This window comes from Chenopodium album, chromosome 12 (assembly GCF_948465745.1).
Source record: "Chenopodium album chromosome 12, dcCheAlbu1.1, whole genome shotgun sequence".
NCBI lineage: Eukaryota > Viridiplantae > Streptophyta > Magnoliopsida > Caryophyllales > Amaranthaceae > Chenopodium > Chenopodium album.
Genome location: NC_137845.1, coordinates 39,143,715 through 39,287,893, shown reverse-complemented (window position 1 = coordinate 39,287,893; position 144,179 = coordinate 39,143,715). Strand labels below are relative to the sequence as shown.

Sequence of the window (144,179 nt, the reverse complement as noted above, 5' to 3'; positions counted from 1 at the left end):
GACAATTGATTTTTCAACTCTTCTTTTCTTTTCAATTCTTCACTAAAAAGATCTTCACGCTCTCTAATCATCTCCAATTGGCTCCTTAAAGTTTCCATCATTTGTCTCTCCAAGGGCCTAAGATTAGGATTCATCTCCAAATCCCTCAAAGATTCATTAATTTGGCTATAAGGGATTAGAGACTCATCACAAGAGTTTGGAGAATGAAAAGGTGAAGAGGTTTAAGGATCAAGAGTAAAAGAAGAGTCACAACCAAAGGTAGGATCATCATCATTATAAACATGAGCATTTTCATTAAATTGGGGAGAGGGGGCACAATCAAGCATATGAGATTCATCATTTAGGGAACAAAGCACATCACAAGAAGGCATGGTAAATAATGAAGAGTATTGAAACACACCATTAGCATCAACTTAAGCATGTACCTTATCATCATGAGCAAAAGAGAAAATAGAGTTGAAATCATTTGTTCTAGGTTCACTAATAGGATCATGTGACAAATCATGGGAATTTATGCTTATATTAGAAGAATCAACACATTGCACATCAATATTAGAATCACAATTACCCCTATTATAGACATCCCTAGCAAACCAAACATAAAAATTCCAAGCATCATCAATTGACAAGCTCTAAATTTACCATTATGCATGCATTCAACTTCATTCCTAGTTTGCTCATTCAAACCAAAATAAAAAATCTCACAAGCCTCACAAGGATTACAACAATTGTAGTTCAAAAATCCTAAAAGTCTTTGGAAATATTCACAGAAGGCTCATTATCATGTTGAGGAAATGAGAGGCATGTCATTTTTTTTTACAAAACAAACAAAAATCAAATAAAATAAAAGTATATACAAAAACCTAGACTCAAGCAATAAAAAACACTCAAATATAGACACCGTTCCCCGGCAACGGCGCCATTTTGACGTAGGGAAAAGTAGGTCGTTATCTAATCTTCCCTAGAGCCAAACAAATTTATAATCACTTAACAAACCTAAATACGAATATAGAGGTAAGTCAAGGGTTGAACCACTAGGAACGGTTATGTTTAAGTATTTCCAATCTATGCCTAAGCTAGGTCGAAGTCAAGGGTAAAGAGGTAACACTAAACAACTACTAAACATGTAAACAAACAAATGAAACACTAGGGAATGGGGATCAACAAGTAATCATGACAATTGCAACAAGTAGGGAAGAACATGCCAATTAGTGGTTGTGAAGACTAATGATAAGAGCTATCAATTGGAATCAAAGAGCTATCTCCTATAAGTCAATCTAGGGTTCACTATGAATGACAAACAAGGAAAATCACAATCCAAACCAATTGATAATTGCAATTCCTAAATCAATTGGTCGTGTCATTAGCAATTACAATGCAATCTAGCGTAATTCTCAAGGCCTAATCGAATTACACACATGCAAAAATATTTGTTTTTTTTGGTTGAAAAAGAATAAGCTTGGGGGAGGAGTTTCTTTGTGATCTATTGCTAGAATTTTTGATTTGAAAGTTGGTAGTTTATTGAGTTTGAATTGAGGAATGATCAACCTTACTTCACTTATAAGTTCACCACCAATTTCCAAATTTATTTCCATACCCTTTATCATAGCCTAAACATTTCAACCCTTTTTATGACCTTTTGACCTTAGTGAGGTTTAGTTACTACCGGTGGAGGGTAATCAAGCCAAGCCTATTGAGCGAGCTATCGATGCCAAGATGTCGAGTAGCCTACATGTTTTTCATTGTTTATTTCTTTTGGTTCCTTCGAGGAATCTCGAGATATCACCATAAAAGTGGATGCAAAACTAGTGAGGACGCAGAAGTTTGTTTGGAGATAAGGAGGAGTGTTATTCCCTCTAAGTTCTCTACCCTTTGCATTCTTTATGTGTGTACCAACCTTAGCTATTCTTTTGCTTGGCTACCTTTAATGTTTAGAAAAGATTGTATTCTTGTGAACTTAGCCCAATGTTTGTGTTTGGTTTGAAATATCAAAACTTGAGATTTCTTGATTTCACCTTTGCCTTGAATGTTATGTATTGCCAAGAGTTGTGGGTTAAACCTCTTAGGAAACCCTCACGAGAGCTTACTCGTCCTCTTTTGCGACATGGGGGTTTAAAGGGCTTGATGCATACGCTAAATGCATCCGTGATTCCTACGACAATGAGTTAGTGTACATTTTTCTCTCTTTCTTGCTTGAATAAATGCGTCAACTTCCCTTATGTTTTGTTCTTGTTTTGCTCGAGGACGAGCAAAAACTTAGCTTGAGGGAATTTGATGAGTGACATTTATGTCACTTTTAGTGATAGTGTTTAGGTTCCTTTTCTTGTTTATCTTATCATCTTTTCCCCTTTATTTCTCTTATTTTAATTTCTCTTTAATAAAGTTTATTTTTATTTTGGTATTTTGAAATGTTTTAGTTTAATTTCTTTATTTTATTACTTTTAGTTTATTTTCGTATTTTATTTACTTTAGATTTATTTTATTTTGTTCTTTTTCTCTGTTACTTTCATAGTTTTAATTAGCCTTTTATGTTTATTTTGTTATTTTATTTGATTTTATTTACTTGTATAGTTTTACTTTATTTTTATTAGTTTAGTGTTATTTCTCTAATTTTCTATTTTCTTTATTTTATTTTATATGCCCCAATCCTTTCCTAGGTTTTGTGTGTAGTTTTCGGGTTTCATGTCAAGTGAGTTTGGGTTCTAATTTGAGTCAAATGTCAAATGCCCCATTTCATGAGCATGCTGCCAGCTCCACTGTAACAACACACCAGCGCTGTTGCCCACCTTCTATCTTTCACCCCACCTTTCCCTTATCCTCCACCACAACAACACCCCAATTATCCCCTGCTCCATCTCTCCTTCACTCAGGCATACAGCCCCACAATCAATTTGAAACCACCAGCCCAAAGCCGAACAACAACCCAACTTCGCCCTGCAGCCTTAAACCACTTGAGCACCTCCCTGACGACACCAACTGTAGCACACGCCTTTCAATTGCCACCCTAACAACTCTCACCACCTCGAACAACCACAACCAGATCCCTACATCTCACAACCATTCACGCACCACCAACAGCCACCACTCGCAACCGCGTCCAGCCACTCATCATCGCACAATTTCGCAGCCACCCAACTCCACCGATCGGCCCAAACCGAGCACCAACACCACCCATCAGCGCAACACTTGCTTCTCCATCACCCCGCAATCTCTACCAAACCAAAATCGGCCAACAACAGCAAATTCCGGCCACCGCTCTTCACCAATTCGCACAAGCAAACAGCCTCACGAATCGCAACAACATAGGAGCTCGCAACCCATAGCCGCAAGCCTCAATTTAGCCCCAATTTGATTAGAGCTTTTCGCGGGCGCGTAGCCCCGTGAGAAGACGCATAAATGGAGTCTAGAAAACAGATTATAGGCAGTAAGTTTGCGCGACCTTTGCGTGACGTCTTTGCGGGCGCAAATGTGGGCGCAAACAGATTATTTTTTATTTCATTTTCTTTTATTTAATTTTCTTTTCTTAATTCTTTTTATTTTCCTTTTCCTTTTCTTATTTCTTTTCTCTTTTATTTTATTTTGTTTCCTCCTTATTTTCTCATTTTCTTTATTCTTTTATTTTATATTTTATTTATTTTTCCTAGCTTTGTATAAATACCCATTTTGGGGTAATCAGACCATCACCTTTTATTCTATTCTCTTAATTAGTTTTAGGAGAGCTTCTCTCTCTAGGTCTATATTAGGGTTAGAGTAATTTAGAGAGAGAAAGTGAGGGTTTCTCCATTATTGAACTTGGATTTTGAAAAAGAAACTTAATCAACCTCTTTGTAGACCTTCAACTCTTTGCTCTTTTCTCTTTATCTTGCTGCTTTATTCTTGTTTTAGTTGTTAGTATTGCTTGTTAATCATGTTAATGCTTGGTTATTTATTAATTAATCTCGTTGTTGGCATGATTAGTGAGTAATTTCCCCATTAAGGAGATGGTTGTGGTGTAGTTGGATGTTGAGCATGATTTAGGGTTTGGAATTGATTTATTTGTGATTAAAGTCTTTATATGCTTGATGTTCTTCAATCTACTTGCAAAATGCATATTGTTAGCTGATTGGAGGTGAATTATTGCTTTTTGATGCGATAGCGTGTTAGTTTAGATGAACTACTACAAGAGGGGGGGTGAATAGTAGTAGGTTCCAATCGCGAAAGTTAAGCGGAAATTAAAAACAAAACGCAAAAGGAACTTAAAGCACACAACAATTTTACGAGGAAATCATCCAGTGCCTAGCTGGAAGTAAAACCTCGGCCCTATAGGGACTTATAAACAAATTCCACTATAATAGGCAACTCTCCTAGTACAACCTATTACACAGACCTTTACTTCGCAAGTTCCTCCACGAACACTCGCTAATTGATAAGAACCTATCCTATCAGACCTAAGACACACTCAGGCTCCTTTTTCGACCCAAGACACACTCAGGTTCCTTTTTCAACCTAAGACACACTCAGGTTCCTTTTTCCCACTGTGCACCCCAAGACACACTCGAAGTGACTCACTACCACTCGAATTTTAGAGAATTCAAACTCTTACACTCAAACGTGAATTTAAGAGAATTCACAATCTCACCCCAAAACCCAAAACACTCAAACCCTTTTTTCCATTACAAGATCTCATTGAATAACTCTAAATACATATATATGAATAAAGAGATAAAACTAATATGTTGGACACTCGAGATCTGTCTGGAACTCACTGGACAAACTATAACCAAAACCTGATAGGAACTTTGACCAGGAGGACTGACTTAGCTTCGTGGTGAAGGATAAAACCATTAAGCACGACCACTCCACTTCATCAGCCTCAACTTTGAATGAATACATATGAGCATATTTATAGTACACTCAAATTATTCATTTCACCTTGAAAAAGATAGGTTTTATGAAAAGATAAGTTTAAAAGATATTTTCTAAAACAAGTCTTCCGAAAATATATCTTTTTGTTAAGAATAAAATCTGTCAATAATAAAAAGATATAATTAATATAAAATCAGATTTTATTCAAAACTTATCTTTTTGTTTAAAAATACTTTTTAAACTAACTTATCTTTTTCCAAAAGGGATTTATTAGAAAATAAATATCTTTATTCAGTAAAACCAAATCCCTAAAAGATATGCACGTATTAGATAAATATATATCATTAAAACCGACTTTTAAAGACGTGCATACTTAAGTTCCTATTAGGTTCGGAACTTCTGACAGTCTCTGAGTTCATGACAAGTCAGTAACTCTAATTTCATTGACTGTCTGGAGTTCACCTTGGCTCTATATAAACTTGTTCCACACCGACTTTTATGTCCAACATACTTACATGAATCCTAGAGCAATATACTTCTATTTCTCTGTCTTCATGTTGCTTCTATGAGATTCTTGTTCTGGAATTCTGTAGTCTTGATGTATTCTGGATCTCAGGATTTGCCCCATCATTACACCAGAACTAGGTCGTTACACCCGTTTTGAAGTTCCTATTAGGAAACTTCGGGAAGTTCCATTAGTGGAACTCTTCTTCTGTATTTACTTGTCCTCATGGATCTTCTAAATTTCCTTGTCTCAGTTCCTACTTCAGCTCCCAACGCTTACTGAACCTGCAAACATCACAACACTAGAAAATCCTTATTAGATGGAAGTTTGCTCAATCATAACTATCATCATCAAAACCTCATAAGGGTCAACAAGTTGCCCCTTTTTGATGATGACAAACTGAGCAAACTTCTGAGGATAACAAAGTAAATCAGAGGGTTAGTTTTTTTCATTTATAAAAACAATGAAGAAAACTAAAGTAAATTAAAAGACTCCTACACATACATGACCTATATATGCATAGGATACTTACCTCGTGAAGCTAACATATGCAAACACCTATTTACATAGTTACCTTCATGGTTCCTTAGCCATCATCATACTTATCAACCATAACACTCATCATTGTTCTTGTTCCCTTATTGCTTATCCTATATTGCTTAAGTTCCTGATATATACCTGACATTACTCAGGTTCCTTGTACCCTGTTCCAAGCATGACTTGTTCTTTCTATGCACAACTAGACAAACATGTTAGATAGATAATCATCATTAGTTTATAATCATCAAAACCTAATTACTCAACAATTTCCCCCTTTTTGATGATGACAAACTAATGATGCTCATCACACATTATAAGATCAATTGTTGTACATCTATTCCCCCTTAGCTTTTCAAGGAAATAACATTGGAACAAGTTAGGAACATACACAGGAACTTCATATAGTTAGGAACTTAGCAATACACATCATTTATCAATATATATACTTTCAACGATCATGATGTAAGAACTTTAGACTTAATTACTGCATACCATAAGCATCATACATATTCTTCCCCCTTTTGTTATTATCAAAAAGGGTATTGTTCCACACGTTTGTTTTTCGTAAATTATACACACGTAAAGTCATATGTCACACCTACCACCATATAATAAGTAAATATGTAATGGTTAAACACTTGGTGTTCCTAAAAGCCTCAAGGTACTCACTTTTCAAACATGGATACCATTTCCACACTAATTTCCAACTCACAATCCAAAGGCCCAACTTCAAAACCCTTAATTGAATTTGGCAAATAAGAAGGTAAAAATCAAGTAAAGATCAGAGGTAAAAAGTTAGAATTGGATTGCATGAATAGGCAAATGAAAGCGCAAACTCAAAGGATATATAGAGAAGCATATGGAACAAAATAAGTAGAGGGAACATGAAGTGAATTTGTGCTCTTCGTTTAGATCTTTTGAGATGACGAGGTTCACCACATTTGTTTTTCATTTTATACTCTTGAACCTCCTGCTAAACACAACACATATTCATCTTTCTAATTGATAACCAAATTCCCATACTTCAACCACCAACTTTTGAGGAACATTCTGCACACTGGAACTTAAATAGATTTCAGATTCATCGTAGTCAAGTTCCTTCATCGTATCTTACTGTTCCTTCACTAGCTCACCAAGCATACGAGTACACAACATCAACATAGTCAATATTCTTAGTATTTAGATATCCAGGAAATTAAATATTTTGATCACCCTTTTTCTTTTTCTTTTTCTTCTTTTTATCATTTTTTTTTCAAAGGGTGTCATTACAAATTTTGCATGCTTTCCTAGAATAACACATTTGAAATCAATGAAGATATTACTTACTCATTGTAGGGAATATTTCAAGCCATTAACCCCAAGCTTGAACCCCACTGTGATCATACACTTAAGCATGGTGGCGTCCAAAGGGAAGGAAGCTAGAGCAAAAGAGTCACCAACAAGTTTTAGGAACTTGTAAACCGTTCACAAGGTGAAGATTACACCCCTTAACGATCCATGAGACCGTCAACTCCAAAAGGTCTTGAACCAAATAGGGTTCGGGGATGAAGGTACAAATCCAACCTAAAAGAGATTGAACCTGCCCTAATAATAGGCCTCTATTTCATTCTTCTCGTATTCATGTGCGCTTTCTGACTAACATGCAATCAACAGATTAACCCTAAACCTGTTTAATCTATGTTGGTTGAATTTAATGCACAAACAAAACTATTATTGGCGATCACTTGAATTATAATCATATTAGCCTAAACAAGATTATTAATTATCTTATTAAGCATGATTACAAGTACAAATTCCCTTTAAACATACATAAAAGGCGTGATCAAGCAATAACAATAAATAAGCATCAAGCAACATGAATAAAAATAATAATCATAACAATTATAATCATGTTAATAATAAAGCTTAAATATAATAGCAAGATCCTAGGCATGATACTAATAAGATTAATAACAAACCCTAGCATGTCACTAAGCAATAAAAATCAAAGCTTTAAACCTAACATGGTACTAACATGATATTAGAAAAGAACCCTAAACATGATACTAGAAAGCAATAATAACATCCTAACATGATACTAGGAATTAAACAAATTTAAACATGCTTTCTACAAGAATAGAACAATAAGATTACATACTTTGATGCCTTGTGCCTCTTTCTAATAACAAAATACACGCGTTAGTAACTTCAAGGAAAATATAAAATCAAACAATCAAATCAAATAATTGAAATAGAGATTTGGGACCAAACCCTCAGAAATTATAACCTTTCACGTCTAGGGCAAAGGCAACTTAGAACTTGGCTAGGTGTGTCTAGATCTCGTGAATGCGGAATTTTGTAAGAGGGAAGGTTTAGAAAAAGAATAGAGAGAAAGCTTCTAGCTTTAGAGAGAAAGATGATTGTTGTAGATGATGAGAATTGGTGATTGCTGATGATGATTGTGAATCGTGAATGAATAAAAACGGAGGTTCAGGACTCTATTTATAAGAAAACAGTCCGCAAATAGGTAGAATTTGATAAGGAATAAAACTCCACGCTGTCGCTGCAAAACCGGCCTTGTCGCGTGGCGACAGGGTCCGTCGCGTGGCGACAAGGCACACGACAAGCCTATCGTTTGGCGGCAGCCTGGATTCCTACGCGCTTTCAAACACGGAGTCCACTTATCAATCAAAATCGATTTGTAAAGTCCGTATGAAAACTGAAATCGTATTTTTCATAAAATAATATTTTATTCCAAGTAAAACTTATTAAAATCTAATTATTAATTCTAATTCTATTAGGATTTAAAAGAACCCTCTAGAGAATTCTAGAAGACTATAATTAATTCTAATAACTTTAGGAATAATAATTAACGTCGGGCCCTCCCCTAGATCATTGGGCCGTAAGTAAAGATTAAACCGGGCCTAGTTTAGTATTTTGGCCACAACTTCCTCATTATTCATCGGAATTGGGCTTATAATATATCGTTGAAAATCTCTTTGCAAGCCCCATCCAACTACACTATTATTGGACCCTTGTCGTGGACCAAACTAAACTGGATTGACTATTTTCATAAAATAGAGTCGTTTTTCGAAAACAGAAAGAAAGAATTTAATAAAAACCAACCGCAACACTTGACCTTTCACACTTTCACCTCGTTCGATAATCATTCGACGCAAAAGGTATTCATCACTGGGTTTGGTTTTGGGGAGAGACATTTGGGTATCTACACTCATACACTTAAGTTCCACAACCAGATATGAAACATTTTGATTTCTTGGTTCCTACCTTATTCCCCCTGAGTCCCTTACCATTCTTCTTCCTTTTTAAGTGCTTACTTCTATTTTTTTCTTCAACTTCCCCCTCAATTATGTGATCATCATTCTTCACGTTTCAACGAACCATAAATGTATGATGAATGAACTTAGAGCACATGGAAATTAAGAATATGAAGTAAAATTGTATGAACGGAAATAGGACATTGAATTGGGTGAATAGGGATCTTCGAATTTCTTAATATGAGACAGTTAAAGTATAAGAAACACAGACACACAACTTAGAGTTGTAGGATAATGTTGCTTTCGAAGATATATGGTGTGAATGCTTAAAGTTGGCAAAAAGATAGGTTAGTTCCCTCTGAAATTTAAACGAGTGAGACACAAGCGGTCTGGGAACTTACCTGTCTTGTTCCATCAAAGTTTCTTCCATTGTTCCTTTGGCAACTTAGGAACTTCGTGTTTGACAGCACCCATAGTTCTATTATGAGACCTCTAATACTCTTAGGCAAGTGAGTATGTCTTTTACAACACAAGAACTAAGTGTGACACATAAACAATAAGCGCACATTCTTTACTTTAGGTTTAACATGCATAGGAACCCCAACTTGACATAACTTAAGGGAAAAATACTTTATACTCATGTTATGTTTCATCAAGTCTTGTTCCATTAAGAAATATACAAGAATGTGACAAGCCAAGACAGAATCATAAGAGAATCAATTCACAAATTAACATATTTCATTATTCCTACAAAAATTTTATCAATTTAATTCATATAATGACATAATGTGAAAAGGAACTTGTACCTTATGTAGTCTTTTACCAGAAAGATTATAAATTTAAAGCATAGGTTGATTATGATGGCTTACCTGAGAGTCTTCGAAGTGATTGTTCTGTTCCTTGATGATCTCGAATCTAATACGAACTTTCACTACTAACTCAAGTTCCATTGTCAGTGGTTAATGCTTACAAATACATTTTCTCATCAAAGAATTAGCAAAAACCAATGCACAATGGCTCGTTAGTTGTACCAGAAATATATGCAATGTAAATAAGTACAACTAATAACTATTCCATCTTGAAAACAAAAATTGACAATTTTAAAGCTCAAATTTCAAGAAGGAACTTGGATAGCATTCTATCCTAGAGTATGTTCCACATAGACGTCTATATAAAATTTTTTATCATGATAAGACATCCATGTGGTACAACTCTAATCCCATATAAACAGCAAGAACAAATAATATACAATTACCTTCAAGTCAAGCTACACATGCAACAAGTTCCTTAAAAACAATACATACCTTTATATTGGTTGTTTCCTTTAAGAACCAACCTGGCCTTGTTCCATTCACGTGCCTTACTCAACAAGCTTTTTCCAGAACACCCTTTTTAGGTGTTCTAGAATAGGTTTAGGATGTAATAAACACCTTCTTCCTCTTAAGCTCATTGAGTTCCTGTTACACATCTAACCTTCAAGCTACATCCTCAAATACTTCAATGTCGTGAGGCTTGCCCTTGGTTACGTAATCATATAAGACACTGTAGTTCCATAGTTTGTTGAGATTTTGCTGGTCGGAACAAATATTATCTCAGCTCTGGAACTTCGTTGGAACTTGCTTTCTTGTATTGAGTTCATTGAACTTTGCTGCAAGAGTTGGAACTTAACATCTAAAAGTTCCTCAACATGTGTAGCTATCCCTTGCTGTCATTCTTAGTGACATATTTCTTTATTAGGAACTCAGTTAGTTCTACAGGAACTTGTGAGTTCATCTTTTATAGCCTGTTTGATGGGAACAAACCTGTTAGTCACAAAATATGTTCACTTATTGCACATTAAACAAGATAGAGAGTAAACTCTTTATGTTTTACTATTCTAGGCGTTTATGGGTAAATCGCCTTGGCACTTCTATCATCAAACATCCCTAAGTGGAACATAGGGTATCTTGTTAGTCAAAGATCTATTGTTTCCATGTTGATGATGTAGCAAGAGGCATTGAAAACTATTCCAAAGAACCTATAAAGACAAATAAAATATAACTTTGTTTTCCTCGTGTCTTCCTAGATTCTAGGTTTGAAACTTGTTGTCAATCCTGTGTTCCTGCAAGAATCATCAAACATGATTGGAACTAGATTCCGTTGTTAGATCTTTACTTTCATAATTGTTGAACATTTAGCCACATATCCTGTTTATAGAAAAGACTTTCAACAAATAGTTTATCATCCCTTCTATTAAGAAAAGTAATCAAGTGCCCATTTTCATTCAACACTTATAAACAAGATATCTCTTTCAATTAATCTCTAAATATCACATGGTAAACAGATCCATATATATCACTTAGATCTAATGGATTAGTGTTACTTACCATCACTCTGATGTTGAAGGAGAATATAGCATGTTTTGATTTTCATGCTTCTTGATCTTAACCTGTTTGGAACTTACATGTACATATACCTATTATCGAGTTCCTACTAAGTTTATCAAGCACGAAAGGGTTGACATGTTTCAAGTTTGAAGCATAGAAGAATTTCATCTTCAATAAAACCTAGAAATGTCAGGTTGTTGTTAGGAACCAACTTCAGATCCATAAATATTGTGTTCCTTATTTGGTTCCCTTTGTTTTTGACATTTCCACTTTTTATTGATGATGCCGACTTAATCTATAAAACATCTAGAGTTACAAACATTAAAAACTAAAATGTGCATTAAAAACTCGACAAGAAAAATATTCACAATGAGATAGGAACTTGACTTACGAACTTCCTGTTATGTGGAAATTTTACCTTTTGTGTTAGTCTTATAAGTCAAAGTTCTTCCATTGTAGGTTTATAGCAGGAGATACCTTGATTTGGCTATCATCATCTCTTTGGAACCTCGCTGTCGAGATACTTCGAGTTCCCTTCTACTGTAAACCTTCAAATCTCCATGTTCCTTTTGTCATAAGGTTGGAACATGTCCTTTTGGTCCTTTAGACCATTGTATCTAGGGTAGAGGAACGTGTTGATTTAATCTCAAATTCTTCAACACCTTGTCAATGTTCCTCATATTATCATTTAAAAGATATAGCCTAAAAAATCAAAACCCAAGAGAATTCTTTTGTGCTTTCAATAGGTTAGTAGGTTAGTCAAAAGAGATAGATACAACCTAAGCATAAAGAGTGGTTGAGCATAGGGTTCCTGTAAGAAATACTCCCTTTAAGATGTTGTTCCATAAACGAAATTATTAATCTCTAACATGTAGTGAAAGATAATCATCTTGTTTCACCATCCTTCATAAGGGTCTGCTACAGGAGTTTATGCTTTGTTCCAAGAAACTTTGAACAATAGGAACTTGACCGGAACTTGAACAAGAAGCTGAACAGGAACTTGCATATTAACTCCTACAACACCTTGATATAGAAGCTTTGTTAATCCTGTTTCTCTAAGTCGTTTTATCATTCCAAGTTCACCAAGTTCCAACTAATTTGAGCACTAAGTTCCTAATGGAACAAACTTTTAAGCTCCGATTTATCTCAATGAACAAACCTACAAAATAATCATTAATAACCAGCACAAAACTAGAAGAGAAGTTAGTTTGTCATGATATACGTTATAAGCTTCAAAACAACTTCTCTTTTACATCCATTCACAAATACCACCTTGGAAATATGGGGAATTGAAGTTCAATAGGAATTCGTGAAGGATTAATAATTACCAAAAGAAAATGACCAATATTTACAGAGAGATGTATAGGCGACTTACACACTAATCCATATTATTGCTTCACCTACTACAAACCTCTTATAAAGGCTCTCTAGTGAGAGGAACTTGCACATAATTCCTCGTATACAAACAACCAAAGTATCATTGTTATTAATAGGTTGTCTCCACTCATATAGCCTGCAAAATCAGTCACTTTTTGGCTTTGGTTACCCAATATATATTGGGTAACTTCTTATTAGTAATAGTTGTTGATAATCCATAATTAAACCAACTACGGTTAAACCAACTATCTAACAATAAACATCATGTGTTTACATAATAAATATTCAGAATAATACAGACACATGATAAGGTCATTCTTTGGCAATTATTCAAAATATACGTTTATTACCTTGCCCAAAGAATTAAGTTTACATTCAGGGGTAATCCAGGTTCCAATAGACTAATTATGCATAATTCCTAACAATACGTTCCTTGAACTATTTCTAGTAAACTTATTCTTTTTAAAAATAAATCAATTTGTAAATCTGAGAAATACTTTTCACACTATAAATCAGATTTGAGGTTACACAAAAATGATTTAAAAACTTTCAAAACAAAATCCAACATTTAACTAGAAATACTGCAAGGAACTTGTACACATAATAACATGCATACAACCAATAATTCAAAGACGAGACACTTACCTCAAAGATGTTCATCTTTGAATCACTTCTACTTCACAAGCAGACTTTGGTATTCACGTGGTATTGGGAATGTTCTAGGGTTGAGTTCCATTCGCTGCATTCCTTGTAGATATCCATCCTCGCCTGGAACTTGCTCCTCGGGGTTTCCCGATTTATCAAGAGAACCTGCTCTGATACCAATTGTTAGTTTAGATGAACTACTACAAGAGGGGGGTGAATAGTAGTAGGTTCCAATCGCGGAACTTAAACGGAAATTAAAAATAAAACGCAAAAGGAACTTAAAGCACACATCAATTTTACGAGGAAACCATCCAGTGCCTAGCTGGAAGTAAAACCTCGGCCCTATAGGGACTTATAAACAAATTCCACTATAATAGGCAACTCTCCTAGTACAACCTATTACACAGATCTTTGCTTCGCAAGTTCCTCCACGGACACTCGCTAATTGATAAGAACCTATCCTATCAGACCTAAGACACACTTAGGCACCTTTTTCGACCCAAGACACACTCAGGTTCCTTTTTCGACCTAAGACACACTCAGGTTCCTTTTTCCCACTGTGCACCCCAAGACACACTCGAAATGACTCACTACCACTCGAATTTTAGAGAATTCAAACTCTTACACTCAAACGTGAATTTAAGAGAATTCACAATCTCACCCCAAAACCCAAAACACTCAAACCCTTTTTCCCATTACAAGATCTCATTGAATAACTCTAAATACATATATATGAATAAAGAGATAAAACTAATATGTTGGACACTCGAGATCTGTCTGGAACTCACTGGACGAACTGTAACCAAAACCTGATAGGAACTTTGACCAGGAGGACTGACTTAGCTTCGTGGTGAAGGATAAAACCATTAAGCACGACCACTCCACTTCATCAGCCTCAACTTTGAATGAATACATATGAGCATATTTATAGTACACTCAAATTATTCATTTCACCTTGAAAAAGATAGGTTTTATGAAAAGATAAGTTTAAAAGATATTTTCTAAAACAAGTCTTCCGAAAATATATCTTTTTGTGAAGAATAAAATCTGTCAATAATAAAAAGATATAATTAATATAAAATCAGATTTTATTCAAAACTTATCTTTTTGTTTAAAAATACTTTTTAAACTAACTTATCTTTTTCCAAAAGGGATTTATTAGAAAATAAATATCTTTATTCAGTAAAACCAAATCCCTAAAAGATATGCACGTATTAGATAAATATATATCATTAAAACCGACTTTTAAAGACGTGCATACTTAAGTTCCTATTAGGTTCGGAACTTCTGACAGTCTCTGAGTTCATGACAAGTCAGTAACTCTAATTTCATTGACTGTCTGGAGTTCACCTTGGCTCTATATAAACTTGTTCCACACCGACTTTTATGTCCAACATACTTACATGAATCCTAGAGCAATATACTTCTATTTCTCCGTCTTCATGTTGCTTCTCTAAGATTCTTGTTCTGGAATTCTGTAGTCTTGATGTATTCTGGATCTCAGGATTTGCCCCAGCATTACACCGGAACCAGGTCGTTACATCCGTTTTGAAGTTCCTGTTAGGAAACTTCGGGAAGTTCCATTAGTGGAACTCTTCTTCTGTATTTACTTGTCCTCATGGATCTTCTAAAGTTCCTTTGTCTCAGTTCCTACTTCAGCTCCCAACGCTTACTGAACCTGCAAACATCACAACACTAGAAAATCCTTATTAGATGGAAGTTTGCTCAATCATATCTATCACTATCAAAACCTCATAAGGGTCAACAAGTTGCCCCTTTTTGATGATGACAAACTGAGCAAACTTCTGAGGATAACAAAGTAAAACAGAAGGTTAGTTTTTTTCATTTATAAAAACAATAAAGAAAACTAAATTAAATTAAAAGACTCCTACACATACATGACATATATATGCATAGGATACTTACCTTGTGAAGCTAACATATGCAAACACCTATTTACATAGTTACCTTCATGGTTCCTTAGCCATCATCATACTTATCAACCATAACACTCATCATTGTTCTTGTTCCCTTATTGCTTATCCTATATTGCTTAAGTTCCTGATATATACCTGACGTTACTCAGGTTCCTTGTACCCTGTTCCAAGCATGACTTGTTCTTACTATGCACAACTAGAAAAACATGCTAGATAGATAATCATCATTAGTTTATAATCATCAAAACCTAATTACTCAACATAGCGGACCTGGAAAGATTCATTTGTATCGATTGTTATTTGATTGCACCTCCTAGTATATGGTTCTAATGTAACAACATAAAGGCTATCTTAGGAGAAGCCAATTGACCCTGACAGATGGCTAGATTGGATCCCTTACATCGATATTCGAGCATGTTTAGTTAATGATTAATTCAACTTCTATGCCTTTGTTTATGTTTAAGTGAATGATATGCCTAAACCGTTTCCCTTAGTGTTTTATTTCTTGTTTTTGCATCTTTAGACTTTAGTTTACTTATCTCCTCTTCCGGACTAGCTTAGTTGTTGATAACATTTGGTGGTGTTTATTCGTTCCTTGTGGTTTGACCCCTATGCTTGCCTTATACTCGTATTAGGTTTGTTTAGGTTGTATAAATTTTATTTAATCTAGGGATAGACATTTGACGACCTGTTTATTCCCTTGTCAAATTGGTGTCGTTGCCGGGGAACGCTTCCATTATCATCGTGTTATCTTCTAGAGACTAGTCCTTTGTGTATAATTTTCTTTTCATTTGTTTGTTTTTATTTTTGTTGTTTTTGTTGAAAAAATGGCTTATATTTCTATTCTTGAATTTGATGATGAACTGTTTTGGGTATAATTCAATAGACTTGAGGATTTCCTAGGCGGTGTTAAAGGTTTTACCAAGGGTGATTATTGTGAAATCATTAATTTGGGATTAAATGAGCATTTTAGAAGAGTGGTTGACAATTTGTTAAATGGTAGATTTCAAGCTATGTCTTCGGATGAAGCTTGGGATTTCTATTTATGGTTAGCTAGGGATAATTATGATTGGAAGAGGGCAAATCATGAAACTTATGTTCGGGATTCTCATGATTTTAATGTTGATGCTAATTGTCATAATTTGTCTAGTATGAATTCCCATGATATGCTTGATGCTCCCCATAGTGACCATGTAATGCATGATTTCAACCCCCCTCCACCTATAGTTCATTGTAATGAGGTACATTCTAATGATGATGAAGTGCATGTTTTTCCTTATATTTCATCCGATTTTTGCATGAATTCTAATGGTGTGCCTCATAGTCCCCTAGATGATTCCATTTAGCAAGCTTTTGACTCGTCTATCCATGATGATTTGGACTCATTTGAGTTTATGGCCCAAATATTTCTTGAGTTTCAAACGAAAGCCCATAACTTTTTGAGTGAGTTCATTGATAAGGCTTCTTTAGAAGAGATGAGTTTGAGAAAAATTTTCCCCCATTCACTCTTGATTTAGAGATGGTAGGCCTTGAGAAATTTAAGGGAGGTGTTGTTCAAGGTGGTGAAGAGGAGGTTAAGGTTGAATCTTTTGGTGTTTTCGATCTTGAGGGAGATGTAGATCGTGAGGTTTCTTCATTTGAGGATTCCATGATTGATACATGCCCTCATTAGTGATGTGAGACCTTGTTGTGAGGGAGTAGCTACCTCTTTTCCCCTTTCTCATACACCTTTCTCCCAAAGGTTTAACCATATCCCATACTATCCTATGTTCCTCCCTTCTTTTCTTAAAGAGCCTCTTAGGGATCCTCTTCCAATTCATGCTTCCGAAGCCCCTAACTCTTTCGTTGTTGATGAGGAAAAGAGTTATAATGTCAACCATAAAGATTTTTGTGAGGAGAGTTTGCCTCCCTATCTTTCTTTTTCTTCTTCTACTTTTTATTCTTATTTTCTTGATTTTTCTTTAATTTTTTTACTTTTTCTTTTTCCTCTTCTTCCAAGCATAAAGTCTCCTTGTACTTTGTGTTTGCTTGTCATATGAGCATCGCGTATGCTCTATTTCTTGATATGTTTGCCGGTGCATATGACAAGCTTTTGCATTCCTTGTCGGGCTACTTACTAGATTGGTTGTGCTTGGACGTTAAGCAATCCTTTCTCGGGAAGTAACCCGTGTTTTATTGCTTTCTTTCCTCTTCTTTCTTTTACGTTTCTTGTTTTTGTTTATTTTCTTGTCTATGTGTATATGTACTTGATGCATATACTCATGTGCAAGGATTTTGGATTGAGAACCTTGAGAGGAACCACACCAATGATTGCTTGCATTTGGAAAAGCACCAAAGACGAGAAATTAGATGAAAATGTGGACAATGTGCTCAACTGTGGGTTTCAACACCCTCCTCACATTTAGTTTACTCTTTCCTTCTTTCCTCATCTTAGATTTGATTTCTTATATGCATGTGGATTGAATGAATTATGATTTGTTGTGTGGATGTGGTTTCTTTCTCCCCTTCCTCCAACCCTTTGTGCCTTTATTTTAAGCATTGAGGACAATGCTCCATTCTAGCTTGGGGGAGTAGCTATTCGCTAGCTTGGGGGGAGGGGTTATCTACATCTCTTGGTGGTTTCTTAATCCATAGTCTCTTGATTGCTTGATTTTTTCTCCCATATTTGCCAAAGTCTATTATTGAGATTGGTTTTCTATGTTTGGATGACAATGAGCGCCTTATTGAGTTGACTTTTGATGTATGCAGTTTTGATTGATCATGCTTTCTTCTTGCACAATTGTATATGCATTCATGAGTATTGTTGTTTTTGTGAATATTTGTGTGTATAGTGTCTTTCCATGGCATTCAAGGTAAGGTTTCAAAATGTTTTGTTTCATACTTGAATTGGACATATTTGGGCTTTAGTACCTAGAATACTCTTTTTCCTAGTTGTTAGAGGTTTTCGTGCACTTGGATGTCGGGGTTGGTTCACACATATAACATTGCCAAGGTAGTAGAACTTAAGGGCTATGAGACCTTAGCTCACTTGGTTTGTGGTAAGATGGTTGTCGCTCTCTAGCTAGTTGAAGCTTTAAAGTCGATTTTTGCTATTCCACCACCATCATTCTTGTGAGGATGTATCTATATTATTCTAGCCTTCTACATTTCTTGCATGTGTGGAGTTTGGATCCTTGGCGTTGCTAGCTCATATAGAGAATTTGGCTTGATTCTACCCGAGATCGAGACCGAACCAACCTAGGGGAAAACGAAGGCAATTAGGATTTTTTGTTGTTTTATTATTTTCTATTCTTTTTTTCTTTTGCATTTGCTCAATTAGTACCCCAATTTGAGCCCTTTTCCCTTCTTTGGAATAACCACATTACAAACCAATGGACCTTTACTTTATTTTCACCTCTATTAGTTTTTGTGAAGCATTATTGGGATTTGATTTGTATGTTTGGTTAATAAAAGTGAGAAAAAAAACAAGAATGAAAAAGGAGTGCAAAATTGAAATTGGTACTCATGATTATCTTTGGTATGTTGAATAGTTAGAGCAAATGAGAAGAAAAGAAAGGAAAACAAAGAAAAAGCCACTCAAAGTTAAAAGAGGCGAGAGCAAAGAATAAAAAGAAATGAAATAAAAGAAAAAAAAAGGTGAAAAATATTTGTTTTTTTTGGTTGAAAAAGAATAAGCTTGGGGGAGGAGTTGCTTTGTGATCTATTGCTAGAATTTTTTATTTGAAAGTTGGTAGTTTATTAAGTTTGAATTGAGGAATGATCAATCTTGCTTCACTTATAAGTTCACCACCAATTCCAAATTTATTTCCATACCCTTTACCCTAGCTTAAACGTTTCAACCCTTTTTAAGACCTTTTGACCTTAGTGAGGTTTAGTTACTACCGGCGGAGGGTAATCAAGCTAAGCCTATTGAGCGAGCTATCGATGCCAAGATGTTGGATAGCCTAAATGTTTTTCATTGTTTATTTCTTTCGGTTCCTTCGAGGAATCTCGATATATCACCATAAAAGTGGATGCAAAACTAGTGAGGACGCGGAAGTTTGTTTGGAGATAAGGAGGAGTGTAAGTCCGTCTAAGTTCTCTACCCTTTGCATGATTTATGTGTATACCAACCTTAGATATTCTTTTGCTTGTCTACCTTTAATGTCTAGAAAAGATTGTATTCTTGTACACTTAGCGCAATGTTTGTGTTTGGTTTGAAATATCAAAACTTGAGTTTTCTTGATTTCACCTTTGCCTTGAATGTTATGTATTACCAAGAGTTGTGGGTTAAACCTCTTAGGAAACCCTCACAAGAGCTTGCTCGTCCTCTTTGGCGACATGGGGGTTTAAAGGGCTTGATGCATACGCTAAATGCATCCGTGATTCCTACGACAATGAGTTAGTGTACATTCTTCTCTCTTTCTTGCTAGAATAAATGCGTCATCTTCCCTTATGTTTTGTTCTTGTTTTGCTCGAGGACGAGCAAAAGCTTAGCTAAATTTGATGAGTGACATTTTTGTCACTCTTAGTGATAGTGTTTAGGTTCTTTTTCTTGTTTATTTTATCTTGTTTACCCCTTTATTTCTCTTATTTTAATTTCTCTTTAATAAAGTTTCTTTTTATTTCGGTATTTTGGAATGTTTTAGTTTAATTTTTAATTTTATTACTTTTAGTTTATTTTCGTATTTTATTTGCTTTGGATTTATTTTATTTCGTTCTTTTTCTTTGTTACTTTCATAGTTTTAATTAGCCTTATGTTTATTTTGTTATTTTTATTTGATTTTATTTACTTGTATAGTTTTACTTAATTTTTATTAGTTTAGTGTTATTTCTCTAATTTTCTATTTTATTTATTTTATTTTATTTGTCTTAATCCTTTCCTCGGTTTTGTGTGTAGGTTTTCGGGTTTCATATCAAGTGAGTTCGGGTTCTAATTTGAGTCAAATGTCACATGCCCCATTTCATGAGCATGCTGCCAGCTCCACTGCAACAACACACCAGCGCTGTTGCCCACCTTCTATCCTTCACCCACCTTTCCCTTATCCTCCACCACAACAACATCCCAATTATCCCCTGCTCCATCTCTCCTTCACTCACGCATACAGCCCCACACTCAATTTGAAACCACCAGCCCAAAGCCGAACAATAACCCAGCTTCGCCCTGCAGCCTTAAACCACTTGAGCACCTCCCTGACGACACCAACTGCAGCCCACGCCTTTCAATTGCCACCCTAACAGCTCTCACCACCTTGAACAACCACAACCAGACCCCCACATCTAACAACCTTTGACGCACCTCCAACAGCCACCACTCGCAACCGCGTCCAACTCCACCGATCAGCCTAAACCGAGCACCAACACCACCCATCAGCACCTGCTCCTCCATCACCCCGCAATCTCTACCAAACCAAAATCGGCCAACAACAGCAAATTCCGGCCACCGCTCTTCACCAATTCGCACAAGCAAACAGCCCCACGAATCACAACAACAGAGTAGCCCGCAACCCATAGCCGTAAGCCTCAATTTAGCCCCAATTTGATTGGAGCTTTTCGCGGGAGCGTAACCCTGTGAGAAGACGCACAAATGGAGTCCAAAAACAGATTATAGGCAGTACGTTTGCGCGACCTTTGCGCGACGTCTTTGCGGGCGCGCAAATGTGGGTTCAATTTGAACCATATCACGAGCTTTGCACGTGATTATTAATGGAGATCGAACGGTCTTGATTTGATGCTCGATGATAGACGATGAGGATGAGCGATGATGATTTAAGATAATTATGGTTGATGATGATTGATGAAGACAATCAAACGGTGGTGATGATGATTCAAGAGCAGCCGAAATATCGAAGATGAGGAGATGGGTCTAATGCGATTTAGTGGACTTTAGATTTATTTTTTATTTCATTTTCTTTTATTTAATTTTCTTTTCTTAATTCTTTTTATTTTCCTTTTCTAATTTCTTTTCTCTTTTATTTTCTTTTGTTTCCTCCTTATTTTCTCATTTTCTTTATTCTTTTATTTTTCTTATTTTTCCTAGCTTTGTATAATTACCCACTTTTGGGGGTAATTAGACCATCAACCTTTATTCTATTCTCTTAATTAGTTTTAGGAGAGCTTTTCTCTCTAGGTTTAGATAGGGTTAGAGTAATTTAGAGAGAGAAAGTGAGGATTTCTCCATTGTTAAACTTGGATTTTGAAGAAGAAGTTTAATCAACCTCTTTGTAAACCTTCAACTTTAATAAATGAGCATCTCCTTACTCTTTTCTCTTTATCTTGCTATTTTATTCTTGTTTTAGTTGTTAGTATTGCTTGTTAATCATGTTAATGCGTGGTTATTTATTAATTAATCTTGTAGTTGACATGATTAGTGAGTAATTTCCCCATTAAGGGGATGGTTGTGGTGTAGTTGGATCTTGAGCATGATTTAGGGTTTGGAATTGATTTGTTTGTGATTAAAGTCTTTTTATGCTTGATGTTCTTCAATCTACTTGCAAAATGCATGTTGTTAGTTTATTGGAGGTGAATTATTGCTTGATGATGCGATAGCGGATCTAGCAAGATTCATTTGTATCGATTGTTATTCGATTACACCTCCTAGTATATGGTTCTAGTGTGACAACATAGAGGCTATGTTAGGAGAAACCAATTGACCCCGACAGGTGGCTAGATTGGATCCTTTACATCGATATTCGAGCATGTTTAGTTCATGATTAATTCAACTTCTATGCCTTTATTTATGTTTGAGTGAATTCTATACCTAAACCGTTTCCCTTAGTGTTTTATTTCTTGTTTTAGCATCTTTAAATTTTAGTTTACTTATCTCCTATTCCGGACTAGCTTAGTTGTTGATAACATTTGGTGGTGGTTCGACCCCTATGCTTGCCTTATACTCGTATTAGGTTTGTTTAGGTTGTATAAATTTTATTTGATCTAGGGATAGACATTTGACGACTTGTTTATTCCCTTGTCAAATTGGCGCCGTTGTCGAGGAACGGCTTTCATTACTGTCGTGTTATCTTATTGAGACTAGTCCTTTGTGTATAATATTCTTTTCATTTGTTTGTTTTTCTTTTTGTTGTTTTTGTTGAAAAAATGGCTTATATTTCTATTCCTCAATTTGATAATGAACCGTTTTGGGTATATTTCAATAGACTAGAGGATTTCCTAGGTGGTTTTAAAGGTTTTACCAAGGGTGATTATTGTGAAATATATTCCCTTGTCAATGTCCACATGAGAAAAGACATATATTGAAATTCAAAACTGAAATGAACATGGAATATTTGAAGAAGATGACAAAAACATGAACATATATTTATCAAAATTTTAATAATTGTATGCTAGTATGTGCAATTGTGAATGACCATATATTATTATGTAATTGAACGTCTACCAAAATAAAAATAAACATTTATCAAATATTTTCCCACTCTAAACTATGATAAAGAATGAATGTTATTACGTGAATCACTATGTACTGTGGCGGAGCTAGTCATGTGCATACTGATACACGTGACTCAGCAGTAGGGGAAAAAAATTAAGTTTATTTAAAAAAAAAATTAAAGTATAAAATTAAATGGGGTGCCCAACTCTCCCTAACCCTAATACTCGTATACTTTGATGCGCCACTCCTCCTTCTCTTTCCTTTCTCTCTCTTCTATTTCCTTTCTCTTTCCTCACGCTTTTCCTTCTCTTTCCTCACGCTTTTCCTCTTCTCCTTCTCTTTCTTCTTCTTTTCTCCTTCTCTTTCCCCCTCTCTTCTCCTTCACTTTCCCCTTTTTATTTGTCTCGAAAATTTTCGGATGTTTCGGTGGTGGTGTTAATAAATTTAATGGTTGAAATTCAAAGTTAATTAGAGGTTTGAGGTACGGTTTCGTGTTTTGGTTGATTTTTAATTTCGTTTTTTTGATGATTTTCATTTCGGTTTTTGTTGATTTTTGTTGTTTGTGTTTTGGCTTGGTGTTGTTTTAGTGGGTTTGATTTTCGTTAATTTTTGGGTTTGATTTTATGGTAAGTTTTGGGTTTGATTAATTCATTTTAGTGTTATATTTGGGTAAATTTGTGGTTTGATTTTCATTAATTTTTAGGTTTGATTTTCGAGGTGAAATTGTTTAATTTTTTTTATTTTTGGATATGATTTGTTGATTTTTGTGTGTTTAATTTTGTTGGAATTTCATGTTTGAATTCTTGTAAATTTTGTTAAGGGGTGGCTTTTGTGGTGTCTTACTGTGGTTTTTGCGGTAAATGGGTGAGATTCTAAGGTGGGTAGTGGTGGTAGGTAAAGGTGGTTTCACATGGTGACTCACAGGTACGGAAATCCTGGATCCGCCACTAACTATCACTACTACAAAAACCTTGTTTTCTCGACGCTATCATCTCGACACTTGGCAAGATCGTCAACTTGAATTTGTACTTTGCGTGTTGTGTCGACGCTTTTAAGCATCTTTAAAACTTATTGGCTATTTTCCGTGTCGAGAGTTTAATAATAGTCACTTGCCTTGTCTGTGATATTATCTTGGAGCCCGCGTGTTCACATTTTAGGGTTATCATCAGCATTATCTTCATGTCCAATCTCAACCGCCTCCGCCTCCGCCTCTCTATGCATTCTCTCCCTACTTCTCTATCTCCCTCATGCTCAATTCTTCTTCAAGATCTACTTCTAATTACTTATTTAGGAGCAATAACTTTTCTTTCCTCTCACAATTCGATCGAATTTCTAGAACAAGTTAGGTGTTTATCGTAGATTGAAAATTTTCCAGATCTCGTTGTTCAAGTAAGTAATTTTTAACGAGTTGGAACAAGTTTTAATTACTTTCTGATGCAATTGCAAACTTGAATCGAATATATGAATTATACTACTTATTTTAATGTGCTATAGAGTAGTCCTTTGCATTTTACATGCAATTCCAATTGATGTATAATTCATTTTTTTTTAACCTAAGTATGGTTGGAGTATTTATAAATTTTAATGATACCAAGTGTAACACGATTCTGGGTAAGTCTTACATTATCATTGTTTCAATTGATTTTGTTACTCCATTATAGAGTAATTGGTTGGACTAAAGAAAAGTACATTTGGCCCTTGAAAAAAAGAAATAGAAGGGATTTTGCATCCGAAGATCAGAGGAAAGTGAATCTCCTGGTCTCTAACAGTAGGGATTGCTGAATGTAGGTCTCTTTGTTATTTGCAATTTATAAAACTGATATGAAACTTTGATTTCTATTTTGTTTCATTGATGTGTTTTATTATTGGTGATTTCTCAACTTAGCTGAGATGAATTCATTTTTCTAGGTAAGAAGAGTTATATATATATATATATATATATATATATATATGAACATTTATATTATATATCTATTAATATGTTAATGACTGTATACTAATATATAAAGGATAAATTGTCAAAAATAATACAAACTTTGAGCGGTCCGCTAGAAACAAGTCAAACTTTCGATTATTTCTAAATAATACAAACTTTGAAGGGTTTCCCCCTAAAACAAGTGATAACCAGTTAGTAACTTGATTAACAAGTTATACGAGACACGTGTCAAAATTTTATTGGTTTAGCAATTAAATTTGATTTTTTTTGAAACCATTTTTTTTTTGGAGGAAAATTTATTTATTTATTAAATGTTTTTTATTTTTAATAAATTATTATTATATCTATTTTTATATCCCCACCCAACCCAGCAGCTGCCACCCTACCCTCTTCTCGGTGTCGGCCCCGCCAAAATCCCCTCTTCCGGTGCCGGCGCCGACCCCATTCCCCTGCGCGTTATCCCCTTCCTCAGCGCTGACCTGAACCACCTAATTTCCTCCCCCAAAATTCTCCCTCCCCCGCAAAACCACCAAAAAAAACCATCACTACTACAAAAACTAAAAAAGAAACCCCAATTAAAGACCCTTTATTTAACTAACGAGTTTGTTTGGTATAAGAGATCCAATATTAATTGTAACGGGTCCCTTACGTGTTTTAGGGACCCACAATTGTGGTGAAAGAAAAAATAAAGTGAGAAAATAGATCCGTTGTCAAACTTAATGGGTCTGTTAAGTATTTTAGGGCCCACAACTTGATCCAAAAAAATAAAGTCAGATAGATAAGAGACCCGTTGGTAAATTTAACGTGTCTCTCACCTTTGTTCCTAATTGCAACACAAGTACTCTCCAGCCTCTTTTTATAGAGTAGACGAGTAGTACATACGGAGTACTCTTGTTCTGATTTTCATATGTCATTCTTTCTCCTACAAACCCTTACCTCAACCCCTTAATTAAGAGTATAGTCAATGGATGACCATGGACATGGTGGTCATCACATTTTTTTTTTTTATCAATTTTTCTCTCTTCCACCTTATTCATGCCCAACTCCCAACCCACTATGCCCATGCCCTCCCATTGACTGCCCTCTAATTTTGTGGTTATTGATTTTCTCTTTCCTACTTTTACTCTACCCCATCATAACTATATGAATTAAATAATTAATAATAAATGATTAAATTATTTAATCAACATTAATTAAAAGTAATTAATAATTATTAATGTAAATTGTGATCTAATAATCGTTAATTAAGTAAAAAAAAATGATAAGATGATATGATAACATACTATTTGACAATACGATAACAAATCTTAAAAATACAACAATACATAGAACATTTCTTAAAAAAAAATTAGCATGATTATTTAAATAAAGATAATGCTAAAATTGCAATAATGAACACATTACTGTCGATTATTATGCCTATTATTAAAAGGGTTCATTATTATTTCTACTGCTTGAAGTGGAGGTGATGCTTGATCATGTTCAGTCGGATCATAATTTGTTGTATATGTATCTCGTTCATCCTTAACTATCATGTTGTGCATAATAATGCAAGCTATCATAATTTTTCCCAACATTGATGCAGCACGAGCAAGAGCGGGATTTCTTATTATTGCAAAGCGAGCCTGTAATACCCTAAAAGCACGCTCAACGTCCTTTCACATACTTTCCAGTGTCTTAGAAAAAAAGACCTTCTTTTTCATTTTGTGGGAGGGATATGGTGGGAATAAATGCCGCCCATCTAGGATATATACCATCAGTAAGGTAATATCCCATATTGCATTAGTGGTTGTTTACGACATAGTTAATAGGTGGTGCACGACCTTCAAAGACATCGTTAAATAATGGAGATCTATCAAGAACATTGATATCATTACGACTACCCGGTGTGCCAAAAAAAGCATGCCAAATCCAAAGATCATATGACGTCACAGCTTCCAAAATTAATGCAGGCTTATCGACTTTTCTAGAAAACATCCTTTTCAATCTAAGAGGGAAATTCTTCCACCGCCAGTGCATGCAATTGATGGATCCGAGCATTCCTGGGTAACCTCTTCATTCTCCAATTCTCACTAATCTTATCAAATCTTCTTCATTGGGTTTCCTAAGGTATTCATCGCTAAAATAAGAGAAAATACCTTATACAAAATGTTGTAAGAAATCTCTTGCAAGAGATCCACTAATCCGAATGTAGTCTTCCACGGAATCGGCTGTGCATTTCTACATAGCCGCTGTGCATTTCTACAATGCTAAAGCACCAAATCTACCAGTAGCATCCTGCCTCTGTTGAAAGAACAAATGACGTTCTTCTAAAGTGTTTTTTATACGGAGAAAGACATGTTTCCTCTTTCGACATCTTCGACGGAATAGATGTGCAGGGAACACCGGAGGATCTATAAAGTAGTCGTTCCATAAACGAGTTTGTCCATCTTCACAATGCCTTTCAACAGGTTTCCTTGGTGCCTTCAGAATTTGATTTAAAGTTTGATATATTTCAATTGGATTGGACATCATTACTTGATCCATCATTCGATCAACAACTCGATTTGTTTGTCTACGCTTTTAATAATGTTCATCATCACTGTCATTTGATGATTGGGTTAGTAAGTGTAGGGAATATTTCAAGCATCCTACACTTGAGCCCCACTGTGATCATACACTAAAGCATGGTGGCGTCCAAAGGGAAGGAAGCTAGAGCAAAAGAGTCGCCAACAAGTTTTAGGAACTTATAAACCGTTCATAGGGTGAAGGTTACACCCCTTCATGATCCATGAGATCGCTAACTCCATAGTGATCTGGAACCATGACTGGATATTCGGGGATGAAGGTACAAATCCAACCTAAAAGAGATTGAACCTGCCCTAAAAATAGGCCTCTACTTTATTCTTCTCATATTCATGTGCGCTTTCTAAATAACATACAATCAACACATTAATCCTAAACCTGTTTAATCTATGTTGGTTGAATATTAATGCACAAACAAATCTATTATTGGCGATCACTTGAATTAAAATCACATTAGCCTAAACAAAATTATTAATTATCTTATTAAGCGTGATTTCAAGTACAAATTCCCTTTAAACCTATAAGAGAGGGCGTGATCAAGCAATAACAATAATATCAAGCAACATATAAATTATTAATATAACAAATCATCATCATCATAATCTCATCAAAGCATAATATTAGCAAAATCCAAGGCATGATACTAACATGATTAATAACAAATCCTAGCATGTCATTAAACAGTAAATTTCAAAGCTTATCCCTAACATGATACTAGCATAATAGAAGAAATAGAAAGCAACCTAAGCATGATACTAGAAAGCAATAAACAACATCCTAACATGATACTAGGAATTAAAATAATCTAAACATGCATTCTAAAGATATGGCAAAACTACTTACTTTGTTGTCTCGTATCTCTTTCTATCAAAACAATACACACGTTGGTAACTTCAAAGAAAATATTAAATCAAACAACTAATTTAAATAATTGAAATAGGGATTTGGGACCAAACCCTCATAAAATTATCAACATTTCACGTCGAGGGCGAAGGCAACTTCGAGCTTGGTTAGGGGCGTCTAAGACTCATGAATGCAGTATTGTATTTCGAAAAGGAAAGGCTTAGAAAGAGGGGGAAAGAATAAGCTTCTAGCTTTTAGAGAGAAGAGAATAGAATTAGATGATTGTTGATGATTGAAAACGAGGAAATAACGCCCCTATTTATAGAGAAAACATCCGGAACACTTTGAAAAGAGTTAGAATTTGACTCGAAGTAAAACAGACCCTATCGCAACGCGATAGAGCTATCGCGAAGCAACAGACCCTATCGCGGCGCGATAGGCTCTCCGCAGCGCGATGGCTTGATTAGGAAAAAAAAACCTGTACGGAGTCCTTTTCCCAATATAATTAGGTAATTAGACTCCGTAATTATCTTAATTAAAATCAGCTTTATCTTTTAAAACACTTGTTTAATATAAAATTAAATTGTTTATCTTTTCTAAATAATATAAAAGTATAATTATTTATCCTAACTCCATTAGAATTTAAAATAACCTTCTAGATTACTCTATAAAACTAAAGTAATTTCTAATAACTTTAGGAATAAAAATTAATGGGCCCTCCACTTGATCATCGGGCCATATAAAATCATTTTGAGCCCAATTTAGTATTTTGGCCATAACTTCCTCATTATTCATCGGAATTGGGCTAATAATATATCGTTGGAAAACTCTTTTCAAACCCTATCCAACTACACTATTATTGGACCCATATTATGGACCAAACTAAACTGGATTGGACATTTTCATAAATAAGGTACGAAAATAAATATTAAAAACAGACGCATCATGAGACTCTTTCACATTTCACCTTGTCGATAATCAATGACGTGAAAGATATTCATCACTGGGTTTGGTTTTTGGGGAGACACAGTCAGGTGTCTACAGAAGCCCCCACTTTGACTGAGTTTGGAGAAACGTAAGTTTCAAAAACAAAAGTCAAAGTAGCGTTAGGGACGGAGAATGATTCAGAACGTTCTGTGTTCCTAAATCATTCTTGTAACGCTGATACCTGCAAACTAGCGTTAGTTAAACAGATAAAAGAGTTAAGAAACGCGTATCTTGCACCGTCGAGTACACTTTTCTAGGGTAATTGATTTTTAGTGCTGCATTTTGTGACGATCTTCCTCAAGCCAGGGGAATATCGCTGAAGACCGCTCCGCTTGTAGCCGTCTTCACCTTTTTTTTGCTCTGACCGTCCTCCGCAAGCTGTGAACACCATCGAAGATTGCTCCGCTTGTAGCAATCATCTGCTATTTTGTAACCATCTTCCGCAAGCCAGGGAACATAGTCGGAGATAACTCCGCTTGTAGCCATCTCCCATTTTTGTGAAAATTCTCAACAAGTTAGGGAACATCGTCGAAGGCGACTCTGCTTGTAGTCATTTTCAGTTGTTTTTTACAACCCTCCACATCTCAGGGAACGTCATCGAAGATCATTCTGCTTGTAACGATCCTTAGTTTTGTTGTTGTGACAATGTTCCACATCCTAGGGAACATTGTCGAAGATCTGCTGCTACATCATGAGCTATTTTCTTGAATCGTGGTGACAAACTTCACAATTATAGCAAACGCCGTCGAAGACCGCCTCATCACGAACCGTTCTTCTCAAATCTGGGTGATGACTTCCACAATCATAGCGAACTTCGTCGAAGACTGATCATCTTGTGCCATCTTCTCAATTCTGGGTGACAACTTCCACAATCTTAGGGAAAGTCGTCGAAGATTTCCCATCTCGTGCTATCTTCTCAATTCTTGGTGACAACTTCCACAATCTTTGCGAAAGCTATCGAAGATCGCCCATCTCGTGCCATCTTCTCAAATTAAATGATAACCTCCTCAATCATGGCGAAAGCTATCAAAAACTACTTCATCTCAAACCACCCTTCTCAAATCGAAGCGAGAGACTCTTTAATCTTAGAGCCTCCTATCGAAGGCTTTTTTATCTTGAGCCTTCAAATATTCTTGTCTTTACCCCTAGGAGTAATTGACCTTTCCATCTTTGGAAAAATCATCTTAAGAACCATATCTAAGATTCTTAAAGTCTTCAAATTAATTTGTAGAAATCTTCCATCCTAGGAATTCTTTGTAATTATAATCAATCACTACCTAAATGTTCTTAATATTTTTTTTTTCAAATCTACTTCATTTGATCGTTATCAGGTCGATCATCAATCAAGTTGTAATCGAGCTGACTACTAATCAAAAGTGTAATTTTTCAAAGGTGTTCATTTAATCAAAATATGATCGTCATCGGGCCTATCATCAATCAAGACTGTAATCGGGCCAATTACCAATCGAACAGTTATCGATTGCTCAAATGCTCATCAAAAGGCTCAAATGGATTAGTCAAGGACCGACCAATCCAAATTGGAGACCATCGAAGGCTAACGCGGGCAAATCAGAGCCATCGCGCAGCGATAGGTATATCGCACCGCGTTAGGAAGATTTGTGTTGCGCCAAGGTGCATCGTGCTGCATTGGAGTGCATCGTGCTGCGTTGTTTATTTTGCAATGCGCTTGAATCCTAGTCAGAGCTTTTTCAGCTTGTTCAGCTTTGGACTTAGTGTACCCACATCCATATTTTGGACTATAGGACTTTGCCCATGTTTTTCTTAGGGTTGACCTAAGGCTTGGTGCTATTCAACTCATTGTGTGAACTCGGCTTAATGCGTTTTGACACATACGACTCAACATGACTCAAGGTGCAAGACTCCACTCGATGTGATATGACATGACATGACTTAATGTACATGACTCGTGTGTGCATTGTATAGTTATTGTGCTTGACTCAAAATGCAGAAAAACAAAAATTTTCTGTCATTTTTGTGGAGGGTACCGACTTTCTCCTGAAAAAGAAAAACGCGAAAAGGGAGAAGTGAAGTGTTTGAGGGTGCATGTTGAATGATCTTAGTCAAATGTATGTGCTGATGTTATATCTCATGGTGCAAGGATTATAACATCCTAGGCTATCTCAATTGTTGACTCGATGATGAAAGTATTTAGGTAACTTAGGCACGGAGGCTAAGTACTTCATACTTTGTGATGCAACGATGATTATGATAATGAGTGATCTTGATATAACAAGCCGTGCTTCATCGTTGTGTTAAGATTTCATAACAAAGGGTTCCTAAAGGAAGGATTATTTGGTCATGTATCCGTGATGTGTGTGAAAGTGACACTAAAGTTAGGCCGCAAAGGCTAAGTGTATGGAAAAATATTTTGAAAAGAGCCAAATAATGGTGACTCTTAGGCTGGGTAAGCTAATGATGTAGGGATCAAGCCCCCAAGTCTAGCTTTAAGTGGATAGGGATGAGCATTGGAGATCCCTTGATATGATTATGCGTGAATATGTATGTGAATGAATGCATGATTATTACGGCCGCACCCCAATGTGAGGTTGCCTACGTATCCGTTAGGAATCAGGCTGAACGTAGCTCTAGCCGAACCTTGCATAAGTGTGTGTATACCTCAAAGAGGTCTTTTAAGGGTTGTCACGTGGTTAGGTTAAAAGTTGAAGAAGAAGGAGATAAAGGCTCAAGACCCTAAATAAGCCCCCAAGGTGTGCAACCTTGCATTTGAATCTTTGTATTTGTATGCTTGAGATTTCTCACTTTTGAACTCTCTTTTGTTTATATTTTTGCTTCATAATTTTTTCTTTTATTTTGATAAGTGTGGCAATCCCGATCATGCGGTCTATCACTCACTTGGCATTCATGTTTCTCAGGCACGGTACCGAGTTCTGAAAAGAGGGAAAAACTCAATCAGGAAGTAAAATCGAGCAAACAGTACTACAATCGGTCAAAGCAAGAACGCAGATTTCTGGCTCGTTATTGGAAGAACTTGGCGCGAGATAACAGGGACCATCTCGAGATGATAGCCCTGTCGCGCCGTAATATTGCTATCGCACTGCGACAGAGCCATCGCACTGCGATGGGGACTATTTTCTCAACGCCAGTTTCTACATGCCTCAGCAGCTCTATGTATTCTTAGAATTTTCCAGTTTTCGCAGCGTTTTTTCGATTCTAGTTGTGAAAGATATTTCCCAAATTTCCTACGTGTAAAAAGCCTATGTTTTTGATGCATTACAGATGGTCTATCCAATGCGGACCTTTTTTATGCTTATGCCAATAATGTAAATCGGAATTACGCACATGAATACTTAGAATTTTTCGAGTCTCATCTACTCATTCTAAATTATTGCCAAAATAAACTTTAGGAATTAAAATAGAAATCCTCCCCAGTGGATTCGCCAAAAAACTGTAGGGAATATTTCAAGCATCCTACACTTGAGCCCCACTGTGATCATACACTTAAGCATAGTGGCGTCCAAAAGGAAGAAAGCTAGAGCAAAAGAGTTGCCAACAAGTTTTTGGAACTTGTAAACCGTTCACAGGGTGAAGATTACACCCCTTCACGATCCATGAGATCACTAACTCCATAGTTGTCCGGAACCATGACTGGGTATTCGGGGATGAAGGTACAAATCCAACCTAAAAGAGATTGAACGTGCCCTAAAAATAGGCCTTTACTTTATTCTTCTCATATTCATGTGTGTTTTCTAACTAACATACAATTAATATATTAACCCTAAACCTGTGTAATCTATGTTGGTTGAATATTAATGCATAAACAAATCAATTATTGGAGATCACTTGAATTAAAATCACATTAGCCTAAACAAAATTATTAATTATCTTATTAAGCGTGATTTCAAGTACAAATTCCCTTTAAACCTGCAAGAGAGGGCGTGATCAAGCAATAACAATAATATCAAGCAACATATAAATTATTAATACAACAAATCATCATCATCATAATCTCATCAAAGCATAATATTAGCAAGGTCCAAGGCACGATACTAACATGCTTAATAACAAATCCTATTACGTCACTAAACAGTAAAGATTAAAGCTTTATCCCTAACATGATACTAGCATGATAGAAGAAATAGAAAGTAACCTAAGCATGATACTAGAAAGCAATAAACATCCTAACATGATACTAGGAATTAAAATAATCTAAACATGCTTTCTAAAGAAATAACAAAACTACTTACTTTGTTGCCTCGTATCTCTTTCTATCAAAACAATACACACGTTTGTAACTTCAAGGAAAATATTAAATCAAACAATTAATTTAAATAATTGAAATAGGGATTTGGGACCAAACCCTAAGAAATTATCAACCTTTCACGTCTAAGGCAAAGGCAACTTCGAGCTTGGTTAGGGGCATCTAAGACTCGTGAATGCGGTATTGTATTTTGAAAAGGCAAGGCTTAGAATGAGGGGGGAATAATAAGCTTCTAGCTTTGAGAGAGAAGAGAATAGAATTAGATGATTGTTGATGATTGAAAACGGGGAAATAACGCCCCTATTTATAGAGAAAACATCTGGAACGTTTCGAAAAGAGTTAGAACTTGACTCGAAGTAAAACAGACCCTATCGCGATGCGATAGAGCTATTGCGATGCGACAGACCCTATCGCGAAGCGACTGACCCTATCGCGGCGCGATAGGCTCTCCGCAGCACGATGGCTTGATTAGGATAAAAATCCTGTACGGAGTCCTTTTCCCAATATTATTAGGTAATTAGACTCCGTAATTATCTTAATTAAAATCAACTTTATCTTTTAAAACACTTGTTTTATTTCAAATTAAATTCTTTATCTTTTCTAAATAATGTAAAAGTATAATTATTAATCCTAACTCCATTAGAATTTAAAATAACCTTCTAGATTACTCTAGAAAATTAAAGTAATTCCTAATAACTTTAGGAATAATAATTAATGGGCCCTCCACTTGATCATTGAGCCATATAAAATCATTTTGAGTCTAATTTAGTATTTTGGCCATAACTTCCTCATTATTCATCGGAATTGGGCTTATAATATATCGTTGGAAAACTCTTTTAAGCCCTATCCAACTACACTATTATTGGACCCATACAATTCATGAGACTCTTTCACATTTCACCTTGTTCGATAATCAGTGACGTGAATGATATTCAACACTAGGTTTGGTTTTTGGGGATACACAATCAGGTGTCTACAGTAGGTTAGAAACATTTTCATAATTTGAAGAATTGGAAGAATAATTAGAAGCGTTAGAAGTTTCTTCTGAAGACATATTTTATGAAAGACACTTGAATTTGAGAATAGAAGGTTGAATGAAATACAAATTGATATAAATCATTTTATAGCACAATGGTGTATGTATGCTATCAAAACACATACGTACACACAATAACTGCATTACTCAAAACAATAAATGTCTTCCATTGAGTAGTCATATCAATTGTATTTTTGTGATAATTCATGTCTGTAAAGATACTTGTATATTGATACTTTATGTAGTGTATTATCAATGCACCAGTGTTTTCAGTAAATAATTGGTACTTGTTGCAGTGATACACATACATCAATGCACTATACTCTTCAGAAAATAATTGATACTTATTTGCAGTGATATGTACATTAATGCACCAGTATTTTAGTAAATAATTCATAAAATAATATATTTATTTTTTTAAAAAAAAACACTAGTAATTAAACATATATTATTAAGTAAAAACGACAATACAATAAAACATAACTATTAATATCTAAAATGCACTTAAACTTAATTGCGGAAAAAAAGATATACAACAATGGTAAACATAAACTAATTAGAACCAAACACAATAACTTAAAGCGAACAATAATAAACTAATTTAATGGAATAACTTCTTCACCAAACTATTCCTCAGCTTCTGATCTGCTTTAGATAAATATGGCTTTGAATCAAGATGTTTGAACAACTCCATATTGATTTTTCTTTGCTTTCTTGCTTCTCTTTCCCTTTCTAACTGAGTCTTTTCCCTTTCCACTTGAAACAATTCCACTTCTTTTTCTCTCCGGCACTTTAATCTTGTATGTTCAATTTTTGTTTCTGTTTTTCCTGTTCTGTTCATGTTTTGGACCGTGTCCAACCAATTTTTCCATGCTTCCGATGGCATATTTCCCATTTTACTCTTACCTTTGTTTTTGCCGGATTCATTACTTGAAGGGAAGCCAGAACACCCAATATCACCATTGGTTGGTGTATCTGGGTTTGTTGATGATGAGTAGTTACCATCTTCATTGATCCTCATTCTTTTTGAGTTGCTACCTTAAGTGGATGTCTTTTTCTTGCAAGTGCCAACAATGTTTTCAGCCGGCTTCCAAGCAGCATCTTGAGTTAGAATATCCCAAGCATGCTTATCGTGGAAGGTTTTAGACATCAATTTTGTCTTTGTTTTGTCGGAAGCATAGATCTTATATGCTGTCTTCATAACATCCTCATCACTCTCACCACTTCCCCTTCTAGATTCAACACTAGCAAATGAACCACAAAATTTAGAGCATGAAGCGTTTATCCTTCTCCACCGGCATCTAAGTTGCTCTAAACCTCTAACCTTTAACAAATCTTCTTGCGTAACCCCTTCAGTACCTTCCTCAAAACACTTTTGTTTATATACTCTAACATTATCATACATTTGTTCAATTTTCTTCTAGAAAACATCCCCAATCTGGTTGGTATTAGTTTTCTTTTATATATATATATATATATATATATATATATATATATATATATATATATATATATATATATATATATATATATATATATATATATATATATATATATATATATATTGACTAACCTCAAGCCAAGCTTTCACAAGAGTTACTTCTTCAGCTTTTGACCAAAACCGGTTGCCTAGTTAATTACCTCCTTCATTAGCTCTATCCATTTCTTCAACTTCTTCCTCATCATCACCTTCATCTGACGGTGCGTTCGATCAATATGAACAATCAAAACCCGGAAATGCAGCTTCACCTTGTGATATAGTAAAACGTTTTGAGATAGGAAATGTGAATTCATCTTGAGATAATTGAAAATTTTGAAAAGATGAACAATTTGTAGCTAGAAAATCATCTTGACTAAATGAGATGTTTGGATATTGTGGTGGCCGTGGAGGGAATTGAGTAAAAGTATTTGGATTTGAGAAATTCACATTTCCAGAAACGTGAGTAGAAAATTTTGTTAAATTAGGTTCTAAATCAGAATTCAGATTAATTGGATGATTAGAAAAAGAGGAATGAATATTTGAATTATTTTGAAGTTGTGATGATTTTTTGGATTTTGTGGGATATTAGGTTATTCATCTCCAAAAGTTTTAATTCCACTAACTTTGGATTACCACAAAATTTTGCTTACTTAAATATAGGAGTAATAATTGATGAAAAAAAAAAGTTGGGTTAAAATAACTCAAAATTAAACTCATTTTATAGAGGGGAAAAAATTAGAGCCGTTGGTACAATTATTTTTTTAAAAAGTTTTTATTTTAAAAGTTATCACTCGTTGTAAATTTTACAACATTCATATTTTATTTTAATTACAGACCGTTGGATTCAAAATTGCAAAACGAACAAGATGATACCAAGTGTCACTTTCCAAACAAATTAACCCAACTTTCTTCCCTCCTCCAATTCCCACGTGAAGGCATATACATTAAATAAAAAAAATTCCCAGCAACCAATAGCTCTTAGACAAGTGTCACCATACATATGCATTGCTTATTCTTCACAAATGGTCATGGCCATGACCCGGTCATGCACCATTTCCCTCAAAAAGTACATAATTTTATTATTTTAATCTTTTTTTGATTTTCTCTCTCTTCATGACACCCAAAGAGGGCAACCAATGACAATACTCTAATAAAACCCTCATCCTCTCATTTAGATCCGCCGTCACTCCCAATTCCTTCCTCCATTATATTGAAGCAATACAAGTACTCTAAAATTGATTAAAGGAGCACTCCTACCATATCCTCAAGTATCTCACGGCATCTTGTTTTCTCTCTTCCTTCTGGTTTTAAGATCGAATTTCACAACTACCGTCGTCCCTCACCCCTATTAAGTATGATTATATTTTTTAAGTTAATTTTTGACATGGAGTTTGTTTAGGGTAAAAATACCCTAGGCATGTGGACTAATCAGAGTGGGACACGTGTCATCCCTGGGCAGGTCCAACTGGGCCACTCACCAGTCGACACGTGTCACCCTCAGATAACCCCAGGAAATTACGGCCTTCAAGGCCCAAATCTCAAGGGCGCCGCAAAACGACGCAACTCGTTAAGTCATCCTAACCTAATGAAGGGCACTTTTTCCCATGACCCTATAAATAGGGAGATTTCTCCCCATTTACGGGACACATTCAATTATTACAAGATACCTAAATTCTCTCACATCAGAGAAAACACCTGATCTCGGAATCCGAGAAGATCTCATATTTATTTTTTCGCACCTTTTCTTACTCTTCGACCGATACTAACTTGATCGTCGGAGGCAGAGCTCCTACCAACTGGAGTCTCCGTGTTTTGAAGGTACAGACCGCCTGGGACCAGTCTTGGTGACGTAAATCTCCCGAGGGACCAAAAAACACCCAAAACACTTGGCGTCGTCTGTGGGGAGAGTACCTCTAAGATGGTTCAAGAATCTGTACCGCCACTAGAACCTGTCGGCCTAGAGTCGATAGAGTGATCTATTCAGACCAAGATACAGACAACGACTGTGAAATCGAAACCCATGTGGCCCCTGATGGGTCACTCATCTCTAACCGCATCCGTCCTAGGGATAAACTGGAACTGGGCAACAATGAAGCTGGTCCTAGTAAATCTATTGGACCACCGGATGGGAAAACCCAATCATCTAGAGGGACTGCTCCCATTACTAGGGATGAACTCATGAATTTCATTACTAGTTTCAAGGGGGAGATCAAGGACCTCATCAATAAAAGGACAGCTGGCTCTTGCAAGGGTCAGTCGGCCAAGAAGACTCCTCCAGCTGAGAGGAGAAAGCTAGTCAGGGATAGGCAGCCCACTCCACATCCAATAGAAAAGGCCACCCCTACAATTGACTGGTTAAAGGTTCTACTGCCTTAGAAGGGCAAAAGAAAGGTCATTCGGCAAGTTCAACCAGATGAAAGCAAAAAATCATTCTCTGACGCTCGACACATCTTCGAGAACAAGAGAAACCAACAATTATATGAGTCGTCTTTTACATCGAGCTTCCCAGACAGCTTCAAAAATACGCAAGCAAGGAATTCTCAATCCTTGCATGAGAGCTATATAGGCGATAAGACCGTCCACTCAGGCCCTCAGATGATAGGGTCAGCCCCGTATGCGCCTCAAATACCATATGGGCAATATACCCCACATTTCATGCAACCGGCCTTCTTTGGAGGTCAGGGGGCATACAACGTCCAACCCTTGGACTGGCAGCTCCGTCTGCTCAAACTCGGTGAACAAACTTCTGCGTTCACTAAGGAGATAACCGAGGCGGCATAGTCGGCCAAGGTTAAGAATGTCTTGGTTGGTGCCTATGATGGTACCACCAACCCTGAAGATCACCTCATGGCCTACACCAACCTCATGCACATGCAGGGGCTGGATCATGCCATGTGGTGCAGATGTTTCCCGGCTACATTGAAGGGAATAGCCCAACAATGGTTTGGCAACCTGCTAGCCGAATGTATTGACACCTTCAAGAGGCTTGCCTTCTTGTTTTCTTCAAACTTCTCGATGAACATCCTTGCCAAGAAAACAATTCTCGACTTGAGCACCATCTGGCAGGGAGAGAGAGAAGGACTTCGCTCTACGTCAGGCGATTCAATCTGGTGAGAATCCAGGTTCAAGGATTGTTTGACGAAGTTGCCTATACAGACTTCTTTAAGGGTCTGAAGGACGGGTCAACCTTTAAGTTTGACCTCGTTAGGAAGAGGGTTTTTACCCTCTAAGAGGCGCTGATGGAGGCGGAAAGCTTTATACAAGCAACCGACCTCTATACGTCCAACTATTAGTCAAACTCTAAGAAATCTGACAAACAAAAGGAGAGACAGTCTGCTCAGCCGGCTCCAAAAGCTGAACAGAGCAAAAAGAGAAAAGAGGTATGGGCAGTTGACGACTCTGATCAACCGTCCTAGAAGAAAAAGAAGGAATCCAAACCGTACGCTCCTAGGTACGAGTTTAATAAAGACTGCTACTCCATCCTCATGGAGATAAAGGACCAGGTGACTATTGAGAAACCCGCGGCCATGAAATGTTCCGCAAAAAATCGGAACAACAATAAATACTGCCATTTCCATGAGGACATCGACCATAACACCAACGACTGCTATAGCCTCAAGCGGTTGTTGGACCATTTGGCTGATCAGGGGGTGTTAAAGTCATACATCCTCAAGTCTAAGGTCACCCTGATGACAAACTAGGACGGTCATCCAAAAAGACTGCCTAGCATACTAGTAGCTCGGACACTGACAAGGATTCAATCTACACTACAGCAGGCGGTTTTACTGGAGGGGGCCCTACTATCTGGGGCACCAAGGACCATCTGAGGAAGATGGACGTCAACTCTGTTGACGAGGTTCAGGCGTCTTCCAGTACTTTTCCTAAGGTCATCATCACTGAAAAGGACCGCGGTTCAGTCCGTCGGCCGCATGATGACCCAGTCGTCATAGAATGCAAGGTCGCCCATTAGTAGGTGGGGTGGATCTTGATAGACACTGGTAGCTTCTCTAACATCATCAGCTATAAATTCTTGTCCGGACTTAAATACAAGGCGGACAGCATGCGTAGCGTCTCCCACCCTCTTGTTGGTTTTGGAGGCGGAGTTATGCACCCAGTCGGACTGGTAGATCTAACCATTTGGTTGGGAGAGAAAGGAAATGGCGCCATATGGTCGTCCGATTTTTGGTGGTTGAAGAGCTGACTGCCTATAACCTTATTCTGGGCCTTCCCACTCTGAACGAGTGCAAGGCCGTCATCATCTCAGCTCTCATGCTGTTGAAATATGAAAGGGATGATGGCTCTGTTGGCTCTCTGAACGGGGTTTAGAAGACGGCTGGGGAGTGTTATCTCTCAGACGTCAAACCCACGACTGCAACAGCCGGACAGGGGTAGGAGCCAATATACCTTAAAGATGTCAAGGATCCTGATCTAGCCCCACCAGTCGCCAAAAAAAACCCGCTCAGCTGGTGGATGTGAAGAAGGAGAAGAAATAGCAATCACTGACCGGGGAACGGTCAGACGACCTCCATCCCCAGCTGGTTGGTGATCACATTGATATCGCTCTGGATGACAGCCGTCCAGAGCAAACTGTTAAGGTGAGGACGGTTGCTTTTGCAAAATTAGGTGCAGACTTGCACCTTCTGCTGAAGGAATTCAAAGACATCTTCGCCTTTGAAGTGGAAGAGATGCCAGGCATCAGCCCGGATCTCACTTTCCACAAACTCGCTGTCGATCCGAAAAACAAGCCCATTCGGTAAAAGAAAAGAAATCACGGCGAGGAGAGAAGTCAAGCGACAGCAGTCGAGGTTAAAAAGCTGTTAGACGCTGGGTTCATTCGGCCATGTAACTTCCTTGATTGGATTGCAAACGTTGTGCTTGTAAATAAGCCGAATGTGTGTAGATTACACTGACTTGAACAAGGCATGTCCAAAGGACAGTTACCCGCTTCCAAAGATCGACAGCCTGGTCAACTCTACAGACGGGTATGCCTTAATGAGTTTTATGGATGCGTACTCTGGTTTCCATCAGATTCCCCTGTGCAAAAAAGATCAAGAGAAGACGGCTTTAGTTACTAATCAGGGGTTATTCTGTTATAATGTGATGCCATTTCGCTTGAAGAATGCACCTGCTACTTTCTAACGGATGATTAATATTGTCTTCATTAATCAGATTTAGGAGGAATGTAGAGGCATACATTAATGACGTGATAGTCAAATCCAAGCAACAAACAGATCATCTTGTTGACCTCCGAGAAACCTTCACCATACTTGGGTGACACAAGGTCATGCTCAATCCCAATAAGTGTGTATTTGGTGTTGAGTCTGGGAAGTTTCTCGGATTCTTAATTGATCAAAGGGGGATAAAGGCCAACCTAGAGAAGATACAGGTGGTGATTGACATGAAGTCACCCCGCGCTGTAAATGAAGTTTAGAAACTTACCGGTTGTCTGGTGGCATTGGGGAGATTCCTCAGTCGATTAGGTGATAAGTGCCTCTATTTCTTCCAAGCGATTAGAAAAAAGACAAGGTTTGAATAGGGGGATTATGCTAAGGCGGCCTTTTAGAAATTGAAAGAACGTCTACACTCTTTGCCAAGGCTTGTTAAGCCTCTGCCCAAAGAGAAGCTTTACATGTACTTAGCCGTTTCAGATCATGCCCTCAGTGCTATTCTCCTTGCTGAGAGAGACGACATTCAGCTCCCGGTCTATTTCATTAGTCCTGTACTTAGAATTGCTGAACTACGGTACCCCATGGTTGAAAATTTTAGCCTTGCTCTATACATGGATGTCAAGAAGTTGAAACCTTACTTCCTGGCACATCCAGTTGTGGTCTACACAGACCAACCCCTCAAGCGGCCAATGAAAACCCTAGAGTCATCCGGTAGAATGCTCAAATGGGCTATTGAAATGCAAAGTCTTGAAATCACTTTTGATCTAAGAAAGGCAGTGAGGAGACAGGCGTTTGCCGACTTCATTGTCAAAATGACAAGGCCAGTTGCACCGGATAATCCTGATCAGGTTTGGAAAGTGTATGTAGACGGGAGCTCTACCAGGAACGGCTGTGGTGCAGGCGTTATCTGTTAGTCTCCTGAGGTGGACAAGTATGAGTATGCACTACGGTTCAAGTCCCAAGCCTCAAATAATGAGGCAGAGTATGAAGCCCTGCTAACCAGCATCCGTATGTGTAAGGCGGCAGGGGCAACCAAAATTAACGCCTGCTTTGACTCACAGTTGGTTGTTAGCCAATACCATGGTGACTATGAGGCCACCCATCTGGCTATGATCAAATACCTTCAGGCGGTCAAAACTAAAGCTGGGACACTTGAAGAATTCCATCTAAGTCAAGTGCCTAGGTCTGAAAACAATCTGGCGGATGCACTGTCAAAGCTGGCATCCTCCGCCTCATGTGATACGTCTCGGTTAGTCTTCTGGGAAGTTACGGAAAAATGAAGTATTATTGAAGAAGAGCCCATTGGATTACTTGACCGAAGCTCTACCTGGATGGATGGCATTCGGGCATACTTGCAAGACGGCACGTTGCCTGATTCCCCACAGGAAGCGGTTGTCATGAAAAAACGTGCTGCAAACTTCGAGATGAGAAATAGAGAACTCTACAAAACAGGTTTCTTAAAGCCTCTACTGAAGTGTGTTACCCCAAAAAAGAGGAAGGAAGTTCTCAAAGAATTGCATGCAGGATACTGCGCCTCTCATATAGGCGGCAGTTCACTAGTAGTCAAGGACAGGCGGCAGGGGTATTTCTAGCCCACTCTTGAGTCAGACACCATGGAGATGGTTAAAAAATGTGAAAAGTCTCAAAGGTTTGGCAAGTTCATCCATCAACCGACCACTGACCTGACGGTGATCCATAGCCTAGTCTCGTTTGCTAAATGGGGCATGGACATTTTAGGTCCTTATACGCCTGCACTAAGCGAAAAACAATACATTCTCGTGGCTGTGGATTACTTCACCAAGTGGGTGGAGGCGGAGGCGGTCAAAAACATCAAGTCAAAGGATGTCATCTCTTTCATTTGGGAGAACATCATCACCCGATTTGGGGTACCTATGTTTATGGTTCTTGATAATGGCCCTCAGTTTGAGACTCCTCAGCACAAGAATTGGTTGGGAGATCAAGGGATCTCACATTGTTTTTACATCAGTCGGCCGACCCCAAGCAAACGGCCAAGTTGAAGCCTTCAACAAACTCATCTTAGACGGCATCAAAAAGAAAATTGAAATGGCTAGTGGTTTATGGGCAGAAGAATTAATTCATGTCCTACGGGCCATCCGGACAACTGAAAAAGGGGCAACCAGTGAAACCCCATTTCTCATGGTTTACGGTGCTGAAGTCGTCTTGCCCATCGAGAATTATGATCTAACTCTACGAGTCATGCTATACGATGAAAAGGCAAATCGGGAGTCCATGCGGCTAGCATTGGACTCACTCCCGGAATGCAGAGGCAATGCCGCCTTGCTTCATGAGATTTACCGTCTGAGAATGACCCGTACCTACAACAAGAGAGTACACAAACGGCCCTTGAAAGTGGGTGACTTTGTGTTACGCAAAATGGAGGCAACCGGTAGGGCCAATGAGCAAGGAAAGTTAACTCCTAATTGGGAAGGTCCTTATCGGATCTATGAAGAAGTAAGAGACGACAGCTACCGCATGGAAACTCCAGACGGTAGGCGGCTGCCCCAAACTTGGAATGTAGACAACTTTAAAAAGTACTACTTCTAAGAGTTATAAATTTTTGTAAATAAAAATTCTATCAATGAAAAGTTGCTTTTTGTTTTCAATTCTGTTATTTACTGCCTTATATACATACGTAATATGACTGAAGAGTTGCTTGTACAATGTACAGCCGGCTCACTCTTATGTACTAAATATAAGCTAAGTTAAAATGGCTAAATGAATGTCTTAAAAAGACATGAGGCCAATGGCCGGATGATATTCAAATTTATAAATCCGTCTGCTCCAACATGAGTATGGCGTCCGGCAACGTCTATCTAGGTGAATTCGTCGCAGAGATCATCTCCCATTTGGGTGGCACATTTCTCTATAAACCCATACAGACGGCCAAAATTGAACAGCCTGATTGGCCAACTTATAGTCGTCTAACCTAAGTAATCTAAAGAACAACCAAGATAAACGAGAACTGGATGTCTAAAAACATCAGCCAGTGACCGAGCAAAGTTCTAACTTAGATTATTTCTTGAAATTATGCACATTCTTCCAATGGGGCAAAAGGACATCGAGTGTGTAATTGGACTACAAACACCCCAAACGGTGGAAAATAGTTCAAAACAACTACCTAAACTTCCTGGGTTAATGGCTTATCCGCTATACGTTTGGATGGCTGTGTACTTGGTTTGGGGCAATCACTACTATGATTGATTGACTTAGGAACATCTCATACTCTTTAAAGTATCAAAAGTTCCTGAGTCAATCAATCCAACTTTGAAACCAACCACACAACCGCCTAGGGCCAAAGCACAATCGGTTTGCCAGTCACTGCCTGCTATAAATGAGTTAGGCAAAAGTTCAAGTATTTATGTATGTAAAAATTCAAAATGTTCAAAATGCAAAAATTGAAAAAATAGGAGCAAACTGAACAAAACTAACTCAATCGACATATTTTATAGATTTTACCCGACCAAATGGCCGGGCGATAATGTCAATCGGATACAAATTCGGGCAAAGATAAAAAAGAGATTGTTGCATTACCTGACCCCTCAGTCGGTAAAAATACAAAACTACTCGGCACGTAGGCTGGAGAAAGTACTCGGCATATTGCCACTGAAAATCAAGGCTGCTGAGATGGCTAAGTGGGAGGCACCGTCTGGCTTGTGCTAGGTGGGAGGTCAACTGCAGTTGGCTCAAGTTGAACCTAGTTAGGATCAACCAGGGTTTGGCCGTCTTGCTCTTCCCCTTCCTCCTCATCCTCTTTGTCTGAGGCAATCTGGATACCCTAGAGGGAGGCCCATTCCTTGAACGGAGGCGGCGCCGCCTAGTCTAGTTGCTGGGCATCATATACCTCAGTGGCATACTGATACCTCAGGTTGAAGTACTCCTAGTCGGCATTAGGGTGGACCAGATCCCAAGCTAGCTTCAGGTGGGCCTTAATGTCTTTCTCGTTCTCAGCCACCAACCGATTTTGCTCCTTAAAAATCTCCTCTTGGTGATCGCTCTTTAACTGAAAAATTTCATTCTTGAGCCGGCTGTTCTCCTCCCTGAGCTGGGTGTTCTCCTTGTTCGCCTCCTCCAAAGACTTCAGATCAGACTTGGCATTTTTTAACACCAACTCTAGGTTGGTGGCTTTGGTGTTGGCCTCCTCCACTACAGCTGTCAGAGTCTTGATCAACTCCTCCTGTTTCAACTCTTGAGTTTTAACTTCAATTTCACTCATTGTATTTTGGTATGGAGCAGAGTTGAGAGCATCTTGGTCCCTCTGTTCAGCGTCATTTACCTCCTCCTACTTCCACCTAAATGGAGTCTTGAGCCCGTCTTCCCTCAGCATCTCCTGTAGAATACAGACGGCAAATTAAAGGTTAGAAGAGAGATTTAAAAAGGGGAAAAGAAGCACTTTAAATAAACCCTAAGTTACCTCAGCCAGTAGGGCAAGTATCTGATCGAAGTTGACCACCTGCAGTCCAGACACCTTGTCCTTCTTTGATCTGGTAAGGGTCCTTAGAATCCGCTTGGAAAACTGCTGGACATCAGGCCGGCTGGTAGAGGCATCTGCACCATAAGAAGTACGTGGTGAGAAGGCAGCATAGGCGGCACCTATATTGTGCCGGCTGCCGAGCGAATCTCTAGATGGGCTAGCTCGAGTTTTGACTCGCATAAAGTCAAGCGGCCAAGGAAGTTCAAAACAATTAGTCTTACCTTGGTCTCTAAGCTGGGAAGCTCTTGCTTCCCCAGCCGCTGCAATGCCGGTTGCAGCATCGAGTGGCACGCCACTCTTCGATGCCGTAGAGGCGTCCGGTAATTTCGCAACCCGTTCTGAGCTTTCGCTCAAAGCCTTCAGCACAGCCGGGCTTTTACCAACAGTTGTAAGACGTTTGGGATCTTACTGGGCGGAAGAAGTTAATTGGGAAGTGTGGATACAAAATTGTGTCTCCCCAAAAACCAAACCCAGTGACGAATATCTTTTACGTCATTAAATATTGAGCAAGGTGAAATGTGAAGAGTCTCATGATTCTTTTGTTTTCTAAAATGTTTTAATAAAAATAATTCATTTTTGTTTTTGAAAATCATTCATTTCGTATCCTATTTATGAAAAACGTCCAATCTAGTTTAGTTTGATCCATAATACGGGTCCAATAATTGTGTAGTTTGATGGGGCTCGAAAATAGCTTTCTGACGATATATTATAAGCCAATTCTGAGAATAATGAGGAAGTTATGGCCAAAATACTAAACTGGGCCTAAAATGAGTTTTATGGGCGACCCAATGATCATGTGAAGGGTCCATTAATATTAATTGTATTCCTAAACCAATTAGGATTAATTAGAAGCTTCTATAAGTTTCTTAAAGATCTTAATTATCCTTTTTGGAAAGATAAGATGAAAGAATTTGAAATTGAATAAAACTCCTCTTTTTGAAAGTCCTAATTCTATTCGAAATGAAAGATGTTCAAAGATGATCAGATATTATTTTCGTGACTCATAACTTTTATCCAAATCTTAGATGGATGTATAGCTCTTGAAATTATCTTTCCAATGATATATTATAATATTAATTCCGAGCTATAACGAAAAAGATATGAAAGAAATACGAAACTCTATCCAAAACTGACACCCTTCCACTCTTTCGACCATATCTTTTATTCTAAAAACTATTTTAATCTGATTTTAATTGGGTTGGAAAGTATACTTCAAGAGATTTCCAACGACATATTATATGCCTTATTTCGACTTTTGGATCAAAAGATATGATAAAAACAAAATCCGCAAAAAACTGTCTTATCGCGCCGCGACGACTTTGTCACACCGCGAAGGCTCTGCAACAAAACCAATTTTATCCCGATTCAAATTCTAACTCTTTTCTAATCGTTTCCGGATATTTTTCTCTATAAATAGGGTCGTATTTCCCCGTTTTCAATCACCAACAATCATCTATTCTATTCTCTTTCTCTCTCAAAACTACAAGCTTATTCTTTCTCCCTCTTTCTAAACCTAGCACTAGTACATAATTGAGTTTATGTAACACGTTGTGGTAACACTTTATAAACTGCAAAATTATTAGCTTTATATGTAACACTTGGGTAACACTTTTTTAAAATGTAACACACAATGTAACACTTTCAACATAAATAACATTGTAAAGTAACACATTTAAAATAGGTAGCACTTTATGGTAACACCAAGAGGTGTTACCTTATTTATATAACATCCATCCGTAATTCACCTTTAAAAGCTCCAACACCAAATAATGATTGCCTTTTGTAAAGACATTTCTTATATATATTGTGTTCAGACATTTTTACCCCTCAAACCCTCAAAAAGTGAAAATACATATCCGCCCTTATTTTTCCTTGTTCTTTGCGCATCGCTTTAGCCCACTCTCTCTCCTAATTTCCTCTATTGAGTTTTCCAAGCGTACTGTGAGATTTCTATCTCTTCCATTTGGCACAATTTCACTTTCATTTAAGCATCTCTTCCTAAAGTTTGCAATGAAATTCCCAAATACTACCTCCGATTTTTTTTTTTGCAATTTTGAAATATTTTCTCTCTTTCAAATAATACCCTAGAGTTGCAATTAAAAAAACTTACCTCCGATTTTTTTTTTTTTTTTTTTTTTTTTTTTTTTTATGTTGTAACTTTGGAATATTTTATCTCTCTCAAATAATACCCAAAGTTACAACTAAAAAAAATCGGAGGTAGTACATAGTTAATCCCTCTGTATGAATGAACTATCTTTGTCATAGTTTATGAATAGTAGTGGAAAATAGAATAGTAGCGTACTTTTCATTTAATTTAGTATCATTTTAATTTTAAGTTGCCGTTTTTATACTTTTCAATTATAGAAGCATGAAACTAATTAACAACCTTTCTATAAAATTGTGGTTATATAAATAACTTAAAGGCATTGTTATTGTTTGTATAAAAGCCACAATCATATATCATTAATTTAATATAGTATCATTTTGAATTTGAGATGTCGTTTTATACTTTGTGCCTTTTAATTTTTTAAATTAAACTCATATTACATTATTAGTTCTGCCCCTTGAGTTATTGTTTGTTTGTTAGCTTGTTTTCTCTGTATACTTATTTGCATTTTGTTTGGGAATTGAACAATTTGCAAGTGCTTATACCACTACTTAGACCCAACTACAATGTCGAATTCTTTTTCCGCCACCTCAGTTTTCAAGTGACACTCCAGTTGACTCCACTTTTGGGTTTGTAAGTTAATGTCGTTTTCTTAACAAGATAACAAAAATGCAATTGTATATATATAATAATAGCCAATGAAGTGATTCTGGTCCTTTCTTATGATTATATTCGATTTCTTATGTTTAATGCAGCTCTTTAAAAATTTAGCATGTGAAGTTTGTAGCCTTTAGACAAGATGCTAAAATTGTTTAATACGGCTATATTGAAGTATTGATGGAGTAGCTTGCTTATATTTTTTTTTTTTTTTTTCCTTCGCCAAATTTACTTTCTGAATGCCGAGTTTGGTGGATTCCCTTAGTTGTGACAAGCTGCCTAGCATGGGCACTCTTGATAGAAGGTTTTCATATGGATTGATTGGAATCTCAATGGATTGAAGGAAGCAAGTGCCAATGCATCATATTAAAAAAGACGTTCGCATTTGAGGTAGATAATAACCAGCCTTTTAGTCTCATTATCAGTTCTTTTTAATGAAAAAAGGATTTCTTCAATAGCTCACCTCCAATTCCTCTAATTTATGTCATTTTTCCCCTTTAATATGTGATTTTTAAAATGATTTATTGTAACGAAACCTGAATTTAATCATATTATATTAATTTATTCTATCTAATGATGTGTTTTTTGTTTGTTGTGTTCAATTAATTTTTAAAATCATCCATCCCCCCCCCCCCCCCCTCTCTTTATTGTGGGCGATCTTGATTTTGTACTAGTGAGAATTTGGGGAGATAATTGGTCAAATTAGTTATAATTATTAGATGATTTTGGTTGGACATTTTGTAGGGTTCAAATTCAATTTTTGATTTTTTTAGTGAAGATATTTTTGGTTAGATACAAGTAGTGAAGTTGACCATGCTAGTGTAACGTTAGACATTTTCTTGATACAATTCATGTAGAATTCTCCGATCTAAATGCAATTTCTTTTTTAGAATATAATTAGAACAAATCAAGTGAAAATGATTCTTGGTGAAAAGCTCTTTAAGGGGAATTGAAATTAATCACCTGAATGCAATATTACATCTCAAAGGATACCCTTTCATAGGTGACAGAATACTAATATTTCTTTCACAGCGTAGACTTTACAAAAAGTTCATAGATATAGAGACTGACCTTAAACAAATGCTACAAATCATAGAAATAAATAGCACTTGTCTCATGAAATTGTAAAACCACAAAAAGAAACTTGAAAATGGTTCTCAATAGGAGAGTGTAGCTGAATAAGCACTCTGATAACTTGCCTCCTCTTATGCACCACTAAGTCTTCTCTGAACCACACATTTGTATGAAAGGATCATTATTTCACCTGAAACTTTGTTGAGTTCAGAATTTTTAGCAATTTTCTTGGTAAGTGAACCGCTTTTTATGTACTAGTGTTTTTTTCTTTTTATTACATATGATTTTTCATATATTATTCTCTTTTGTATTCTCAGATTTTGTGAGTGCCCCATTCTTTTAGTCGATTAGAAGTTCTAAACATATTAGTAAACCATGTGACTGATGCTTGTGGAACTTACCTGTCTACTATATTGTATAACTGCAAAGGTGAAGTTTTTTCTTTTTCTTTTTTTTTTTTATATGTTCTGGTTTTGTTTCAGTAATCCAATGGATTAATACTCAAATCAATTCTATTGGTCTTACTATATTAGTATGAATATTGAACAATAAACTGTGTTGATGCGTTGGAACTGGTTTTGTATAGTGTTAGATCTTTTAATGGGTAAATAACTTGGTTAAGGTGTTATGTTTGATACTTTTCATCTTTTAATTGAGCTTCTAGCTTAATTTCCTTACAATCTTTGTTATGAAAATCTACAATTTTCAGGGCATAAAAACCCTATATTCGGTAACTCTTTATCCAACCTAGTAACAACCCTTGTGAAGCTATAAAGGTGGAATTTATTCATTCTTATTTGCGGCTGTCATTATGAACTTTAACAGAGATTATAGTGAACTATGAACTCTTACACTGTGGATAACTGTAGATTTTCATAACTGAGATTGTAATGAATAATTAATGAACTTTCTGTTTCAGTGTGCTTAGTATCTCCATTGTATTTGATGAACCCTGTACTAATGCACTTGTGTCTGCATTCTAGAGGATTTGACTCCCATCCCAACAGCCAATACTCGTAGAAATGGAGGCACTAGAGAAAGGAGGAGGCTGCGAATGATCGTGTTTCAATATTGTTGCTACTAATGTTGTGCTTCACTGCTACCTAGCCTTGAGCATTGTAATTGTTTTTTTTTTTCCTTATGAAATTGTAATATTTCAGGAATTTATTAATAAAAATATCTTAGTTTATTTATATATATTATTGTTTGTTTATCAATTTTAATTTTTTATTTAGCATAAAGGGTGTCGGTTCAAGGGAAAAACCGGTGTCGGACTTAAGGGCACCGATTCAAGCCGGTTTGGATCTTGAACCGGTGCCCATAACTGATGTCGTGGGAAACCACCAATAATAATAATAATAATTTTACCAATTAATTAACAAGGTGTTACATTAGTTTGCAAAAAGTGATACATAATGTTGAACATAGTGATACTATATGTCAAATGATGATTGAAAAATGTTACCTATTAATCAACAAGGTGGTACATTAGCTCGCAAAAGTGATACACAATGTCGGATTAAGTGTTACTATATGATTGAAAATGTTACTAAAGATAAGTAAGTGTTACATAAGAAATAGAAAGTAACACTTTAAAAATGATACTAAAAATATTTAAAAGTGTTACATAAGTGGGTTTATAGTAGCACTTTTAAAAGTGTTACCATACGTGACCTAAAGTGTTACATAAGACCTTAGGGAACATGGGCGAATGTATCACCCACTAAAGTGTTACCTATGTCTATAAGAAGACTTTTACCACTTTATGTAACACTTTTTGGGTGTTACTTAAGGATAGTTTTGTACTAGTGTAGCATTTTTAAAATACATCATTCCTCATTCACGAGATTCGAATACACCTAGCCAAGCTCGAAGTTGCCTTAGTCCTAGATGTGAAAGCTCGAAGTTGATGAGATTGTTATTATGATAATGATGATTTGTTGTATCAATAATTTATATATTGCTTGATATTATTGTTATTGCTTGATCACGCCCTCTCTTGCAGGTTTAAAGGAAATTTGTACTTGAAATCCCACTTAATAAGATAATTAATAATTTTATTTAGGCTGATATGATTTTAATTCAAGTGATTGCCAATAATAGAATTGTTTGTGCATTAATAATCAACCAACATAGATTAAAAAGGTTTAGGATTAATATATTGATTGTATGTTAGTCAGAAAGCGCACATGAATATGAGAAGAATAAAGTAGAGGCCTATTTTTAGGGCAGGTTCAATCTCTTTTAGGTTGGATTTGTACCTTCATCCCCGAATATCCAGCCATGGTTTCGGATCACTATGGAGTTAGCGATCTCATGGATCGTGAAGGGGTGTAACCTTCACCCTGTGAACGGTTTACAAGTTCTTAAAACTTGTTGGCGATTCTTTTGCTCTAGCTTCCTTCCCTTTGGACGCCACTATGCTTAAGTGTATGATCGCAGTGGGGTTCAAGAGTAGGATGCTTGAAATTATTCCCTACAGGAAGGATTTTGCTTCCCCGCCTTAGCTAGGTTTTTCTTTGGCTCATCCCCAGGCCGCTTGAGCATCTTGGAAATGGAGCGGGGAATGGTTCTTTTGCCACTCTACAAATCAAGCAAAAGGATTATAGCCGGCAAATAAAGGTAATTTGAATTAAAGCCATGAAGCACGGCAGGCGGGCCTTACCCTGTCATTTTTGCTGTCCAAGGCCGCCCTTTTCTTTTCAAGCTGCTCTTTTCTCAGTTAAGCAGCCAATTTGGCAGGCGTCTTATTGGCGTCCACCATACTTAAAGCTTCTTCTGCAAAAGAAAACCGGCTGGTTAGATATATTATAACAAGTTTGTTTAAAACAACAATTAAGGCAATGACAACCGGGATAAACAACATATGTCTCTCAAACATGGTGCTTAGACCACAAGCGGAGAGAAACGCCTCATCTTTCAGAAAATCTGGGTGGGGTACCCAATTCTTGGGTACTATTATTTGAGTCCCATCATCCAAAGGGGTGGTGGTTTTCTCGAAAAAACCCGGCTCTATTATTTGCTGCCAGGCCCTGGATGGAATACAAGGTAGGACGCACTTCTTTCCGAGCAAAGTCGGATCCTTATTGTACCGGCGTAGGAACCGGTTGTGGCCTAAAGAGGGTGAGGAGATCAAGTAAAATTTCTTCTTCCAGCCGGTCCACTTAGATGGCTTGTCCAGTGTCATCATGTATTGCGGGTGCGTGGTCAAAGTATACCACGCCCCCCATCCGTCTAGAGCCCGGCTCATGTAATGCATATGAGCAAAAGCCTCTAAACCTGGCTCAATGTTTTGGAACTTACAGGCGACAATATAGCTTAGTATATTTATCCATGAGTTGGGGATGAGTTGCCAGACGCCTATCTCATACCCCTTTAAAATCCTTTTAATCCCCATGTGGAGAGGGAAGCGGACACCGGCTTTGATCACAACCTCATAGTAGCCGAAATAATTGTCGGTGTTCTAAAGGTCATCCTCCCATGCCACAGTCACTTTCACAAGCGGGACCCTAATCACCCAATCAGGCCCAATGGGATACATGTCTTTAAAAGCTCAGAAAGTAGACTTCAGGGTCTATATGTCCAAGGTGGACATGTGCGCCTCGATAGGTTTGGAAATGGACGGGCCTTTAACCGTCTGTTGAACCTCATAGCCGGCCTCCGCCTGACTAGAGCTTGAAGCTTCGGATCTTGACCGGTTGGAAGCTTCTTGGCCATCCTTCGGATCTGAGTCATTCTTAACAGAGGTGGAGACGGGGCCTTCACCGTATGCCTCCTCAATAATTCGGTCACTTAGGGTAGACAGAGTGCCACCCGGCGAGGAACCTGCTCACACATCTGATCCTTCATACTCCCCATCCGGAGTAATTTCATCGGCGGGCACTTCCAGAGCACGCCTTCTTTTCGGTTTAGTACCCGTCAGTTTTACTCTTGCCATCGTGTCCTGCATAGACACAGAGATGATGGGATTCGGGGATGAGCAAAGCAGATCCAAATGTCTAGAGACGGCACCCCTGGTTCTAGACTCAGCCGTATCAGGAGACCGGCTAATCGCCCTAGGCTGTGCCGTGTGTGTCGATGGAGAATCCATTTTATTTGAAAAACTATATACACAAACAGAAAAGTTTGAAAGAGTTGAGAAGAGGAGAGACGGATACCTTTATTAAATTCTGAAAAAACTGCCTCAAGCGGCGACTGGTTGTGTCCACGAAAACTGCAAACGTAAACTCAAGGAGTGTGCTACAGGTGGGGGCAGAGTCTCTCTCTCTAGAAAATTCTCTCTCTTTCTCTCTCTAGACTTATGAAATGGTCAAGGATGGGAGAGGAGGGGGGATAAAACCCTATTTATAGGAGGGTTAAAACGGGGGCATCCCCGTCACTCTCTTTGAAGGTGAATAGTTTTTACTATTCACCACTTACAAGGGGGACGCGTGTCACAGGCGTCCCGTGGCCTGCCACGTCACCCCTGTGAGGGGCAAAATGTTTACGGTAAAAATACCCAAGACACGTTGCCCAATCAGAGAGGGACACGTGTCATCCTTGGGTAGGTCCAACCTAGGCCACTCACTAATCGACACGTGTCACCCTCAGGTAACTTCAGGAAATTGCGGCCTTCAATTCAGGACCCAAATCTCAAGGGCGCCGCAAAACGACGCAGCTCGTTCTGACCTAACGAAGGGCAATTTTTCTCATGACCCTATAAATAGGGAGATTTCCCCCATTTATGGGCCACATACAATTATTACAAGATACCTACATTCTCTCACATCAGAGAAAACACCTGATCTCGAAATCCGAGAAGATCTCATATTTATCTTTTCCGCACCTTTTCGTACACTCTAACCGATACTAACTTGATCGTCGAAGGCGGAGCTCCTACCAACCGGAGTCTCTGTGTTTTGCAGGTACGACCGCGTGGGACCAGTCTTGGTGACGTAACTCTCCCGATGGACCAAAAAACACCGAAAATAGAGTTGGGTTTTCATGTTTTGGTGAATTTTACTCTTTTTAGAATTTTTTTTTTGCTTCGATTTTTTATTTTGATGCGTACCCATCTCTGAAATGAATCTATTCAGGTCAGTATTTATCTATCGTTCCTTTTTTTTAGCATCGATTTCTTCTATAATTTTGAATGTTTATTTGATTTAATTTTGACTTAGTTTTAGATTTATTGTTTAGATTCCGATCTTGTTTTTGTACTCCAGTTGTGTTAATTTCAATTTTAATTTATTCAAACTTTTTGTATTTGGTTTGTTCAATTCTTACTGTGTACATTTAAAACAGATTTTACATGTTTGGTTTGTTATTGACTATTGCAGTGATTGAATTGATGGAGATGGTGAATAAAAGTTCAATTGTAAATTGTAGTTTTTTTTTCTTTTTTTGTATATAAAGTTGTACATTTTTGTCACTATCATATGTATAGATGTTATTTTTTTATTTTTTTAGAAACCATGTATAGATATTAATTTAGTTAATCTTGTACATAGTATTTTACTTTTGTAATTAAATTTATAATTTCAGCATTTTTAATAGGGCGTAAAAAGAAAAGTTTCAAATTAAAAATTCAAACAAATACTGCAGGAAAAAAACATTAATTGTATTTTTTAAAAAAAAAAATCAAACAGGCCCGTTATTTAATGTTACAGGTCAATTTGACCCCATTTAAGAGACCCCCTAATACAAAACATGGGTCTATTTCCCTTCTCATATATCTATCATACATCACACCTAACAGACCCCATATCTCTAATAACGGGTCTGTTTGTTTTTTAAAACAGACCCCACCCCCCATAAGGAGGTCTGTTTATCAAACAGACCCCTGAGCTAGAGACTCATCCAAGATAGGTCTCTAAGGCCAATTTGAACGGGTTTGTTAGCCTATTGTTGTAGTAGTGCATCTCAGCTCCCACCCTTGAAATACCCAAATCGGACCTCCCAAACTGCCCATAAGGGTTCTATTCGGGTTTTTTAAGGGTGGGTCATGGGTTTTTGGTGGTTTTGTGGGGTAGGGAGGAGGATCTTAAGGGAGGGGTTTGGTGGTTTGTGGGGGATGGAGTTCGGTGGTTATACGAGGGAAGGAGCTCGGTGGTTCTACGGGGGAGGGGGAAGGGGGTGACGTGTGGGCCGGAAGAGAGAAGTCGGCGCCGACTCCGGGGATTGGAATTTGGGCGCAGTTGCGCCGATGGCTAGGAGGGAGGCTGGCATCGGTGGTAGCTGGTGGATGAGATGATTTTTTTTAAAAAATTTATTTTAATTTAAAGAATTTTCTTAAAAATATTTTAATTGTTAATTAAAAATCATTAAAGTTGTATTAAGAGTAAATATATTATTAAAAAAATTTATTAAAAAGAAAAAAAAAATTAATCGGTCATTTAGGTTGCGGGAAAAAAAACTTGTTTTAGGCGAAAACCCCTTAAAATTTGTATTATTTAGAAATAATCAAAAGTTTGACTTGTTTTTAGCGGACCGTTCAAAATTTGTATTATTTTTGACAATTTTTCCATATATAAATGAACATTTATCAAAATGAAAATTAAAAAAAAAAAAAAAAAGATCACTACGAACATACTAATACTTACATTTCTCTAGAATCTTTGTTTTTCTTCTTTGAAACTGTTTCCTTTGTTTTGCAAAAAAAAAAAAAAAAAAAAAAAAAAAAAAAAAAAAAAGTATCGGTTTAATTTACTAGTTGTTGAACAAAAATTACAAGAACTATATTATTATACTTATCTTGATACATTTTCCATGGTTGATTTTTCAATTATATTCTTGAAATACAACCGCAACAAAAGTTTAGTAAAACCTAGGGTTTATACTCTTTTTCATTCCAAACTTGAACAAAATAACTTACTCTTTTGAAATTTTGCCTTTGTTTTGATGAATTTCGAAGCGATTAAACAAATTCTTGTGATAATTTTGTAACAATTTTGTCATTAAAGCTTTTGATGAGAGAGAAAATGACTGAGAAATGGGTGAGGAGAGAGAAAATGACTAAGAAATGGGTGAGGAGAGAGAAAATGCAAATGGAGGTTTTGATTTTTTTTTCTTTGTATATATAGGGGTAAAATCAGTTAGTGTGCAGTGGGTATGTATGGAGGTAGGATGATTAAACATAGCGTTTTGATGCGGGGTGTAGGTAGAGCTCCCTACTCTAGGGTGTAGGGATAGATAATTACCATATGGCCGGCCACCTAGGGAATGAGGCCCATTAGGGGCCTTATCCTCTAATGCTCGACCTAGGCCGCCCTTTGTGTGACCTTATAGGATCCGTCCAATTGGGATTTGGCGTATTTTACTAGCCCAAAGATCATTAATACCTCTACCTATGATATAACACGACCTAAGAGGACGAACTTAATTATCTCCAAAATTTGATCCATTTATATATCTAGTAATTTTACTTGACGAAGACATAAATCCTTCAATCTCCCAGTTTCAGAGACAAGTATGCAATATTCAAATTCCTTAAGTCAATATGTGTCGAATTGATAATATGATTGCATCTCATTCGAGATCATATTAATCTACAAATCGTTTCTTGAAATCTGAGTTAGAATAATAAAACCAAATGATTACTGAGCAATACATTTGAACGCGGCCACGTATTTTCTGAATTCTCCTTCTTCAAGCGGCCATGACACATTCCCTAAGTTAATAGATAGACTCAATCCAATCGTGTGGCAACCAAAGCTCCCACTCAACTTTTGAAGTAACCAGGAAACACCCTTTATAAGAAGACGTTTGAATGTACCATAGTTAAATCAATCATTGAATGGAAACAATGTCCCACTCATGTCAAAGAAATCCACAAATATATCTGGAAGTTCTATACTTGAAATTCAAAGTAGGTCAACAGTTCGATTATGCATCATTCATGCATACCCATGTAATTGACCAAGCATCTCTATGCCCCTATAGCCTATGAAACTGCACTATCCAGTCAATCTTACATGCTAGTCCATTTATTGAAATCATTTATGTCCACTTTAATGATTTCGAACAAGGAACTTAAATAATATATGAATTTTGTTCACTTGTGGGTTTTCATTTACCAAGTCATCAACTTGATGAACCCATGAATTCATAATTATCTTGGACATTTTATTTAATTTCAAAAACCATAATTAAATAAGAGAAATAATATATTTTCTGTTGAAACATAATTCGGCAAATTATGTATTACTTATGTAATTTGTTTTCTCAAAATATACACAACTTAAATTACATAACTTGCTTCAATCCAAGACTTTAGTATGACTCTCATACCTTAGTCTGTGGAAGGGGTTTAATAAGTAAATAAGCGATATTCTCACTCATAATAAAACTTTGCAAATCATGACATCCCATTGACCAATGATCTCATAAACGAGGTGATATCTCATATCTATTTGTTTGGATTTGTGATGTAACCCTGACTCCTTTGTTTTAGCAAAGGCACCCTTTTAGTCACGGGAAAATTTGATCCAAACTTCCTCCTTAACTGCTTTTACTGCAGCTAAACACTCATATTCTGACATTGAGTATTGCAACAGTGCTCTGCTTTGAACTCTTCAAGCTCACTGTCCTTCTCTATTCAGACACAAAATGTATCCAGATCAACATCTAAATTCATCTTATCTATTTGGAAACTTGCATCCGTATAACCTTTTGACAACTAATTCACTTTTGCCACTATAAACTTGAACCATTCCTTTAATTTAGTTCTTATTAAGTACTCAAGGATTTGTTCTTAGCAACTTTTAGTATGCTTATCCTGAATTTGCTTGAAATCTGCTACACATGTACAAGTCATATGTAACATCTAGCTTTGTACATATCATGACATATATAATGTACCCTTTTGCAAAAGCACAAGGTGCATTATCCATATAACTTAACTTTACTGGCTTTTGGAGGCATTGAGTTTTACTGAGCGTTATACCATGAGACATGGGAAGATATCCTCTCTTAGAGTCTTGCATCTTGAACCTGTCAAGAATCTTATCAACATAAGTCCCTTGATTAAGTCCAATCATTCATCAAGATTCATTTCGTGGATTTTGATTCCCAATATGTACTCAACATCATCCAAGTCTTTCATATAGAAACAACTCCTTAACCATTACATTACTTACTTAAGCACTGGTGTGCCATTCCCTATGAGCTTCATGTCATCTACAAACAAGACTAAGAAGATCAGATTGCTCCTACTAAACTTCTTGTATCTACAAGATTCCTTTTTGTTCTGTAAGGAAATCAAACTGTTTCATTACCTAATCGAAATGAATGTTCCAACTCCTTGATGCTTACTTCAATCCATAAATGGATTTCTGAAGTTTGCAAAACTTTCTAAGATAATCTGGATCTTCAAAACCCTTAGGTTGTGTAATATACACATCCTCCGTCAAGAACATTTCAAGAAGACGGTTTTGATATCCAACTGCTCAGCAATCACTAGAAGAATTCGAGTAAACTTACACATCTAATAGGTTTGACCCCCATTGGCAAGTCTATCAAGAACTAACACATCTTTTCAGGCAAGGAGTCCATTCTGGATTTCATGGCCTTAATCCATTTCCTGAGTTGGTACTTATCAAAGCTTGCTTGTAGGCTATGGGCTCCAATTATTCCAATAAGAAAATTTTGAATCCACCTTTTATCAGAATTTGAACAAACTTTTATCCTGAGTAACCTACGATAGGTATGAGCAACAATAGAATTATTCTCTTCAACTCTTTGAAGCTTTTCATTCAAGTGGGACAATAGGAGCCTCGCTAGTTGAATTAGCTTGCTTCGACACATGATTTATTAAAATTAGATGACTTTATGCGCCCTCGTCTCTGATATGGTGTTATTTACATCCATTTCTTGCTCATCTCAAATCTCTTCGAGATCTAACTTTACTCCCTCTTGGTTTTTTAAGAAGATATTTCTCTCTATAAAGACACTATCGCGAGCAACAAACACTTTGTTATCTACGCGATTGTGGGAATAATACCTTTTAGTTTCTATGGGATAACCCATGAAGAAACATTAATCTGATTTAGGGTCATTTTGTCATCTTTGCAAACGTTGTATATAGATTTCATTAGCCTTAATCCTATTTTGAAAAGATAACTTTGGAACATTTTTAGTCCATAACTCTTATGATGTCTTTTCAACTGATTTTGGAACATTTCGATGATTCCAACCTTTACTTCATTAAGTAACTATGAACATATTTACTTAAATCGTTAGTAAAAGCAATATGCTAGCTTTGAACTTATTGGTCCACACCCATCATATGTATGAGTTCCAAAAAGTCATTAGCTCCTTCACCCTTTCAACTAAAAGGTGACTTGGTCATTTTACCTTAACAAGCATGACTTTTATTTCTCAATTGATTCATAATCAAATAAGGATAAGAGTCCATCCATTTGAAATCTTTGGATGCGCAATTGGTTTATGTGACCTAACCTTACTTTGTTATTAGTAATATCATCTAATTTTGCTTTTGTGATCTACTTATATCAATGTCATAAAATAAAATTTAACTCACATCTAGAAAAATGAAGACAATTTATTACCTTGGTCATGGATCAACACTTGTCCAAGCCAAGTAAAACCAATCAGTATTCAAACAAAAATTGAAATATTGTCTCATCAAAAATCGGAAATTGTCTAAAATCATCATGAAAATTCTGAAATTAAAACTATGAAGCTGTTTCTGGTCACTCGAACAGTTCTAGTGCACCTTCAAGCTCCATTTCCATGCTATCCTCACTTCTTTGCATTTTCTTCACAACATTAATAATGTTAGCACTGCAACTTGGTATCACATACATAAGTGAAAGTTAAAATGTTTATAACATAATACCTGAGGTTGATGCTCCATTCTTCTTGAGGAAGTCAAGGTATTTCTGGCAGTTACGCTTCCAATGCCCCTTCTTCTTTCAATAAAAGCATCACTAATTTCATTTGCAGGATTGGGCTTTGGATTTGCCTTAGGCTTCATAAGAGCCTTGGCAACTTTCTTGCCTTTCCCTTGGTACTAGCCTTTTGCCCCTTCTTCTTGAACCCCTTTCCCTTTTGGACCATAAGGACCTCTTTCTTAACTTCCTTAGATTTGCTTCTCTGCACTAACTAGCATAGCATGCAACTCATTCATTGTCTTCTCAGCATCGGACATATTAAAGTTCATAATAAATTGGTTAAAGGACTCTGGAAGTGAGTGGAGAATGATGTCCGTAGCCATCTCATTACTGTATGGGTGTCCTAGTTTCTCCAAATTTTGAATAAGGCCAATCATTTTGAAAACATGATCAAGAACTGTTGCACCCTTCTTCATCTTACAGTCCAAAATCTCTCGATGGAGCTCGTACCTTTCAACTCGTGCTTGTTTCTTAAACAAGGCTATGAGTTCTTGCATTATGCTATATGCATCTTGATCCTCAAACCGCTTTTGAAGACCAGGCTCCATGGTAGAAATCATCAAGAAAGTAATAGGCACAACTGTAGGGAATATTTCAAGCATCCCACACTTGAGCCCCACTGCGATCATACACTTAAGCATGGTGGCGTCTAAAGGGAAGGAAGCTAGGGTAAAAGATTCGCCAATAAGTTTAGGAACTTGTAAACCGTTCACAGGGTGAAGGTTACACCCCTTCACGATCCATGAGATCGCTAACTCCATAGGTTTGGAACCATGACTGGATATTCGGGGATGAAGGTGCAAATCCAACCTAAAAGAGATTGAACCTGCCCTTCTCATATTCATGTGCGCTTTCTGACTAACATGCAATCAATAGGTTAACCCTAAACCTGTTTATCTATGTTGGTTGAATTTAATGCGCAAGCAAAACTATTATTGGTGATCACTTGAATTATAATCATATTAACCTAAACAAGATTATTAATTATCTTATTAAGCGTGATTACAAGTACAAATTCCCTTTAATCCTGCAAGAGAGGGCGTGATCGAGCAATAACAATAATAAATATACCAAGCAACATAATAATAACAATCATCATCAAAATAATAATCTCAATCTCATTAAAGCATAATAATATTAGCAAGATCCTAGGCATGATACTAACAAGATTAATAACAAATCCTAGCATGTCACTAAGCATTAAAGATCAAATCTTTATTCCTAACATGATACTAACATGATATTTAGAAAAGAAATAGGAAGCATCATAAACATACATAATATCAGAAATATTAGTTAACCCTAAACATGATACTAGGAAGCAATAAAACATCCTAACATGATACTAAGAATTAACAAAATAATCTAGGCATGATTTCTATATCAAAATAATAACAATTAAATCACTTACTTGGATGCCTCGTATCTCTTTCGAATAACAAAATACACGCGTTAGTAACTTCAAGGAAAATAATAAACAAACAATTAAATTAAATAATTGAAATAGGGATTTGGGACCAAATCCTCAGAAATTATAACCTTTCACGTCTAGGGAGAAGGTAACTTCGAACTTGGCTAGGTGTGTCTAGAACTTGTGTATGTGGAATTTTGTAAAAGGGGAAGTTTAGAAAAAGAAGAGAGAGATGATGATTGTGAATTGTTGATGATTAAAAACGGGGGTCAAGGACCCTATTTATAGAGAAATAGTCCGGAAACAAATTAAGTCCTACTTGGAATAAAACTAGCATCTGTCGCCAAGTGATAGACATTAGCGCCAAGCGACAGAATTAGCGCCTAGCGACAGACGTTAGCGCCAGGCGACAGACTATGTCGTTTGGCGCTAATTAAAAGATAAAACGCGCTTTGCATGCGGAATCCTCTTTTTAATATGATTAAGCAGCAAATTCCATGTTTATCAAATTAAAATCAGTTTTATCCTAAAACACTTATTTTATTCCAAATAAAACACTTTTAAAATATAATTATCAATCCTAATGCCATTAGAATTTAAAAGAACCTTCTAGATATTCTAGAAGATTAAAATCAATCCTAATAACTTTAGGAATAATAATTAATAGGCCCTCCTCTAGATCATTGGGCGCATATAAAATTCATTTCGGGCCAAATTTAGTTTAAGCTATAACTTCCTCATTATTCATCGGAATTGGGCTTATAATATATCGTTGGAACCTCTTTTCGAGCCCGACCCAACTACACTATTATTGGACCCTTATCATGGACCAAACTAAATTGGACTGGCTATTTTTATAAATAGAGTATAAAAGAAATATTTTCGAAAACAGAAAGAAAGATATTTTAAAAAACACCCGCATCACTAGACTTTCGACACTTTCACCTTGTTCGATAATCAAATGACGTGAAAGATATTCATCACTGGGTTTGGTTTTGGGGAGACACATTTGGGTGTCTACAACAACCCTTTCAAGAGTCTCCATGTTCTTACGGATCTTTGCAACAGTAGCATTTTCTGGAAAAGGTCCAGGAAATGGGGAGTCAATGACATCCTCTCTACCTTCAGATTTCAGAACAAGTCTCAGCATTCTTTCCCAGTTGGAAAAGTTATCCCCTGTCAACCTATCCTTCTCAACGAATGGTCGAAGATTTTAAATGTTGTTGTCATTATTGTTACGGCTACCCATCTATGGAAAAATAAGGCAAATTTTAATAATTATGTTTAATTAATATTTAAAGTACCATAAACGAATTAAATAGGGTACTTTAAAGCACTTTATTCAATGTTAAATGATCCCAATTGAATTTAAGTGATTCCAAGACCCTTTATTCATGTAATAAATGACCGGACTGAGACTCTACCATCAAGCATTACATTTTCAAGGTGAGAAAGTCTTTACTGATTACAACTCTTGTAACTCTAGGTTGAATAATTAACCATCACATGTTTAATTATTTCCCTTTTGCTTCAAGGTTCTAAACGCTTTAGGTAACATTGTTGAGCATAACCAGCTAAATGTGTAGAATGTGATCTACCCTAAATTACCTAAGATAACAAGTGACACCCTGTGGAGGAAGACCCATCACTCACGATTGAAGGGTTGTTGGGTATCTAATTGGAAAAACAATCTCAATATTATCGGAACCTAGATTTATTATGTTGTGATTATTTAGTGAGCTCTAGCGCATCATCAATCAACATAAATAAAATCTAACATGCATATTCTACTAATGCATAAATAAAGTATGACATAGTATGGCCCCTTAGTCCTAAGAAAACTAGAAATGAAAAGCTCCCACTTGAACCTTCATGGATCTCCATCCACTTTTCTCCTTTGGGCCTTCACTTCATGGGCTTCTTTGGACTAACACTATTTAAATAACTAATCTATTTACTTTAAATAAAGAGTTACAAAAATACTTAACGGTACACAGACCTTATTTAGATTACAAAAATATATCACGATGTGCAGATCGTATTTAGAATCTATGGGTCATACTAGTCTATATATAGCAACATAATATCATATATTATATAAAAGTGTCATATAATAAATCACTCAACATTCTTGTCTAAATTACAACATTGAATGTTCATAATTAAGGCAACACATTTCCTAAAATATATCATATTTTAAATCATAATTAAATTATATCGTATATTATTCATGACCAATTATAAAATATCATATATTTTAACTTAAGTATGAGATAGAATCAAATCTTATTTTAATCTTGAAAGATAAATCATATTTATTTTCCCATGATTATCCTAACTAAGGCCCCGTTCTCTTCACCATGTTTTTGCTGAACTGAAATTATTTTTACTGAAACAAAATTATATTTGCTGAACTTAAATTATTTTTACTGAACTTAAATTAATTTTATTGAACTGAAATTATTTTTGCTGAACTGAAATTATTTTTACTGATTTTCTATTATAATTCTTGTTTAAGAAAACTGAATTTTACTAAACTGAACTCATTTTTACTGAACTGAAATTAATTTTACTGAACTGAAATTATTTTTACTTAATATTATTTTTTTAAGGTGAAGAGAACAGGGCTTAACTTAGGAGATTCCATCCTAATTACTAGCCAATCAAATAATTTTAGAATCAATTATATCCTAATCTAATTATGGGATAATCACATTATTTAAATCAATTTTTATCCTTTTGGAATATGCTCTGAATATCGTAAAAAATTTTACCCAAAATTAAACACTTTAATTATGGATAATCACCAAATTTAACAACTTAAATACGGATAATATCAAATTAATCAACTTTTGAAAATTTAATTTTATCCTAAAATAAAACTGATTTTATCTTAAAATATATATTTTTTTTTGAAAAATCGGTACCGCATGGCTGCTGACCACCGTGGTTGGCCAACCGAAGCTAGCCACGATGACTGATTGCTTCACAGCTGCCACTACCGCAAGGCAGCAACGAGCAGTAGTAGTGGCATTGTAATACTCCGTATTTTTATTATTTTTTATATATAAAATTAATTATTATATTTATTAAAATGATTTATTTCATTTTAAAAAGAAATTATTTATTTAAATAAATTGTAAGTATGTATAAATTAAATGGTTCATGAATTGAGGCAATAAAAGTATTTTTAATTGGGTCAATCCAATTTAAATGAGTAGACCAACTTATTGGGAATTTAGGGGCCCAATAAGTTGGCCCAAGTGAGAATTTGAAGGGGAGGAGGAATTAGTAATGGCAAAGTTGTAAATATGAGTTTTATTTTTAAAAGGGGAGTATAAATACCTTAAAACCTTAAGATTTTTCCACACAAGTTTTATAATTGTCAGATTTCACAAAAAAGTTCAAAGATTTTCTCTTTATTTTCTCTCTCCTTTTTCTCCTTCTTTTTCCTTTCTTTTTCTTCTTCTTTTCCCCTATTTTTCCCATGCACTTTCTCCCTCCTTCCTCCTCACGTGCGACTAGCACCAATACCGCCGCCACCACCACCGACGGCAGCAGCAGCGCCGGCAGTCCAGCCGGTCAGCGCCCTCTTTCTCCTCCTTCTCTCTCCTCTTTTTCGGTTTGTGTGTGTGTGTGTGTGTGTGTGTGTGTGTGAGTGTGTGTGTATAAAACTTCTTTTTAATCCTAAAATTAATTCTATTAATTTATTGTTTTAAAGGCATGATTTTTATTATGTTTTAGTATTGATTTTGGGATTTTGATGTTGCTAATTTATTAACATAAATTTCAGATTTTTATTTAATCAAAAATCCCAAATTATAAACCCTAGAAATAGGGGATTTTGTATAATTGGTTAAAGATTGAGGCTAGGTTGTTGTTTTTGATTAATTCGTGGTTTAATCATGTTTTTGATGAGTTTAAAGCCTTTAATTTAACGCTGGAATTTAATCATACACACTACTTTTTAATTATTGAGTTAGGGTTTGATTACCAATGAAAGGCAAAAAGGTTTTAATGATTTGTATATGATTTCTTAGTCTAAAAGTAGTGTTTTATACTAAATAAGTATGCTGGAATTTTATTTAAGTCATGAAAACTAAGTCTTTTTGAAAGGATTTGAAGTACCCACTTAAAGAAAAGGTTTTATGGCTTTTATTTCATTAAAAGGGGTTGATTAGTATGGTTTAAATAGTATTATTGTTGCTGAAAATTTGTGAGAATAGTGGATTAATTATAGTTATGTATTATAATTGTAGGAAGTTTCGAGCTAGGTGATTTCTAGCGAGTGTGGCCGAGTTAAGGCATTATTCAAGGTACGTATGTGCACAAGAATATTTGTGTATGCGTAGTATCATGCTAGGATTGTGAATTGTGATTAAAGTGATGAATTAGTACGTAGCATGTTTGGTTGATTATATGCTTGAAATTGATGATGGTTGAACATGAATTATTATGCAAGCATGTGAATATGATATTTGAAGCATGATACAAATTGAATATATGTGAATCATGGAAGTATGTTTTATTTTTGAGTATCAAGGAAGCATGAAATTAATAAGCAAGGCTTATGTATGTTAAAAGAGCTATAATTAGAATTATTGAACATGATTCATTAATTTTATTCTCACCCATTTATTATTGGTGTCAAGTCAAGGAAGTTAGTTTATTTATTTGCTCACTCAAGTAAGTTGGGATTGAGTCAAGAAAGCTTATTAGTGCATTCTATATACCAAGGTAGTAATCGTGCAATTTTGTGCACAAAACTAGGCAAGGAACCTTAATTAAAATAAATAGTATGTGCTCACTAATTAATTCAAGAATTAATTGGAAGAATGTGTTGATTATTGTTATGGTTATTCTTGATTGATTGGTTGGAGTATTCACATGTTAAATTAATAAATCACGTAAAGTGTAAGAGGATACGCGCCAAAACTCTTGGAACGTATATACCTTGAGTATGAACATATGGGGGGAGTTATGGGGTTTTATATTTAACCATAGCTTCTATAGGGGTACAGGACGCTGTACATTCTTTTATTATTATTTATGTGCTGGAATTCCGTTACCAAGGTGTGACATAGTAGGTGTCAATCGGTGGTGACTCCCTGATTGGAAGCACCATTTTAATGGGCTATTTTTAAGAAAGGAAACTCGTTCGATGCGTAATCCAAAGCTATTATTTAATAATTAATATTGTTAGTTGTGAGTCAAAGGTAAGTTGACTGTAATTCTATGACAAACATGTTTTATTATTATTCATATTGATAAGATATTCATGTTAGTGTGGTGCATATGTACTCGGCGTTTGCTGATTCATACTTTTGTGTTTATATTTGGCTTTCCTTTGGTTAGCTCTACTATGACCCATTTATATGGTGAGCAGAGAGTTGAAATAAAGGGGAAGTGACAGGTACTTGAAGCATGAAGATCATGATGGGAATGAGTGCCGATAGTTATTTGTTATGCATTCCTAGTTTTATGATTTGAGATATTAATTATGGATTAACCTTGATGTGTTTACTTTTAAGTTGGATTTTAAAAAGGGCCATGTTTGGATTGGTTCCAATATGTGATTTAATTATTTCTATTTTGTTTTGAGGTTGTGAGCTCAATTTTCAATTTGAAAGTTGGTTTTTATTTTAGACTTCCGCTGTGTGATTTTGAGAAATAGCCTTAGCCGTTATCACAGTGGCGATAATATTTTGGATATTTCCTTAAAAGAGTTTTTATTTAGAGTAAAAAGAATATTTTAAAATAAGGAAATTTCCGGGGTATTACAGGCATCCACGGCAGCAGTGTGCAACGTTTACACAGCTGCTGCCTAGCCACCCCGGACCGCCTGCCCTTCCCTTCCTCTCCCTCTTGGACCAGCAGTAGGGGTAGCCACGGTGGCTGCCGCCTCTTAATCATTTTTTTTTAATTTAATTAAAACCAACATTTGTTTTTAATTTAATCAAACTAGTCCAAAAATTAAGATTAAATCCCCATCAAATTTTAAAATTAGGGTTTATCATAAAATTAATCCCAATTTAATTCTAACTCTTAAAATTAAATTGATGCTCATACACTAAACATTTTTATGCATAAATCAATCTAATTTAAGTAAAATTATGAAACATAAAAACAAAAAATTGAATTAAACCAAAACCTCAAGCACAAAAATCAAAATTTTAGGCTATTATTTTTGAAAAATCCGAAAATTAGGGTTAGGGTGTTCGAAAATTTTGAGCAATTTAGGGCAAATAATCGGTCCTCTTCATGTCTATTTTGAGCATAATTAAATCATATTTAATCAATTCCAATAGTTAAATCACATTTAATATAATAATTGAACCATAATTAAATCAATTCTCCCTCTTTATTGATTATAAAATTATGAACACGGACTTCAAATAATCGTATTATTATAATAAAGCATGTTTATGCAAGAGGCTAACTGATACCATTATAGGACTTTATAGGTACTATAAGCGGAATTTCATGAATCATATTCATAAGCACCTAAACCAAGATCACATGCATAACACACAAGAATCACATAAATATACCTTTGAAGCGTGAATTCCACGAAGCTATTCGATCGGCAAATCAGGGAGAGAATGGAGCCCCAAACGTGACTCCTTTACTTGGTCCACGGGATTCGAACAAGCGTCCAGCAATACTAGATTGGTCGAGTGAAGAGGAAAACCACAATCACCACCTTTGCGGACAACCAGACCCCCACGAACGATCACCACCACCACCGTGCACAATCGGCAGAGAGGGGAGGAGAGAGCCGTGAGAGAGAGGGAGTATGAGAGGGGTAGGTTTCGTGTTTGCTAATTAGTGTTTCAAAAATTAACAGTAAACTGTTCTGTAAAATAACCTAGGCACCTAGTCTACTTATAATCCCATTATAATTAGACTAGGTTAGGAAGCCTAAAACCTCTCAAAACCCTCCATATGGCCAGCCACCTAGGCCCTAGGGGATGAGGCTCATCATGGGCCTTATTCTTTAATGCTCGATCTAGGCCCTTTGTGTGACCTTATAGGATTCGTCCAATTCGGCTTTGGCCAATTTTATTAGCCCAAAGATCGTTAATACCTCTAGTTATGATATAACAACGACCCAAGAGGATGAACTTAATTATCTCCATAATTTGATCCATTTATATATCTAGAAATTGCACTTGACGAAGACATAAATCCTTCACCGTCCACGTCAGCAAGTGTAATTATTATTTTATTTTTTGCCAAATTTAAAACAAAACCGTTTATTGAATTAGCGATTTCATATAATGTAAAACCGCTAATCAAATTAGAGGTTTTAATGTACTATAATATTGATTGGCTTGCTCGAGTAAATGAGTGAAAAAATTAAACCGCTAATTGAATTAGCTATTTAGTTTAATAAACGGCTAATTCAATCAGGGGTTTCAAGCTTATTATTTTTTTTAAAAAAATCAAGTTTACAAAAGATGACGTGGACGGTACACCGGGAATTTTACTAAAATGTAGCGTATTTATGGAATTTTATTCTCTTCTAACATTATCTATGGAAATCGCTCACTTTTTAGAGAATGTTTTAGGCTGTGTTTGGGGAAAAGCTGAAAGCTAAATCTGATTGTGTTAGCTGATTGCATTAACTGATTTGACTAACTTATTTTATTAGCTTATTGTAGAAAAGTGTTTGGTAAATAGCTGATTGTTTAAAGCTGATTGATTATGTGAAATGACCAATAAGCTAATTGTGGGGTAGGTATTTCATATAGGATTTTCAATTAAATGGGTGTATAAGTGTCATTTCAAAATAAGAATTGAATAAGCTAATTGAAAAAGCTCCTTTTAGGAGCTTTTTTAAAAAGAGCTTATTTAGTTAAATAAGCTCTTTAAATAAGCTTCCCACCAAACACCTTGAATTTTCTTATTTAATAGTCAATAAGCTAATGTTGGTCAAATAAGCTAATTTTGCTTAAATAAGCTAGTTACTAAACACAACCATAAGAAAAAAAAAAAAAAAAAAAAAAAAATTAGCCTTTCAACAATTATTCCTTTCATGCCAAAACACTGACTAGGTAACTTCTGACTGCCGAGTAACCTCTAACAAAGTAAACATGGATCAGGTAACTTCTGATCGATCAAATAACCCAACCGACCGATTAATCCTTGAATGTATAATCCTGACCACACCGGTCATATAATATTCCTTCCCTTCCACTAACCAAGACTATTTTATATCACTAAAATCTTTAAGAATCTTTGGTTTACTAATTAAAAACTTTGAAATTACATATTTGAAAAAGGCACAATAATACAAATCTAAATTAGATCCATTTTATACTCCTTTGCTTTTTATAACCGCTCCATCGGCACATTAGTACTCTCTCCGCTCTGAAAGAAAGTCACGTTCGGTAGTTTTACACATTTAATTAGGAAAATAAGATAATGGAAAGCAATGATTAGATATTACAACTCACATATATCAAGCATTAAGACATTAAATTAATTTTGAAAATAAGAACATTTTCATTAGGAGTAGGCAGATATTTTTGTAAATAGGAATAGTTGCATTGGGAGTATGTACATAATATTTTGATAAATATGGATGGTTGCATAGAAAATAGGTATATACGAGGGAACCATAAACATAAAAAATTATTTTAATTTAGGAAGTAATTGAAATGTAATCATTTAAAAAAAAAACATTTAAAATGACAAATGTAATCCTCTTTTAGGAACATAGGGAGTAATTTTCAATTATTATATGTAATTTATATCTATTGATAATTAAAAATAGGGAATTTCTCATTGGTAGCCATAAAGAATTGCACATTCTCAATGGTAACAATTTTTTTCAAAAATTCTCCCAAATAACATTACTTTTGATAATTTTCTCTAATATGATAATATACTTATAATTAACAAATGATTATCTAATTAAAAAGAAATTAACTTAATAATTAATAAAAATAATTCTTAAAAAAAAAATCCATCCAGCCACCCTGCTCCCACCTCCGCCACATTGTTCCCTATCACCCGCTGGCGTCGTACTACCCATGAAACCGTGTGCCGGCGTCGACAACACCCCACCTTGACCCCTTGCCGGTTTCACTCCCTTTCTCCCCTTTAACCACGCTAAAACCCTACCTACCCAATTCGAAACCTTAGATTTTAAATTTGGGGGTTTAAGAGTTAGTGGTGGTTAAAGGTGGGAAAGGGAGTGGAGATGGCAGGGGTTGGGGCGAATCATGATCGTCGAAGCTGGGGAGGGGGGTTTAGCACTTTTGCGTCGGTCGATGGGGAGGGAGTGTTTTTCGAGGGAAGGGAAGGGGTTTTAGCGAGAGGTTAAGGTACGTGGTTCAGGGAAGGGGGAGGGTGGTTTGGGGTTGAGGTGGGTGTTTCCAGCTCCGGCGAGCGTGTTTTTAGAGGTAGTACAGCGTCGGCGAGGGTGGTCGGGGTAGGGAGCAGGGTGGCTGGGATGGCTGGTTTTATTTTTATTTTGGTTAATTATTGTTTAATTAAGTTAATTAGTGGTTAAATATAAAAATATTATCATGTTTCGGAAAAATTAACAATGGTAATCATTGAGAATGTGCAATTCTTTATGGCTATCAGTAAGAAATTCCCTTAAATGTATCATTGGTCAAAATTTTACACTGACATATGTGCCTAAGGAAAATAAAGCACTTAAATAAACATGCAAAATATATTTTAAGGTTTATAATTAATCACATTAATGGTTTTTAAGAAATATTGTAAAATTGAATTGAAAAAATAATTTCTTTTACTTGTAGCTTTTCAAATTCACGTTTATAAAACATTTGTTATCATAAAAGGAAAAATTAACAAAAATAATCCGAACTATTGACCATCTTCTCATTTTAATCCAAACAACTGTTTAACTTAGAATAAACCAAAGTAAAGGGGGTAGTTGCTCATATTAGTTTAAGCAACTAAGCAACCTGCTAAAAAGGTTAAATTGAACATGTGGGGCCCACTTTTAATTTTTTTTCATTTTTTTTAATTTCATTTTTTTTTTTTTTTTGGTTCCTCCTTCCAAAATTAAATCATACTAGGAAGCAGGGAGGGAATGATCTGCTCTAAGTTTTGGATAAAAAAGTGTGGTAGTCATGGTTGATGAACGATATAATAAATGTTTGTAATTCATTTGAATTGAAATGAACAAGAATTACGTTGTATTTCTGCAATTTTCATAACATTGTATTATGCCTTGATAATTTTATCATTCCAAATTTCAAGTTCCAGAAGGGCATAAAAACTAAGCTTACATATCAAAATTCATAACAAAAGAAATGTGATCTTACAAAATAATCCAACAATTCCTCCAAAATGATCACATACAAAGATCAAAATTACATCACCTAAGTATTATTAGTGTAAAGATTGCACACTACCATCAGCATTGAATAATACTCCACTCCCGATAGGCATATTAGTTCTTCCACCAGTTCTGGCAACACAATTTAACAAATTGTCATGTAATTAGAAGTTGCAACTTGCAAGATAAAAATTTTCATCCCCCAATTGCATTTTCAAATTATTGAAAATTTGAAATAAGATAAATATTGAAAATTGAATTAACTTACCATGTCCACAAACCAATGTTCGTCTCTTCTCGTCTCGTCTCTCCTCGACTCTAGTAAGCTCAGTGGATATCAAATTTTGTATTTCGCCACTACGCTCCGATAACATAAACTGCAATTGAAATTTTAATGGAATATTAGAAGCAAGGAAAAACATAATTGAATATCAAGGAGAGAAAAAAAATAATGCAAATTTACAATATTTGATGACAAAATTTGAAGATGAAAGGTCATACATGTGAAAACAATGTAAAATTGATCTTTGATGAGGGAACTTTCATGGAGGAAACCCCTCATAAAAGGCACGATTGGTACTACACTACAGTATAGTTTTTGGTAATAGGAGAGAGAAAGAGCAAATGCAATTAAAAGTGGGCCCCACTTGTTTAATTTAACCTGTTTAGCAGGTTGCTTAGTTGCTTAAACTAATATGAGCAACTACCCCCTATACTTTGGTTTATTCTAAGTTAAACAGTAGTTTGGATTAAAATGAGAAGATGGTCAATAGTTCGGATTATTTTCATTAATTTTTCCATTATAAAAATATAATTATTACTACCTTGGTGTTTTTTTAGGTGCCTAGTTTGACTAGACACATCCATTGTAATCTCTTCTCAATCTCACTCTATCTATTCTAAATCTCAAAACACTTCTGCAAACACACTCAACACTTCTTCTTCTTCTTCTTCTTCACCCTTAACTCAACTTGTCAGACAATCAACTAGGCCGCATAAACCACCTTTTTGGCTCACTAATTATATTACTGCTATTTTAGTGTGTGGTCACTTGTAATACCATTAATATTTCAGTACTCTATCTATATATTTTATAAAGAAAAGTTTGATTTAGTTTTTACTTTCTCTCAAATTTACAAGTTATCTTTTTTCTACTTTAAGTTTCAGGACGAAACTTGTTTTAAGGAGGGTAGATTGTGATACCCTAAATTTTTCTATTTTAAATTTCGAGGACGAAACTTGTTTTAAGGAGGGTAGATTTTAATACCCGTATATTTTATAATTTGATAAAAGATAAAATTTGAGTTGTTGTACTTTTAATAATCTATTTTCTTATTTGATAAAATTATATTATCCGTTTTATTAGAGGTGAAACAAACTCGGTTTAAAACCGAACCAAACCGAAAACCGAACCAAATAACAAATATGGTTCGGTTTTTTTCGAAAAGTGGTTTGTTTCGGTTTTGGAAAAAAAATCTGATTTTCGGTTCGGTTACGGTTTGAGAAAGTGAAAAACGAAAAAACCGAACCAAACCGAAATTTAGGCCCAAACTCAAAAAATACCCTAGCCCAACATATTTTACCCTTAGTATATAAAGGAAAAAACCTTAATCTAACTTCTCCTCTTCTCTGAGTTCCCTCTCTCTTCTCCGCCCTCTCTCTCCTCTTCTCAGTCTCACTCTCTCTCCTTTCGTCTTCATCTCTTCTTTCTTCCGCCCTTTCTCTTTCCTCTTTGATCTCTTCTCCACTTTCACTCTCATCTCTTCTTTTCCCCACCAGCCCGCATCACCAATTCACCATAGGCGAAGATTTTGAGGTTTTTCGAACTCCATCAAGGGCATCAACTAAGGTTTTTCATTTCGAATACCATCAACTAAAGGGTTTTCATGTCTAATTCGACCATGAAAACTCTAGATCTAGAGTTTTCATGGTCGAATTTGACCTTTAAAACCCAAAATCGACTTTTTTGGTGGAATGTGAGGACGTGAGGTATGTTCTCTTTTTCTTTCTATTAATTTGGTTTAAGTTTTTTTTTTCTACTTTATTTTTATGGTGGTTTGTGATTGAATTGTGGTGGTGGTAGGTAGTTTTGACCTTTTGGGTCGATCTAGGGTTAGGGCTTGGGTGGAAGGGATGAAGGGTGGTGAAATAAGGTGGGTTGTGGTGGGTGCGGAACTGCGGATGTAGGTTAGGGGTGTGGTTTTTTTGGGTTCGGTTTTGATTGGTGTGGTTTGGTTCGGTTTTTTTTTGCTAAATTTGATGTTTATGTTGCTTGATAGGAAAATTAGGTGCGGTTTGGTTTTTTTTTAGAAAATCGAAATTTAGGTGGTTTGATTTGGTTCGGATTCAAAGCTAAAGTGGTGCAGTGTAGTTTCTAAAATCAAGAAACCGAAATATGGTGGTTCGGTTTCGATTTGGGCAAAACACCAAACCGAAAACCAAACTTTCACCCCTACGTTTTATTGTTAGTACTACTCTGCAACTTTATAACCGCTTGAAAATCCTACATATTTATTTTTCTTTTGCTTCCAAAAGCAATAAACTCTAAATCAAATTTTACTTCTTTATGTTTTCTTGTTAATGGGAATCTCTACGCCTCATATTGATCTTTTTTCTAGAACTTTAGTATGATTGAATCGTGAGTGGGAAATTACAAAAGAAGGGTAGTTGAATAAGAAGATGATTCTTGCATTATTACGTATCTCTTGCTCCGATTTCCTTGCTCCGATTATGTATTTAATAATTTAAAATCAACAGGCAGGGGCGGCGCTGGCACGGTGCACGTTGGGCGACCGCACAGGGCCCCGTAATTAAGGGGGCCCCAAAATTATGTATAGGTTTATTCGGAGTAAGATGAGTAAGAATAATTTCCTTGGTTCATTGGTAAGGAGGTACATATATGGAACAGAGGGTCAGGGTTTCGAATCTTGTAACTGCCAAAATTTTTGAATAAAGGTCATAATTGACGCCAGCTGTATCCCATGTCTTGCTAGCTGTAAAATTCTAAACGTTGACTTTTATTTTATTTTTTTATTTGGAGGAAAACGTTAACATTTTTTTTAATTTTAATATTTTTGTTAACTTTCACATATTACAATATAGAAAATTCTGGAGAATATTTTTTTATTCACTACTTTTTACCTTTTTAACTCTCTTTATAACTCTATTTTGTATATTTGCTTTTCTTTCCTCTCTTGTTTAGATCTACTTTCTCTCTCATTCAAGGTTTTTCATTTTTTTCACATAAACTTTGCTGAAGCCTCAAGTTAATCTCAGCAATTATTCAACAAGTTTGTAGGTAAATATTGTTTTTTTTTATTTTTATTATATATTTATATAATTATATGTGTAATTTTAATTGATGGGGTAATTTTTTTTTTTTGTTAAAACAGGTTGTCGAAAAAAGCATAATTAATTTGCAGAATTATTGGGATATATGGCAAATTTGCAATCTTCAACTCCTGGTGTTTTCTTTCCTCTCTATATTTATTTTTAAAATTTTAATTATCTTTGTATCTGTTTATTATTCATTACGTTTCGCAAATACCAATCTGGGCATAATAAACGGAAAAAAAAAAAAAGAAAGAATAGAGCAATTTTTTTAAATCTCAAAAAGGTTCTTTAGAAAAGTTCTTGTTAAAGGAACCTAAAGAAAGTGAAAATTCTGTTAATCCTGATGAAGAATTATATGATGGTAATGTTGATTGTGAGAATGTTGAACAAGAAATTAAGAATGATGATAATGATGTTAACAGGGAGGATGATAATGATGATGTTAACAGGGATAATGGATAATGATAGTAATGGTGAACATTGCGATAATTCTGATAAAATTAATCACAATGTTGAACATGATCGATCTTTCTTTATTGATATTTATGATCCTAGAAATTGGGATTCTCTTGATGTGCATATGATTGATGAATTAGCAGTAAATGGTCCCAAAAGAGACTTGAGTATTGTCAAAGGCCCTAAAGATAGTGTTTCTCGTAGATTCTCTTCTTCTTTTTATACAAGATATATGTCTAATGGTGAAACTTGTGATAGAGAATGGCTTGTTTATTCAAAAGAGCTCGATAGAGTATTTTGTTTTTGTTGTAAAATTTTTAAAAAAGGCCCTGGTAAAAGTAATTTAGTAAGTGAAGGCTTCAATAATTGGTCACATCTTAGCTCTAGACTTAAAGAACATGAAACAAGTGTTGATCATGTATTGAATATGGCAACTTGGTGTGAATTACGCCATAGATTGCAAGTAAATGAAACAATTGACAAAGTTGCCCAAGATCAACTAAGGAAAGAAAAGCAATATTGGAAAAATGTTATTATAAGAATCATTGCAATTGTGAAGTACCTAGCTAAACATAATCTTGCCTTTCATGGAAAAAAAAGATAGGTTATTTGAAAATAGTAATGGCAACTTTTTAGGTTTGGTTGAGATGTTGGCCGAGTTTGATCCGGTAATGAAAGAGCATGTTGAGCGTATTAATAGTGGCAAGATTCATCATCATTACTTGACTCATGATATTCAAAATGAATTGATTCTCTTACTTTCTTCTAGAATTAGATCCAATATTTTTATGAAAATCAAACAAGCCAAGTATTTTTCTGTGATGTTAGATTGCACACCCGATGCTAGTCATCAAGAACAAATGTCTTTAATATTAAGGTGTGTTGATGGTTCTTCTAATGAAATATATGAGTTTTTTACTGAATTTTTACAAGTTGATGATTCAAGTGGCCAAGGACTTTTTCAAGTGTTAGAAAATGTTTTGTATTCTTATGATCTTGATATTGATAATGTTAGAGGCCAAGGATATGATAATGGGTCTAATATGAAAGGTAAGAATCAAGGTGTGCAAAAAAGACTTTTGGATTTGAATCCTAGAGCCTTTTATACTCCATGTGGATGTCATAGTCTAAATTTAGTTTTGTGTGATATTGGAAACACTTCAATGAAAGCAAGAGACTTTTTTAGCATAGTGCAACGTATTTATACTATATTTGCTAATTCTACAAAGAGGTGGCATATTCTAAGACAAAATGTTAAAGGCTTAACTGTTAAATCGTTGTCGGCTACACTGTGGGAAAGTCGTGTTGAAAGTATTAAGGCAATAAGATTTCAAACTGTTGAATTACAGGCAGCCTTACTTCAAGCAGCCCGTGTAGACAATGATTCTAAGATACAAAGTGAAGCAAAATCCTTAGCAAAAAATGAGCTTGGTAGTTTTGAATTTTTGCTTGCTTCAATTATTTGGTATGAAATCTTATATGTTGTAAACTTGGTTAGCAAACAATTGCAATCTAAAGACATGCTTATTGATGTTGCTATTACTGAGATAAAAGGGTTGATTTCTTTTTTTCATAAATATCGTGAAAATGGTTTTTCAAGTGCTATGGAAACTGCAAAAGAAATAGCCACAAAAATAGGAATTGATCCTGTGTTTCCTCAAACGCATGTGGTACGCAGAAAAAAGCATTTTGATGAGATTGATGATGATGATGAAACATCTTTATCACCGGAGGAAACATTTAGAACACAATACTTTATATACATTGTTGATTAGGCTATCACATCACTAGATAAGAGATTTGAACAATATGAATCGTATGAAAAAGTGTTTGGTTTTTTGTTCAATGGTAATAAGCTACTTGGTAGTATGGATGATGCTAGACTTCAATCTTCTTGTAGCCATTTTGAAAATGCTCTTAAGAATGGGGAACATTCTGATATTAATAGTCAGGAACTTTTTATTGAGCTAAAGTTATTCAGAGAGCTTTTACCTAAGGGGAAAATGGCTGCAATGGATTTATTGAAGTTTTTAAAACGCTATAATTGCTTCCCTAATACAATAATTGCATATAGAGTATTGTTGACTATTCCTATAACTGTTGCTTCTGCAGAACGGAGCTTTTCAAAGCTGAAATTGCTGAAGTCGTATCTAAGGACAACTATGTCACAAGAAAGGCTAAATGGGCTTGCTTTGATGGCAATTGAAAGTGATTTGTTGGAAGAAGTTGATGTTGAAAGTGTTGTTGATGATTTTGTCTTAAAACATGCTAATAGAGTTGCACTTTTCAAGTGACTGCTACTCTTTTTCTTTTTGTATTTGGAGTGTAATGTGATGAGTCCTGATGACTTATTATTACTTATAATAATATTAGTATTTTGTAATTGAAATATTGCTTTTTATTTTGTATTTGGAGTGTAATGTGATGACTTATTATTATTTATAATATTAGTATTTTGTAATTGATATTTTACATAGGGCCCCATTTTAAGATATTGCACAGGGCCTCGAATTTCCTTGCCCCGCCCCTGTCAACAGGTAATCACAGTCGTTATCTTGGAGTTGTTTGCTTACTCTTACTATTATACGTAATCACATGAATCTTAATTGATTGTAAATTTTATGATTTATTATTTGTATGATCAAGATTTATATACATGTGATTAAAGTATTGTATTATATGATTTAATTGTCGTATTAATTGATTTTGTTATTTATGCTAGGGTTTTTAATGTTATTTCCATAGGGAGTATTGTTTTATCGAGGTTTTAGGGTTGCTAATGAAGAGTATTATTTTTGGGTTGAGATTTGATTAATTTTGGGTACTAGTATTAGCCCTATAAGAGTTGAGATATTTATAAACCGAATATGTTGTCATATTTGAATTGGGAACTTGTGTCAATATTGAGATATTATTTACTATCATGTGAAAGATTATTTGATCAAAGTATGAGATCAAAAGGTTGAACATATTATTTTGTTATTGGTTTGAGGCTCGGTGTTATAGACCTTAGTCTTTGGCATGTTGGTAATGAGATGATAATCATCACTTAAGAATAATGTACAATCTTTATTTATATTTTTCTATGGTCCCCTATAGTAGGAATTGACCCATATGTGGTCTGGTTTAAGGTGTTTTTTCTAATTATTGAGAGTATTCAAGTTTTTATACTTGTTGGTTTTGTTATTTGAATTACCCATGTCCAAGGCTAAGTATAAAACAAAGAGCGTGACACATTTATGGGACAAATGAGTTGAGGAAAAGTTCGTATTATTATTCGAGGTTTAGTTGACAAAGGCTAATTATTTACGGAGTACAATGTGTAATGTAGTTTTGAACTACATTATTTAATTGAGCTAATAGTGTTACTTATCCTATTATTCTCTATACCTGATATGTGATGATTACTCAGCTTTTTGCTGACGTGTGTGTTTTGTTTTATTGTGCTACCTGTATTTGCGGCCATATCTTTTTCTTATGGTGGCCCTGCGACGATCTATTTTGGAATCTGTCTTTAATGGTGAGCAGGCAAGATTGTTTAAACAGGTTAATCAAGTGATCGTAGCTAAAGGAGCTTAAGTGTTTCGATTAGTTTGTTTATAACGAGTTTGTAAAGGTTTATTAATAGCTCACCTAGTTTATGGAGTTGTAATTATTGAGATTTTGTAAGTCTTAGCACTTGACAAGTTGTTAAGTGTGGCAGTAATACCTCCGATATAGGTGTATGTTTCCACGATTAATTTAAAAGTTGTCAATTTTTCCTTTATTTATTGTTCATTATTAGTTAGTAAATCGGGGATGTTACATCACTAGTCCAATGTCGTTTAGTATAGTGATATGCCTTAATTTGATTTTCTCAGGATATGATTACACAAATCTCATTTATTACTAATAAACCTAACAATTTTATAACTTTTATTCGTATATTAGTAAAACTAACAGTTTTATTGAAGCTCTTCAGCATCAGGGTGGATACAATGCAGGAAGGAATTAAAGCTTTGGCAGTAATTTTGTTCTTTGCCTAAAAGAAACGAAGTAATAGGTTGCAAGTGAGTTTTTAAGGTTTAGCTCAAAGAAGGTGGTACTATATATAAAAAGGTTGAAAGTTAAATTGGTGGCTAAAGGGTATACTCAAGTTTATGGCAATGATTTTGATGAGACTTTTTCCCCAGTGGTGAAAATGGCTACAATAAAGTGTCTTTTGGCTCTTGATTAGACATAAATAATGCATTTCTTCACATGAAAGACATTAACATAAAAATGCCTATAGGGATGTCTAATTCTCATAACCTTGTTTGCAAGCTTTAAAAACCTCTTTATGGCTTGAAATAAGCTTCTAGACAATGGCTTGTAATACTGAACATTAAGTTATCGATAAAGGGTTTTAATAAATTGTTGAATGATTATTTTTTGTTCACTGAGAAAGAAATACATGATATAATCATTGCAGCTGTATATGTTGATGATATCATCTTAACATGCGGGTCATGTCGGCTAAAAAGGGGGGGCGGGAAGGGAAGGGGGAGGGGGGGAGGAGATCTTAAGGTTTATGTGAAATGGGGTTTGAATAGAATCAATGTCGTAGCGGGAAGCAAAAATGTTGCTGATATATTGGCCGGATTTGAAACATCACTTAGATATTATTTTCAGGAACAAAGATCTTGGCCAACTTTAATACTATTTCTTAGGGATTGAGGTCACTCATTTGAATAATGGAGTTATCCACTTAAAAGAAGTTTTTTAAGAAGCTAATACAAGATTCTGGTTTAAATGTGTCAAAGGTTGCTAAAACATCTTTGCTTCATAACGTGAGACTGGTGAATGAACAGGGTAATATTTATTTTGATCCTTCTTTGTACAGGTAGCTTCACTTTCTTACTCACACCTGACCAGATTTATCTCATGCAGTTCAATTATTGAGTTAATAAATGTAGCAAGAAAGAGTACAACATCAACAACCCTTGCATCATGTTCTATATATGTTGCTCATACTCTTGATCAATCCACTTTACAAGCTTATTTAGACTCATATTTGGCTTCTTGTCCTAAAAGTAGAAAATCAATTATAGGTTATGTGATGTTACTAGGAAAATCTCTTGATTCTTGGAAATCTAAATAGCAAAGGAATTATAATTATGTCTTATGTAGAAGCAACAGTACGGGGTGATGGTAGCAGCAGAGGTTACAGGGCTTGTCAGATTACTTAATGAATTGGCGGCTAAAAATCTTAAAACAGTTAAGCTTTCTTGTGATAACTAATTTACTTTGCTATGCATACATGGAAGAATCTGTCATGCATGAGAGAACAAAGCATGTAAAATGGATTGACATTTTACTAGAAAAAAGGTACTTGGAGGGTTACTTGAACTTTCTTATCTTGTGTTTTGTAGAGCAACTTGACGATTTGCTCACTAAATCTCTTCCTCTCATCACCACTCTTATTTGAGGTCCAAGCTAGGAATGATTGATTCCAATAGGCGGAAGGGGTATTGGGGATGCATATTTTGCTCAACATTTTCCACCTTAATTGATTTTAAGACTCTGCCGACTAAGTAGAGTTAGTTACCACCAACCAACTAACTAACTCATCATTACATCATTTCTCTGTAACAAACGAGCTACCTAGAGTTTGTTATAACTACTATAATTGCAATATTTTCAGTGAGTATATGCTTTGTAATAATCATAATATTCTCTCTTTTTAAATTTATAAGATGCGCACTCTCTCTCTCTATTTTCTTGTCTCTCAAGGTATGAGAGGTTTCAAACGTAGGTGTATGTAAAGGTGTCAAATCGGGTACCAAGATGGAGTTTGGGTTGACCCACGATTGGTCAGGCTGTTTGGATCGGGTAATGACGGGTTATTTTCCTAATAAACCAAATCAAGTCGGGTCAAGTTTAATTATATTCAAGTCAAAGGTGGGTTAAAGTATGGTCAAGTACAAATCGTATTCGGGTCAAGTCAAATTCGGGTCGAGTCATATCGAGTTCAATTAAGCTCGGATTTGGATTTAATTGGGTCTATTTGGGTCAAAATGGATTTAATAGACTTTGAACCAGGCCATTTCGAATTCGGTTAGATTTCAGCTTAAATCAATTCAATTTCGATTAGATCTCAGTTCAAATCAATCATGTAATTTTAAACGAGTTAAGTGCAGTCATGAGTACTAAACTTTCATGATTGTTGCAGTTTAGGTGCCCTAGTTGCAAAAGTTGCAGTTAGGGTACTCTAAACACATTCTGTTAAGTATGTTGTTAACTAAAAAAAAAAAAACCAAATTAGCTGCCATAGTTGCAAAACCAACTTTTCATCACTTCCCAACTGTCAAAAAAATTAATCACTATCAACACCAACAGCTCTAGGTAGCATTTTTCACACAAAAATGATAAAAAAAAAAAAAAAAAAAAAAACAGTTTTGTCCAAAGTCTAAAAATTAAAATCAAAAGGTCTTCATACTTTAAACAAAAACACCATCTATCAGGGATGTCCTCAAATACATCAACTTTCCCACCATTATACACTAGTCCACTGTCAAGTGTAAACTGACCAAAATCCACCATGGTGCACTATCAAACAAGGATTAAATTGAAAATCTGTAACAACATACAAAAAAAACTAATAAGAGTGATAATTAGAAGAAAAAAAAATCATTTCATTTATTAAAATTTATTCATAACATCAACTTCAAATTTAAAAAGATTGAAATTTTATCAATATTCAAGCACATATACTGTTGAATTATATTGTTCAATTAGAATTGTTAATTCATACTTTAAACAAAAATTCGTACCAAAAAAATTGAAATGCGAAGAAAATTAAAACAGAACAAAACCCTAAACCCCAAAATAAAAAATTACTAGCCACATAATCACAATCCTAATTAAACAAAATTATAACTATATTTTATCAACAACAAGTATTAAACAAATGAAATTACACAAATTACAAAAAAGAAGTAAAAAATTGAAAATTACATAATGCATATCTTTGGCGGGAGACAAGTGTGGTCCAAGCCGTGGATTATTATCTTCAACCATGATAATGGAGTGAAAAATTAAATAAAAAATAAAATAAATAAAAAAAACAGTGAAAATGGTGTAAATGTGTGATTGAAGAAAAAAGACTGAAGGAAAAAGATTAACTTGGGAGTTCGTTGAAAGGAAAAATAAAAAGGCGGCAACAAAGTATATCACTGTATCCTTCATGACTTAACTTTTTTTTTTTGACGGCCTTCATGACTTAACTTGGGAGTTGTATATATTGGGCCAAATGAAGAAAAGTAACGGAACTTTAACGGTGTTACTTTTTAGTACCCTCTTTGCAACTTATGCAACTAGGGTACTCTAACTGCAACTTTTACTAAAGTTGAGTACCCTAGTGTGCACTTAACTCAATTTTAAACTCATTATTGAGCTATCTTCTATACAAGTATTTTATTATCTTTCACTCCTATCAACTCCATTTTTAATTGTTAGTAGAATTTCTCTCTTCTACTAACAATTAAATATAACCCCCCATTAACTACACATTATACTCAAAATCCCACGGTCTCCACTATAATAAAAGAATCGTTAACTAATTAACTCATAAGTTTTGGGTCAGGTTAGTAGGGTCGCGGGTAGTTTTGAATCAGGTAAAAAAAAGGTCGGATAAAATGAGGTATTTTTCGAGTATAAATGTTTTCGGCTAGATTTCGTTTCAGGTTAAATCTAATCCAGGTCTTGAATTGTCGTGTTTTATTGGTTTCGGATAAATAATGAGTCGATACCAAGTTGGGTTTGGATCGTAAATTTCCGGGTAAAATCGATTTCAAGATAACTTCGGGTTGATTCCAGATCGGATTTGGATGAAAAGTTTTCGGGTTCAACCAGTTTGAAAATTGTTCGGTTTCAGGTAAACCTTTCACCCTAGGTGTATGGAAATGTAGTGGTATGAGTTTGGAACTTAATTCTTAATACCCTACATTTCTAAACCTCATACCTCATATTTTGAGAGTATGAGGTACTCTATAAGTTTAAAACATTTAGAACATGTTTGGTTAGTGTATTTTTTAGGTTGGAAACGAATTCGGTTAAATTATAACTGTTAACAGATGGTTGCTTAAGAGATTTAGTAACGATTACCTTTATCTAAGGGTAAGGGACTCTACCAATTTGTTACCACTCTAATACCCTTACCCCTCTCAAACACAATTGGATTTCTTATTATAGTTAATCTAAACAAAGAAAAAGGTAAAAGTTGCGTGATTCCTTTCCCTCCTGCTTATTTATTTCCTTTCCACTTTGTTTCCATTGTTCTAACTAAATGCCCCCTCAAAATCATAAAACAAATACAATAAGGTATGTGTTTAAATCATTCTAAACCCATATTTTATCTAATTTTGTGAACCAAACTGCAAACACCCCTCCTCCTTCAAAAAAAAAAAAAAAAAAAAAAAATTAGAAAAAGGAAATTTTGCAAAAAACCACCTTTTAAATCTTTTTTTTTTTTTTTTTTTTTGCATATAACCACCTTTTAAAAAAATGTTGCGAAAGACCACCAATTTTAAAAATTTTGTTACAACTTACCACCCATTTAATGTAAAACAATTGATAAATTTAGCAAAAAAAATGGTAATTTGCAACAAAATTTTTAAAATTGGTAGTTTTTTGCAATATTTTTTTTCAAAAGGTGGTTATATGAAAAAAAAAAAAAAAAAAAAAAAAAAAAAAAAGATAAAAAAGGTAATTTTTTTTACAAAATTTTCCAAAAAAAATAAAATAAATAAATAAAAATCTAGAAAAATCGCGCACAAGTAACAAACCTCATCCAATTTGAGAATGGGGTTTTGACTTTTGAGGCTGAAACCTGAGAAGAAAGCTTAGAAGTTAGAACGAAGGGACCAAGTTGAAGTGAGGTTAACATTTTCTCTCTCCTAAAAAATTCATGGAAACTGCCATTAATCTGCTCTCTTCATCTTCCTCATTTCCTCCAAGAACCCAATTCAGAAACAATGCTTCTTCTTCTCTTTCAGGTACTACTTTTATCTTATCCCACCAATATTTTGCTTTATTCTGCATTTTAAATTGTATCCTTTTGTTCTGTAATTTAGTCAATATTTTATGTTTATTGGAATAATTTGTTTAATTTGTACTTCGTGGTATCATCATATATATGGAAATTAACTTTCGCTTGTTGGAAGTTTGGTAATTTTTGTTTTGGTGAAAAGATTTTCGCCTCATTTGATTGAATTGCTCAGTAGTTATGTTACTTGGACTCTTCGTTTTACATTAGTACTCATGTGAGACCGACAAGATTCATTTTGGGCAAAAATTAAGGAGAACTGTCACAAAATTGCATAATTAACCACAATAAAATTCGATACATACCGGTGTCTGGATATGACTATGAGTACTCAAGACCGAGTCACAGAGCTGATTACAATACAGAAAATCGAGGGTGTACTAACTCCGTTCTTTTAAGTTTTTCTTGTAGCTGTAGGTATGCATTTTAAGAAAATATTGAAAAGGTGAGTGTAAGATAAAATAGGATGAAATGAGAGCGAATGTAAAAATGTGGGTGGGCGCTACAAGTGCAAAAAAAACATGAGTAAGAAAGAGGCCGAGTTAATCTCAATTACATTTTCTTAACTAAATGGAGATAGTAGTGGACAAAATCACTACAAATGATGGGTGTTAGTTTTGAGATGAAAGAATTCCAATTGTGGGTTTACTAGGACTAGGACCTCTCACTTTTGGGTGCTATTGTAGTTTTTGTTGCTATGTTATTTATTCTTGCTAGGTTTACCAACATATGGAATGATGATAAATGGTTGGGTTCTATCATGAAGAACTAGATATCTTATTTTGGTTATTTGTGATTGTGAATCAAAACTTAATGAAAAAACTAGCTTTTATGACAAGGAAAGGTTTTATATCTGTAATCTTACAGTACCCGTAAAGTAAAACTGCTGGAGGCTATATGATCTCTTTTCAATGTTCTGAATTTCTGATATCTGTTTCTATTCCTTAATCAAATTATCTGTCCATAAATCGCAGTATCCATGGTCAATGAACAAACATTTTTTGTTCAATCCACGACCACTACTTTGTTGAGACAATTTCCTGCCTCTGTTCTATCACATGAGCAGCGTGATGAGTGCAAGCAATCCTCTTCTGTGCTTAAAGAAGATAAAACATGTCAGGTTAGTGAGTTAGTGACTATGCTTGGATTTCATGGAATAGATTTGTCACATGATTGTCGGTCCAGATTATTTGCCTATTTATTCAGTTTTTTTTTTTTCTTTTCCTTAGAAGTTTGCTAACAGGTTTTCATTAATGAAATCACTCAATGGTTTAACAATTTATGTGATTACATTCTTCTGCAGTTACTGTCCACCTTGGAGGGTAAGAAGATTGAACATGCTGCATATATCCAACAACAATTAGGAACTTCTCTTCTACACCAGGAGGAACTTGAACATCAGCTTTGCCATTGGTCTGGCTCATCGTTCTTGTAAGGTCCTACTAGATACATCTTCTGTTATTATAAAAACAGATTTTACATGTTTTCATTCCTTGATTTTTTGTTATAAGAATTTCATTCCACGATTTAAGCAATCTCTTGTTTCTGTTCCAGGTTAACATGCCCTATAAGTGAGGAACATTCAACCTCAAAAGCTATGGGTGAGCATAAGGATCTGAAATCATGCGAGGTGATTTCACTTGCTGAGGAAGCTCTTTTAGCCTCAAAATTAGCGCTGGCATTAGCTGAGAGCTACGATGCACTTGATGTTAGGACAGATGGACCCTTTTCTTCTAGGTGAATTTTTTAGCATTTTTCATTAAATTTATTGGACTTATGGAATAGCACAATGAAGGGTAGTAGTTCAGGGGAAGTCAACTTCTTGTAAATTCTTAATTCATTGACTGCATTCAAAAGCAAGTATTTTTTGAGGGATAATATGACTGGTTTTCACTCCCTGCATCGTCTTCCTGATATTGACTTTGTCAGATAATATAGATCTCCTTGATTAGAGTGATTTCCATTGATCGATATATATAGGGTTACAATGAGAGTCCTAATCATATTAGGTAACTAACAAGATATGTAAAGATATCATAAAGATATTCTTATACACAATTCCTAAACCTAGGATGAGAATATTCTATGGATATTCTCTATTAGACTTCAAGAATTGAATTTCCCCCCTTCCTTCCGAGTAAAATATTATATAGTGTCTCGGTCAACTAGGTGTGTGAAACTAATGTGTCTGTATTTCAGGTCAAGTAATAGTAGTACTCCGACAGTAACACCGAAAACAGTTAGGTCATCTCGGCTTTTAGAAAGGAGAAATAAGAAAAGGAAGTCTTCAAGGCCTAGAGTAATTCATGAGATAGGTCGTCCTGAAAAAAAGGCTGATCCAAAAAGGTCAAGTGAAGGATATGATCCGAATGATCCTCTTCGTCTATTTTTATGGGGTCCAGAGACGAAGCAGTTGCTAACCATACAACAAGAGAATGATTTGATTGCAGAAATACAGGTACATCGTAAATTGTTCTGCCAACAGTTTTGTTGATACTTGTACAACTTTACTAATGATTTTATCCAAAAAAAAAAAAAAAAAAAAAAAAAACTAATAATACTTTTGTGTGTTTCTGTTTCAGAACTTCATTAAATTAGTCAATGTGAAGCAAAAGCTTGAGTCTCAATTTGATCGTGAACCAACATTTGCTGAGTGGGCTGATGCTGTTGGAATGAGTATTGTGGCATTGCATTCAGAGGTGCTCTCTGGGAGGAGAAGCCGGGAAAAATTAATTCATGCTAACTTACGTTTGGTGGTACATATAGCTAAACAATATCAGAACCGTGGCCTCAGTCTTAAGGACTTATTGCAGGTAAACCATGGGCGGATCTAGCATGCAACAAGTGTATGCACTTTGATACCCTGTACTTATTTTAGAAGTTTTGATGCAGCTGAATATCATTAAATTTTATTTAGATTGCTGGCAAGCGTACAGTATTTCACTGACCTTACAGATGATAGGTTGGCTACTACCTTTTTTTTCATTTTTCTTTCTTTCCTCTTTAAGAAAGATCCCCCCCTCCCCCCCCCCCCCCCCCCCTTTCAAGTGAGTGTTCTCTATTGAATAAGGTCTTAGTTTTATTTTTGGTTTGTCTTCTCACTTTCTTTCTCAGCATAGTTTGCATTTAAAATCATTTAATAAAGGTTAATTTTGTCAATGACTAGTATAGAATTTCATTCTTTTTGATACCAGTAGGTCACAGCCTTAATTAATTCATGTAAAAGTATATGATTTTGTTTGTGCGTATTCTGTATTAGAATCCTAGGTATGCCATTGTATAAACCAAAGAACATTACATTTCCTTTTGGCTTGTTACTTTTAATGCTTGTAAAGGTCTATGCCTCATTCTCGATTGTTTTATTTTTGTTATTTTTTACTTGTGCAATCGGATTAGGCGACATGACTGTATGAGATTATCACCGAGCCAAAGACTGAGATTTTTTTTTTTCCTTTTGTTATTCTGTTAAAGGAAGGGAGTATGGGGCTAATGAAGAGTGTGGAAAAGTTCAAACCCCAAGCTGGTTGCCGATTTCCTAGTTATGCATATTGGTGGATAAGGCAAGGAATTAGGAAGGCCATATTTCAACATTCAAAGACCATCCGTCTGCCGGTATGAACTCTAAACTGTCTTCTTTTCAAGAGTTGATGTCCTTGTATTAGTTTGAAATCTCTCCATTTATATTCTTGCTGAATCATTAATAAGTTTCAGTTGTTTGAATTTCTTATTTTTTCTTTCAAACTCCTATATATTTGGTGGGTTATTATATTAATTTTTTATTTTTTTTTAAAAATCAATATGCGAGTAACATCAATTAATTTTAATAAATTTAACTCCATTTCCTCCTTATTCTATTTATTTTTTTTTTTTTAAAAAGAATATATTCACATGCTTTAAAGTGTAACCCATTTTTCCATTGGGGTAACCTTCATACATTAGCGTAACCTCATTTGATCATCGCTGTAAGTCTGTAACCCCCATTGCTCAAATAATTCCCATATATGTGAAGCGGCCAACTGGCCACACCACCAACTAATGGTGTGGCTGACAACATATTAGAATTTTTGTCAACAATTTTTTTAGCATGAGAAGATTTCTCTGGCAAAAAAATGTTGCAAGTTAAGGTCATCCTTACTGACATAATAGAATATTGGCAAATATTCTGTAGGAAAATATGTATAGTCTCCATGCCAAGTTCTTAGAAGCAAGAAAGTTATTCATCCAAGAAGGGCATCATCAACCAACGACAGAAGAGCTGGCATTCCGTGTAGGAATTACAGTTGAGAAATTGCAGAATTTGCTAATTTTGATGAGACATCCACTTTCAATGCAGCAACCTGTGTGGAGTGATCAGAATACCACTTTTCAGGTAATGTTACAGAAGTTGACTCAAATACGGTAAATGCAATGTGTGCAATTTGTTTTAGAATATAATAGTTACACATAAGAAAATAATTTTGATAGTTTTTTTTTTTCCACTTGGCTTTTTGTTTTGATTTGTTATTTAATTTGTTCTTGGGTTCATAAAAGCACCATGGTTAATGCAATATATTCAATTTTTTTTTTTTTTTTTTTTTTTTTTTTTTTTTTGGGGGGGGGGGGGGTCCTTGAACCAGACTTTTGAATTTTTTATTGGCTTATAAAGTTTTGAGTTGATTGGAGAATTTCTCAAACTAACCCATCTTGCTCATTGACATAGTATGTTTGTCTTCTTGGTTATAATTTCTACTTTCTCAAATGGAAAATTTTACATAATTCAAGTGCTTTACATATAGACAGTGTTTCTCAAGATTTCAAGCCTATATATATTTTTAATTTAAAATTAATGATAAACTATGTGATAAGTAAACATGAATATTGAAAAGCTGATGAACAGAGAAACCTTGGAATATTTTCCAAACATTTACTTCATCCGATTTTATTTGGTTGCATCACTTTAGTTTTCACGGACTCCTAGGCAATTTTGGAGTAGAGAGAGGTAGAGAGAAAAAATAAATAGGGCCCATGTGATCAGTGGCGGTCCTGGGAAACTAGTAATTCGGATGTACATATACTAATTTAATAGAAAAATTAAAATTTGAAATACAATTGAGCTGGAGTCTTCATATTTTAGTGTTCGAAGGAAGAAAGTTAGTAAAGCAAAAAAAAAAAAAAAAGGAAAAAAATTGAAAAAGGGTGTGGGGGTCTCGAACCCGCAACCAATGTTACAAAGCAATTACCACTAGGCTGTAGCAAATAGTACTATATTTATGTGTATAGTATTGTATATAAGTAGTTTTTGTTTTTAAAATAAATTGGATAGAATTTTCCAGATCTAGTATGCAGAACCTATACTGAAACCGCCACTGCATGTGATAGGAGAGAGATAGAGAGAATTTATTAGTTAAAAAGGAAAGTGATGCAACTAATTTGAAACTTCCATTTAAAGAAAGTGATGCAACTAAAAAAAATGGAGGAAGTATTTGATGCTCCAAATAGAAACAAAGCTTTGGGATACATAGAACCAAACAAGAGGGATGGCTGGAGACTGGACTAATATGATATAACCTGTTGCTTATCTAATAGAATGATACTAGTTCCTGTAGCCTGTCTGGCTAATGATTATGCTTTAGGACAGAATGTACTATGGAGTACTAGATTTCTCGATTTTAATCATCCATCGACTAATCAAAGGGTATATTGTAAGCCTGTTTGCCCAACATGCAGGTGATTCTTTTACGTTTAGGAGCAGTTTTGCATATGTTTTTAGTATCGCAAAAATGCGGTTATCCTTCTTATCCATAAGAATAGTTGTTTCGTAAGGAGCCATAAATGGTAGCAATGGATGATGATGTAGACAAGTATTAATCTGAGGTCCTGTTTTCCATCTCCCAATGACTTTACCACCTATGAAAGATTACGTGTGCGTTTGTAGGAATTACTAATTGATATTCTGTAAAAGCTTATAATTGCCTTAGGGCTTGTTCTGATTTATTAAACTGAATTGAACTGAATATTTTATGAGAGAAGGAAATTAGGAATTGAACTGATTGGAGCTGAGCTGAACTGAACTAAACTAAACTAAACTAAACTTAAAATAAGCTGAAGAGAACAGGCCCTTAATTAGCCTTTAAAAATAAAAAGTGTTACAGTTCCATTTTTGGCAAACCATTACTTACTAATAATTAAATATTCCTTCTCTTTTTTTGCATGGTCTCCACTCCTCTTTTTAATGATTTTTCTCCTACCCTACTTTCAATAAAATATTTATTGCATTTTTTTTTTAATTACTCCAACTACCCCCTTTACACTTTTTATAATAAAGACAGTTAATCCTTAATCAATGTGTCGATCAAACTGTAACACTTAAAAACAGAGGGAGTACTAACTACTCATACTTCCTTTGCTTGAAAGGAAACGTAAGGAGTGTTTCAAATGAGTACTGCATGAAATTAAGCCTAAGAAATAGGAAGCGAGATGGTGTTCTTTGCAGTCCCCTTGTTCCAATCACATGGTCAGTTCTGCAGGAGCATCCTCTAACAATCACTTGCATCATTATACATCTCCAATTATTGTAATGTCAAGGCTGCCCATTAGCTCCCTATTATGATCAAACCATTGAATGTATCCAGTCAACCTCACTCGTGAACAGTGTGATAGTTCTGATATAACTTGGAAGAGTCTATAACACCTTACTAAACATTTATAGTAGTTGGACTGTCCTCATACCCTCGTCATTATACAACCTTAGCAAGGGTATTTTGAAAGGAAAAAAAATATATGTATATGTATATTTAATGTGATGGCCTTTATTTCCACGCATTATATATTCGAATGACTTTTATTTTGGATGAGGGAGTATGTATGTATGTAGTCTAGCATCTGAATTGGATTGTCAAAAGTGTTTTGATTTTGATAGTATATATTCTTCCGCTGCATTTGATGTTCACTTTGATCATTAGCCTTATTATTTCTCTCATCTGCTGGACAATTTTTTTTTGCAGGAGATCACTGCAGATACTAAGATTGAAAAGCCTGATGTATGTGCGGAAAAACAATTGATGAGGAAACATATACGCAACCTGCTCTGTACGCTGGCTCCCAGAGAAAGACAAATAATCAAACTGAGGTTTGGCATAGGATCTAAATCTGAAAAACGGAACTCATTATCAGAAATAGGAGCCATGTTTGGTTTGTCTAAGGAAAGGGTACGCCAAATAGAAAGTCGAGCTTTGCACAAGCTTAAGGAATCACTCAACAGCCATGGCTTATTGGAGTATACTGATCTGCTCTTGTAAATCAATATGCAGTCCGTTTCCATATCAATTGTTTCACTTGTTAGTTTTCATGTAAATTAGATATAATGTCATGGTTGAAATCTGATGTTTATATTACTACCCACTTTTGGTAAATGGGTCTTCCTGTAATTAAATGAAAGTTCTGTATCTAATTCTTTCTCATGGATTGTACATATCTCGTAGCTAATAATCTTTCTTGTTTCTGTCTGAACATTACTGGAATTTTACATATAATATAAGTCTTTATCTTGTTCCCTTTCCCCTTCCTATTATAGTGTTCTATATGCACCTCAATTTATTGTCGTGTAAATTTTTAGTGCCTGAAGCCATCTTTTAGTTTGTGATGGTTCTATACTAAGATGCTTGAAGCTGTTAAAAGAATTCGTTGACAGAAAGGGTATTATCCCACCTAAGGGTGCTAGTTGAGCGAGTCGATCACGAGCTAAGGGATGCTCGACTCGACTCGAAATTTTTTTTCATGTGCTCAACTCGTGCTCTTTAAAGTTTCGAGCCATTAAAACATGATCGTCTCGTGCTCGTTAAAGTTTCGAGTCGAGCCGATTAGCTCACGATCTGTTTGTTAAGTTTTGGCCCTTCTAAAATTATAGACCTTTATTGTTTTTTTCACTTTATATTGTTTTCTTTTAATTATTTTATTTATTATTAAAGATTTACTTTATCTTTTTTTTTTTTTTTAATATAAATTAACTCTTATTAAATATCAAATTTGTTCATAGTAATAACTTTGTTTGCAAATTCTATATTAACAAAATATATTATCGAGTTGTTCACGAGCTTATCGAGTCGAGTGAGTCGAGTTAGAACTTGCTAAACTCGTGCTCGTTAACATCTCGAGCCGAGTCGAGCCAACTCGAGCCGAGTTTTGACCGAGTCGAGTCCGAGATGCTTAACTCGATTAGCACCCCTTATCCCACCCCTCTTAGATAGCAAATGGTTAAATCCATTATGTACGAGGCTGCAACTTTCTTAATAAAATAGAAAGTTTTATCACAACCAATTTGGACATTCACCCAACTTTCACTAGCTGAGTTAGCTGCCTTGATATTTGATTCTGTTCCAAGCACAACCTTTTCGTAAAGACCTGCCTCTCTTACTATTACTCGAGATCTGCTTGCGCTTTTTTCTTGCAAATCTATGGCTTAGAACGTGAAAGCAGAAAATTTGCTTATGTACTTAGAATGAAAATGTTGGATAGTAAAAGTTTTGAGGGTTTGATTACATCATCCAAACTTGTTTCATTGACAAGATTGGACTATGAGAAGTAGTATAACCATTGTAAGAGAGATATAACAAGAGTACGATACATTTTACATTATAGGGAAAGGGTGTACTAATACAATAGATATCATTGTCAAAAATAAAAAATAAAAAATACAATAGATATGAAAAGGTTAAGTTCCTAGAATCACAACAAAATGAGTGTGGCTCCTACCAAAATTTCCAAGTTCAGTAAAAATTTGACCTAGGCTTCAGCATGAATGAAGGCTTCCCACGAGTGAAGAATATACTGTACTGTCTGGAGTAAGGCCTGCTTCTATCATTTGATCATATAATTTGAAAGCTTCATCTGATTTTCCGGCCTTTGACAAGCCTGCAATCACTGCTGTATAAGTAACTACATTTGGAACTAACTCCCTACTAGACATTTCGTTGAACAATTTCAGTGCATAATCCATCTTTCCATTTATACATTCACCATGTATTATAGACGTGTAAGAGTAGACATCAGGCGTTACTCCCCTTTCCTCCATCTCATTTTTGAGTTCATGAGCCTCCTTCATCCTACCTTTCTTACAGTACCCATCAATCAAAGCGTTATATGTGACAACATTAGGACCTTCTCCCTTCCTCTCCATTTCTTTAAAGAGCCTCCTGGCTTCAGCAAATTTACCTTCCTTACAATGTATATCGATCAAAGTAGTATAATTGATAGTATTCAGTGACAACCCTTTCTCTAACATTGAGTACAGGAATGTCTTTGCTTCCTCATTTCGATTCAACTTGTGCAACCCACTTGCCATAATGTTATACACGTATGCATCGGGCATTAATCCTTTTTTCTCCATGGAATCTTTCAGCCGCAATGCTTCATCCATTCTTCCCTTTCTGCAATAACCATCTAACAAAGTATTATAAATCACACGATTCATCTCAAGTCCTTCAGTTTGCATCTCCTTCACAAGCATCTCTGCAGCGTCCAACTGCCCAGCCTTACATAACCCATGTATCATAGCACCGTAAGAGTGAGTATTCGGGCAAAGACCTTTCTCTATCATTTCATCGAAAAGATGGCAAGCCTTCTTCATGTCTTGTTTAATACAACACAAATTGATCATCACTGTATATAGATGCATATCTGCCTTCACACCTCGCTCACACATTTTCTGGTACATATTTTCTGCTTCTTCAATCTTCCCATTATTCGCGTATCCATCGATCACAAGTGTATAGGTAGCTACATTAGGCTCCACATTCACCTTCTCCATTAGCCTAATCACTTCATCAACTTCCCGAAAATCTTGTTTCCTTATAAAATAAACTATCAACGAATTATACGGATATGAATTCTGCTCTATTCCTCTCCTACCCATTTCATCTATCAGCTGTTTAGCCTTATCAATCTCTCCTCTCTTACATAGACAATCGATCACAAGCGACATTGAATACACAGTTATTTCGACACCAGAATCAACCATCTTAGTAAAAAACCTGATCAATGACTCAAATTCCCCAGATTTCTTAAGAGAAACCAAGAAAACCATACAACTCCTCTCCTCAATTTCAAACCCTCTCTCAGTCATATAATCAAACACCTTAAAGGCATCATCAAACTGCTGATTATCCGCATGAGCTCTCATTAAAAGATCAAAACATTTAGCCAATTTCTCACTCTTACTACCACATTCATCCACTATAGACACCATATCTGAAACTGGGCATCGAAGATTATGATCAACAGACACAGAATTCAGCAGATTTTTCGCAACAGCAAATTTTCGAGCATCTAACAACCTAAAAATGAGGGTAATGTAGGCCCGAAGATCAGGTTTCTGGGAAGATGAAGAAGGCGAATTCCGCAGAAAATCAAAGAATCTTAAGCAAGAAGTAACAGGGACAAGTGGGTCTGAAAGAACAATTTGAGTTACCTGTGAATTGACATTGCCAAAAATAGGTGATTTATGAAAGTTTGTGAAGTTTGAGGAGATTAAAGATTGGGAAATATGTTTAGCAATTTCTTGATTAGATTTTAGATTATGGACTTGATTTTTGAAGACACTGGATAATTTTTGCCTGGACATTTTTTCAGGTGAGAAACTACAACTATATGATTGAACTCGGTGAAAACTGGGAATATTTCAGCTCAATTTTTAGACCAAATTCAAAGAAGGAAGAAGAAATTTATTAGAATGGAATTTGTAAATTAAAGTTCATGGAGCATTTTAGCATATGTACCAACTACCAAGCAGAAAAATACTGGAGAGAGCGGGAGAATGGAAATTGAAGTTACTATCTCCGGCTTTAGGCTCCGATATCTTAGTTTGATATACATCCTGGTACACGATGTTCATTTGATAAATGGGCTAGAAAATTTTGGTTGATGGATTATTGCAAAAGATTTTAATGTTTTCCAACTTATTTTGAAATTAAAAAAGGCTTGATTTTTCAAAATAAGTTACCCCTTCGTTTATCAAATATGTAGTTTATCATTTTGACTATGTACGTTGGTCAAGTTATTACTTTGACCATAAGTATCTTTAATCGTATATTTATAAAGATAACAATCGAATACAAGTACTCCATATTAATAAACTGCTCTTTGAGACAAATTGAATCAAACAAGACCAACATTATTATGTCATACAAGTATATTATATATTGAGTGTAATTTAGAATATTCTATCATATAATATGTAGTGGAGTATCAAAATTTCAAATAGAAAGAAAAAAAAAAAAAAAAAAAAAAAAAAAAAAAAAAAAGAGAGAGAGAGAGAGAGACAAATGGATTATGACAAAATAAAACAAAGATTTGTATCCACCTTATTAAAGTTGTAACTGCTTAACATTTTCCTAGTATTTAGGGGAAGGAGATAAGAAATTAAAACTTGTCAAAAAAAAAAATTAAAAAAATAATAAACCCTTCTTAAGTTATAGGAAATTGTGTAAGATGAAGCTAAAAAAAAAAAAAAAGGAGTTTGGACAGGATACATACAAATTTTGAGAGTGAAAAGATGATATAAGCGAATGTTGCTTTTTAGATATAGATGTAGTACCTCCGTTCTTTTATATTCTACTCACTTACTGTAGATAACCAATTTAAGAAATTATAATATTGAAATATGTGAGTGAGGTAAGATAAAGAAAGAGAGAGAATGTAAAAAGGTGGATTTTATCTAAAAAAAGTTGAATAAAATAAAAGTAAAAGAAAGAGTATGGAAATGTGCAATCATTGTAGGATTGGAGTAGAGGTGATCATCGGGTAGGGCAAGCTAAAAAAAAAAAAGCCCATTTCTCAGGTCGGGCTGGACCAAGCTACAAGCTGAAAATTATGTGTCCAAACCCGCCCAAACTAGCCAGGTTGTGTGGGCTTCTCGAGTTGGGCAACAAAAAAATTCAACTAAAAATTGCATAAAATCGATCGCTTTTTCAAACCTGCCCAAAAATTTTAAAAAATCGGGCTAGAAAAATATGCCCAAATCGAGCCAGGCCATCAGTTTGGGCTCCATTGATCAACTCTAGGTTGGAGGGATAAGATGATAAAAGGGTATGTCATAAATAGAATAAACTAACGTAGGTAGAACTTAAAAGAACGGTCTAAAATGGAAAGTGGATAGAACAATAAAGAACGAATGGAGTAGCTGTTTGCCAAAAATGAAAGTATAACACTTTATAAAAATGGAGGGAGTATAGTTTATTATAAAGTAACATGTGCATCACATAGCTAAAATTAATTCTAAATTATTTTTTCCCCTATAATTATTCCAACGTTGAACTAATTAATTAATTAACATGGGTCATGAACTTACGACAATGATCACATGAGGTTATCTTTAGAATGAGGAGATACTGAAATAGAAAAATGGGATTACTCTTATACTCCATAAACGGTCCCAAGTATGATTGATCTTCCATAAACAATCTCATTTATGACTTATATCCAACAATATGCCATACTTTGACATATCTTTGATGGGAGTGGGTACAGAAACAAGTTTATCTTCATGCTATTGCACGTAAACCAAGACACACGTGTCACGTAACCTTAAATGAAGGAATATTTTTTCACTCTTTGACTAGTTTACTTTTAAAAAATTATATTAAACCTTTTTTTTCTTAAAGCACCAACCACAGCCCTCAACTCCATCCCCTGCTGTTGCAATTAGGGCCTGGCAAAACTATCTAAAAGTTCAAAATCCAATAATCCAATCCACATCTGATCCAAAAATATGGATATCCTCCGATCAAAAATTCTAATTCGAAAAAATCGGATATCGAATTTACATATACAATATTGGTGCAGATATCCAATATTTGAAAAACATATTAGAAAAAAACACGTACTACGTATTTTCCCTCATTTAGAGTTTAAACCCCCACCAAACTCGAAGAGAATCACTTATTTAATTAATTTCCTCATTTAGACCCCACCAAACCCTAAAATTTAGTTTCCCACATTTAAACTCCCACCCCACCTCTCTTTCTCTTCTCTATTAATCCTAACTTTATCTTTTCTCATCTCATCTCATCTCAAATCTCAGCCTCTCAAAGTCTCATATCGCCTCCAATGGCAAGCTTCTAATCTTCTTCCTCAATCTTAGCGGTTTCTTCCTCGCATTGGTCATTGGGGGGTGCAGCAAGTGGGGGGGTGGCGATTGGGATTGGAGGAGGTGGCTATTGGGTTGGCTTTGGAGGTGGATGAGGGAGGAGGTGGTTTCCGGTGGAGCAGGGGAAGAGGGGTTGCGACTAGGGAAGAGGGAATGATCTTCGATGGCGGGTGCTGAGAATAGGGTGGCAGACTGTTTTTTTTTTTAAGTTTTTTTATTTTTATTTTTTTGGACCAATTAAAGTGTGACATGTGACATCTTTAGAATTAAAAAAAAAATCCCTTTTTAGGGATTTTCGGGATTGTTACAATATAACAGATGTGAAAGTAGGGATTATTGCAAAATAAACGAAAGTTGAGATATTCAAAACAAATCGGCCAAAGTTGGAATCATTAAAGTGTATTTGTATCCCACAATTTATTATCCCAATAAATATGAGGATTTGTTCGTTTGATGAGCAAGCCGAGAATACATCTTATGCAATCGATTGTATTTGGTAAGACTGAAAAAAAGAAGGCTACTTCTATTAGATGGTGTTGTCTATATTGTCATAGTTCACGAGTTTTGTTTGACATCGTTTTTTATTTTTGTTTTTTTTTTTAACTAAATAAAAAAATGGGAAAAAAATGTGTTTTCAATTTACAGTTGTCAATTTTTAAAATTATCGTGTTTTAATAAGTTTGACTAATTTTTTATTCATTTTATGACATACTAGTTTAGTCCCGTGCGTTGCACGAATTAAATAGCTTTTATTTGTTTAAAATAGTTGTTAATATTCTTTATTTGAAAAATAATGTAACCATAATTTCATTAATTTATTTTGAAAGAAGTATTGTATTTAATCATGAAAATTTGAAGAAAAAAAAAGGGATGATGTCAAAAATAATTTTGGCAGGAAAAGTTAACATGTGTCCTTTAATGATGTCATCATGTTTTGTTTTAGTTATAGCTAATAGATATCATGAAATTCCTATTGATCAAGCTGCGTTTGTGCTAACTAGAGTTGGGGAAATCCGAAGAGCATATGAGAAAGAGCTTCATCGAAGGCCGAGTAAGAAACAGAAAACAGAGATGCTTATTCGATGGGAGGCACCTCCTTTAGGGTGGGTATGTCTGCACACAGATGGTGCCGCCAAGGGCAATCCAGGCCAGCTAGAGCAGGAGGAATCATCCGTGGACCAAGTGGCGAAATTTTTGAAGTATTTGCAATGAATTGTGGATCGTGCACTTGTACAAGAGCGGAGCTATTAGCAGTTCTCAGGGGACTTGCTATAGCATGGAACGCTGGCCATAGGAAGATAAAATTGAAAGTCGATTCACAAGTTGTAGTTCGCATGTTGGTGGAATCTACTCCCCCCAAATCTCCTTTTGCTCATCTCATTCGAAAGTGCAAATCCTTAATCAGACGCAATGGTTGGGAAATCACTATCGAACACTGTTTCAGAGAAGCTAATCGAGCTGCGGATTGGTTGGCTAATTTTGGTGTTCTCTCAGAGCAGAAAATGGTTATGTTTGAGGCGATCCCGGTGGATCTTAGGACATTTTTATTGGAGGAGTTGCGTGGTGTGGCTACCCCAAGAATGGTTCGAGCTAATAATGAGTAGTTCTTTTTGTTTTGTAGTAGTAGTAGTAGTTTTATTTTCTGTCTTTTTTATTTCTAGTTTGTGCTAAGGTTTTCTTCTCGTTGGGGCTTGCCCCTCATCTTCACCAAAAAAAAAAAAAAAAAAATAGCTAATAGATATCGTATGATTTTAATTGAAAAACAAAAAACCAAAAAAAAAAAAAAAAAAAAGTGAACCACAACGATACCAAACGAAAATTTTCATATATTATGACATAATATTTACATATCATGACCTAATATTTTCCTCACTAGCAAAATACGAATATGAATATAACAATTCAAGATCGCTCAAAATATTAACGATTTGATATTCCACAACGAAATGAAAACATGTACGGAATATTATATACCAAGCTAAGTACATAGCTAACGAGTATTTGTATCAACAATTATTATATTTTTTGTTAGCAAATAACAAAATATGGCATGACTAGGGATGACACGTGTATAAAAATGCGGGTCTCGCATCGCACCCGCCCTAGTTGCGATGGGTATGAGTACAAACTTGGCGAGTATGGATACCAATGCTATACCTACACTGTAATATCCCGGAAATTCCCTTCTTTTAAAATACTCCTTTACTTCAAATAAAACTTATTTTTAGGAAATATCCAAAGTATTATCGCCATCGTGATAAAGGCTAAGGCTATTTTTAAAGTCACACAGCGGAAGACCAACTTTTAAAACTCAAATAAAATAAAGTTTAATAAAACCAAACTCAACTTTAAAATCAACTTACATTAAACCAATAAATTTGAACCATCAAAAGCCCTTTTTTTAAAACCAAATTAAAATAACAAAACAATAATTATATGTTAGTGTCAACAATTACATAAATAATTCAATTCGATACAGTAAATAACAAACAAAGAAACATATAGGGGGTGTTTGGCAATTGGCTTTTTGCCTAGCTTTTGGCTTTTGGCTTTTTAGTGTGGTTAAACAGCCAAAAAATATGTTTGGTAGTTGGCTTTTTTGTTGGCTTTTAAGTTAGCTTTTCCGCCAAAAGCCAAAAGCTAATAAGAGTAGCTTTTTCTATTGGCTTTTGGCTTGTGGGCCCACTTTATCACTAATAAACAACTAACAACCATTAATAATTTTACCAAACACTTTTGTAAACAGTCAGCTTAAACAATAACTTAAAAAGCCAACCCATACAGCTAATACTTCCAGCTAGTCAAAAAGCCAAGCAAACAAGCCAACAGCCAACAACCAACCGTCGATTGCCAAACAACCCCATAACCCTCTTCGCTCAATCCCATTATGCTTGATATGCTCCTTCTACATGTATTTCTCTTTATTTCAACCTCACTACTCGCCATATAAAATGGGTCATAGCAAGGCCAATACAAAGAAAATCTTAACACAAACAACAAAGTACGAATCAGCAAAAGCTGAGTACATATGCACCAATAAGAATAATCACACTAACATGAATAACCTAGCAATAGACAATACATAAATAAATAAATAAAACATACTTGCCATACAATACAAGTCAACTTACCTTTGACTCACGACTCTACTTTACTTATTAATATATATAGCTTTGGAAAACGCATCGAACGGGTTTCCTTCCTTAAAAATAGCCCATTAAAAATAGAGCTTCCAATCAAGGAGCTGCCCTAATTGGCACCTACTATGTCACACTTGGTGACGGAAATCTAGCGCATAAATAATAATAGAAAGTACAGCATCCTGTACCCCTATAGAAGTTATGCTCAAATATAAAGTCACATAACTCCTCCCCATATGTTCATACACAAGGTATATACGTTTCAAGAGTTTTGGTGCGTATCCTCTTACACTTTACGTGATTTACCAATTTAACTTGTGATGACTCTAACTTATCAATCAAGAACAAACATAACAATAATCAACACATACTTCCACTTAATTCTTGAATAAATTAGTGAGCACATACTATTTATTCTAATTAAGGTTCCTTGCCTAGTTTTGTGCACAAAATTGCACGATTACTACCTTGGTGCACAAAATGCACTAGTTAACTTCCTTGATTCAATCTCAACTTACTTGAGTGAGTAATAAACTAACTTCCTTGACTCGACTCAACTATCTGGGTGAGTAAATAAATAAAATAACTTTCTTGACTTAACTCCAATAATAAATGGGTGAGTATAAAATCATGAATCATGCTAAATAAATATAACTTTAGCTCTTTTCAATAAACATAAGTCTTGTTTAGTAATTACGTGCCTTCTTGATAATGAATAATAAATAATGTAACATGATTCAATTACTTTCATCTAGTATCAAACTCATAATAATTATTCCAATATATTCACATGCTTACATATAAGACATGGATAACCAATCATCAATCATTCCAAGTATCACAACAACAGCTTAACTTGGTATTAATCTCACACTTGATACCAAATTTAATTTCCTAACATGGTACTACGCATAATTAATATATCCTACGCGCATACGTACCTCAATTCGTCTTTCCAACCAGCCACAATGCTAGAAAATACTTAACATAAAGTCTCCTACAATACCAAGCATATAAACTCAATTAATCCCTTGATTACACAAATTTCCAGCAACTTTTAAACATCTTAAAACCTCTCTAATAAACTGAAGTTTTGGTTTAAAACCTTTTAAACGCTTTTTTAAGTGGGTAATTAAAACTACAAAGTAAAAACATAATTATAGTGCTTATATGAAAATTCCAGCATACTTTTTAAGGTTTAAACCCCTCAAATAAATCTGAAAATTCAATTAAAACTACTTAAAACCTTCTCTACTTATGGATAATCAACCCTTTTTTATTAAAACAAAAAAGTAGTACTTATAATAAAAATTCTAGCATTAATATATTAACAAAAACTCATTAGAACTCCATAAAGATACAATCTTTAAGCTTTATTATCACTTACATTCAATAAGTGTATAAAACCCCCAAATCAATTATAAGTTATAACCCTAAAAATCAACTCTTTTATAATTGAAACCCTAACTTTTAATACTTTATAAAACCTGAAAATAAAACACTTTATAATCTAAAATTTACAATTTTTAATCATCAAAACATAATTATAGAACATACTAATCATGTTTAAACAATTAAAATCAATACCCATAATATAATTGTAGAAGTAACAATAAAAAAACAAGGTAAAAGAGGAGAGAGAGAGAGAACCACCAAGGGGGTGGTCGGCGGTAGGTGGCCGGTGTGGTCGCCGGCAGGGATGACGTGGCAGGTTGTGGCAGCAAGGGTTGCGTCAAGTTGGGGCTTTGCTTGGTGATGTTTTACGTATGAAACATGAAAGGAAAAGAAAGAAAAAGTAAGGGAAATAGAAGGAAAAATAAAAGAAAAAGAAAAATAAAAGAAAAGGAAAAGAAAATTTATATGGGAAAATTTGATTTCTTTGAGACTCTTTGTGTGGGAAAATTTTAGGGTTTTGAGAATACAGAGTATAAGGTATGTTTGGGCTTAGTAAATAAATGGGCTTGAGTTATAAAATATTTGACCCACAAAATTAATTATTTATCCTTAGACTATAGTGTATGTAACTCTACCTACACTCCCTCTTAAACAATGTGTTTAGCCTCCCATTATCCCCCATTACCTACACCGATCAAAATTACACGCTTTATAAAACCATCGAGATCGCTGGCCAACAATGAGACTCTAGCAAGTAATGATCTGACAATTGAACACTCTCCAAACTACCTCCATGGTTCTGCATTCCCAAAACTCCAAAGCTGAAATGCTTCAAAGTTGTTGTCCGCGACGATGACAGAGATGAATAATCGTGTGTGACTTAAAGTGTGTGATTTGTCTTCTACTAGTCATTTCCATGGAAAATTTAATCAACGCAAATCTCGTTGATCGAATTTCCCATCAATTTTTGTCTCTCTTAAATTTTTAGTCTCTAATACTACTTTCTCTTTATAATTAACAGTTATCATAAGCATATCAGCTTTCTTTTTCGCTCCCAAATCAAGAAAGAAGATTTATTAACGTAGCTTTTTTTAAAAAAAAATTTTTTTAATTATTATTAATGTTCATTTTCATATCGGTAAATGTTCATTTTCATTTTGATACATGATCATTTCATCTAATATATATACATGGTGTATATTCATTTTCGTATTAATAATTGTTCATTTTCGTATTAATAAATATTCATTTTGTTATTTAGATGAAATACTACAAGAGGGGGGGTATTTTGTAGTATGGAGGTTGCTAGTCACTTTTTGCGGAAATAAAAGAAACTAAACGAAAGTAGAGAAACAGTGCAAGAGAGATTTTACGAGGAAAACTTCCTAGGCCAAATAGGAAGTGAAAAACCTCGACCCCAAGGGATTTTGACTCAAAACATTCCACTAAAATAGCCCGGCGACTCTATTACAACCTATAAGGAACTTAAGTATCGAGTTCCTCAACGAACCCGAGTTCCCCAATCAACTAATCCCTCAATCAGCTGATTACTTTAACTCTCTCTCTAACTTAAGACTTCACTCAAAGCATAACTCTTTCTCTTTCTCTCAAGCTTCACTTAAAGCTTTCTCTTTTTCTCAATACAAAGAACTCACTCAAGTTCTCACCCCAATACAAGAGTTCACTCAAACCCTAACAAATTCCCCATTACAATAGAGTTTACTCAAACCTTTGAACAACTCTCAAATACATATGAAAGATGTACTGTATAAAACTAATATGTTGGACACTTTGAGACTTGTAAGGAACTTGGAACCTAAAGGAAATGACTCAAAAACGTGGAGAGAAAATATAAATCTTTTCTACTGCTCTTCCTGTAACACCCCCAAATCTCCCTCTACGGAAATACTAGTATAATACGTATAATTATACCGTAGAGATAAACTTAGGCGTATTACCGCCGCGTGATTACGCAAGGCTACTCAACTTACTAACAAAACAATACTTTGCAGCGGAAACTTCAAAACTCTTCTTTATTAATAATAACTATAAATAGAAACCAATGTTATGAGTACTCAAAAATAGATACAAAGACCAAGATTCCTAACTTAGTGAAACCAATCCCGGGACTCCAATGCATCAATTTATTCACTCCACCTGAAATAACACTGCTTACCATTACGGTAAACAGGGCGAACCAAAACAAATAAGAAGTACGGGTTAGAAAATATGTTAAGTACGGTAAGTGCAAGATAATTAAATTCAATTTATTTGCAAACATGCTTTTGAAATCAATTCCAATAATTATTCCAATAATTCCAAACTCATGATTCAAAACCAATTCTCAATATTCAAATCCCAATAATCAATAAAACCAATTCCAATTATTTTAAAACCAATTAAACCAATTCCTCTCCCAAGTGTGCACACCCCCCAAGCTAGCCTCCTTATGTTACAAGGCTATTCTTGAGGAAAGACCCGGTCATACAAAGTCCAAGGCCTTATCAATAAACCAAATCCGCATAGTGGGATTACTAACATGCTTATAAAGCATAAATAATAAATTTAATTCAATGATTAAATAAATCCTCTTTAAATCCAATAATTCCAACCTATAATAATAATAATTCAAACTCCCTTTTTTTTTTTTATAAATCCAACAAGCTTTCAAAACCAATCCTTTTTAAAACATGAATAATAAATTAATTAATGAAAACATGTTATAAAAATCAATACTCAAATTTAATTATTAAAACCAATCCTTTAAACATACTTTTATTTCATAAACCATAATTCAAGTCAATTTCAAGCAACATAAAATCATTCAAACATGCTCATTCAAATCAATCTTTTTTTTTTCAAGGTATCTAACCACCTAACGTACCTTAATCCTCGCTTAGCCAAAAACACTTCAAAAGAACTCTCAAGTAGCTTGATCGAACACACCCTACAAATAAATATAACCTTAATTAATATAAGGTTAACAAATAATTACAAATAATGAAATTAAAAACCCCCCAACTATATGTACATGAACCTTTTAAATTAATTTTCATAAACATCATTAAAAATCTAATTTTATATAATTAAAACTACTCATAATAATTTTTATAAATCCCCCATAATAATAATAATAATAATAATTGAATAAGAGAATAGAAGAAGAAAAGATAAGAAACCAAGGAAAAGAGAAGAATTGGATTTTCGTTGGAAAGAATAGGCAGAACTTGCAGAGGCTATAACTCCTTCGATATAACTCCGAATTGGGTGATTCTTGAGCCTAACCTCAAGGATTTTTCGAGAGGAACAATATTCTGTGAAACAGAAATACCCCAAAAACTGACCAGAAGTACCTGAAAATTGGTTTCAAAGATAAACGGGATGATTTGTGTAAAAAGAGGAGAAGAAAAGAAGAGAATTGGTGTGAAGAATGTGAGAGGTATGGAGGGATATTTATAGGCTAGCTCATGCAAGAATTATGGTAAGAGAATTTGGGAAGAATTTTGGTAAGTAGGGTTTAAGGGATTACTTGGAGAAGTAAGTAAAGATTTAAGGAAAGTTTTGATATTGAAGAGATTGTGTATAATTGAATATGGAAGGTATGTTTGTCATGAAAAATATTAAGGAAATTGGAATTACTTGGGGAATAATTAAGAAGAATGAATGGAAAGGAAATATAATGATTGGATATTAAAAAGATGGAGAATTAGAATTAAGGAAAATAGGAGATTTTAAGGAGATAATTAAAAATACAAATTACCAAAATATTTTTCCCAAAATCTACATAGGATGGCCGAAATTTTTGAGCTTTCCTAAGCTCATATTTTTGGCCCTCCTATTTAGTACTTTAGGAAATTATTTTGCTAGTTTTAAGGAATTAAAATAATTGTGTAAATAATATTTATTGTAATAAATAATTAAATAATAAAATACCAAATATTCACCAAATAATTTAACTAATAAAATCATATTTTCTCTTAGGAAAATCCGAAATTTATTAGCCAAATAAATGGGATTTTCGGACTTAATAATAATAATATATAGCTTTTGCCTTAATTAAAATATCCAAAATATATAAATAATCCGGTTTTTAAAATAGGATAAATGGATAATAAATCTTATCCAAAATAATAGTTTGTTTTTGAAATACTTTTGGATCCAAAATTCAAATATCGTTTTGGCTCCAAGATTTAAATAGTAAGTTAAATTACTAAAATACCCTTTTTAGAAAATAATAATTAATTAATTAATTAGGAATTACGTATAAAAATACGGGGTATTACACTTCCAATTGAGACATACGCTACTTTGGAATGACTCACTAAAGTCAAACCAATTGAAACTAAAACTTAACTCTCCTTTTATAGCATGCACAAGGCTTAACCACTACGCCCACTTAATCCTCCACTAACAATCATTTCCCTTATTTTTAGGCAGGTGTCAATTACTTGGGCAGTAGGGAAACATGGTAGCTTAGTCAAAGTCTTATGCACTTCGTTGAATGTGGAGTAAAATCAGGAATTTGGAAAACTGATTTCTTGGAGAGAAAATAAAGGTAAGCAGTTAAAATCTTATTTGATGAAAAAGACATTTTTGTAAAATAATATTTAAGATACATATTTTCCAAAAATAAATAAAATCTTTTTGTAAAATAATATCAAAGATTTATTTTCAAAAACAATAAAAATCTTTTTCCCAAACAAATTTTATCACATTTAAAAACTTTATCTTTTTAAAGAAAAATAACTAAATACAAATTCATTCATTAAAATGAGCGTTTACTTATTTTTCTTTAACTGACCCTTAAGGGACTGATTGATCACCTAGTTCCTTCCAGACTGTCAGACTCAGTTCCTTCTAGACTAAAGTTCCAATTTAGTTCCTTAGGCTTGTTCCAAACAATTTCTCTTGTCCAACATACTTACATGATTCCTAGAAAAATCTAATATATATATATATATAAAGGGGAGTTTTTTCCCGAGTTTTTAGAGAGCCACGTAGGATCTAATTTTCTTAGCGTGCCATGTAGGATTATAAATCTTAGCAATAGCCAATTAAATAAGAGATTATTAATTTCTTTTAGAATTAAATAATTCAAATGCCACGTAAGCAAAATTGGCGAATGAGATTTTTAAGTTTAAAATAATTAAATATTAAATATTATCTTTTAATATTAGGAATTTTATCTAAATATATAACAAATTTTAGCTCATAAAAAAAAATCAAACAAACCGTGCATCGCACGGGCTTCATCTAGTATACTCCTATTTTTCTATCGACTTCATGATTCTCTAATGAAGCTTCTATTCCAAACCTTCTTGTTCCTTCAAAGGAACTTCTCTTTGCTTGTTCCCACTCAGACTGCTGCTTGTTCCTTGCAAAGAACCGCTTCTCATTCTTCTTAGGAACTACATACAAAGTCTAACAATACGTTTGTACGTTTAGACTCCATCACTTGGTGTTCCCCCTCATGAACTCTTCTTCTCTTTGTGTTCCTCCTGAGGAACTCTTGCACGATCCATTCATTATACGCTGGGAACCATCTTTAATCATGATCTAACCTGTTCTCAACAATCTTCATGCTTCATGACTTGTTCATGCACATCTCAATACACATATTAGTTAGATAATCATCATTTGTTCACAATCATCAAAACCTACAACACATTTTTATTTTGATAATTTTGTTACTTCAATTTTGATAGACATTCATTCACGTTTTGTAAATAATGTGTAAATAATGTGTATTGATTGTTACTAATACATTTTTTTATGTATAGTATGGAGTAGTAATTAAGTAATTAAGTATATGAAGTACTTACAACTTAGCTTGCTTGTGTGTCACACCTAACACAATAGTATTTTTTATGCAAGCAGTAAAAGACTAAACACGTTGATTAGAGCTATAAATGTTTAACTACATATTTTTTTTTATTGCTCAATAATTTTCATCCCATGTTCATTATCATTCCAATATACTACCTCCATGAAATGTTATGTGCAACTTTGGAATATTTTATATCTCACAAATAATACCCCAAAGTTGCAGATAACATTTAAAGGAGGTAGTATTCATTTATATAGGAGTAGATGCTCATTTACATATTATGTTGATCATATCAATTTCTATACACTTTCATGTTCATTTTTATGTATATATTGTTTTTTTTAAATACTTTTTCATGTGTTATTTTTATATCATATATAGCGTTAAAATGTTCAAATTTACTACAATTAAACTAATTAAAATAAATTTGATGTTCTTATCAAAGTCTTGTGCTCATTCGCATGTAGATACATAGCCAGGATATTAATGATGTATATTTTGAATTTTTAGTAGATGTTTATATGGATATCATTGCAATTATTGTTCTATCCCACAATTTAAATGCACGGTCAAGATATTTGTTAATTTTTTTTCAATGAATTTTATATTGATATTTTAATAAATGTCCATTCTTGTATTGAAATACGTTCATCTAAATAAGGATGCATGTTCATTGTCATATAAATACACGTACATCAGGTTATTAAGCTGTAGATATATTGACAATACTGTTAAAGCAATAACCATAGGAGAACAAACTCATATTGCACAACCTATAGTATTTACTTGATGAACTACGAAAAATTCTTTTTGTTAAATGTTCATTTTCATTTTGATAAATGTTCATTTATATCTTAGTATATGATCATTATTCGCATATTAATAGGCGATCATTAGATATCTGATAAATATCCACACTTTAATTTTGCCATCGATCTTTATATATTTTCTATAGATTTAATAAAAAATTTCAATAAGAATTAATAATTTTCTATAGTTTAACATGGAAATGTGTGAGTCTTATATTTATAATTGAATGTGTTTCAAGAATGTAAGAATGTTCCAAAATTATAACATGATTCAATTAAATTGGTTATACAAAATCTATTAAATGAATGGTGCTTGACTTACTGTTACTATTATTTAGATGTTCATTTTTATTTTATTGATACATGTTTAACATATGATCATTTCCACATTAAACTATGTTCATTTTCATGTTATTTATTATTTAGATGTTCACTTTTATTTTTATACATAATTACTTTCGTATTAACATATGATCATTTCCATACTGCTAAGTGTTCATTCATAAATTAATGGTTTGTACATATATTGGTTTATATTCATTTTCATTATTTAGACTTTTATTTAAATTTTTATCAAATATTCAATTTCAAATTTAAAGATATTCATTCATCCAAATTTTATTACATCTTAATTGATAAAGCAAATTCTAACACCCAAAAATTTAGGATTTAGAATGATCGACGGAGTTTAAATTTAGGATTTTCATTATTTAGACTTTTATTTAAATATTTATCAAATTTTATTTAAATTGTTCCATGTACCCCCGAGGTTTTAAAAAATGCACCGTATACCCTTGAAAACTTTTAAATGCACCGTGTGCCCTTGAGGTTTGTATAAAATTGCATCAAATACCCTTAGACTCACAATAAATGTTAATTTTGTTAAATTGAGACTCTCTAAGCATCAATTATTACATCTTAATGTTACTTTAATGCTAAATCATTTAAGTATAAGTAAACTTAATTAATAAAGCAAATTCTAACACCCAAAAATTTAGGATTTAGAATGATCAATGGAGTTTAAATTTTGATTTAATTTATGCTTTTAGGCGGTTTTACTACATAAATATAAAGTATTAAAAGTGAGTCAGTGTGTGAGCATGATTTTAGTTTGATAAGTCAATGATATGTGCATTTGTTAGAGGATTAGGGTTATTTGGTGCATTCATTTACAAACGTCGGGGGTACATGGTACATTTGAAAGTTTTCAAGGGTACATGGTGCATTTTTTAAAACCTTAGGGGTACACGGAACAATTTCCCATTTTAATATTAGTTTAATTGTAAATTTTAATAATAATATGTATATCATTTACTTTTAAACATCGAAATTTATATATTTTGTATATATTATGAATTTATAATGAACCATACATCAAGATATGTAAGTACATGTTCATTTTAAGAGGCAAATATGTATATTTTAGAAGCTAAGTATGTTCATTTTCATTTTCACAATTTGTACAATTTAGAGTTATGTTTTTTGAGGCATTCATTGCCGGCCACAACAACAACAAAATCAGCATTATTACAAGGTTAATTTTTAAATTACCACCCAAAAATGTATTCATTTTCAAAATAACCACCCGTTAAATTTTTATTTTTATTTTACCACCCCTTAAATTCAAAACCTACTCAAATTACCACCCATTTCAAAATTCCGGTGGATTTCTCTTATGTGGGCCCCACCCAACGACTCTTAGTGGTGACAGGAAGAAAATGATCAGTAGTAGTGGTCAGACAGCAAGCTCTTGGTTTTTTTAGTTATTTTCTTTTGGTTTTAGGTTATCTTGTACTCAATAAACTGGTTTAAGGGGGAGGTGGAGTGAAAAAATGGTTGATTTTAATGCTTAGACATAGCTGTTACTAGCCATTGGATGGGTCCACATAACAGAAATCCACCGAAATTTTAAAATGGGTGGTAATCTGAGTAGTTTTTTTAATTTAAGAGGTGGTAAAATAAAATAAAAAATTAAACGGGTGATTATTTTAAAAATGGATTCATTTTTGAGTGATAATTTAAAAATTTTCCTTATTACAACCTTTGTTCAAATTTCTATCCCAACCAAAATTAGGAAATTTTGGCTCACACTTTCTTTAGGATTTTGTTTGTGGTATTTGCTTGTTTTTTTTGTGAAATTAGGCATAAGTATTCAACCTTCATTAATTGAGCAAAGCGCCAAAACACAATATATTTATACATCATGTTAGACTATCTACCAAGATCCTTAAACATACGATGCTGATTTTAATAAGATATTAATACATGCATAAGCATAACTTAAACTCTATCAAATACTCGTATCTTCCTACAATTAATATTATTGCTTCAATTAGGCTTGTTCGCTTATTAAACTGATTGAATAAAAGTTAGAATCATCAATTTGTGATCAAATATACCATTACCTTGAATTGATCTCTGCACTGTCTTTCTCCTTGAAAAAAATGCAGGGATAACGAGGAAAGAATATAAATTCTATGATATAAAATTAAGCCCGGCCCCGAAAATTCGAGCAAAAATACAAGTTGAGCGAAGTCGATAGAGGCGTGTGCAAAGTCGATAGCTTCTGTGCTTTCTTGGTGTGGTGAGAATTGCCTAATTGGGGTCGTTGGCAACTAGTGGCGGAGCTAGGATTTGTAATTCGGGGGACAAATTTCAGATGTTTAATAAAATCGACAAAAATTTTAAGGAAAAAAAATGGTCACATAAATTGCTTAATATATATTTTTGTTATGGACAAGACAATTATTCTTATATGGCAAAAAAGAAGTTTTTATAAGTTTCATTGCATATTAAGAAAATTATCAACAAAAAAAATAAAAAATAAAAAAAAAATTGTTGGTGAACCCCAATTGTAAGTTATGTGATCCCTAATAAGTGTTTAAACAATATGAATACATATCTATTAATCGAAAAATACGATTTACCAAATAATAAGTGTTTAAACAATATGAAAATAGATATAAAGGGATTTGGATTACATTCAAAAAAAAAAAAAAAAAAAAAAAAAAAAAAAAAAAAAAAAAAAACCTTTATTTGACTAATGAAATTATTACAATGTGTTCAGTAAAAATAAAATCAGAAATCTAGTTCCAAACACTATAAAATAAAAAATTTGAATTTAGGCACACATAATTAAAGAGATAAAAAATACAAAGATATGTATTCATTACAAATAGTTGAATAGCACATTATTAATCATTATCAAAAAGGCGGTATTTGATTAAATAGTTAACTGAGAATAGTTAGAGGTTTGAAAACTTATAATATTTTAAATTTATAGATTATCAATAACATAATACTAAAACAGACACCAAGAATGACACATGTCATTTCTTAGTGCTGTCATTTTCCCTTCAAAACCATCCTTCATCTTTTCTTGCCAAAGATGTTTTAGAGAATATTTATATAATATGATTTGTTATTGGTTTTCTTATATCTTCTATGTATACACAATCAACTAAAAATTTATTCTACATATTATAATTCGTATCTTTTCTTGCCAAAATCTTTTAAAATAATATTTGTATAATATAATCGATTTCCTATTTGGTTATTTTTTTGGGTAATCATACTTTTTTATATATATTGAGATGCATTTTATATTATGTTGAGAAAAATAAAATAATGTGACTATCTTCTTTTCTCCAAAAAATTGCAAGATCACTTTGACTATGAGCTAAGCTCCATTTCCTCTATTTAATCCCATTTTATCATATCACATCCCTATTTTGTTTGTTTTTCTTTTTCACTTCGTACGTACCATTATTGAATTAAGGACTAGACTATCAAACATTATTATTATTGTTGTAGTAAGTCACGTATTGATTTTAAAACTATTTCAATAATATACACCTTTAATTTATGCAAAATTAAAATTTCTGGTTAAATTCGTGCATCACACGGGCACTAATCTAGTATACTATAAAATGAAATCCAAAACAAGTATATAAAAAAAGGAAAAAAATCCAAAAATAAGAAAAAGAAGTCCACATTTTAAAAAAACGTATGAGTAAAGAATCAAACCTAGGAACAAGGGGAGGAAAGGAAGTCTTATTTAAGGCCCAACAACCACTAGACCATCCTTTAACTTTGTAATACATGTTGTTTATGTAATGTATATAAATGTATTAACTATACCTTTTTATGCTAACGAAAATATTTTTTGTTTTTTTTATTTCTTTTCTGAAAATGGGGGGATAGCTGTCCCCCATGTTCCCATAGTGGCGGAGCCACTGGTGGCAACGTGGAAGTTGTTAGGTGCGTGAGGTGGTGCTACAGGGGCAATAGGATGTAGGGGGCAGCAATGAAGTGGAGATGAGAATTGAGATACGACATCATAAAGAGGAGGGGGGTGTGCAGGGATTATTGCCTACATTGAGTTTAGGCAAAAATTTGTAGGGTTCAAATAAAGGATTGAGATTATTTAAATGAATTAGGATAGGTCCAATAGGAGTATATAGGAATAATTTACATATAATTATTTAAATGATCCCATATAATTAATAATGTTTGACCCAAAATATATTTTACTCTTGTAAAACTTTATAACTAAAATACTTAGTCCTTTAAAGTATTTAATTAAAATATTTGAACCCTTAAAAATATATTTTATAATAAATTAAATAATTTATAAAATACATAGAAATACGGAGTATTACATACACGTGGGTAGGGGTGTTCAAAAATCGGTCCAGACTGAAAAATGGACCAGACCTGACCGGACCGGACCAAGTTAATCAGTCCGGTCTTCGGGTTGAGAAATTCATTTTTTCGATAATAATTAAAATTATCCTTAATATGCCTAGGAAAAAAATTAATTTTATGAGCTTCTATAACTATATACTAAAGGCGAAACCAAAGATGACACGTGTCAACTTTTGGTTAAAAATTTTCCCGCCAAAACTTTTTATTTTTATTTTATTTTTTTGCTTTTGGTTTTTTTGTCAAAAAATCTTCTTAGAAAAGATTTAATATACGTAATACAAAGTATAATATTTTCATTCCTTTCTTACAAAAATAATACTTTTTCCTTCCAAAATAATCATTATGTTTCTTCCTTATATATTATACTCAAATATTAATTATTTCATTATTTGATATGTTAAGTATCTTTAATTATATGTATAATTTTGGTTTCCTATCTTTATCTAATAACTACATACTGTAACATTATGATGCAACCGATGTTTTATTTTATTAAGCATACAATACAATTTTTTAATTAAAGGTTAAATTAATAAATCTGTCAGATTTATATATACATTTATTTCTTTAGATAAAATAAAATAATACTAAGTATGTAGGTAATTTTAAACATATTATCATAACTTTTTAAGTATTTTAAATAGGAATTATATGGGTTAAAAATTATTCTTTTTATATAATTTTTTTGTATCAATACACCACGGGTTTTATGTTACACCACATGTCCAAATTATTACTACGGTAAATCTTATTGTGATATTATCTATGCGATTATACTACCTTTTTTTTAATTATATTTTCACATTAAAAGTGGTCAAATTTATATGGAAGAAGAAAAAAAAAAGTTGTATATATAGATTTGGTAGATGGAAGGCTAGCTATATACATATGGAAGAAGAAAAATAGTATAGGGCATCACTTTGTTGTGAATTTTAAAACACTCATAGTCAAAGGAGTATTTTTACAAAACTCATTTTGTTAATAAGCTCTTTGTACTTTTGTTTGATTTTTCGTGTTTTATTTTAGTAAATATTATAAATAATAAGAAAATAAATATATCGTAGTTAAATTTTTCATGTGTTTATAATACTTTTTGACAATTTTATTTTTGAAATTAAATACGAATTATTATGTTACAAGCACTAACGATAAATATAATTATAGTGTTACACCAATAATAGTCTGAAAATTACCGTGCATGGCACGGGAACTAACCTAGTTTTATACTAATCATACATAAAAAGACGTTATAATATTGTTTTTCCTTTATTTTTTTTTTTAGTTTTTCATAAAAAAAAATTATTTTTCCATAAAAAAAAAGATTTTTTCTTAAAAAATTATAAAATTAGTCCAAAGCGGTCCAGTCTGGGTTTTGGACCATTTTTTCGGTCCGGTCCGGTTCAGTCCTAGCTTAATCGGTCCGGTTTTCGATTCTTGAAATTCTAATTTTCGGTATTCGATTTGGTGCGGATTGGTCCGGTCTTGGACCGATGAACAGCCCTAGTATTGGGTAGGTAGTGGATTTTGAGCTATACCCACCTATTATCCGCATGACTGGCCCATTACCTGCCTACTTACCCGCATAACCGCCCAAATGCCCACATATTGCCTACTACCATTATATATTATGCTATTATATTATATATATATTCACAACAATTTAAAGTGCATAATGCCTAGTTATATAGGAAATCTATTAAAAAAGAATGTTGAGTTGGCAGATAAAAGATAGGTGGTGGATATCCACTTGGGTGGCGGAGCAGGTATGAGTTTAGGTTTCTAAATGCTTAGGCGGGTGTGGGTGTTGAAATTTTAGATGATGGGTGTAAAATATTTTGGCGGGTGCAGGTATGGGGGAGGGGGTATCCGCACCCACGCCGCCCAATTGCCATCCCTAGGCCCGACGTGTAGGCTCGAAAATTAACCCGATCCAACTTGACTCAATCCAAAATAATCCGACCCGAGTTTAACTTAACCCGATTAATTGTTGACCCAAAATCGACCCAAAACCCAAAATGACTCGTCCCGAACCTGGCTAGTTTGCCAGGTATACAAGTATGGTTAAAAAATAAAAAAAAAAATAAAAAACCGATGAACGTAGACCAACTGTCTTCCTCCTCTCTTTCAATTTCCCATTGAAGCGCACTCCACGTTCTCCATTGATATCTCTATCCTCCATTAAAGCAGCTTCTGAGGTAAGTTTTTGTTCCTTTTTGCAATCATCGAATATCAATTTCACAATCTAGGGTTTATTGTTGATCTAATTTAATTTAATTGTTGGTATCAGTATGGTAAATTTAGGGTTCGAATTGGACTATTGGTTCTAATTACTAAGAGTTCTGAAAGATCAAGAGCGATTATGTTGCTTGAGAAGAAAATTATGAGCCTAATTTGATAATTGAATCAAATATGCCTTTTTCTCCCTAACATGATGTGATTTTTGGAGCCTAATTTGATAATTGAATCAAATTTGCCTTTTCTCCTTAAAATTATGTGATTTTACGAGACTAATCTGATAATTGAATCAAATGTGCCTTTTTTTTTCTAAAATTATGTGAATTTTCGAGCCTAATTTGATAATTGAATCAAATGTGCCATTCTCTTTAAAATTATGTGATTTTTCAATCCTAATTTGATAGTTGAATCAAATTTGGTTGCTAATGTATTGCAGAACCTTTCTAGGATTGAACTATGAAATCGGACTTCTTAGCCTTGGCTGTGAGAATACTAAGAGAAACATTTGTGTAAGACCGCCTTACTAGACCGCTTTTGTGAGTCACTACAAATCTATCCCAGGTCTTATTTAAAAAAAACGTTTATTATATTTATAAACAGTATTTAATACTTCATTTAATAAGCATAGAAATCGGTTCTAATCCATGTTTATTAATTATTTTGACTAGATTTTAGTCTTGGCGCATTATGGATGCAAACAGAGATTCAGGGGGTAGAATTTTCCGGAACAGAGAGCGGCCATCATATGCTCCATACCAAAAGGATCGTAGAGGTTTTAGGTAACCTCTCTTAAATTTTTATTTTTTATTTTTTTTGGAGGGGAGGAGGGGGTGGGATGGAGGCTAGCTTGTGTTATACGTGTGTACACATGCATATGTATTTTAAATGTCATTGTCGAACTTGTTCTAAAATTAGATATATAGAATTGTTTATATCTTGAGACTTATATAGAGCTGCATAATTAATTTTTCAAGTAAAGTATGCTTGTTACGTCGAGGTACATGAGAATTGACATTTGAATTGAGTGTCTATGATATGCATCATGTGCTAATGTCATGTTTGTTTGTTTTTTTTCCTTACTGTATCATGAGATCAGGTTTTGGGACACACATATGATATGCATAGCATGCTTTCTTTTTTAATTTGATGTCTTGCATTCATGGCTGGTGCATCCGTGCATGCTATGGATGCAATGCTTACATCTCTCAATTACATGATGTGTCTTGTTTAGAAGAAATTAATAAAATGTGGAACCACCCTTTGTACCCAATTTTCAATGGTGGCATTACAATTTTGAGATGCTTTGTCCGTCCCCATAAGTGACTATAGAGAACTTTTTCTTTTGAAATTCTGAAAACTTGAACTTATTTGGGAATGAAGGAGCATATGCTATACAGATTACCTGCTATGCTATCTAAGCAAGATAAAAGAGGGGGAGGGGTAGGGGGTTAGGGACATACTTTAGGCTCCTCTCTAAAGTTTTCTCACCTCCTCATGATAAGTGACTCTGTGACAGCCATTGTATGTAGTTTACAAGCCCCTCCGGTTGGTATGGAGAAATCATCAGCAACTTTAATTAGTATGAGGTCTATATGATAAAGTCTCCTGAAAATGGCAGCGTTAAGCGTGAATGAAATTGGCCTTGGCTAAAGCAGTAGCATATTTGTTGCTATTATAGTTTAGAAGGACTGAGCTATGATGTGTTCACTAGATGTAGCTGCTGTCATTCAATGTTGCTGGGGCTTCACTCTTCAGTTACCTTTATGTCTTGGTCGGTAGTCTGATGGTTGTTTTCAGTGGTGGATCTTAGTGTTTTTTGAATAATGATCAGCTAGGGCATTTCTTCAGGGGATAACTTCCCAAAGGTTTTTTTTTGTTTTGTCCCCATTTATTTTTCATTTGTGGAAACAAAGGCAAATTAGGAGCAGTGGAAGAGAAGAACCAGGAGGTTAAATTTGATGTTTTTTAGCGTACTTTGTGATTTTCTACACAACAGATACTTTTGGCTGTTACTTTGATCATTTTTAGAAGTTATCAACATATATGGATTGTCAACTTCTGATTTAGTGTTTGTAAGGACTATACTAACGGCCCGTTTGGTAGCCGGTAATAAATGGTGGTAATTGAAATGAATTTTAAGTGTCATAATTGGAATGAATTTTAAGTGTAAGTTAGGAGTGAAATTAACATTGTTATCTCCATGGTAATGCAATTTCAACATCCGGCATGTGTTCTTCATTATTTTTTTCAATTGCCATCCATTACCACTTAAGAGGAGGTATTAGGTTGAAATGAAAATTTCTAAAGGAAAATGGTCATTTTGGGGTAAGCTAGCATTATCATGGTCATGAACCTTGATTTTCCTTACAATTTTAAATACAAATTCATTTCTATTACCATCATTATGGCCACATACCAAACAGGCCGTAAGTTTAATATGCTGACTTGATTAGAATCGAAGGGGCAGTAAAATTTACAGCCTGAAGCAGAGTGGAAAAGATTGAAGTACCTTGAGGTTTCATTTTGGAACATAGAGTTGATTATTAGAATTACTAATTGTTCTGGAATGTAAATTTATTCATTTCCATGTCACAAATGTTTGGATGATTGGAAGAATTTTCACATTTGTTAAATCCAAGTACACTAATTGAAGAGGGATCAAAGATCAATAGAGTTATAAGATATAGGACAGAGAACATGCAAAGTTTAGGGGGTGAGGCAATCAAAGATTTTACCCATTGTGACATTGTCAGTTTATCATCATTATTTCTGTATGATGTATAAACTATCATAAATTCATATCATCATTTGTCAGCACTTCATTTTTCAAAAGTTACTCATGATTGGAGGGGAGTGGTTTGTGGTGGATTTTTTAGGAGAGTGCTTGAAATTGAATGAGAGTTTAAGTAAAGGTCTAAATTGACAATGTTGAAGTTTTGAAAGTAATTGTGCATAAGCTTTTTTATGGCAAATTAAAAAAGTACCCCTCCCCCCCCCCCCCCCCCCCCCCAAAAAAAAACCCCCCGCGGGCAGACCGTTAACTGAAAAAAGCGAATTATAACATGAAAGTGGTACATTCCTTGCCTAATTTAACATATTAGGAAGCAAATTGTGGACTCGTACCCTATCTCATATTAGCGAGCTAGGTAACTATGGTTGAAACTCAAATTGCTTTAATGTCCCTGAAATATATTTCATTTTAAGAACAAACATTTGTTTGGTTGGCTTAATTTATGTTGCTTAATATTATTGCTACTGTTACTGTTATTGTTATTATTAAATTGCTATATGCCTATATCTCAGCTATGTGCATAGGCTAATCTCCCTATTTTTTTTTTCTTTGGTAGTGGAAAAGCTGATTTTCATGTACAGTAATTGTTTGATAATATAAGATAATTTGATGTATTGTAAATAAATCAGTAAAACTAGTATAATGATGTATTGTTTCTATGGCAATTGGACTTTTTGTTTTACATATTAACTACTCCCTCCATCCCTAAATAAAGGTCTTAAGTCTTATTTGCCTTTAGCGCAAGTTTTTAGGAAGGTGATTAAAAAAAAGATTGAGGGTTTGGTTGATTAAAGGTGAATAAAGGTGAAATATGACTTATTTAGGAAAGGATTTTAGGTGAATGGGACTTTTATTTTGGTACAAAGGGAGTTTGCCTTTTATTTATTGTTGAAGAATTTAGTTATAATCATACTATATTTGGAGAATTGTCTTTGAAAGCTAGCTCATAAATTGCTCTAGGCATGGTTCACAACAATTATTTACCTAATTTATGTTTGGGCTATTTAAATGCATTGATTACTTAAAGCCCCAAGTTATTGAAAAAAGGCCATTTTCTTCTTTGATTTGGTTTTTCATTCGAATCTTTGATCAAGCTTATTTGACTTCTTGAACAGAATATCTTTCCTCTGCTCTTCTAGTGCTGCAAGTCTTGCAACATGGGGGAGTGCACACAATTTTAGATGTTGGGTATTTCTAAATCAACAAGCATAAACATGTAAAAGTATATTGAGTATGGTTAGTGTGAAAGGAGATATATGTTTTCCTAAAGTGGGTATATACAAGTTAAATGTTGCTTTATATATTAGAAATGGATGAAGTATTATAGTTCCAAAGTTTTCTTCTACCAAATCTTATGGTTAAATATTATAATCATATTGCATGTATAATAGTTAAACTTATATTATATTTACATGGCTAATAAAAGCTATTATAATCATATTGCATGTATCTTTCTTTATTACCTTTTACCTTTACTTTTACTCTAAAATTTGTATAAAATGCTAAATTGACATTTTCTTTGTGTCTGATATTTCTTAAATTATCATTAACAATTTTCAACCTGTATATCATGTGGGATATTTGTTTTGTTTTCTACTGTTCCCAATATTCGTAATACATATTTAAAAATCTCATTTTGGTTGATAAACTGTGTGCTAATTACTTGTATGTCTTTCCAACTTTTTAGGATTATTTTTAAGTCTTTTTTCTCAGATGAGCTCTCTGCTGATGACTTAATTTTTTTTTCCTATCCTTGTTTTTATTCCACCATTACTAATTACTGCTATTAATATAAATTACTTTTCCAGGCAAAGTTATCTATGTAAGAACTGTAAGCGGCCTGGGCATTTTGCTAAAGAATGCCCAAATGATTCTGTGTGCAACAACTGTGGGCAACCTGGGTAAGTATATGAACCTTTGTTGCATAATGAGTTCAATTTATCTAATAAGGCTACCTTGGTCATTTGTTTTATTCTGCTTTAACTGAGTGTGGGATTATCTTTGCAAAAATCATTGTAAAAATATTTGTGATATGTCCTTATTCAACAGGAAGAGGGAGAGGGCTAGGGGAGGATTAGTTTTGACTTAATTCCTGGAAACTCTGTGTCTACCTGTGGTGAATAATGCCTCCCGCACTTAATCAGAACCCTGACTTGACTTTATGGTGTGGAGGGAAATGATCCTTTTTGAAAGTTTGTTGACTGATCTGTCTAGATTTAACAAAACCCTGAAGTCATATGCTTAGTAAGCAATCAGACCATGATCAGTATTTTGATTCCTGGAATTGTTGTTAGAGCTCTTAAAGGTTCTGTTTTGGGAAGGAAACCAATTTATGTATAATTAGGCTAATCACTGCATGGGGTAGGCCAGAAGTCCAGAACTATAATTCAAAGGGCTGATGAACATCTTTTCAGTTTTATGGTGGATACTAGGGTTGCTAATAAAACAGTTGGCAATGTTAGCCCCTGAGATGGGTATTTTCTGATAAATACTCCTGTTGCAGATTAGTTTTCACACTTATCAGGCGACATAGTCTTAGTCTTGGCAATAAGTTTTTGTTTGGTTATTATTATTACCATAGGAAATGATAGGAGTACTCAGTAAACTTTGATTCAGTCAGTTATAGATACAACTCAGACAAAAAGAAATGCTGGAGAGAAATGTTCTTTGGATTGCTGCTATGAGAAAAGTGAGTGTGATGATTCACTTACAATTTAGTCTTATGGTTATTGTGTATGTGTTTGAAAGGATTGAATAGTTTGACAGCTTATGTTGCCTTCTGTTTACTTTCTGCTGACCTTGATCAGTTATTTTGTAGTTTGTGCACAGTTTTTTTTTAATTCTTTGAACCATATATTCAGTTTTCCTGCTTATGGCCAATTCAGCGACTAGAAGTAAAACTTCAATAAAATTCCCAAGAGAGAATCAGTTATTCAATGCTTTATAAATCTATGCTGAAATCACCATTATTTGTTTCATTTGGGAGATGAGGTGTATTGTACATAACTAAAAAGTTCTGGATGAACGCGACAATGTTTGTATTCACCTTGTTGCCCATATTCTTTTTTGCTAGTTATGAGATCAGTTGCTGGATACTGTCAACCATTCTAAAGTAGTGGGGACTTGCAAAGTTTTGATATGATAAATGGAGTGTAGATAAACTTTTGCTATAGGGTTTATGCCCTGTTTTTGAGGGTGGTAATAAATGTTAGTAATGAGAACGCGTTTGTATGTAAATATGGCCCGTTAGATTTAGGCACATATATCAAGGAAGGGTGGAAAATAATGTCAAAAGACAAATTTACCCCTGCCAACTAACCCCCTACCCCCCTTCCAACTACCGACATCACCACCATAGCCACCTACACTGCCAGGTCCGCCACCATCCAGACCACTGAAAAGTAGCGCATCCCTTCACCGCCGAAGTAGAGAATCAAGAGGAGAGAGACTAGACCCACCCTCCAACAACCACTATCAAATTAGACATCGACGATGCAGCAAGACCAATCATCTCACCGGTACTACTGCTCCAATACGTTGTCATATTTCTCACCACAGTCCATACCACCACCAAAGTAAACATACGAGAGGAAATTGAAAATACCCACTCTCCACCAACCACCGTCATGTAAGAGCAAAGTTTTAAGAAATCGAGAGCTTCTAGGTCGAATTTGGTTATGATGGTTTCAGATTTGAGATAGCTGGCCAAATTCGACCACCATGGCCTTGGGTTTGATAAACTTTGAGAACTTCTACTATTGATGGCGATGGCGACGGTGCAAAGGTGACAAGAGAGGGTGTGAGGGGAGAAGGGTGGAGGCCTTGGAGGGCTTTGCCGGTGAAGATGAGAGATAAGTGTGGTGATTAATGTTTGGTGGTGTTTCAATAATAAGGGTGGTGGTGACGGTAGTTGCCATGGATAACTTGGAGAGGGGGGGGGGGGGGGGAGGTTCTGTTGGTAATCTGTGAAGAACTATGGGTCTTGATGAGTGATTGAGGACTTGAGGTGAGAGAGGAGGGAAGGTGATAAGGATATTGTGGGTTAATGTTGTTGAAACAGGAAACAGGTCAAGTAATAAGAAACTCCGAGAAAGGAATACAGGTCACGTAATTAAGAACGTAGGAAATAATTCGCTGTGCTAGATTCTCGAGTTGAGCTACAAAGCGCTGACATAGGATTTTAGAGTTGGTTCTCATTCATTTACACACACACATGAAAAAAGAAATAAGGGTATAAAAGTCACACACCTGCACACACACACAGAAGAATAAAGAAATAAAGGTATAAAACACACACACACACACACACAAGAAAATAGAAATTTGATCAAGAAAAGATATAAAATTCACAATTTTGCGTTCTTATCTGGCCCGAGTTTTCTTTCTCTTCACTCTTCATAGCTCCTCTCTTTAACAGCTCCTCTTCTTTGCCTTCACCCACCACGGCAGCAGCACATCATGTGGCAGTGGTGCACTTGATTTCCGTTAAAATTTCACTGGACGATAGTGGCTTGATTTTCATATTTCAGCCTCTTGGACCAACTGGAGAATTGTCCCTTCTCGTATCTCTCTTCCTGAACTTTCCCGTCCGTTCTCTCCCTCCCATAATTTTTTAATGTTTACTTTCCCTGAATTTCACTGTGCTTACTGGCCCTACTTGTGTTGCTTTTGAATAATAAAATTACTGAGCTGCTTGCCATGTCTTATCATTGCACTAATTCAATGAAATAAGCATCTAGTCGTTGTGGGACATATATGAATAGCATAAATGTCTTTTATATTTGATGGAATGTTTTTCTAAAAGGCTGTTTCGCTGACATTCTTAAGTCAGGAAAATGAATGTTTTGTTTTCCCCTATTTTCTGATTTTTTTTCTAATTTTTGATATATTTCATTTCTGATATCAACCTTCCCATTGTTGAAGGGCAAAATTTTGAGTTCCCAAATTAGATTTGGCCTGAGGATAAGCAATGCTTGGAATTCATAAGCTAAGTCATGTTGGTAAATGTTAGTCCTGTCTGAGCGCATTAAGTTCCGCTAGGCATGCTTCTGTGATCTGTTGGTCGAGCCCTTTAAGCCTTCTGAGTTGTGAAGAAGATGCCTGTGCATTTTGTATCATTTGATGTGAAGTTAACGTTACACTTAGAAAGCAGCATTGTCTTATTGGTGTCTGTCTATTTGATGGTGATTCCACAAAGTTTTGGAAGTTTGAAACCAGGACAATATCAAAGCCACTGCTGTCTCTAATAGGAATTGTTACGGGATTGTACTTGGTTTAATAAAGAAACATGATATTTACGCTCTATCTTTCCGAAAATATATATAACAGATAATACTTATATTGTCTGCCAGTTATAGCATACAAGTACAACTTATAGTACTCCTTTTATCTCTTTGTAGCCTAAATAAGTTTCCTTTACTTTTTCTCTGAAGTTGGGCTCAATGCCCATCTGGCATCCGCACACTCTCTTTTAATCTGTTTTCTCTTTATCTTTGTGCCTTTCTCTTATGTTAACTTTTAACTGAGACAGGAATTAGCTTATTAATATTCTGTAAAATTTTAAATCTGGCCCCTTAAATCTCCACTCGGTTTTTTTATGTTATACGGAATAATCACTTTTGGTTCGTGTAGCCGATCCCACTCATGGATTAAGGCTTTGATTAATTGATTTGGAAAATTGTTGAATCATCTCAAGTACAATTGTGGGTGTAAGCTTCTCGGTGATAGGGTTTCGTGCTAATGGATATATGCATATAAATGCATGATATATGTTGCACTAACCTGTGGAACTTTTTTATTTTTCTGGCACTCTGGCTTATCATTATAAAGCTCCACTTGGTTAATAGTAATTTTCATGGCTTTTAGGCACATGGCTGCTGACTGTAACTCAAAAACAATGTGTTGGAACTGCAAAGAACCAGGTCATCTATCTACCGAATGCAAGAATCAACCTATTTGCCACTCCTGTGGGAAGATGGGTCATCTGGCCCGAGAGTGTCCTAAATCAAGCAATCCAAGAGTTTGCAGCAATTGTTTCCAGCCAGGCCATTTGACAGCAGACTGTATGAATGAAAAAGCATGCAACAAGTGCCGAAAACCTGGCCACCTTGCTCGTGACTGTCTCAATGAGCCTATTTGCAACTCCTGCTATTTGACTGGACATATGGCCCGCTATTGTCCTAATCTAACTTTTCCGCCACCATATCCACCACCATTGATGTTTAGGGGCCCTCCACCCATGCTTGGTGGCCCACCACCTATTCCTCCGCCCATTGCTGGGGGTCAATTGTATGATATCTTCTGTCAAAATTGTGGACGTCCAGGACACATAAGTCATCAATGCATGTACATGATTATGTGTGGTGCCTGTGGTGGCCGTGGTCATCGATCATTTGAATGCCCATCAGGTCCAATGCTTGATATGAATCATATGATCTATCGGCGGTTTTGACAATTTACTGATATATGAAAAGTTCATTTATAGATTTTCAAATCTCTGCTTAATACATCGTATTATACGTATTGAACTTGGTCTTTTGAAAGAAATTGTATGTTCTATCATCTCCCCTAACTCACTGATCGTCAGGGATGATGATTTTACTTATTGGCCCTTTTGGATTGGTTTGGTTTGTTTTTCCTTTTTTCGGTTGGGAACAAACCATCATTGAAATAAGGGAGCAAAAAAGAGTTTCAAGTTTCATGCGATGCTTTGGATTGTTCTAGGACTGGGAATAAAATGTTCAGCCCAAAAATGCCAATATCGGGCTATTTTTGTTGACCAAGGAAATAATTTAGTACGAGTGTACGACTTTTGTTTTTTGTTTTTTGAAATTGGAGCATAGGGTGAACCAATTTTGTTAGGATACACCTTCCTTTCCCTTCCTATCGACCTTCCTTTGATACTTGTCCCGATTTGAAATGACGCGAACAATTTAGTATGACTCAAATTCAAACTAGACTAGATGTGACTAGACCCGAGTAAGGGTGCTAATGAACTAAGACTCAATAAACTATTTAGGCTCGAGCTTAATTGAAGCTTGTACATGTTTGTTTATTTAGTAAAAGAATCGAATTTAAACAAATTTTGAAACACTTTTGAAAATGACTCAAGCTTGAACAAATATTGAAGTGCGTTTAGAAAATGAGCCGAGCTTGAACAAATAATAAAGCTTATTTAAAAAATGAGTCGATCTTGAGCAAATTTTGAAGCTCGTTTAATATGAGTTTGAACAAATAATAGATATGCTTATTTAAATAATGGGAAATTCTCAATGATAGCCTTCTACTTTTGCTTATTTCCAACGGTAGCCAATTTTTATTTCGATTATCTTTGGTAGCCATATACTTTTATAAATTCTCAACCGTAACCTTACTGATATTTTTTTGTTAAAATTCCGTTAAATCTAACATAACTAAGAAACTAAGGTTTACTTTATCCAAAAAAAAAAAAAAAAAAAAAAGGTAGTGCTTGTAGTTAGTACCCACAGCAATCCCCCTTCATTTTCATTCCCCTCTTTCCTCTTCAATAAAAAATTTGGGTTCTTGATTCTCTCTCCTCCTCATGGATTAGCAGTTTAGCACCATTATTGGATAATTTAACATCAAAGCCACACCCTAATTCTAGCACTAGAAATAATCGATTCTTGGGGTGGGGTTTTGATGGGTGATTGGTTTCGTGGGAAATTGAGTGTTTTTCGTGGGCGAGGTTTTGGCGGATGGTGTTTTCGTGGGTTGGGGGTTTCTTGGGTGGGGTTTTGGTGGGTGGCCAGCTGGTTTCGTGGGGGGATTTTTCGTGGGTGAGGTTTTGGTGGGTTGTGGTTTTTGTGGGTGGAGGGCGTTTTGAGTGGGGTTTGGAGTTGACAATGGCCGATTTCGGAGGAGGTTGCAGTGGAGGGGATGGAGAGGGGGTGGTTTGTTGTGGTGGAAGGTGTTGCTGGTCGAGGGTTTTGGGGTTAGTGCGTGGTGGCAGGCGCCTGGCAGCCATCAAAGATAAGGGAATGAGAAAGAAAATGGTTAAATAGAGATATAAAGATTAACGGCTATTTAACGGATTTAGGCTTAATAAGGCTACGGTTGAAAATTTATAAAATTATATGGCTACCAAAGATAATCGTAATAAAAATTGGGTACTATTGAAAATAAGCAAAAATAGAGGTCTACTATTGAGAATTTACCTTAAATAATTTCACGAACTACTCATTTATTTATGTTGATGAACTAGTTTCTTTATTTATGTTCATGAAATAGCTCATTATTGTTCAATTATTTATATATTGTCACCAATTAACCATATTTCAAAATAAAACTCGAACTCATTTAAATCAAAATAACTTAAACATGAACATAGTAGAACTAGACTCGGCTTGATTCATTTACACTCATTGATCCGACCGACCCATTGACACCTCATCAAAATTGGATTAAAAAAAAAGGGTACGGTACTCCATAATGAACACCGTCGTCAAATTGTACATACGTAGCCCATACCCCCCAGGAAAAAAATAAAATAAAATCCACACATTCAGTAAAAAAGCCCAACAAAATGAATCAATAACCAAAACCCTAACCCTATAAACACCCCTCTTAAAAACCCTAATTCGCACACTTTACCCTATTTCCGCCCAACCCCCATTTTCACACCCACTTTCTCTCTCCTTCCTCCGCCGTCCCTCCCTCCCACTCTCTCTCCAAAATGCCGCCGAAGCTCGACCCATCCCAAGTCGTCGACGTCTTCGTCCGAGTCACCGGAGGCGAAGTCGGAGCTGCGAGTTCACTCGCCCCCAAAATCGGACCACTCGGTCTTTCCCCGAAGAAAATCGGAGAAGACATTGCCAAGGAAACTGCTAAAGATTGGAAGGGTCTTCGTGTTACGGTCAAGCTTACTGTTCAGAATCGTCAAGCTAAGGTTACTGTTGTTCCTTCTGCTGCTGCGTTGGTTATCAAGGCGTTGAAGGAGCCCGAAAGAGACAGGAAGAAGGTGAAGAATATCAAGCATACTGGTAATATTTCTCTTGATGATGTTATTGAGATTGCTAAGATTATGAAGCCTAGATCTATGGCGAAGGAATTGAAGGGTACAGTGAAGGAGATTTTGGGGACTTGTGTTTCTGTTGGGTGTACTGTTGATGGTAAAGATCCTAAGGATTTGCAACAGGAGATTGCTGATGATGAGGTTGAGATTCCAGAGAATTAAGGGTTTTTATTTTTTTAATTTGGGTAATTTTGATTTTTGATGGAATCCTTGATTTTGGTTTTTAATGAGGAAAATGTTATGATTAGGGTTTTGATGGATGAATTTTGCAGAAAAATTATGTTATATTTTGATAATTTTGAGCATGGATATGTTTTTCTCCGTCATTTCCTTTTTATAATTGCATATGTTTTCATGGATTTTGTTGGGGATCATTAATACAGTAGTTTTGTTTAATCTAATCTGATTATTCTATCAAATTCGTGGCTTTATATTTGATTAATCATCTGTTGATTTTGGTTAATTGCTCTGGAATGTTGTTTTTTGTATGATTGAATTTGTTCAGCAGATTTGATTAGAGTTGATTACTAATAATTTCATTATGTAATTCAATCTGCTTTATCCTATATTATTCTGGTAATGTTGATTGGATTTTTTTTCGAATTTGTTTTAACCTACGATGTAGTTTACTCATATCAATCATACTGTTTGGGGGTGAAGTTCAGCTTGAGCAATGGTGTTCGTTGCCCATGCTTGTCTGCACGGTCTTAAATGTGTGTTAGTTAATCTTAGACTAGCAATTCTATGATTTCTATCAGTATTCTCCATTAGTCTTTGAGTTCAGAATAGATTGCCCACCTTATTGGGAGTAATTGATAGCATTTGTGGTATTGGTCGTAAGCCTTTGGTTTGTGGTATTGGTCGTAAGCCTTTGGTTTAATAAAACCATTCTTTTGCATTGGTTTTGGCTAGACTTGATAGGGGATCATGGGTTCATGAATCATGCTTAGGTGTAATAATTGAGCGAGCCGAGACTGAGGCTGTCTAGCTTAAAGATTATATGCAGAGTTTACCATTGACCAATCTACTTCCAACTTGGCTGAAATAGTTATAACAGCAGAGATGTCAAGAACAATTTGAGAAGATTGTTGTAACTTGCAAGTGATATTCTGCTGCAAGACATGGATGTAAGAGGGCTGTTGTGATTGATATCCTGCTGCATGTTTAACCACACTATAGCTGCTTAAGTAGGTTTCATTTCGGGCGTCATTATTGTGCTAAATCATTGTGTCCATGTGAGTCAAAATCTGAATTGGATATTTTTCAAGTCGGTTTCGGTTTGGATTGGTTGAGCTAGGTTTTGACATCTCTAGCTCTGAATATGAAATTTGTATGAAATTTCCTTCAAATTTCCAGTTTCTTTTACCCCACCCCCGTCACTCTTTTACTGGCGTGGTTCCTGGTAATATATTGTCTGGGATTTTCATGTATGATCACGCAATTTATTCTTAAAACATTTGTCTTGATTTGTGTTGAACTCCTTAATTCATCAAGTAATCAAATTATTCGAAGAATGATTATTTTAACTTGTGATGATCATCATTATTATCAAATAAATTACATAACAATCAGAGATTATACTTTCATGATGTGTAATCTCTGTTAGTTAGTAGAACATAGTCCGAAAGGCCAAAAGATTTCATCTTTGATCCCCGGGGAAAATTTCTATTGAGGCAACTTCACTTGGTCAGTAGAACAGTCTCCGATGGACCTATGTACGGGTTAGAAAGTTTTTGGGTGTGTTTGGTAACTAGCTTATTTGAGCAAAATTATCTTATTTGACCAACATTAGCTTATTGACTATTAAATAAGTTAATTCAAAGTATTTGGTGGGAAGTTTATTTAAAGAGTTTATTTTACTAAATAAGCTCTTTTTCAAAAAGCTACATTTAAGAGTTTTTTCAATTAGCTTATTCAATTCTTATAGTGGAATGACACTTATACCCCCATTTAATTAAAAATCCTATATGAACTACTTACCCCACAATTAGTTTATTGGTCATTTCATATAATCAATCAGCTTTATAACAATCAGCTATTTACCAAATACTTTTTTACAATAAGTTAATAAAATAAGTTAGTCAAATCAGTTAACACAATCAGTTAGTCAAAATCAACTAACACAATCAACTTCAGCTTTTCTCCAAACACGACCTCTATTTTATGTGCTAACGCATGTGTTACCCAGAAAGCAAACTGGGAAGGCCAACCTTGTAAACACTTCTGCAATAGTGTTACGGTCCGAGATTTTAGGCACCGGAACGTGTGGCGCGCTCTAGTCTTTTGGAAGGGGGGCTTGTGAGCATGAAATAATACAAGTGGGTAATTAAATCTCAGGAGCACTCACGTCTAATTGGGCGACGGAGTGCGGATGGTCGGGGCTTGTGACGGCTGATACTTAAAGGCGGGCACCGTCACAAGCGGGTTTGAACAACGAGTTCTTAGTGCATCAAGTTGGTGTGGAGGGGAGCTACTATGCAAGTAAGACACAATATTTATAAAAGTATTAACAACAAACAAGGATAAAAACAAGACAACAATTGGTAGAATGCTTAAGATTTCATTCAATCATTCACCATCTAAATAGCCTAAGTAGTACATGCATAGAATCTCTAGTGAACACTGAATTGACAGTAACATAATAATGGGATCTAAGGCTTAGAATACATGAACTTAACTCTAGAAAAACATATAAACATCCTCCCCAACTTTAGCTGTCGACGACATCGTCAACTTACAAGAATTACAATCAAAATTTGAAAATCCTAATCTATCTTGAGTCTCTAGTGCGCCGTTGATGCGGCTCGCTTGTTGAATCCTCATTGACTCTGAATCTGGATCTTCATTGTTGCAGAGGAGCTTGTCTCCGAGGTGGCTCTTCTCGAACAACTTGTTGAGAGCTTCATCTTTGAGTTTCCTCTTAGGAGCTGCATCTTGTGGCTGGTGCCTCTTGGGTATCCATTCTCTTTGTGATCCCCTACACGTGACCTTTGTGGTTGGCTGGACCAATGTACTCCTTTTCTCTTGGGAGATTCCACTTCGAGCAGTGTTTCTGATTCTTGTTTTGGCAGAGGTGTATCTTCAATGTTGCCAGCTCATTGGGCTTCATCTTCCACTTCTCAGGGTCTCTAGTGCGAGCTTATTTCTTCGATGTTGCCTCCTTCTCTGGCTCCATCACTCGCATTGTTGATAAATATCAGAATTTTGGTTCTTCCTCAGGTGCTACCATTCTCATGGGACTCATTCGGTAGATGAAACCCATCTTACATGTGGGTTCCTTATAGCTGCTTGTCTCTTTGTTTTTCCCTTTCTCCTTTAGGGCCTCCTGTACGGATATGGATAATAATCTCATCTAGATCTTGTCAAGCTATTCCTTATGCTTGCACTTCCACCATTTGTGTGAGCCTCGACAAAGTATGCAGTTCAACATTTGTCGAGGAAGTGTATTGTGCAAGAGGGTCGATGTAGATTTCTGAGCATCACCTCCTCTACTTCTTCTTTGATCTTTATCTATGGTGTTGGACGATACTCGAGAGCCGATCTCTGAACCCTTTGGAGAGCTCGGAGCTGGGCTATCGTAGCGTGTGGACGTCCTACTTGAATTATTCTTGGATTTACGGAACTTCCCGACTTAGTAGTCTATTAATCTCCCAGCAGCACACATGACATCAACGAGAGTGTCAATCTTCTTCCTTAAAGTTGCTCGATGCGCCCATTACTTTAACCCATTGACAAAGTTGAACACATGATCTTTCTCATTCATGTCTGTGATGTCCAACATTATCGCCGAGTATTCCTTCACATAGTCACAAAGAGAGCCCTTCTAGCGGTACTCTTGCAACTTCATCCGAGTAACAAAGTCTGTGTTGTCGGGATAGAATTGTTCTTTGAGTTCCTCTTTAAACTCCGCCTATGTATCAATCTTTGTCCTTCCTGCTTCGATGTCTGCATGCTTGGTGTGCCACCAAAGTTTAGCATCTTTGGACAAGTATATGATGGCAATTTCCACCTTCTAATTGTTACTCAATTGACATATTCGGAAGTATTTCTCCATGTCAAAGAGGAAGTTGTCAACTTCTTTTGCATTTCTAGCGTCACTGTAGTCGCGAGGTTTGGGTGGCTTCATCTTTACCACACCAACCCCCTTTGCGTCTCTGCCCACAATGTGCATTAGGGTAGCACATTTCTCAAGTGCTTCATCAGCTTGTCCTTAAGCAAAGTTCAATTGCTCGTGGAGAGCATCTCTATCCTCCATCAATTTCACAATTTGCCCGGCTTGCTCGTGTACAATGACTTGGAGCTGGGACCATTCATTCGCATTTGTCTTGAGCCAACTGAGCCTTTCTTCTATGAATTCCAGCTTTGTGTAGCCCTCCTTGGTGCCTACATGGGGTCCTTGAGACGAGGTTTGGACCTAGTATCTGATACCAATTGTTACGGTCCGGGATTTTAGGCCCCGGAACGTACGACGCGCTCTAATCTTTTGGCGGCAAGAACACTAGCCTTGTACGGAAGTGGGACTTGTGAGCATGAAGCAACATAAGTGGGCAATTAAATCTCAAGAGCACTCACATCTATTTGGGTGATGGAGTGCGGATGGTCGGGGCTTCTGATAGCTGATACTTCAAGACAGGCATAAGTAGGTCCAAACCACGAGTTCTTAGTGCAACAAGTTGGTGTGGAGGGGAGCTATTATATAAGTAAGACATAATATCTATAAAGTTCAAACAACAAACAAGCATAAAAGCAAGGCAACATTTGGTAGAAGGCTTAAGATTTCATTCAAACATTTACCTTCTAAAGAGTTTAAAGTAGTACATGCGTAGAATCCTAAGGCCTAGAAAACATAAAGTAAATTTTAGAAAAGCATCTAAAGGGCATCTAATACATCAAAAGAAGTTGGATTCTGGCCTTGTTTAGTAAATGACTTTTGACTGGCTTTTTTTTATTGGTTTTTGGTTTTCAGCTTTTTCTTTTTGTCAAACAACAAAAATACATATTTGATAAATGCTTTTCAGCTAGTTGAAAAAGCCAACTTTTTTGCTAAAAACAAAAAGTTAGTCTTACTAGCTTGAAGACTAGCTTTTTGTTTTTGGCTTTTGGCTTTTCATTAAACAAATTAATTCTTTATCCTTACTTAATAAGTAATAATTAATAATTACTTTCTCTTTTCCAAATTACTCACAACATTTTGACTTTTTGCACAATTCACATATCTCACTTTGACCATCTTTTTTAGCTATTATATGGAAGCCAATTTAGTCATGTAAGATGTTGTTGGGTCTTTTTTAATGTATAGTATCTTAATATAAACTTTTTATAGCTTTTATAAATATATAATAAAAGATATTACCGGTCAAACATGTGCATGAGCAAGCGTTTTCAATAAAAACGTTGCATGTAAACTGGGATAGAGGGATTAATAATTAATAATTCATAATTAGTAATTAATAATTCAAAATTAATAATTAATAATTAGTAATTAGTAATTAATAATTAATAATTTTAATTTATAATTAATAATTCATAATTAATAATTAATAATTATTCATAAATGATTAATGATTAATAATTAATACTTAATAGTTAGTAATTTTTAATTAATAATTAAAAATTAATAATTAATAATCAATAATTAATAATTAATAATTGATAATAAATAATAATAATTAATAATTAGTAATTAGTAATTAATAATTACTGTAATAATTAGTAATTATTAGTACTTAATAATTAATAATTAGACATTGGTAAATGTTAGTACCTAATAACCAATACTTAGTATTTAACAATTAGTAATTAGTACTTAATAACTAGTAATTAATAATTAATAGTTAGTATTTTGTTTTAGAAAGTAACAAATATTAGTAACTAGTAATTAATAATTAATAATACTTATAATAAATGAATAAGAATGCATAATAATGTCTGGACATTATGCATAGATGAAGTTAAAATCTAACAATTGATTTTACCAAATATATTTACATACAATAAATGGTCAAACAGGCACTAGAAACAGCCAATACTAACAGGCTGTCAAACAAGCCTACTTAAACAGCCAGCAGCCAATTGTCAAACAAGGCCTCTAACACATAGGCACAAGATCAAGTACATAACTCATACACCACTCTATTGCCTACTTCACTACTTTAATCAATCACCCCTTACATGGTGTTTAGAGAAAACTGATTAATTAAAGAAAAAGGAGAGACCAAGATTGAGAAGTGCGTGAATTGGGTTTGTGGTTCTATGGTTGTTGTCTTTCTTCGTCTTTGTTTTTCACAGTTAAACTCGTTTGAATGATTGGTGGTTTTTACAACCAACTCAAACACCATTTGACAAATACTAATTTCTATTCTCTCCGTTTTACAATGATATTCTTATTTAGAATCAAATCTATGATGTATTTAGTTTTAAGGTGTGTACATATGTTGGAATTCTTGATTTTTTAGGAATTATATGTAAGTGCCGTTTGACTATATTTTATTAATGAGATCCCTTTTCTTCTTGTAAAAAAAAAAAAAAAAAAAAAGTTTGGAGAGAATTGAATATTGTTTGTATGTCTTTTGAATCGCAAGAAATAAACACTTTTCACTATAAGAATTTAGTAGAGGCCAGTACGGGCGAAGTTGACTTCCATGACTCAACTTCCTACCATCATCCCTGATCCTTAATTAGTGGTTCGTAACCATATGGAGTTAGTAATCTCATGCATTATAAATGGGGTGTATCCTTCACAGATCAATCGTTGTTTCCTTTTACTTTGTCCCTTTTTGTGGTTGTCTTTAATGATCCATAAATAGTTAACAAGAAGTTCCTTTAAAAACTTATTGTCAACTCCCTACTTTTGTCCCTTATCATAAAATGTCAAATCCTAATTCCTATGATTGCCAAGCATCTTTACCACATGCTTAAGTAGACGCGCTTCATTTGACGTCGATGCTAACAATATTGGAATACAGTAAGTGAAAATTTCATTACTTTTTTTTTCTCATACAAATCCTATTTATTATTCATATTAATTTTCAAAACCATGAACTCTTTACGAGTTTTATTTGGTGCATTTGATGTATTACAATCTAGAGTAAGAACGACTAGGATGTCATTAACAGTGCTAGCCAGCCAAACTAGTCTAGCACATATTACACAGCATTTTAAGAAGTCCTTATGATTCTAATGTTGATGATGAATCTATAAAAGAAGGGGCAGAAGTAAGATCCTAATTTTAAGTGTTCATGTTTTTGAATTATTGAGAATTGCCCAAGTACTTTTGATGATGTATGTCTTTGAAATATCAACTTTGTTAGGGGCAATTTACTATCTATGTAATGAGGTTTTTTCCCTTATTTTTTATAATCAATGTTTTAGATAAAAACAATGGGACCTTCGACAAGGTCCTTTTTTGTGAGCTGAAGACTGATCTCGGCCCAATTGATGGTCGGGCCAAGGATTTCCTGTACAGCAAACACATGTAAACTGGTCTCAGGGGTGTTGCCAAGCAAGACCCCTCTGATGCCGAAGTCAGTACAGTGTTTAGAGAGAGAAAGCTATGCAAGAGTATTTTTTGCTTGATACTTAATGTGAATGAATGTAGAGAGAGAAGATTGAAGGCTTTTATATCGTTGCTTAATGGATAAATGGGCCGTGGGGTCAAATGGGCTTGCCATGTTGACTGGGCCTTTGACTGACTTGGAATGACTTTGAGGGTTGAACCTTTACCTTGGGCTTGTAATTAAAATATTTGTGGACTTGCCCAATCTAAGGGAATTGGACCCAAACAACTTGCCCCCCCGAATCCGAGTCAGAAGTATGACGGGTCGGGTTTTGACTTGCAAAATGGAGAGAAGTAAATGATTTAATTAGTGTTTGAATTTAGGTAGTTATTGACGCAATAACGATTGTTTAGAATGTAATTAGGGAAGTGGAGAGTCTAGTGGGTAGCAAATTAAGATTATTGTGTCACTCGAATCCCAATAATTTCATTTCACCCCAATTTTGTTGGATGCTTTGGTTTTCTATATTGGCATAAACACTAAGCACCTTTGGGACCCAAGGCTAAATCTGGCGCTTGGACTTTTCCCATGTCCAACTTATTATTTGTGTGAGTAACATAGTGTATTTGAAAGGTCATTTTGCTTCAGTTTTTTAATTTTCTTTTTTTGCAGGCACTCGCACTGGCTATCGCTTTTCAATCAATAACTGATTATCACAAACAGCGCCCACCAATTGATGATCTTGGTCCTAAAGATTCGATTTCAAATACACCAAGTACTACCTATCCTCCACGGCGGCAGTTGCGAACATCTAGGTGCTCCCCACCATGCGAATAAGGATCATAAGATTGCTGAACATGGTGATAAACATGCCCCATGTGTATCTCATGCTATAGATAATGACAACCAGTGGCAAAAATTTGGAAGGTGGTCAGCCTTCACATGACAATGTTGGGAGGGATAGTGCGGCTTGGCGGCATCCTTTGGATTTATCTGATGGCCCACCACGAGATCACCATCCAAATGCTAAGTCACGTTCTTTTAATTCAATGGGCCATAATCTTTTGTGCCGAAACTCAAGCACCTGTATTTTGCACAATGTTGCTCCTGTTACCAGTCAGCATGTTGAGCGAGACTCGTCGTCAGAAGCTTTTGAATTCTCGCCATCGTATGATGCTCATACTCCTGTGGTGGCTCCAGAATTAACAAACAATCAAGAAGATGATTTTCCAATTGGTTCCCCTTCTCAGAACGACGAGGTTGTTCCTATGGACTGCACACCGCCTCAATCACCATCAACCCTTGATATCTTGGTGGATGATAATCAAAATCGAGATGAGAAGTCACCTATTGCCACCATGAGACCAAAGGGTCGGAGCAGGGCCGCTTCTTATATTCATAAGGGTCGGGAACAAATGCGGAAATGGGTTCCCAACAAATGCCCTGCGAAGCGTTCGGGTGGTGTGCTGGAACCATCATCAGCCCCTGTCTCGGTATTGCAACATGGCTCTGATTGTTTTCCCTGTTTATTACCTTACAAGAAGCGCAAGGGCAATTTAGATTTGGTTTCTACAGCTTCTTATTCAGCGGGTTCGGTGACCTCCGGTAATGGGTCACCCAAGTCGAGCTGAAAGTTGGTGCTTCGAACTGTAGGGGTCTTGGACAAGCGGACTCCCCTAACGTTCCATATCTAAGCTCTTTAGTCCGCTCTCATCACTTGGATGTGGTGTTTTTAATGGAAACAATGGTTTCTGTGGATAATGTTGTGCGTAGTTTAGCCTCTATTCCTTTTTTGGGTTGCTGTGGTGTAGATGCTGTAGGCTTAAGTGGTGGTTTGTTCATCTTTTGGCTTGCTCCTTTTACTGTAGTTCCGTTGTTTATATCTCCAAACTTTGTAGTTTGTAAAATAGAGGTTGGTGATGCGATAAAATTTGTGATCTTTGTGTACGAAGCGCCTCATGTAGAGGATAGATCAGAAGTGTGGTTGTCTATTGCTCGATTTGTCCAAACTTACCCGAACATTTTGTTGATTGGTGATTTTAACCAAGTCGAGTACCTATCGGATAAACTAGGAGGCTCTTCACTTATTCTAGGACGATTGGATTTTATTCAATGAAGGTTGGATTTGGGGTTAGTGGATGTTCCTTTTTCTGGACCTTCTCACACTTGGACAAACAATAGAATAGAGGTAGACCCGACTTTTAAAAGATTGGATAGGGCATACGCAACTCAGGATTGGTTTATTGAATGTCCGGACTCCACTGTTCATTATTAGCCGATTTTATTTTCGGATCATGCGACTATTATCTTTTCGGACTCGATACCTCGGGATACTGTTGGGCGACCTTACAAAATCGAAAATTAGTGCTTATCCGCTCAGAATATTTCAAGGATTGTTAAGGACGGCTGTCTTTTAGAATTCATAGGCTCTCCGTGTTTTACCTTATCTCACAGGCTTGCTGTTATCCGCGGGCGACTTAAAGACTGGTGCCTTGGTCACAGGAAATCTTGGGGTATAAATTGAAAGTCTTTATGTTCTGATTTATCATCTTGTTCTACTCATTTACAATCCCCCGTGGCGCTAGTTCTTTTTCTTAATACTAGAGAAGAGAAGATTGCCAAAGCAACTGCTGCTTTTCTCTATTGGAAACAACGTGCTAAAACTAAATGGGATGCTGAAGGGGAGTCACACTCCAAATTACTGTTTTCGGTTGTCCAAGCTCGCCGTCGAAGTAATCTGATTGTTAGTCTGAAGAATGATGCTGGTGTTTAGGATTCTGATTCTCTTGGGCTTCGTTCTTTGATTTAGGCATTTTACTCAGATTTGTATTCTCCTGCTTCTCCTTCTGAGTGTGACCCTACTTTTTCTTGGGATCACCTTGGCCTCCCGACTCTGTCCCTGTCTCAGAAGGACATATTAATGGCCCCGTTCTCGACTTCTGAGATTAAAGCTACAATGTTTCATATTGCTAATGACAAATCCCCTGGGCCTGATGGCTTTACCTCGGCTTTTTTCAAGACTCATTGGGAGGATACTAGGCATTTCGTTATCTCGGCGGTTCAGTACTTTTTTGCTCATGGTTATATGCTGAAGGATTGGAATAGAACCATCTTAGTCCTTCTTCCGAAGGTTTCCTAGCCGGAGTTGGTGTCTCAGTTTCGGCTGATTGGGTTGTGTAATGTCCAGTAGAAATGCATCGCGAAGTGCATTACTGGCCGTCTGCGAGGGGTTCTTCCTTCTCTTATTTCAGGGTTCCAGAATGCCTTTGTGCCAAGTCGTCTAATTTCTGATAATGCTCTAGTAGCTCACGAGCTTCTATCCTTTATGAATGCTTCTAAAGCACGGAAACGTTTTTACACGGATCTAAAATTGGATATGAATAAATCTTATGATAGAGTGCGCTAGGATTTTTTAAGTCAGGTTTTACGGGCTTTTGGCTTTCCGCCTTATTGGGTTCATATTATTGAACAGTGTGTTACAACTGTCTCGTACCAGGTTTTTGTGAATGGGAGTCTTACGCCCTCCTTTCGACCACAATGTGGTCTTAGACAGGGTGATCCTCTGTCTCCGTATCTTTTTGTGTTGTGTATGGAGGTGTTGTCAGCCTCTCTTAGACGGGCAGAAGAACAAGCCTTGTTTTCTGGTATTCGTGTTTCTAGGGGCGGACCTTCGATTTCTCATCTTTTCTTTTCATATAATTCGCTGTTATTTTTCCAGGTTTCGCCCCATGCGTGTGACAATGTCATGGCCATTCTTTCAACCTTTTGCTCTGCTTCGGGTCAGATGATTAATCTTCAGAAGTCCTTTGTCAAGTTCAACCCGAATACACCTCACGACTACTTTGATTTTTTGGCTCGCAGTCTTCGTCTACAATCGAAAGCTTCTTTGGGTACCTATCTTGGCCTTCCTGTTAACCTCAGAAGGAGTAAAGTTTCGAAATTCTGGTTCTTAATTGACAAGGTTGTTAGCTGGTTATCTGCTTTTGCTTCTCTTCGGTTGTCGGTAGCAGCGAAACTGGTTATCATAATTCAATGTTGGTAGTATCGTTTAATCACATCTTGTCAGTTTTCAAGATACCGTCTTCTGTAGCTTCTTAACTTGACATTATGCTTTCCACCTTCTAGTGGAGATCGTCTGGTTCTCGGAAGGGTTTGGCGTTGTGATCGACTTCTCTTCTTCACTTACCCAAAGGTTTGGGGGGTTTGGGTTTGCGCTACATTTCCTACTTTAATTCAGCACTCCTTACTAGTACAGGATGGAGGATGATCCGAAATCCTCAACTTTTGGTTTCTAAGCTCATGTTTTCGAAGTACCCCTCTTTGCCTGTCACCCCAGAAGCTCGTATTTATCGACCCTCCTGGGGCTCTCGTGGGTTACATATGGCCTTTTCGGCTATTTCTTCCGGTGTACGTTGGAAAGTGGGTAGAGGTAATAGGGTACACATTACAACCGACGACTGGGCTCTTGGGGGTCCATTATTATTCAAGGATGGTTTATCACAGTTGGATCTTCCGACTCATGTGTCTAATATAATTGATCCGCTAACTAAAGCGTGGGACTCCTCAAGAGTCCATCGGTTTTTTGATGGCCCAACTGCAGTTAGGATCCTTAGTCTAGATCGTCCGTAAGATCTTATGGACGATTTTGTGTACTGGAAATTTTCTAAGGATGGCTCCTTTTCTACGAAGTCTGTCTATGCTCTCTTATTTCAGCAGACTATTAGATGTCCTCCTTTGGGGTCCTTGCCTGCTTCCTAGTGAAGGAAATTTTGGGCACTCCCCCTTCTTCCGAAATGGAAGATCTTTGGTTGGAAAATAATTCAGGCTGGTATTCCGGTTGCCTCGGTTCTAGCTGTTCGAGGCAATTCTGTGGATCTGGTTTGCTGCTTCTGTCAGAAGGAGCAGGAGACGGTCGACCATTTGTTTAGAGACTGTGATTTCATTGCTCCTTTGTGGGTTCGCAGCTCGTTTCATATCAATCGCCAGGGTCTTCTTCATCTTCCCTTTCTCCGATGGTTTTCTGTTATGGTCTCGTTATTAGCAGCTGCTAAGGACTGGGAGAACTTGGTGCAGTTTTTCTCCCTTCTTTGGGCTATTTGGTTGACTTGTAATAATGTACGTTTCCGGCAACAAGTTGTCTCTCTCGATGATGTTTTACTTCTTGTTTCTTAGTGGACTGTGCGGGGGATGCAAGCCTAAGATTCTCACCTTTCCTCCTCTGCTTTGGGTCCTACTCCTACGCCGGTTGGTTCGAGGTTTGGTGCCATGCTTGCTGGGGATCCTACATCGGGGTTTGATATTTGTTTGATTTGTGATGGGTCTTGGTCGTCCTCCGATAACTCGGTAGGTGATGGTTGGGTTTTTGGTGATTGTGATTCTCCTTCAGTCCGTGGGGGAAGGACACGTGCTTCTCTCTCTTCTTCAGCCTTACAGTCTGAGTTACAAGCTTGTTTCTGGGGGTTACGCAATGCCTTTTCTCGTGGTTTTTGTAGGGTTCTTATTTACTCGGACTGTGAGCCTTTGTGTTTGATGTTAGCCCAACAACAGAGGGATGAGGTTTCTTTATACTGGTTATTTCGGGATATCCAGGTTCTTCTGTCTACCTTTACGTCTTGTAAAATTCTTAAGGTTCCGTGGAAATGGTGTCTCTTGCTCACTGGTTGGCTGGAAAGGCTCGTGCTCGGGAGTGTCTTTTTTGGTCTTTTTAATTTTTGCTCGTGTTTTTTTTCTTTTCTTTCTTTCTTTGTACTCACTGTAAAAAAAAAAAACTTCCTATAAAAAAATATGCTTTTTTTTTTATTAGAGTTTCAATTCAAAGAAAGCGACGAGCTGAATAAGAATTGAAAATGATCATCATATGCATGAAACTAGTTTAGATTTAAGAAACTTTCTTAAATTGCCACTACTATTTTTCTGGTGTTCCACCCGATTCACCCTTTAGGCTAATCCAGATTCAGGGATCAGTTCTAGGTGATTAAGTTCCACTCCCCTTCCAATTATTGTTGCGGGGGATCAAACACGAGTCCTTCCTACCAAGTGTAGTCCCAATCACTACTACACCAACAACCAATTGGTACCTTGCCATTACTATAATTTGGCGCTTATTAGATATTACAAATTCTAAAATAGACCCGCTTCACATTAATTTATTGTGAACCACTAATATAAGAGACACCATGATCATTTTACAAAAATAAGCAAACCTTTACCCCATCTTCTAAAAATAAGAAAACTTTTGATTGACCCAGAATAAGTCGACTTTTATAAGGTATCTTCCAAAAATGAGTAATGACCAGATGGCTTTAGGATTAACCGGTTGTTTGGTTAATAATGCCACGTGTTACAACATGATTGATTTATTTTAAAATTTTAATATTAATTAATTAAATTAATTTTGTTTTATAAAAAAGTTATTTAAATTAATTAATAAAAAAAACCCTCACCCCATCGCAGAATTTCCCTTACCACCCCCACCCCTGCCGCCAGTGCCAGCCATTGTCCACTCCCCCGTCATAGCCATCTGGTTAATTATGGTAGTGGATTTGAGGGGTGGTGGTTATTGGTGATGTTGTGAATTTGGGAATGGTTGCAGGTTGAGGAACAGGGGATGATATTAGGCGGATGTATGTTAGGGGTGAAGATGAGTTGGGTGGTGGTGGGAAGGGGTTGCCGATGGGTGGATCAGATTGGAGTAGGCGCCCGTAGGGAGTGTACGGTGGCTGACTGACTGGTGTGCAATTGTGTGGTGGCTGGCACTCTGGCAGGGGGTGGGGGTGGAGGAGGCAGTTTGCGCTATGGCATAGAAGTTTTTTTTTTTTTTTTTTTTTTTTTTTTTTTTTTTTTTTTTTTTTTTTTTAGTTGATTGAAATAATTTCTTTTTTTATTATTAAAAGTCACTTGTTGAAAAGGTTGTAGGTCATCTGACCTATTTAAAGAAAATACCTCTTAAAGTCGACTTATTTTGAGTTAATCAAAAGGTTTGCTTATTTTGGGAAGACCGAGGAAAGATTTGCTTATTTTTGACAAATTTTCCTAAAATAAAAGGTTACTATGTTAAAATAAAAGTCTTTATAATATTAGAAAGGTTATAAAATGTTTTTTTATAACGAAATTTTAAATATACTAATCAATATGAATAATAAAGGTCCCTATGTTAAAATGAGTTACTATGTTCAACATAATGTAGTACTTTAGGTTCGTATAATATTAAATCATTTAAATATCACACAAGTTTTAATAAAGAATACTATGTTAAAATTAAGGTTACTATGGATAGAATTAGGGTCACTATGTTAAATATAATGTTAGTTATGTGCGTATGGACTTTGGGTCCACAATAATTTATTGTGAACCAAGTCCACAATAATTTATTGTGAACCAAGTCCACAAAAGTTTTTTTCATTAGATATTTGAGACTATTATCTTTAGAGTAATATTTATGTAATATTTTTACTTTGACTAGGGTGACTTCACGCGCGCATTGCGCGCGGAGTAGTTTGGTAACCCTTTTCCCAAAAAAAAAAAAAAGATGGTGTAATTATGTTTGAATTAGTGTATATTCGTTTGGGTCACACGCGATGTTGCAAAAGTGTGTCCCAATTTTATAAAATTTGTTGATTTTTGTAGACATTTAACTCCGATTTAAAATAAAGTATATATGACTACATGTATCTATTTTAATACTTTCTCCGTTTTTTTACTTGACACGGCTTGACTTTTACACTATTCACACAACACGCTTTGACTCGCTTTTGTGGTTTATAGATACGATAAAATATATTCATGTGGGATCTTATTTGAATCGTTTCAATGTATATTTTATTAATATCTATTTTTTTTTATAATTTTACAATGTTGATAATTAGAGATATTAATCGTTAAAAACCATGTATTGTCAAGCGTGATAATATAAAGGGGTCAACTAAAAAAACAAAGGAAGTAGGATTTAATAAATCAAATTACCACACAAACTCCAAAATTTCTGCCTAATCCCCATGATAACCATAACTTAGAGCCATTTCACTTCAACTTAATTTCAGTTCAGTTCAGTTCAGCTCCAATCAGTTCAGTTCCTAATGTCTCTCTCTCATAAAATATTCATTTCAGCTCACTTCAGTTCAGCTCCAAATTAGTTCAGTTCGATTAAGCTCCGATCAGTTTAGTTCTGTTCAGCTCATTAAATGTGAACAGGCCCTCACATCATAAAAAATGTCAAAAATAAACTAACATGAACACCATAAATTTTAAAAATAAATCAAGCTCGTGCCCAATTATGTTAACTAACCAAGTCATTCTTTGCATTTATAATTATATTTGGCGTGCGACCCAATCGATCGTAAAACAATCTCAATTAGTATTGTAATTAAATCGTAAATTAAAAAAATTATATATTATATTTACTCTCATTCTTTAATTAACTCATAATTAAGGTTTCTCAAGTAGTTTGCTTGATGAGGTAAGACAAGATCTCAGGTGTAATCAAAATCTTAATTGAGACCTCTAATAATCCACGTACTTTCCTCTTTATATTGTTAGGTACATGATCACACTTACAACACCCTCCCGCCAAAGCCAATCTCAAAATAAAACATAACTCAACGAAATTTTCACTTGAAAATGGAAGTTTAGCACAAGTATATAATTGAACAAGACCTGAAACTGCCTTATTGCTTAATAATCCTATAAATGCTAATTACTTTTCCATGTATTTAGATGATCCACGTTGAGTCGT

At 35.1% G+C, this 144,179-nt stretch overlaps 6 protein-coding genes and 1 pseudogene across 15 annotated transcripts; 5 read left to right on the top strand and 2 right to left on the bottom strand.

Moving 5' to 3' along the window:
• Positions 1–60,500: 60,500 nt before the first annotated feature.
• Positions 60,501–60,860, bottom strand: LOC145571156 (uncharacterized). Its single transcript, XM_081630234.1, has one exon. It carries the CDS (start codon positions 60,858–60,860, stop codon positions 60,501–60,503), a length of 360 nt encoding a protein of 119 aa, XP_081486360.1.
• A 14,875-nt stretch (positions 60,861–75,735) lies between these two features.
• On the top strand, positions 75,736–76,437 carry LOC145571155 (uncharacterized). The gene has a single exon (XM_081630233.1). The coding sequence runs from the start codon at positions 75,736–75,738 to the stop codon at positions 76,435–76,437; it is 702 nt and encodes a 233-aa protein (XP_081486359.1).
• Positions 76,438–76,504: 67 nt separating this feature from the next.
• Positions 76,505–78,127, top strand: LOC145571154 (uncharacterized; annotated as a pseudogene).
• Positions 78,128–84,709: 6,582 nt separating this feature from the next.
• LOC145572375 (RNA polymerase sigma factor sigF, chloroplastic-like) lies at positions 84,710–92,429 on the top strand. Of its 3 annotated transcripts, none has more exons than XM_081631350.1 (9): positions 84,710–84,847; positions 85,872–86,017; positions 86,201–86,328; positions 86,470–86,634; positions 87,097–87,355; positions 87,480–87,710; positions 88,369–88,509; positions 89,066–89,266; positions 91,881–92,429. In XM_081631350.1, exons 1-9 carry the CDS (start codon positions 84,760–84,762, stop codon positions 92,172–92,174), a joined length of 1,653 nt encoding a protein of 550 aa, XP_081487476.1. In that variant the 5' UTR covers positions 84,710–84,759; the 3' UTR covers positions 92,175–92,429. The 3 variants fall into 3 exon arrangements, with proteins under 3 accessions (XP_081487476.1, XP_081487475.1, XP_081487477.1); XM_081631349.1 differs by having other exon boundaries at positions 86,452–86,634; XM_081631351.1 differs by lacking the exon at positions 86,470–86,634.
• Positions 92,430–93,480: 1,051 nt separating this feature from the next.
• On the bottom strand, positions 93,481–95,652 carry LOC145572374 (uncharacterized). Its single transcript, XM_081631348.1, has one exon. The coding sequence runs from the start codon at positions 95,492–95,494 to the stop codon at positions 93,665–93,667; it is 1,830 nt and encodes a 609-aa protein (XP_081487474.1). The 5' UTR covers positions 95,495–95,652; the 3' UTR covers positions 93,481–93,664.
• A 20,307-nt stretch (positions 95,653–115,959) lies between these two features.
• On the top strand, positions 115,960–125,642 carry LOC145572373 (uncharacterized). Of its 8 annotated transcripts, none has more exons than XM_081631346.1 (5): positions 115,960–116,090; positions 116,567–116,639; positions 116,806–116,909; positions 120,730–120,822; positions 124,787–125,642. In XM_081631346.1, exons 3-5 carry the CDS (start codon positions 116,818–116,820, stop codon positions 125,370–125,372), a joined length of 771 nt encoding a protein of 256 aa, XP_081487472.1. In that variant the 5' UTR covers positions 115,960–116,090; positions 116,567–116,639; positions 116,806–116,817; the 3' UTR covers positions 125,373–125,642. The 8 variants fall into 8 exon arrangements, with proteins under 8 accessions (XP_081487472.1, XP_081487469.1, XP_081487466.1 ...); XM_081631343.1 differs by having other exon boundaries at positions 116,799–116,909; positions 124,787–125,641; XM_081631340.1 differs by having other exon boundaries at positions 116,567–116,691; positions 116,799–116,909; positions 124,787–125,641.
• A 1,895-nt stretch (positions 125,643–127,537) lies between these two features.
• LOC145570511 (large ribosomal subunit protein uL11z) lies at positions 127,538–128,348 on the top strand. Its single transcript, XM_081629626.1, has one exon. It carries the CDS (start codon positions 127,614–127,616, stop codon positions 128,112–128,114), a length of 501 nt encoding a protein of 166 aa, XP_081485752.1. The 5' UTR covers positions 127,538–127,613; the 3' UTR covers positions 128,115–128,348.
• Positions 128,349–144,179: the final 15,831 nt, after the last annotated feature.

Bases quoted from the DNA above. Each gene is read 5' to 3' on its own strand.
- LOC145572375 (XM_081631349.1), top strand. From the start codon at position 84,760: ATGGAAACTGCCATTAATCTGCTCTCTTCATCTTCCTCATTTCCTCCA. The intron at 86,329-86,451 runs GTAAGGTCCTAC...TTTCTGTTCCAG, and splicing joins TGGTCTGGCTCATCGTTCTT to GTTAACATGCCCTATAAGTG. The intron at 87,356-87,479 runs GTACATCGTAAA...TTTCTGTTTCAG, and splicing joins ATTTGATTGCAGAAATACAG to AACTTCATTAAATTAGTCAA.
- LOC145571156 (XM_081630234.1), bottom strand. From the start codon at position 60,860: ATGGAGCCTGGTCTTCAAAAGCGGTTTGAGGATCAAGATGCATATAGC.
- LOC145572374 (XM_081631348.1), bottom strand. From the start codon at position 95,494: ATGTCCAGGCAAAAATTATCCAGTGTCTTCAAAAATCAAGTCCATAAT.
- LOC145571155 (XM_081630233.1), top strand. From the start codon at position 75,736: ATGGTAATGTTGATTGTGAGAATGTTGAACAAGAAATTAAGAATGATG.
- LOC145570511 (XM_081629626.1), top strand. From the start codon at position 127,614: ATGCCGCCGAAGCTCGACCCATCCCAAGTCGTCGACGTCTTCGTCCGA.
- LOC145572373 (XM_081631346.1), top strand. From the start codon at position 116,818: ATGGATGCAAACAGAGATTCAGGGGGTAGAATTTTCCGGAACAGAGAG. The intron at 116,910-120,729 runs GTAACCTCTCTT...TTACTTTTCCAG, and splicing joins AAGGATCGTAGAGGTTTTAG to GCAAAGTTATCTATGTAAGA. The intron at 120,823-124,786 runs GTAAGTATATGA...CATGGCTTTTAG, and splicing joins AACAACTGTGGGCAACCTGG to GCACATGGCTGCTGACTGTA.